Here is a 118,022-nt window from a genome sequence, read left to right on the forward strand (position 1 = left end):
ACCCAAAGGATACCTGATTCAGCCATTTGTAGATCACATACGGGAAAAGTGTGGTCTATTTTATAATACTAGTAAATATGTAGCTGTGGACGAAAGTACTATTTCTTTCAAGGGAAAAGTATCTTTCAGAGTCTACAATCCACAGAAACCCACTAAATTTGGAATAAAAATATTTGTAATTTCAGACAGTACAAATGGGTATATATACAATTTTATACCTTATTATGGGAAGCAAACCCTAATTCCTAATTCTACCCTTCTCAAGACTACACAAATCGTAAAAGTGCTTTGTGAGTCAATTTTGCAGAAAGATCCTAAAAACCCTTATGTAGGATTACAAGTTTATACAGACCGTTACTACACAAGCCCTGAACTTGCTAAAGAACTCCTTGATTTAGGGTGTGTTTTAACTGGTACTGTTATGCCGAACCGAGTTGGTATGCCTCCTAATTTGAAAGCTGATGGTAAAAAGCTCAAGAAAGGAGACGTTCTCTCCAAAAGAAAAGGAGATTTATTGGTCTTGTCCTGGAAGGATAAAAGGGTCGTGCACATGTTGAGTACGAAGGGAAAAGGGAGCAGACGTAATATGAGCCTTGTACAAAGTAAGTGGCCAAATAATCCTCCAACCCCTAAACCAGATGTAGTAACAGACTATACCAAAAGAATGGGAGCAGTTGATAGAAGCGACCATTTTATCGCGTCTTATCAGTTCATGAGGCGTACGAAGAAATGGTACCGTAAGGTTTTTTTTTGGCTTTTAGAAGTGGTCATTGTCAACTCTTACTTATTATACAAAAATGTTCAAGAAGCAGCTGGAAAAAAACCACTTACCCATAAAGATTTTAGGAAAAGTTTGGTTAACGACTTGGTAGCAGATAGAGTACATCTACGTACGCAACGAAGAAAGCGTGGAAGACCAACTCTAAATGTTCCTCAAGAAAAAAGCAAGCAACATTTTATGAGGAAAAGAGCTCAAGGATCTAGGAGGTGTGTTGTTTGTACAAGAAATGGATTACGAAAGGAGACAATGTACTTCTGCAAGTCATGTCCCGAGACCCCATGGCTTCATCCTGATTTGTGTTTCGAAGTTTACCATACAACTGACTAAAACTATCATCAGAACTTGTAAACTCATTAAGATCAGCATATTTCACTTTATTTGTTTTCATATTCATGTACATAGCCCAGTTTTTATCACATGTATTTGATTACTCTGTAACCATTTGATTGAATTTGATTTTTATCGAAATATTCCATTATTATTAAAAAATGTCGTTATTTTAATGAAAGTATTACATTATTGTAAAATTTACTTTTTTGTGTGTTATTAGTCATTAGGAATGATTAAAAAAATTAGCTTTAAGGAATTTTCATTTTCATTTTTTTACCTTATGAGCGTAATCTAAAAAATTACTAAATTTAAATCGGCGTTCAAAGGGTTAAGATTCTAAATAATATATCATGCATGATATATATAAAATCAATTTTCAGGTATAAAAATTTTGTTTAACCTTAAATGTCAGTCTGAAATACAGAGGCATTTTAGAGATTACCTGTGCCACTTCTAGGGTTAAATATCAAGCAACTACACAAATTACAAAGTTCAGTTAAAATATTTGCATATGACCTAATAAAACTTAATCAGTCCAAACTATCTGTATAAAATATTTTTCTGATACAATATCAGCTGTTTTTGTCAGTCTATGTATTGATTGGAGCTTCTTCAGGGATGTGGGTGTTGTTGCGGGCAGCACTCAGGTTGGCTATGGCAGACTGTCTCCATTTTCCCTCATCTCCATGGATATTCTGGTCCTCACAGACACACAGGAACAGAGTATCTATCACCACCTGCCAACAAATCAGGCCCTTGTACAGATGCCAACTAGTCCTTGACAAGGCTCTCAACATATTTAATAGAAATGGCACATTTAATAATCTTGTTAATGCCTTAGGACATTTAACCTGAGTTAAGATGCAGCATAGTTTAGATCTGTTAAATACAAATTGAAAACGTAGTTTTCTGACGACTTTTAATAGTAATAAAGACAATGAATTAGGAATTAATTAAAGATATATAGCACTAATTATAATAAAAACCAAAACAAATTAATAATTATTACTAAGTTTTGAAACAAGGCATGCTAGAAAATCTATTCTAAATCCCAGAGAATATCTTAAATAGATGTTCTAAAAGGAGAAAGTTACAAAAACGTTGAAATAATTGATCATTTTCTGCATACTTTTATGTCAACCCTCACTGGAACCAAAAACTGACCTCATACAGACTGATGATGCAGTGAGCAACGAAGTAGGCGAAGAGACAGACGACCAGAGTTGGAGCAGCATAGAGGTGTAGCTCAGGGTCGCGTTTGAATAAAAACAGTCCCACACAGCCAGTAACAGTCATGACAATCAGTTTTCCGAGGAATAGAATGAAGTCACCAACACTGTTGAGGGTGGCCAGCCTTAGAGCATTGTTCACCAATACATGCCAGGCCTGAGGGATAATAGACATTATAAGTACTGTTTTGCTATCTTACAGCTATGCATAAACTGCTATATTTATATACTGGGGTTTAGTGTACTTCTGTTGTAAGTCTGTTATGAACAAAATGTTGACAAAAAAGTTTAAAAACAAATACCCTGTACAATATGCTGGGATACAGTTTTCTCACTATATCTAATAAACAGATTAGAAAAGGAACCTGGACTAGTTGTAAGTTATAATGTGTAACTAATGTGCTCCATCTACGGGAGTCTTGCTGGTTTCCTATCAATGGTCAAAGTGTTATGTACATAACCTAGTAGATATCACATCAACAATCACTGTTTCTCTATTCTGATTATTTTTAACCTATAAGTTGCAGCCAAAATATTAAATGATTAAAAACCATTAGTACACTGGTAACCGAGAAATATTGTTGATTGCAGTGTATTGATCTATTCGAGATTTGATGTTAAATAATTTCAAAGCAAGATAAACAGTATAACATTGAAAAGATGATTTTGTAAGCTTTAATTTGTATGCATGAAACATTGCTGACTGATATTGTTTTGGCTATGAAAGACAATAATCAACATTTTCTAATTACCCATTTTGCTGCCACTTCCATAGCAACAACAACATAATTTTTTATGTTATATTTATGGTGTTATAAAAAACTTTGATGAGAAATTAGCTCAAAAATCAATTATAACGTGGATTTTTTAACTTTAATTTGCACTTTCCAAAAGCTGAAGAGTTTTACTTGGTTTTGAACTATGTAGTGATTCTCTACAGTCGGATATTCAGTGGTAAAAGTCTAGCCCATTTTTGACCTTGACTATTAACACTGCAGCAACATACCACTTTATGTGAGCGTCATTATTTGTTGTCATTAAAGAATCTGTTTAATTTTAATGGATTGTTTCAACTAAGTATTTTACAGTGTTTCACAGATTTTTACAATTCATTTGTAATGTAATTAGTTATGAATAAATAATATTATTCATAATATCAACTCACAAACTTATGTTATGCAATTCCGGAAATTAATTTGTTTTAGTAAATCCAATTTAGTTTTTTGTTATGTTTTTAACCCTTTGCAACTTCCGAAATATCTGACCGTTGTTTTGGCCAAAACCTCGGACGTCTGACATTTCGGATGTTTGGTAAATCCTTTATACTGGCTTTATAAATTATCCAAATGCAGTAAATTTGCGATATACGCAGGCTGGATAGTTGTTGTATGTAAAAATGTAGTAAACCTTTATACTCTATGGTGGTGATTTTGTAGTTTTACATTGTGTTGTAGAGGTTTGTCAACTTCACCTTTTTTCGTCAGCTGATTTGATCCCAACTTCAACAGCTGATCTCTTCATTGCTTTGTTTAGTCTGAGAAGTTATTTCAGTCAATAGTTTTCAAGCTAAATATTGAAATTATTGGTTTGTAGCTAGTACTACGTGTCAAAAATGAGTGACCAATCATCTGATGAAGAACGGCCTACTCGCCAAGCTTCGCCTGTTAGCGAAAATACACTGTTTAGAAATATTATTAAAAGTGGTGTGGGTTATGTTGACGATCTGAGTGATAGTTTTGTCAGTAACATATCAGATTCGGAATCATCTGAGGATGCCAAAAGTGAAAGTGAGGGAGGTATTACGGGCTTTGACGACGATACAGACAATGATCCTGACTGGGAGCAATCAGGGGAACCGAGCTCAGACGATGAATGCCCTGTCTCAAAGAAAATTTGTTCAAAGCCTAGGTCTAGGCCTACAAATGCACACATTGACAAAACCATTGATGATGTCATCTCAAGCCTAATTTATCTACCTAATTTACCTTCTACTAGTAGTTTTGTAGTTGAAGCCTTCAATAACCAGCCAGAAGTAAATGTGAATACAACTAATGACCAGCAAGAAATACGGCTTGCTAATGCTGATGTAGATATGCCTCTTTTGAACACTATTGAAGAAACCATAGAACATGTCATAAGAAACTCTGATGACTTTGAAATACCCGATCCAGATCCCGACATCCCACTAAACCTGGATCCAAATATTCTTGATGATACGCGGTGGACTGCTGTCAATGAGGAGAATGATCCTGGTTTTGACCATAATTTTGGGTTTTTTGAAGAACCTGGACCAAAGCACTGTCCACCTCATGATGCTAAGCCAATAGAATATTTTTTCTTATTTTTTTCAATAAACCTTTTGACAAAATTTGTAATTGAGACAAATAGGTACGCCCATCAGTTTATTGCCTCACATGCACACTTGTTTTCTCCTCGTTCTAGAGCTTGAGAGTGGAGACCTGTCACTGTACCTGAAATTAGAGCTTTTATAGCAGTCATATTGAATATGGGGCTCACAAGAAAGCCTAATATTCAGAGCTACTGGGCAACTTCTGATTCACAACACTCTCCTTGGTACGGGAAAATGTTTGGTAGGTCACGTTTTGAAAGTATAGTACAATTTTTCCACATGGTGGACAACAGCAAATTGGCTAAGGCAGGAGAACCAGCATATGATCCGTGTGCCAAATTTTCACCCTTGTTGAAACAGTGACCAGATTGTTTAGATTACATTACAACCCACACCGTGAGTTGTCAGTGGATGAGAGTTTGGTGGGAACAAAATCACGATCACAGTTATTGCAATATTTACCAAACAAACACCACCATAAGTGGGGTGTGAAGTTATGGATGCTCTGTGATTCAGTAAGTAGATATTGCCTGGCCTTTTTCTGTTACAAAGGGTCAAAAGTTACTGGCAAGAAAACCACAGGTTTGGCGTTCAAGGTTGTAAAAAAACTGCTGAAAATTGGTCAATACTTGAACAAAGGTTATCATTTGTTCATAGATAACTTCTTCAGAAGTATACCACTGGCAACCTACAAGTATGACAAATCAACTTTGTTACTGGGACTGTGAGGAAAAACAGAAAAGGCATTCCTCCTCAATTGAAAGATAAGTTCAATGTAGGGGAAAAAAGTACATTAGAAATAATAGCCTTCTATTCTTAGGCTACAGAGAAAAGAAGAGTAAAAAAAACCCGTACTTTTGCTATCGACTAAACACACAGCCAAGTCAATCCAAAAGGTAGGAAAAAGGAGAAATGAGGATGATCGTGTGAAGGAAGTCCCAGGAATGATAGACTTGTATAACCACTTTATGGGTGGTGACAACGGTTCTGACCAGATGATGTAATGCTATCTAGATGAGAGGCGAACATTGAGGTATTGGAAAAAAGTTACATTCAATATTTTTGCTAGAATGATATTGAATGCATACATCATATATTCCGAGAATACTTCAGGAAAAGTCCTCTCTAGATATAACTTTACAGTAGCAATTGTTGAATACTTGGCTAAGCAATGGCTCGCAGAAAAAAATGCTGGTCATCTTCATGTGGATGGTGGTGATGGACCAAATGCTAATCTTCCTATTGGCATACGAAGTTTACCAGGGAAACAAGAGAGGAACTGTTGTGTATGCAGCCCAATCAGCACTAAAGCAGGAGGGAAGAGAAAGAAAAGCAGAACAATATGTACAAGGTGTGGCAAGGGACTTCATGGCCTGTGCATAAATAAACGTTTGCTAAAATAAACAGACCATTTTTGTAAATAGTAACACTTTATTGTTATTCTTTTTTATGCTTTGTTATGTTTTATGACATTTTTTATTGTTTTTGGCCACATAATCTAGTACAGCAGAATTTAGTAGGTAACACTTTGTGATGTAACTTTCCTATTGGTTGAACTAAAACCGTTTGTGAAAAGAACAAATATTTGTGAACTTTTCTGTGAGTATTTTGTGAACATTTCTTGTTCAGTTTATTTGTTCAATGCAGTAACATAAATACTATTCATGATGGAGAGGAAGAATTTGAAGAATTGTATGATTTGTGCTCTAAAAAAGTAAATATTCAATCATTTGACAAATAACTCACTATTTGGGGAAATTGTCGGAAATTACAAAACTGCCTACAACATTTTTGTTTATAGAGGTAAGTTTATGAAATTTTATGTGCATGTTTACAATTACATAAGGAACCTAGAAATAATAATAGTCTATATAATGTCAATGCAATTTTTTCAGTTATAACAGCTAAAAGTTAACTTTTGTAAAAATTTTGGTAAAAGTTTTTTTTATAAGTGAAAAAAGGTATAAAAAAATAAGGTAATTACAAATATATTTTTTTACAATATAGAATTTTATGAGAAATAAACAAAAACCAAAATTATAACTCTATCTGCTAAAATAAAAAAGTTACAATTTTTTAACAAAACCTTTACAAAATTGATAAAAAGGGCTCCGAGGTTTTCGCCAGTACTTGTTCAATAGAGGCCCGAGTTTTTGGTAGTGACCAGAAATTTTACTCTTGAGTGCAAAGGGTTAATAAAAAATAACATTTTAGATCTTACACAAATACATTCGGTACTTTCTCAATTCACTACAAATTAGTCAACAGTATTTACTACCATTGGTATTGGAAGATTGTGTACTTCTTTAACATTTTAATTGGAACATATATATACTTTTTAGTCACTGTTACAACTTTACCCATTTCCTCAAAATGGAATTTTGGTGGGAGTGGCTTAACATTTTTAAATGTAAAGACTCATAAAGGAACCTCATCTGAAAGGTCAGTACTTTGGGATTATACCGACCACACCAGTATGAAGAACACATAAATATAAATTTATAGAAATAAACATGATAGAACGAAAAAACAACTCTTTAATTACAAAATTACAAACTTACAAGCATTTCCAGGTATTGTGATCGGTATTGTTGTCGCTGTTATCTTATCTTTCTCGAGAATCCCGATTACGGCAGGCCGCGCGGCATCACATGATTTGCACTGTACATAATTGCCTTTCCATTACAATTCAATTTATATTTCTGATCAGCCCCTCTAGAATTTGATATTTTACTGATAGGTACTATCTCGAGGGATGTTTTTCTTTCGTTTTTTGGGTGGCGGAATGTGATCAAGAATAAAAACAAGTTTTGAGTGTTTTTTTCAATAAAGAGTTTAGTTTTAGTTTGGTAATGTTTGTTGTTATTGAATTTTTGTGTTTGGAGAAATGTAGAGGTAAAACACGGAAGTACAACAAAGCAACGCACCAGCTGAACGGGCGGCGAGACTCTGCAATCACGTTATCTACTAGACCGCTCCACTTTGACCTCTGTCTGAGGATGGGGAGGGGTTTGCGATAAGACAATTCCTGTTTTATATTGACGAAATATTGTTCTACGCTAATCTAGTAATCAGTAAAAGCAAAATGTCGAATAACGATTCATGTCTGGGTGTGGTCGGTATAATCCCAAAGTACCGAAAGGTCTTGATAAAAGAAGAACAGTGGTAACTAGAGCTTTCTATCTAAACCAAGTACAAAACGGCAGCTCATTGAAATTAAAGTAAAATTAAACACATTTGGGGGAAATGGGCAATGTTGTAACAGTGACTAAAAATTTCACTTCTATTTCCTAAAAAGATGTCCTAAGTTCCATCCCTCCACCTTTATCTATAAAAAATTAAACAGTGTATTCACACTTTTTAAATCACACTGTATATTGTACATATGTAAATAAGGTAGGATTCAAATTTAGTATTTCATTTTATGTTTGTTTTAACTATCATACTAATGTAAGTATTAGATGCAGTTATAAGATTATGTTTATCCACAAAAGATATTATTTCTTTATAGATCAATCTATTTTCAAACCATTACAGTACCTGCACACGTTTTTTAAACAAAGCCATGTAACAAATAAGTTTTGAGGTAAAAGTTATTGCTAACTAGTTGCAAAAACAAAATATTTACAAAAATAATTTCAAAAAAATATTTTATCAAGATTTTGTCAAAAAATTATTTACATGGAAAGTAATAATGTGTTATTGTTATAATATTTTTCAAATATTTGTGAATACATTTGGACTGACAGTTATGTAATGGGATACATTACAAAGACATCTATTCTATCTGTTGAAATAGAACTGCCATTACAGAGTGATACCATTGCCATTTCTAAGATTGAATTACTTCTAAAAACAAACTTAACATCACCCCAACAACTAAGGGAACTAGTTACCCTGGAGGCAGCTGGGCAGAAGTTAATGCCTTGCATTGCCACAACTGTGTAGGCATTGTGATTGATATATCGAATACAATTCTCGAAGCAGTAGAGACAGCAGATACAGCACTTGGCAATACATTGGGCAATATCTGACTGTTCGTACTTTTTCAATCTGTAACAACAACAAAAATAATACCTTGAAGGAGATGATAGAAAAACATAATGCAAATTCAACATGCAATCACTTGTTTTACAAAACACTTCAAACATATTTTTAGAGAAACAGTAATATTATAGCCAAAGTTCGGATACAAAATTATATTTAAGGATTCGTATATATTATTACTTACTAATTAATACAACAAAAAATTCACTTAGAGTTTATTAATCAAAATGAATCTCAAATTTAACTCTCTAGATAATATATTTTATTATATATAATTATAATTTTATTATTATTTTTTATTATATATATATATATATATATATATATATATATATTATAAATAATCAAAATAAAGAAATAAATAAATAAAAATAACATTCTCTCTCACACAGTTCTTAATAGTTCTAATAAATTTCTGCTCTCCTCAACTTATTAGAACATTACTTCAATGTACGTTTTGGCTTGAGTGTATATTAATTATTCTTTTACTAAGTTTTATTAATTGTATTTATAAAGTGACTTATTTTCTTGAATGTACCTATGAACAAAAAAACAAATTGTCAAAAAACTACAACAATCTTACACAATTTAGATCAGATTTTTATTAAAGGACACATTACAACATTTTGAACTATTTTACATCAAATAATGGGGCATCCAAAAAAATTCAAAAGTGACACTAGTCCAGTCGTATTACCTGATTGAAAAAATAAATGTTTTCTTACAGCAAACTAATGGCACAATTTAGTCAAATACATCATAAATAAATAAAAAAAACCATTCCGAACCAAAATCGTCTATTAGGGGGTATAGGAGGGGTGGTTTTTAGGGGTGAAAATGGTTTTTTGCAATTTGTGAGTAAACAATGCATCCTATTGAAAAAAGTCAAATGTAAAAGTGGTTGGAAATAAAAAGATCTACAACTTATGTTGTAATCATTTTTGCCCTAACCTCAAAAATTTCCCAAAAAAATTCAAAAAACCGTTTTTTTGGTTTTTAATTTTTTTCTTTTACAAAAATGGTTCGATTGAGCTGAAAGTTTGATCAAATATACTTTGTGCTATTCTAAAAATACTGTATTTTTTTCATTAAGAAATATTCAGCCGTTATAATAAAATTTCACTTTAAAAAAATATTTTGATAATTTTCAATCACCATTTTGAAACATTTTTTTTAATCAAAAAAGGTTCTATGACGGCTCATTATTTTCGTTTTTAGTCTATTTTGAAGAAATGAAATAAAAAATATGTAGTTTAATTGAAAAAATCGCAGAAAAATGGAAAATAAACAAAATATTGACATTTTTCATTATACATTGTATTATTTACGTGGAAAAATTGTTATTATTTATTTAAATTATAATTCTTTTTAATGTTGAAGAATTTTTGAATATTTTGAAAAGTTTAGAAACATTGTTGAATGTGAAAGTTGGATTACACGTATATATAGTGCAGGTATATAATAGTGTACTTGAAGCAAAAGGGCGGGGTCAATCCTATTCTTCTATTATACGGGTCTCAGTATGTTTCTAAGCATACAATAAGCAGCTGCATTGTCGTCAGTGAAGTTATATTGGAGTAGTGTCGTGAAATAAGCCTCGTGATTAGCAATTTACAAGATTTTTGTCTATATAAAATACAAATCGTAAGTAAAACTTTAAAATTTTTCGAAACAAAATTTTATAAAAATTATTCAATAAAAATTATTAAAAATAATACAGATCATAAAACTTTGTCTCTGTACATACAATTTTACGCATGCTAATTATCTAGTAATTTTTACATATTTTCAGTATACTAATTTTATCGTGCTTTCTGCATTTTATAGATTCGTATAAATGGTGGAAAAGGTACCTTCTTGTATCATTTGTAAAAGCCGCGATGGAGATTTGGCGAAAATAAAAAGTCGAGGGATAGATACTTTTATTTCGTCAAGTAAACAAAGCAATGATCAGCGGTACAAAACATTTCAGAAATTGACTGAAGCACACATTCATGATGGTTGTCGATCGGCATACAATAGACCTCAATCAATTGTTACAGCTTCCGAAGAACAAACAAGAAAAAAAATCTATTGGGAAGAAGATTATGAAAGAAGCATGTGATTTTGATTTTAAGCATCATTGTGTTGTGTTTTTTGTGAAGAACCTTGTAACCAAAATAGAGCATTTCGCGGCATGCAGAAGGTTGGGACTAAAGAAAAATCAACTTTAAAGGGAAGAGATGTTTCAGAATAATTTAATAAAAGTCTGTTAGTTAGAGTGAATTTTCTCAAAGAATCAGGTGAAGTTCAAGCTTATTATCATACTAGGTGCATGTCATCTTTTTATGATGGGACAGCTCAACATCTTGTAGACATACATCGAGTGTAGATTCTAAAGATTTCATAAGTTACTGCGTGTATTACTTAAAAAAAATTCATCCGAGTGCCAATTTTCCCTTAACGAAATTAAAGAAGATTTTGATGGTGATATCCCAACATTAAATATATTTTTTTAAAAATTGAGTGATAGTTTTGATAACGATCTTGCGTTTCCTTCAATGAAAGGAGATACAATCATTACATTTAAAAAAAGCAGGGAAAAATTGAGTAGAATATAGTATGAATCACGATCAGATGACGTAGAATATGAAAAAAAAGATATTTATATTTTTAAGTTCACTGAAAAAACATAAATTAAAAAAAAAAACTTTTGGAAGGAAATAATGGTTTCTTGATTCAATTTCAATAAGAATTGTAAAAAATATTGCAAAGAAATAAAAAATATATGATGAAAAATAAAAATTAAAAAAAAATTTACTAAGACTCGAATTCTGTTTTTTGATTTATTTAAAAATTTCCACGTAATTGTTAAATATCCATGATTCATTATTATTTTGCTTAATGCTTACAAATAGCACTGGTATAAAAAAAATTATAATTTAAATAAATAATAACAATTTTTCCACGTAAATAATACAATGTATAATGAAAAATGTCAATATTTTGTTTATTTTCAATTTTTATGCAATTTTTTCAATTAAACTACATATTTTTATTTCATTTATTCAAAATAGACTAAAAAACGAAAATAATGAGCCGTCATAGAACCTTTTTTTATTAAAAAAAATGTTTCAAAATGGTGATTGAAAATTATCAAAATATTTTTTTAAGTGAAATTTTATTATAACGGCTGAATATTTCTTAATGAAAAAAATACAGTATTTTTAGAATAGCACAAAGTATATTTGATCAAACTTTCAGCTCAATCGAACCATTTTTGTAAAAGAAAAAAATTAAAAACAAAAAAAACTGTTTTTTGAATTTTTTTGGGAAATTTTTGAGGTTAGGGCAAAAATGATTACAACATAAGTTGTAGATCTTTTTATTTCCAACCACTTTTACATTTGACTTTTTTCAATAGGATGCATCGTTTACTCACAAATTGCAAAAAAACCATTTTCACCCCTAAAAACCACCCCTCCTATACCCCCTAATAGACGATTTTGGTTCGGAATGGTTTTTTTTATTTATTTATGATGTATTTGACTAAACTGTGCCATTAGTTTGCTGTAAGAAAACATTTATTTATTTGACCATTTTTAACTGCTATTTCTCCTGGACTACACACAATATACAAATTAATAATATTATCCAGCAATTACTTCCTTGGTTAATTTCGGCACAATCAAGACGGACATTAATCAAACGATTAAAGGTGCAGGCTCCGATAGACACAAGCTCTAAACTCAGACTGCCGTCCAGACATGCCTTACACACCAAGCAAGTTTTAACAGGGAAACAAACTACAAGAACCTCGACCAAACCAGTAAACAGCTGACCGCTCCCAACCCCCACCCTTCCCGTGACGCGGTCTCGAGAGAACCAAAATCATGGCAGCAAACAACAACCTATCATTTAATTTGCATATTTCCTCTTCAATGCTAAATTTCTAAGGGTGACTGCAGTAAAACAAAACTATGCCCCACAATTACATTAACTTTAAAACCGGTACATTATTAGTAAAACTTTAGCCCCAAGATCAAAAACAACAAACAACATCAAGATTAATACAAAAATACGTGACTTTTTAAATTTATACTCCAAAGGGTTGAAGAAAAATAAATAGTATTACACAACTGTCACAAAATCCATTTTCTCTAAATGTCAATACACTGTGTACCAAAAGTGGTCTAGATCGGGAAAAACAGCTCAAGATTTCCCTGTACTGCTATTAGTTATGCATTCTATCACCAGTTTTGCTAGTAGCATGTTGTTTATATCAGTAGTAGCAATGTACTTGAAATCAGCATATTCAGTTGGAGTTATTAATTTTAATTAGCAGAAATTTGTTTTTAATACTGTTATAATACACAATACTGTAAGTAACACTCACTTAGCTGCTAGATAGGACAGGATGAGCCGAGGCACCTTCAGTAGAGTGATGAGCAAGGAGCCCAGAGCCATGGAGCCAAGATGGTAACTAATAAGGTGACGGTATGCGGTCCACACTGGAGGTTTGCTGTCCACCTTGTCCCTGGAAAATCAATATCAGATACAAAATATCAAGTAATATTTAGGAGCCAAGGCACCTTCAGTAGAGTTCTGAGCAAGGAGCACAGAGCCATGGAGCCAAGATGGTAACTAATAAGGTGACGGTATGCGGTCCACACTGGAGGTTTGCTGTCCACCTTGTCCCTAGACATGCCTATATATAATTTTGCAATAAGATTGGATTCAGAGCATTACAGTTTTCTAACTTGTACGAATGTAGATATTGTTATTGAAAATTAAAATCAACATCAATATTACTAAAACATTTTAATACTTATATATGACAGTTGTTATCCATATTTACAGATTATACATGATACAGTAAAGTATATGTTTTTGCTTCCCAATCCATGTTCGCTATATCATACTATTTCCTTGGTCCAGTCTAGGAATTATATCACTATATATATACCAACTCAACATCAGTTAGAAATGGATGCGATGTTCCCCTCAATGATTTTTTTATCATAAAAATTGCATTTAGTGTCTCTTTCCACATCCTATAATCACAGACTCACTGCGACCATTTGTTTGATTAAATCGTGGTCATGAAGCAAATGGTTTGTTGAATCATGCTAATCCCTGTCCCTTTATACTTTTTCCTTAAGGTGTTGTAAATATGCCATCCCACAATGTCTCAGGAAACAAAATTCAATACCTTACATGTACACATACATATTTACTTCATTGAGGTAAAATACACAATAAGCCTTGTTGCCACGATGTTGAAGTAAGAAATATTGTTACTTTTGTTATGCTTTCACTCTATAAATGTAAACAAATTTAAAATAATAGTTATACTAACTAAACACTTAACACTTTGTACCCTGAGCCCGAGTATAGGTCGGGCTGCGTCGGCAGCGCCTGCTACCGGCGCCCGAGTATAGCTCGGGTCATGTTATTTAATTGTATTATTTAACTCAGTCATCTCATTTTTGGATCCAAACATTATGATTATGTTCATTGGTTGTCTAAGTTCGTATTTGTTGGTTTTGATATCCCTGGGTCACGTTTTAGTAATGAAATACGTATATTTTTCGTCGTACTACAAGCGAGTCTAGACAGCTGATCGTAGGCTCCGCGGCTGATCGTCGGTACTGTCATTTTGCTTTTTAGTGTTTCACGTTGTGTGTTGTTGTGAGTCTTAGTGATGTCTTACTAAGTTTTCTACAAATCTTGCCGACAAATACTGAAGCAAATGTTATTATAATGTATTCTAAATGTGAATTTAACTGTTTGTAAATAATCAGAACATTAGCTTCTTACTTAATGAGTAAAGGCAAATGCAAGCAATGTGAGGTTATCTGTGTGTTTTGTTTTGTATTTACACTCGCTTTGTTCTTTCTTCTCGACTATCCGTTGATTTTCTTTTATATTCTTTACTTATTATTTTCGAGTTTAAATAATATGGGTGATGGAATCAAAAGTGATGCAATTCGCGATCTTTTGTTTGACTCCGAGTCGGAAAGTGACGATGATTTTGATACACACCTGGGACCAAATATTTATTTTATGAACGATCTAAACGAAAATGTGCGAGATCCTGTATTTGATTCAGACTATTGTGCTTTAAAAATTACCACACTAAGGCGAACTACCTGAACTAACAAGCTATGTAGCAAAAACTTTTTTTGTATTTTTTACATAACATTCAATATTATGTAATAATTTTATTTTGAAATAAACTTTATATTTGTATACATTTAAAAAAAGTATGTATTTCTATCTTTAAAAAGAATTGAATCACAAAAAGTACTTGCTCCTCCCGGCGGAGCAAGTACTTTTTGTGATTCAATGTTTATTGAAATTATCTTTAAAAAGATATATAGTATGAGTTTATAACATAATTACTGTAATAACACAGAATTTTTTAACAGCATCATAAAACCCCCAGGGAGCCACACCGAAACATGTATTAAGGGCCCAGGGTACAAAGTGTTAAACGTGCTATCATAATACAATGTTTACACACAACAGTTGTTTACATTTAACACATTTAACAACTTTAGAGCCAAGACACCTTCTGTAAGAGTGTGCAAGGAGCCCATAACCATGGAGCAAACAAAGATGGTGGCTGATCAGGTGATGGCAGGCGGCCTACACTGGTGGTTTGCTGTCCACCTTGTCTCTGGACCATAAATATCAGATATAAAATATCAAGCAATATTCATGTATCATATAAATATTAAGCAACTACTAAAAATACTTTATTGATTAAAGTTTTAGGATTAGTTTAACAAATTGCACCCTTTCATTCAATTTTGTACGAGAAGCAATTAGATGTAAAAGCACTGTTAGGAATCTTATTTTTTAAATATGTACTTGCCCTCCCGACTATGAACCCATAGGACCATTATTTCTTCTTCCATCTTATGACCACTAACCATCACAATATTGTTGTTATATTAAGTTATTATATGTGTTGGTACAGAAAAGAAGATAACACTTAAATCAACTCAGCTTTAAAAACAATTACAATCATCGAGTTTTCTTCGTTTGAAGGTTATTTTTGACAATGGAAGGATTGTGAAGGAAACACGATTTTTCCGGACATTTGCCATCGTTCAATGAAACAATAAATCAGAAACACTACGTTTCGATATGAAAAATCATTGAGTTTTTTTTTTCATTAAAGAGTTATTTTGTACTGATCTGCAAAATCTGATTTAAACCAACAAAATTTCTTATTTTGTTCATAAGCTCATTAAGTAAAACGTATTATGCCAAAAATAGTGGCCTTATAGATTACATAGTTCGAGTGGGTCAATTACATCAGATATTTTACAAACATTGTTTTGTTCCAGCCATTTTTAGAACCCTTTGATTAACCTACATGTAACAGAGTAATCCTCTGATAGTTTAGTACTAAGAACAGTGTAATCTACTGATAGTTTCAAACCGAGTAATCCTTTGATAGCTTAGTACTAAGAACGATGTAAACCACTGATAGTTGGAAACAGAGTAATACTCTGAACTCTACACGTTCTGTACTTGATTATCAGTCCCAAATTAGCCGCAGGCGGTCACGGGAAGTAAGTGTGCCCTGGAAACGGCACTGAGTTTTAGGTCAGTAGGCCACTAAGGGTGGTATTTACGATTTCCGGTTGTTAACCTCAATAAATATGTTACACAGATATCACACACAAATAGGGCTAAATTAAAAAAATAGGGAACACAAAAATCCTCACGCATTTAGGCAAGTAGGTGAGTGGCTATGATGAACCGAAGGTCTGCAAATACTTTCTGTTTGACCTAGAGAATCTGAGTCCTCACCTACAAATAGTTTTAAATTGAAATCGAACAACAGATTTGAGCGGTAAGTGATCAGAGCTATTTTATTTTGAACTCTGGAAAGAATCCCGGCTTAAAGCTACCATGCAACCAGGTTTGACCGGCTGTAGATTTAATTACAGCCCGAAAACCCCCTTACAATGCTTACGTATAATTACCTTCCCACATTCTAATTTACATCTTAAAACATATGATTACCAACAATATTGGAGTGTTTATTTTAAATTATTGTCTATTTTACTATTTTATTCAAAGTAACTGATTTATAAATATTTCAGTTATTAATATACGAAAGAGTGTTATTGGGTGAGACTTTTTATAGTGTCCAATTACCAACTTTAACACAAACATTTTCTTAGTTTTTAGCTTGTAGCACTTATAAAAAACACTGTGAAGATGCCACAATTATGCAAAATAGGAAACAATGATTGATGTTTTGACATAGTATACCAGAACTTGAATATATCTGTCACAATATTATCACTTTAAGTAATTTAAATTTTAAATTCTGTGTTTTAAGTTTGATAACACAAGCCTTGTTCAAATTAGAAAATTTTATTGGTGTAATAGTTGTTTCAGAGGATGGAGAGATATTAGTAGAGAAATTTTACTAGAGGTTTGACACTTGATTGTCTCAAATGCATAGTGGAGATTTATTTTACAAGGACATAGGCTTAGACTTGCTGATTTTGTGTGTTATAAAGTGATTTCTGTCAACACGAATAGTTGTTATTACAATATAAAGGTAGCTGGCATATTAATAACTAAATATTAATGATATGAGTCAGACATGTGTAATTACTTAATAATATATTACCTGCATTCTATTGGACCACCATTTAATAAAACACACAGGTTTGTTTGTTCACTTTGCTTCTTCAATATCTTTCATATCAAGACCAAATAAAAACAAGCAAGATAGTTTATGTAATATCCATTGGTAGCACACTATATAACTTTGTGTTGCAAATATTTAATTCCATCATTGCCTTCATATAAAACCTCCTCATGAGATACTGCAGAGTGAGTTGCCACGTCGCCATGTAAGTTCCTGCAGTATTCATTTACATTTTCTTTAAACTTAATTTTAAAAGTCAGACTTCTTTCAACCTTTACACAGGAAAACATCAACCAATTATGTGATTTCATTTCATTGTCTTTTCCAATTAGTAATGCATTTTTCTAATGATACAGTACTTATAAATTCCATTCTATCCATGTGTACCACTTTCAACTTGTTGTTTCTTCTTTGCAGACTGTATTACTTAAAACCAACCATTTGCATCATAAGTGAATTGGAGTTTTCAATCTCTCTTTTCCAGTCACACCGAATTCAGTATAGTCCAGTAAAAACCAATTTCCAGATACCATTGACATTTCTACGAGGGTAATTTGGAAAGTAAGGTCCGATTCGCGTTAACCAGACAAACAGTAAGCGAGCAGCGAAATGCGCATACGCCCTGACTCCCGGCATGCATTGCGCGCAGAACGACGCCATTTGCAATGAAATCGTTGTAGTCTGCTGTTGTCTGTGCCTTTTTAAAATGTTTAAAACTATTGAACGTCCCGCCGACTGTGAAATACGGTCTGTGATACGGTTTTTGACAGCAAGGAACGTTTCAGCAGCGGATATTCATCGACAGATAAGTGAAGTGTACGGTCCAAATGCAATGAGTGACAGCAAAGTGCGGAAGTGGGTGAGAGGTTTTAAAGATGGACGGGAAAATGTCCATGACGAACCACAATCTGGTCGGCCGTCAGTGATCACCAAAGATTTGGTGAAAGTCGTCGATGAAAATATTCGTGAAGATCGGCGATTCATTGTTTCTTCATTAGCAATAGAATTTCCAAACGTGAGTAGAACCACATTGTTTAAAATTGTTTCTAAATTTTGGATTTTCGCAAATTGTGCTCACGTTGGGTTCCCAGGCTACTTACTGAGGAACACAAAAAAAGAAGAATGGGTATTGCTCTTGAATTTTTGATCCAATATCATCAGGAAGGTGATAACTTTTAGACCACATTGTGACGGGTGACGAGACATGGGTTTCCCACATAACCCCAAAAACGAAATGCCAGTCGATGGAGTGGCGTCACCGGTTAAAGTGGTTAACAAGACTGTTTATCGTCACAGGCAACTTGTGGATTGTTATGACAAGTGTTTAAACCAAAGTGGAAATTATGTAGAAAAATAGTGATTGATGTCAGGAATCAAATAAAACAAGTTTTTTGAAAAAATCTGTTGTGGTTTTTTTTAAATAAAAAACCGGACCTTACTTTCCGAATTACCCTCGTATTTTGCCCTATACATGAATCAGCGTAGAGTAGAAAACTACATGCTTATATTGGTTGACAATCTCCATTATATTATTGCAGATACAAGAGGCAAGGTTGTCAGAACCCCTTCCCCCTCATTTTTACTCCACAAATACATGTAATCAGGGGTCCAATCTTCATCATCAGACATTATAAGAATATATAAATATGATGGTATAAACTATTGAAACTGATTTACGCTGGAAATAACTTAAAGTCAAATGTTAACAGGTTACTAAGCAAATGTAAACAAATAGCCTGTGGACCTAGTTCACTTCAACAATTAAGAAAAACAGATGTTTTGTATGCACATGTAAATTTCTGCTTTCTGGTGGGAAAATAATGAAATCAGGACTTGGTTTTTTTATTTTCACTGCAGTAGTGAACCATCTATTAACACTGCTAGTACCAAAAGGACAAAAACTGGATTTGGTCATTTTAACAGTCATGCACACAATCAAGGAAAAGATTATAATACTCTCCACATTCCTCCTTTCTAAATTAAAATGATCTCATGGACCGTGTATTTTCTGTTTCTTTCTTTCTCTTGCCTTGCCTGTCAGATATAAGCAAAAACTATCAGTTCTTTGTCAATTTAGACGAAATAGTAATACAAACACATAACAACACAAATGCATACAATACTTAATCGCGATGACAAATAAAACCGAAATTAGTGGGATCGATGACAGGTCAGGGCAGGATCTGTGAGCCAGCTCTTTAACATAATAGGCATTATTAAACCCTAAAAGAAATATTATTTAATGAATTGTGTCAATAATTGAATGATAGATGTAAAAAATTAAATACTGACTTGTTGAAGTACCAGCGAGCCACTGCTCCAGCAATCACCATCTGCTGACATGCCAGGATAAACTCAGAGGTCCAAACCAGACCGATGAGGTAGACCCACCACATATAGCGAACCCAAGTTGCGTCTGCAAACTCCACTAGAGTGAATGCTGAAAATGTAAATGTACAATTCTGGTTAACTTTTTTATTTCACTACTACCCTAAATAAAAGATGAGGATAAATCCATTAAGCCACTAAACACACACAAAGTTACAAATTAGTAATCTATAAAATGTTAATTTTCAAAAATCAGACAATTACTACCTATTGCCACTTTACAATATTCAGATACTCTAAAAACTGTGTTATCACGTGGTGAAATTAAATGGTTTTAAAGTAATTTAACCCTTTTAATGCTAAGGGGTCTGGCGCATTGCCATACCCAAGAGTGCTAAGCATTTTAGTGCATAAATGCAGAGTTTTAATAAATTCCTTACTACTTCCTTTATTTGAGGTCATATCTTGTCACTTTTTTTTGTATTGCAGATAAATAACCAATAAACAGAAATAAATATAAAAAAATACATTTGTACATATTTGGATTGTTATAAAAAAAATTTTAATTGTAAATTTTTTTTATTTTTTTGTTTCACTTTGGCATACAATTTTAGTATGTAAACAATTTTATATTAATTTTCTAATGCTACCATCGGAAAGAGCAACTAAAACTAAACAAATTCCATATATTTTTACACAACAAATAAGAAGTGTGAATGAAAAATAAAATATGTTGTTCGCGCAAAATTTTGCCCTACATGTAATGTTTGAAACGCTCAAGAGAAAAAGTAATACACTTACTATTATTAGCATAAATACTTTAATAACTTTATTATTATTTATAAAAAAAGAAATTCAAGTACAGTTAACACTTTTTTTACCAAAATAATTGTTTTATTCAGTAATAAAACTATAAAAAAAGGTGAAGTAATTTGGTGTTCTTATTAGACATAGTTTGTAACTTAGTAAAATATAATACACACGGAAAACACAAATGAAAAATGAAGTAATGCAATGATTTGGAATACTAATGAAGTAATATTTCACAATTATAACACAATTTAATGGATAAAATAAGATAAAACAGAGTAAACAAAGCACAACGTCAGTTCGCTCGCAACGTAAACATGCGAACTGACCTTCTTTTTATTTCAAGTCAAAGACATATAATCAGCTGGTCGTCGGCAATCAAATATACAAATATCATTACTCTATGGCTTTTGGATGAACTGTTATCGTTTGCAGCCAGTAAATTGCATACACTGAACCAATATATATAAAAATACGCTGCGTCTACGACATAGATGCTAACATTTTTAGACATAAATGCAGCGTCTATGACGTAGACGCTGTAGCACTAAAAGGGTTAATAGGTGTGGTAGTCAAAGAATTAAATTTCACTTCTGTAGCTTTTCATGCAAAACTTTACATTGTTTTTATTTTCAAGACTTGAAACAAAAAATGTACTAACTAATAAACAATTATTTAATGGTTTTTAACCTCAAAACATAATTGTCATAGATCTATTAAAAAAATCTGAAAAAAAAACAATCTAAACCATACAATTAACATGACTTCATGTAGGGGATGGCGAGAGAAAATACTACGCTAAGGTGGGGGTGTTACAGTCAACCCAATTATTTTCCCAATCAATCTTTTTTTTATTTGATTGGAAGTAATTTGCCATGATAGATTTCACTACTGGTGGCAACACTAACCAAATGTTAAGTGTTGAATTCTTGTGTGCTGTTTGGAGACCACATACATTTTTGTTATTTTGCAGTCATGTTTAAAATAATGAAGACAGGTGTTTTATTACACTATAACTGACGTTGTCAAGATATCTATCTGCATGTCATTTAACAATATTTCAACAAAATGTGTAATACGAGTAGATATAAAACTTGAATAATAAGAATCTAATTTCCTAAGTACTAATTAAGTATGTTAGGCAACCAAAATAAAAATTAAGCATCACTTTTGGGCTATGTACCCACTAACTATCAAGCTAAAATAAAAATCAGATCTTTTTGTTATTTTGTATATTTGCTTATATTTATGTAATAAAATACAATATTGATTATTAAAGTGAAATAATTTTATTATTGTATAAACATTTTTGGGGTGTCTAGAGAATAATTTTTGATATAAAACAACAGTATAAAGTAAAAACAACCTTTGTGAAGTTAAATATACAACTCTTCTTATTTTACTTCACATAATTGTTTTTACCATACTCAGTCTATTTATAACGAAGTTTGATATAAGTGTGATGACTTAGTTTTACAGTATCTATATGTATATATAAAAGAAAGTCGTGTTAGTTACACTATTTATAACTCAAGAACGGCTGAACCGATTTGGCTGAAAATTGGTAGGGAGGTAGCTAAGGACTGGGAAAAGGACATAGGATACTTTTTATCCCGTTCCTGATTCAGGATTCCACCCCTCTGGTCTCTAAAAGTTACGGAAATACCCGTAAGAAATGCATTGCAGCAAACATATGTTATTAAGTGAAAGAGCTTTTTCAAATTTAATCAGCTGTTCTTTGTAAACATATATAATGCGACAAAAGAAATTTATATGTTTATAATATAATTTAATTACTATTTTAAATTTCTTTACACTTATAGTTTGAAAGTATAGAGTAAGCTTAAGAGAAACAGCAAATTTTGTTTCAACTGTTTCTGCAATCACTGTTAAACATAGACTTTACTATCCAGATAATACAATTCAAATTTGACGTAAAAATTCACCTTTAACTGCAATATTTATCTAATATAAACCATGCTCATGCTTGATCAGAAGAGCAATGCAGATATCAAAATTACTATCTTACGTTGGCTACAAATATAAAGAATGTTATAAAACCAATATTAGTTGTTTTTTTTGACAGAAGTATGGTTCTCAAAACTCCGTGTGTACATATTCTCTCGATCGAGACAACAAAGCAAGCTCAATCATGGCATCGGAGATATAACTAATTTAATCCAGAAGTGATACACGTGCAAAGCTTAAAATAAAAACCATACGCAATTTCGCTTAACATCTGAAGCTCATAATCATTACAGTGTAATAATATGTACCTAAAATATGCCTATTTTCGTTTCAAAATTACATTGAGCACCTTCATTTATTACATTGAATTCCGCGCTAATGAATTCCGACTTTTTGATTCCTGTCCACGATGGTCTAATATAGTTCAATTGTATACAAAAATCATAGAATATTGGAGAAAAATTCCAGTTATTTCACAGGTGCATATTGAAACTGTTTTAAAATTTAAATCTTAAATAGATCATGAGCTTGGAGTATATGTCAGTGACTATCATTTATCTCAGAAGGGTAATAACGACGTTTAAAAGAAATGTGCTCTCCTACGTCCCAATTTTTCTGTAGAAAATCGCGTGCGAAGCCGTGGGTAACAGCTAGTTATTAATTAATATAAAAAAATTTAAACAAACTTATTCAAAAATTGTATTGAACATAAAGTGGCATCTTACAGGCACACATGTGCACAAGCACACAGACACACAAGTCCCACTTTTTTGTTCAATACATTTTTTTAATCAGTTTTTCAATGTGTATTTATAATATATGTATATAGGTTAAAATTGATTAAAAATGCAATGACAATAATTTGTTATTGCATTGATTTTTAAGCCCAAGGAACAATAATTGATGCATGCAAGAGTTACATGCTCTAAGTGTGTCTTTATCATCTGTAATTATAAAAACATACTAAATGTTAGAAATTAATAAATAACTTTTAAACAACTAAAATATATGTTTCTTTAAATCACTAATTTTTTAATTCGTTTGAATTTACCTCAACTCTTAGAAAATGTGATTACTGTAATACACAGTACTATAAATTCCTGTGGTCTTATCACTGTTGTACTGTAAAGCTTCTTTCCAGTGGATAGAGTTAATTCCCCCTACAACTCGAGACACCTTGTTATTAATTCTAAATATGTGTAGCTAAATTTGACCAATTTGCAAATAAATTAAATATAACAATATTTAATACTGTAAACCAAAATTCTATATATTACATTGTAAAAATAAGGTTTCAAAATTAATATAACTCCATAAGATTTTCTAAGAAAAATTATAAAAATAAGTTCATTTTTATTCAAACTTTTTTAATATAATAATTAAATCTTAAAATTAAAAAAACCTTATAAATAAAAAATTAACAAAGTTTATTGGAGATAAATATATTGTGATATTTAGCTATGATAAATGATACATTTTATAACAATACAAAACATGTTAATTTTAACATTGTTTTGAAGTATATACTGTATACATTTTAGCACTATTATTGCAAAAGTATTATTTTTGATCTATCACTAAAAGGGTTATAATAAACAATTTTACTATCAGAAAGACTATTTCCATTCAATTTGGTATTGAATACCTCTATTTTGGCATTCATAAATACATAAGAAATCTCTTATACTTTCACTCATCCTACTGATTAAATGTCTCATTAGGGATTTATTATATACATGCTACCTGTGAAAGAAGCAACTGAAATGTTGTTGAACTCTGTCAAAGTCTTGTCACTCTCTGAGGACTTGTTGGCCATGGCTTGGGCAGCATCTAGAACTGCATCACTTGTGAATGGGCGTACAGGTTTGGTCCCTGGGTAATCTAAACAATCCAATTCGATCCTTAAGCCTTTGCCAACAGAACATAATTTTAAGAATTGTCCTTTTAGTTCGAGTGGCCAGCCACCCTGACCACTCAGTAGTTACATTACCAAAACATCCTCTCAGGTCGGGTCGCCAGCACTTATGGCCATTGCAGTTTCTTTCTTCCAGCAACCACATAGTTTATAATTAAAAAGCGCTTCTGGCCCGTATGGAACAAATTAGTAAGTTTTGTGACAACTGAAATATTATTGTTTAACCTCATGACATTTTACATGTACTCAATATGTTAAAAATCAACTAACACTTTTTATTTTTTCTCTAGCTTTATAAATAATGGAGCTGAGAATATTTCAAAAGTTTAAACAACTGCCATAATGGAACAGAGTGGCATACCAAGCTTACCAATGAACTTATTGGACATTTTTATAAAATAAACTTTTGTACTTACGTTTTACTTGTTTGGGTTTTTTGAGGCACTTATCGTTTCCACAAGCCATGTAATAAAAATTAAGATTAAATATATTACATACCTAGGTAATCCATATTAGACTAGGAAATGTAAAAATATTTTAAAAATGAAACAAACCTCAACCAACAAAATTCGTACACACACCATGACATTGAGATCTAGGGCCGAAGGTTGCTGCCTTTACCCTTTCCCATTCCAACTAATGCCTTTCTGTCTCAATATTAAAGGTGATGCTGTGATAGCACAGGAAATTCAGACATTGATTTTCTTGTTAGTGTTCCACTTTAGCATGTGCGGGTATGACATAGGTTTGTGCTCTTGACTTCTGTGCATTGACAACGTCCAGGCTCATTTTCTCTTTTCTGGACTTCAAGTTGTGTAGAGTATACCATTTTTCTATTCTTTTCTAATGACAGTGCATTGCCGCATGTTGTAGGTTTTGAAGTATATGTTTATGTATTACGTTTTTTACACCTGACGAAGAGGATACATTTCAATCCCCAAAATTTCCGTGGGGGACTGGCATCCTCATCGGCATCAGCCACTTTCTCAGATGGCATCAAGGGTGATGTATCCTCCTCGTCTCGTGCTGTAACTTCTAAGGGAGAGGCAGGGCAAGACAAGGAAAGCCACCTTCCCTTATCACTATTCCAGTGACTAGGGTAGAAAAATCTTTTCCCCCTCTTGGATTGGTCCTGAAATCGAGAGTAATCCCCTATCTCTCCCTTTCCTGATGTCCCCCCCACTCTACACAGAACCCCAGACTAAGGTGTTATGCGACCCGTGATGAGTCTCATGGCACTGGGGGGTATATTCAGTGTCTTCAATGGAGCCTTCTGGGAACCAGGGAACACCCAATCGTAATTACCCTTATCGTCCTATTCGGGTCACTGGAAAGATGGACTGCAAACATCCAGTTCTCATGAGAACAGAATGGAGAATTAACTAACAAAAACAAAAAGCTTGTCTAAGGAGAACTGGAACTGTGCAAAGACTGTCATCAACTACTCAAGGATAAAATGGGGCCTAGTGCCTTTTAAGCCATTTAAATCAACAGGTGCTGATGGTATTATTCCTGCTCTACTGCAGGAAAGTGCGGACTTGGCAATATCTCTGCTCCTACGACTGTTTAGAACTAGCCTAGTGACAGGAGTCATATCTAGAGGACCTCTAGGGTTATTTTATCCTGAAGCCAGGTAAACCCTCCTATGAGGTTGCAAAGACTTATAGACCAATAAGCCTAACATCCTTCCTCCTCAAGACCATGGAGAAGGTTCTGGATAGGCATTTAAGGGACACAGTCCTCATCAACTGTCCCTTACATCCAAATCAACATACTTATCGCAAAGGTAAATCTTGTGAAACAGCCCTACATTGTTTGGTTGGCAAGATTGAGCAAGCTATTGTACAAAATTAAATAGCTTTAGCAGTATTCCTGGATATAGAAGGAGCTTTTAATAACACGAGTACTCACGCTAAAGTGTCTAAGCTTACATCCAGGGGTACTGAGAAAACTGCGTCACATGGATAAAGAACATGTTTAGTAGCAGAAGAGCACAGCATCTCTGTGCGGAGTCACAAGAGAGGTCAAAACGCAGTGAGAATATCCCCAAAAGCCTGTGGAACATAGTTGTGGATGACACTCTGGACTCTGAATGAACAGGGTATGTATGGTCAAGGCTATGCAGCAGATGATGTTTGCATACTCATTAGGGGCAAGCATATAGTCACGTGCTTGGAAATGATGCAGAGAGCACTGTCCATTGTGGAGCGATAGTGTGATGGAGAAGGACTTGCAGTGAATCATTCAAAGTCCGTCATGATACCATTTACAAGTAGGAGGAAAACTGGAAATTACACAGCCAGTCCTATGTGCGGGCCAGATATAGGTAAGCAGGGAGTTCAAGTATCTAGGAGTCAAACTGGATGATAAACTCACCTAGAACAGTCATCTGGAATACATAATCAGCCGATCTCAATCTACATTGAAGATGGTGAGACATGTGGTATAATGTACATGGGGGCTGACATATCACATTGGCTATACACCAGAGTCATTAGACCGATGATGGTGTATGGCTCATTAGTATGGTGACCAAAGGTCCAACAGGTGACTGCCACAAAAACCTGTTAAAGGTACAGCGGCTGGGGTGCTTCGGGATAATGGGCACCACTGAGAGGCATACCAACTGCTGCCATGGAAGTAGTGCTAAACCTCCCACCCCTTGACATATTTGTCATAGGAGAGGCTAGGATGGCTGCCTACAGACTGCAATGCAATGGGAACTGGCATCATCACCATGCTAGCAAGCACTCCAAGATCTCTGACATTCTCAAAATGGACATTATAGAGATGATGTCTGACAGAATGTCAAAGGTTACGGACTGGGAAAAACCATTTTAAGTTAACATTATTGAAAGAGAGGAATGGTCAAACAGTGAGCCCGTTTACATGAAGAAGGCTTTAACCTGGTACACGGATGGGTCGAAAACTCTGAAGGGTACTAGGGCAGGGGTCTGGGGAGCCAGACCTAGAACTAGCTTAAGCTTTAGCCTAGGCAAACTGGTAACTATCTCTCAGGCTGAAGTTACAGCCCTTGCAGAATGTGCGAGAATTAATGTGGAAAGAGGCTACAAAGGCAAAACCATCTACATTAACTCGGATAGCAGGGCTGCTCTGCAGGCCTCGACCAACCATGACTGTATTTCAAAAACAGTATGGGAATGCCATAAGGTCATGAAATTGCTGGCGAAAACCAATAAAGTTATTCTAACATGGGTGCTTGGACATAGAGGAATCACAGGTAATGAAGGGGCAGACAGTTGTACTAACTTAGGAGCCAACGTGAACCAACATGTGGGGTTTCATATAACTTAGCACGTAGATCAGTTGCCAAGTGGGTGGAGATTTTTCTGCAACATCCGACGACATTGGAGAAAAATTAAGGGAAACATACAAGCAAAGCGGATACTCAGGGGACCATCAAGTAACATTGCAGCAGATGCCCTTAGAATGAGTAGAACAGAGATCCGTATCAGAATCAGAAATTTATTGTCACGTAACGTTACATAATTTTAGTAGATAAGATCTACGATGAACAGGTGACTCGTCAATATAGTTTAAAATATACTTATCCTAAAAAGAAATTAGTAAGATGACTGGTTTTATTACAGGTCATTGGGTATCCTACCTGAACAGAATAGCAATTCCGGTTTAGGAAACACTGTGCAGGAAATGTGGAGAGGCTGACAAAACAGCCGAGCACGTCATATTTGAATGTCTGGCATTACAGAGCAAACGCTCAAGGTCCATGGTTTTCTTAGGCATATGGAAGAGGGGTTAGAACAGGTAAGCATTGTTCAGAAGATCTCGTGGTTTTGAAAAGGCCTGGGATTGACACAGCTTAAACCTGGAAGAGGTTGCACAATAAGCCAGATAGCTGAGAGGCAACTACCAGGCCCAGGACCCTAGCCCTCTGTTAAAAAAATCCTCGAAATGTAGTGTTATACAATCTACAGCATATTACACTCTACATAACATCAATCTGTCATTATACTATTTTGAACACCAAGATGAGCTCATAGCAATAATTTAATATGGCCATTTTAATCTATTTAATTGTATTCAAGTTTAACAGTTTAATCTTTTTTAAACCAGTGGCCATTTCTATTTGAGATCACAATTTATAATTTATTTATAGAAAGATCCTCTTAATTTTATTTGGTTAGCATGATTAATGCGACCCTAAAAGGTAAATTTACAAACAACTAAAAAGCCATGAACATATGTTATAACTGAAATTATTCTGTTTTAATAATTCCATAAAACTAATATCCCCTTAACAACTTGTAATCCTCGGTTGTATTTTTAATCTTTACTCAAAATATAATTATAAATAAATCAATTTTATTGTTTTAACTGAATAAAAGATACTTGTTCATTTTATAATAACACACACAATTTACTTGTTCAACCTTTCACAGCTTTTGATATCGGCAGTATTATATTTTTCTACTTTAAACCCATAGAATTAGCAAAGCTCGCTATACATTTAATGGGTGAAAACATTTATGATAAAAAAGATTATAAATTACAATCAATAATTTGCATCTAACTCCTAAAACAAAAAATTGAAAGTCAAGAAAAATTCTTTGTCTTAATTTATTCTAAATTTTCGATTACTCTTATCATATCTTCACCTCCTAACAACAGTGTTTCAATGAGTTACTTGAACTGATTACTCGAACTTGTAATCTTCATTTACAAACTTATCTATTTATTATCTTTGAGAATTTAACCCTTATAACCCGGGCGGACAATATATTGACCGCCGAATACTACACGAAGCGTAAGGGCGGATAATATATTGTCCGCAGAGTTACTCGCCAAACGTACGGGTGGACAATTTAGTGTCCGCCGATTTCATGTTTTGAAATAAAGTATATTGCCTCAAGAAATATATATTTAACCCTTTGAGTGCCGCACCGTTTTGCTATATGGTATGCATAAAATGCCGAGCGAAAATGCCTGATTCTGCAAGGGTCTGGTTAAAAATTCATAATAAATTTACTTATTGGTATAATGTCTTGGGTTTTTGTTTTTTTTTAGATAAATATATTTTCTTTATACATATAATAAATTTATCACTTATTTAACGTTTTTATACAAATAAAAAAAATCATTAACAAAAACTTTGTGTGCAAAAACATTTAGTTTTTTATTTTGACACAACTTAGTGTTATTGAAATATTTTATTTTTTCACTTTTAGTTATTCTATCTTATACTCCATTTAATTCTTTACAAAAAGACATATAAACATTTTTTTTATACTTATAAATAAAGTTTGGAAAATAAATATGAGCCACTACAAAACTAGAAATTTTCTAACCTAACCTAACAGTCTGTGTATTTTCTACACTGATAATGCTTAAATATAATGCCTACAAAATACTAGGTCTTCATTGTCAGCAATGTTTTTACGACTCATTGTTTATAAATATCACTGAACAAACACAAAAACTTAAAAACTATACAAACATATTTAGTAAAGTACTAGATGCTTACGATCGCCGTAACTCGCGGCCGTCATTGTTCTACTTACACACAGACTACAACAACATACACAAACGAAATAATTTGAAGATAATAACACTACAAACCCATTTACACTTAAAAACTTTCAATATCATTTGTGAAATAAACAGCAGCGCAAACAAAACATGTGCCGGCTCGTCCGCGTAGCGGTCGATTCTAAATGCGACTGACGCACTCACTTTACAACCGCCGTAAAAATCAGATTCTGACCAAAATGTAACAAAACCTACATCAAAAGTTACGTTGAAGCCTTTGGAATGCGTATGTATAGTCATTGAGCCAATTTAGATAAATACTATATAAAATATAAGCGTTACTGCAGAAGTCGCTAACAGCGATTCTGGCATTTCTTGCATAAAATGCGCGATCGCTGACAGCGATGCTCCGGCACTCAAAGGTTTAATTGTGTTTATAGTTTTTTGTAGTTTATTGGTGATTTAGTAATCAATATAAATCATCTATTTAAAAGTCTTTGACTTTTTTTTATTCTAAATACTGAGTCGTCCACAGCTGATCAGTGCGTCTTGGCAGTCGGCAGGCGATGCTGTTTTACTCTGATTCAACAAATGTGTTTGGTTATGTTTATGTTTTTACTGAGTTGAAACAAAACTAGTTTATTGCTTTAGTGTGGTTGTTGTTGTATAATATGACTTGTTATTTGATTGTAATTTGATAGATAAGTGTGTAGTTGTTCTGAATTATTGCTTTTTATAAAAATGGAAAGGGAATATCTTACACAAAGTGAGTTGGATACCAGATTTAAAAAAAATGTAAATATTTTAAATAGTGTTTGTAAAAATGTGTAAATAGATTTTGTGACTTAGTGATAGTGAAAAAAAACTTCATTGGTTCAATGATTGGAACTCCTTTTGATGCTATTGGTGAATGATTTGTATTTGTTTTTATTTTTCAAAAAATTGGCACATAACAATTTTATTTTATTTTATTATAAAATTATTATTTGTTCCCCTAAGGGTATGAAATTTTGATGTTATAGCTAGGTAATTAAATGCAGAAATGAAATATTTGGCTCTCCATGGTAAAGTTTTTGTTATTTCTTGTAGTTTTAAGGCTTAAAAGTTATTTTTTAACATTTTTAAAAGTTTATAAACATAAAAAACATATAATAGGTAATTATTAAATTGCTTTGATAAACTTTAAAATTCTTTATTTAGTTAGAAAATTTAATTCTGCAAATTTTGGTACCAGAAACATTAAAATAGCCTGAATAGAAATCAAAAAATAATTTGTTATAAAAAAGTACAAAAACAAAGCAGTGAGCATGCAGCAGTTTTATGAGACTTTCATAAAATTGGCACGGCAGTTTTAAGAGAACATCGTTTTTTCTCCCGGGTTAAAAGGGTTAATGCAAACAAGACTCACTTGCGGTAGCCAAGCAGACAACCACAAGAATCCAGAAGGAGTAAAAGATTATCAGCTGCAGAAAGGAGAAGACAGGCTGGAGGTAGAGAGAGGGCAGCGCTGCTAGACAATCAGCAGCCTCCTTGAACAATGTGGCGACAAAGTCCACTCTCTTGCGCATAACCAGCACCAGTAGCAGAATTATCACCTTCAACATAACAGTGTAGGTGAGATTTAGTTATTACATTGATAATTCTTATTCTAATAAATAAAATAATTGTTGGAAAAAGCAAATATTATTCTAAAGGAACAGCCATTATTGTATTTGAACTTATTTATTTAAAAACAGTTGATTAGTTTAAACAAAATATCTTGATTATAACATTTCTTGAAAATACTGAAGTATAAGAAATTAATATTGTTCATTTTTAACAGCCATGTTTTTATTGCATGCAAAGGCATTCAAAATTGTTAAGATCGATATGTATTTTGTTTAATAAAAATAAATAAATCTTAATTGAATATAGGATAAATACAGAAGTGCTGGTTCTGCCACAGAAAAAGTTACATTGAAGATTAGTTCATATATCATTGATACAGACAGAACTATTTTCAAAATTCTTATGGGTGACTGAAATTTAAGTTTGAAAGAAGATACAAGATAAATAATTGCATAAGCTTTACAACTATAAGAGATAATACTAATATTAAAATCTTCAGCACTAACAAATGAAGGTAACAAGCACATTTCTCACCTCACAATGAAGAAGTTTTAAAAAACTTGAATAAACTCATTAAAATTACTCTCAAGGCTTCTATTGAAAAAAAAACATGATCTTGTCATGGTTTTGTTTATCAAGTAATTATTAATGAATAGAAAAGTGACCAAGAAAAGTTTAGAGCAGCTAGTCTGCAGTAATCTCACATTTAGTCTACCAAGACGACTATCCATTGTCTCCCATCTTAGTGAGAAATAAAATACTATTCACAAAAGTCTTCAAAACTGAAATACAACAGAACCAAAATTTGTTCACAACTAACTGGGGACACATTTGGAAGTCTTCTAACAAAACGAAATCCAAAGCCATTGCTTACAGTTTTGCAAGTAGATGGTCTTAAGAAAAACAAAGAGCATGCTTTTAATGAAAATACTTTTCAAAACAAAGAACATGCTAACAGATCAAATGCTGAGAAAAATTCAAAATTGAGGTTTGTCAGAACCAAATCTAATAATATTTTTTTTAACTATGTCAAAAGCTATGATTCATGCTTTTGATAAAACAAAGACTCATCACAAGAGCTGAAATCTATACATCCCACAGTCTTCAAAATACCAAGTGTCTAGGTATGTGAAGGGAGCCACATTGTTATTAAACACAGTACAGCTATAGAGGTAGTCAGACAGTGGCACACTCAGAAAATAATTATGGGGGAGGGGCTGACCAGGGGTCCCTGGGCCAACCAACGGAAAACTTTTTAAAAATTCCTTAGAAAAACCGGTATTTTAAAGCATTACTTTATCTTCATTTTAACCCTTTGAATGCAAGTTTTGAGTAGGGAATGAATGATAAAAACCCAGCAGATTAAATAATATTTTAGGTTTTATTTTTACAAAATCTTTTTATATCAGCTGTCTTACAAAACAAAATTGAGTCTTCTTTGGGTTAAACACTGTCAGAGACAACTCGAATTTCTCTGTGTATACTGAGATTGGCTAAGCCATTCCCTACTCTCAGACATTGTGTTTCTTAGGTATGTCTTGATTCTCCGAAGAGTGGAAAAGGAGCGCTCTGCTGTGCTGGTCGATACAGGTATAGTGATGAAAATTTTAAGTAGGATATGGATGTTTAGAAAGATTGTTTTATCACAAATATTTAGAAAATCAATTTCATTGACGTGGTGTGCCTTGTTTTGTTGGAGAAAAGCTTGCCAAACTTCCATTTCTGCCATCAACACATTTAAGTTGTTGTTTTCCAAATCTTCATAAACTTCAATCAATTTCAAAAACGCCTCTTTCATTTCTTTACTATTCTCTGGATAAGTATGAAGCAAGCAGTGAAACCCTTTCAAAATGTTCTTGTGCTTTAAGCCACGTTTTTCGATGTAGGAAATAAAACTTTCAATCCAGGGGATGAATATTATGTTAATTCTATAAAATTGTTCTGTGCTTTCGGCTGAGTCATTGTTCTTTGTGTCTGCCTCCCAACAATCAACTTTTTCTCTTAGTGACTTCAGACTCTGAAGTACATAGTCAGCATAGTTTAAAGCCACCCAGAGGTTTGCATCACTTGACTGTAGCTTTTGACACAATATCAAAGTGTATCTGAGTAGCTTTTCAGCTGATACTAGAGCTATAATATACTCTGACTGACATATAGCTGTCAAAAGGACATCGGCCCCTAAAGATGTGTCCTTATCATCCCAACACTTGATTTCTTCTAAGGATGAAATGATAGGGTTGTACAGCTCCTTCATGACGAGAGCAGCATCATGCCTTTGACTTTCAACAAAACTATTAACCCTTTGAGAGCTGAATAAAAATTGCTATGTACACATAATTATAGTGGTTATGATCAAAAAATTTTGTTATAATATTATGGTGTAATACACTTTAGAATTACCTGGAATATGCAATATGAACGTTAGTTAGGACTAAATAATTTTTTTACTTAATAGGGTGGCATATACCAGGTGTCCCAAAAGTCCCACCCCCCCTTCTAACTTTTGAACGGAATTAAACAAACCAATATCCTTTGGGGGGTTAATACCCAAAATGGGTTGAGGGGCTAAGTTCTCATGTAGCGCAAAAATTATCATTTGTCATTATATAACTACCCCCCAAAGGATATTGGTTTGTTTAATTCTGTTCAAAAGTTAGAGGGGGTGGTGGGACTTTTGGGACACCCAGTATATACCATGCGTATATACACGTCATTAGCTCTAAGTCACATTATTTTATACGTTTATACCCGTCAAACACTTGTTGATCTAGTCTATAATTTAGGTAGTTAGTACAGAAAGTGCTAATTGAATTCAAAACTTACTTTTATTTTAAAGTATTATAAAACATGAATTTATGACTCCACTCAGACATATTTTTCCTTAGTATGGTATGCCTCAAAACAGTCTTCCGGGTGCAAATGAGGCCTTTCCTGACATGTTTTACAAAAGCACACTGTTTCTTTTCTAATTTTTTTCTTGTAACATACGACACATCTGTTTCCTCTTGGGACTTTTCCCATCAAGTGTAGCCTTCCATCCAACCTCTTCATTTTTTGTTCACTAGCAGGACGTCCTGGACATCTTGGTGCTCTGGTGGTTTGGCTCATGTGGTCAGTAACTTTTATATAGCAAATATGAATTTAAAGTGGCTACTTCAACCAATCAGAAAAACATTTTTCGATACCATCTTTTTGTCCGTCTCATGAATTGGTAGTTACTTATATAGTGGTCGGATCTGTCCACACCGCCCATGTGTTTTGTATAGTCAATTACCATATTCGGTTTCATTGTTGGCTCTTTAGAAGGGTTTTTATTTGCCACTGCAGTCATGTCTAACTTGCTAGAGACAGTGAGTGTATTACAAAAGCGCGCAAACAGCCAATCAACCAAAACTTAACCAAATATCACGTTAGGCAATTACACGCTACATGACGGGACAACTCATCAAACGCTCACTGATCAAATTACAGTGTGTGTATATTATACGCTCACCGCTCGTAAGGAGAAAGTTGTATTGCGTAAATATACACTCTCGAAGGGTAAATTTTTATTTTTGTACTGTTAACTGTCATGTCATTGCTCAATTGCTGTACAGTTCAAATAGTTACACAATTCCTCCAAGTTAACCCCTGTGTATTTTAATAGATTATTTACTACACTGATGAATCCACTGACTGTAATAAACCGAGGCCACCGTATGAACTATTTTATTTATATGTGTTATGTTGTTTTTCCATATTGTCGAGATTAACCCAAAATAATTTAAATAAATTAATATTAATAAACATATCTACCAACATATTACTTTATGTTTGTCACAGTGTAAACTATTTTACATTTTTATTTGAATGCTATGTTTTATTGTGATTTTAGTTTTCAGGTACCATAATTAATTTCCTTGACAGATAAATAAATAAAATTGTTGTCAATTTGATTTACATTTTTAATTTACCTATAGTAAAATGATTTAATTTACTAATTTTTCAATCTTATTTGGCTCAACCCCATCTTATTTGGGCACGGCAAGACGTGCCGGCTAAATGCTAGTAAATACTTGGTATCAATATAAACATTAAACTAGTTTATCCTACACAGCACAGAAATAAAAACAGCTGAGTTTCAAAACAAAGGTAAAATAATATAGTCTCAGTCTGCCAATATAGGCTCATAGCAAGTAGTGGTAAGTGTCTGTGCTTCCGCTAAACACAAGACAAGCTAAGAAGTTCGTGTCAAGTGAATATAAATATAATAAAATATACATTTACCTTTGTGCCGCTGGTAACACTCTCATTTTTGCCAAAATAGTCCGTCAAAAGCTGTTTCATAGTTAAACATAAGAGTAGACACTAAACACTTGCACTTGTAACCTCTGTCACTTATAAAAACTCATAACAAATTACCTTACGCTAATGCGAACAAAGAACATAAGCCAAACACTGCGCGCCTGTAGCCAGAAGATAAGATACAGCTGCTTATACAAATTATTAAATAGGCCTAATTATAACTTTTTATTTTCAGTTTTTAGTAGCTTCAAAATCCACATACTTGTATAATATTGGCAATACATTTAGAAATCTAATAACCACATGAATTAAGCTACATTATAGTCTTACATACTCGTATTTGCACACTGCAATGTTTACGACACTTACAGTAACAATGGTGGCAATAATGGAGTATATAAAGAAAGCTTTCTCATTCTGAACAGTCTCGTCCAACAGCTGCTCTGGAGGGGTTTGATCCAACTGTGACTTCAACTGGTAAAACGTAATCCACAGATATCCGGTTCCAACTACAATGTAACAATTCTCATTAGCTTTTATAACACTTTCATAACATATTTAAAAAGTTAGTAAAAAATGTTAAAGTAAAATTAGTTTTTTTACAAACACAACGTAGTTATAGTATAATGAATAGTTGAGGCTAAACCCTATTCAGTACTTCATTAGACAAAAATATGTAATCTACATTGCTAAAACTCAGTGAAATTAATCTACATATTGGAAATATAAATTAACAATTCAATAAAATACGTGAAGTTGATCATTCATAGTAAACCATTATAATGGTGAGAATGTCAGAAATTGTATGGATATCAATAAATCATCAACTATACTTATATAATTATCAACTATGATGATTTAGTTTTTGTTTGATATATAATGTAAATATAAGGTTTACTGATTCAATGAATTCCTTCCTATCTCCTCCCTTGTTTGAAGTTCGTTTTTGATGATGGAATAATTATTAAGAAAACTGCCACACTTTTTCAGACATTTGCCATTGTTTGGTGGTACAATAAATCAGTAACACAAAGTTTCGAGATCTGCAATCTGATCTCTTCCTCAAGTGAATAAATAACCTAACACATTACTACAACCTAGGTTAAAATAAACAAATCATATCAGAATGTTGTAACACGCATATGTTAGGAATCACAACCATATTGTTTAGCAACTCTATACAAACTAACTCTAAAACTTGCACTTAACGAAAAGAAAAACAAAAGTTATTAAAACACAAATAATTATGAAGGAAGCCTCCTCCAAAATAATATTGAATGTAAAAAAATGAACTAAAAAACCTGATTACTACGGAATATAAAACATTGTCGAAAGCATCCAAAATAGATGTAAAAAAGTTTCTAAAACAGACAGATTAAAAGGAACTTTCTAAAATTAAAAAAAATTAGGCCTAAAGAACGTGATTTGCCTAAAGACAGCAAAGTGAACACATATGCAAATTATACAAATGTAATCAATCTCTCTTCAAAAATTCTTACCTTACTATCTGATGAAAGGAAAGAAAATTTTATAAATTATTCATAATACAATATTTAATTCTTTGATGAGTGAGCCAATAGATAACCAAATAATTAAGCATGGTATTTTCCACACCAGATTTTTTCAAAAAACTTGTTTTATTTGATTCCTGACATCAATCACTATTTTTCTACATAATTACTACTTTTGGGTAAACACTTGTCATAACGATCTACAAGTTTTTAAATGCCGGTGTCATAGAAGTCGGCCGCCTGCGACGATAACCAGTCTTGTTAACCACTTTAACCGGTGACGTCGAGTGACGCCACTCCATTGACTGGCGTTTCGTTTCTGGGGTTATGTGGGAAACCCATGTCTCGTCACCCGTCACAATGTGGTCTAAAAGGTTATCCCCTTTCTGATGATATTGGATCAAAAATTCAAGAACAATACCCATTCTTCTTTTCTTGTGTTCCTCAGTAAGCAGCCTGGGAACCCAACGTGAGCACAATTTGCGAAAATCCAAAATTTCAGAAATAATTTTAAACAATGTGCTTACGTTTGGAAATTCTATTGCTAATAAAGAAACAGTGAATCGCCGATCTTCACGAATTTTTTCATCGACGGCTTTCACCAAATCTTTCGGTGATCACTGACGGCCGACCAAATCGTGGTTCGTCATGGACATTTTCCCGTCCATCTTTAAAACCTCTCACCCACTTCCGCACTTTGCTGTCACTCATTGCATTTGGACCGAACACTTCACTTATCTGTCGATGAATATCCGCTGCTGAAACGTTCCTTGCTGTCAGAAACCGTATCACAGACCGTATTTCACAGTCGGCGGGACGTTCAATAGTTTTAAACATTTTAAAAAGGCACAGACAACAGCAGACTACAACGATTTCACTGCAAATGGCGTCGTTCTGCGCGCAATGCATACCGGGAGTCAGGGCGCATGCGCATTTCGCTGCTCGCTTACTGTTTGTCTGGTTAACGCGAATCGGACCTTACTTTCCGAATTACCCTCGTACATAAAAGTACACCTGTCATAAAGCATGGTATATGCTGTAAATAGGTTAAGTACAACTCATATTAGGTCAAACATTTAAACTATTCTAGTATGTTCCAAGGATCAATTCTTGAACCAGCACAGACTTTAATATGGATATGAAAGTCTGCTACTCCTGATAATAAGTCAATAAAAATAGTTCAATAACAATAAATTGACGTCTAGATCCAGTAGTTTATACTACTAAACTACTACTTAGTTTATATTTTTTTGATTATTGTAATCTAATATGAAACAAGCCTACGTCTAATGGATATTATGGTGTTTAAAAATGATTGGTTAATAAACCAATTAGGTTTTGAATAATTTATTATATTTTGATAAAAAGCACAGAAAAACTGCTAAATAATTGTAAATTATTTGTTTGCATCACAAAACAATTTAGATGCAGGTCTTAGGCAGTTACCTAATTAGTTGATTTTGACAAGAGGCTCTGTTTTTAGTTACAATATAATCGAAGATCTGAATTAAAACAGTCATTGAATTCAATGATCATAAGGTTTAGGAACAAACAAAAACGTACATATACAAACCATGCTGACAGCTACCAAAATAAGGCAAGCGATGACACTGGCTACCAGGTAAAACAAAGATACCATCACAAGAGACAGCACTGTAACATAAACAAATAACAACTTAATAGTCAATTTTTAAAACTAAAATCTTCATTAATCTATACATGTTTTATTTATTAGAACAAGTTCTTTGCTCTCCAAAAACATTCTTTAATAGATAACAATACAATTGATAAAGATTTTTTACAGCGAAATTCTAAATTAGGCAAAAAAAGATACATATACTTGTTTTCCTACCATACAATACTTGAGAAAGTATTGAGTTGGTTTAAAAATTAAATTTTAATTATCAGTGGACACACCAATTTTCAGATGAGACGCTACATTCTTAGGAATCTAAGGCTCGTTATGCATATTCTGTAGATGCGTATTTTGGCTACATATTTTCATTAAGATGGCTTGCTTTCAGATTGTGCGGATTTTCACAGATTTAGAACTAAACAACTTTTTTTAAATTACTGCAAAAATATTTTACACCAAGCATCAACGGATAATTCTCAAAATATGAATGCTCGCTTATAAATAATTTCTTGGGAGTTAGACCTCGGCAACTACATACAGCTGTGCAGAAAATTGGCAAGCCGTGAGGTTTATTTATGCTCTGCAAAGATGTGAATGCTCCAATTTAACTTAATATATTGCCATCATGTAGAAAATATGTAGCCGGAATCCTCATTATGGGAAAATATGACCTATCGATGAGCTAGAATGCAAGAATATATGCCCTCATAACAATAAAGTTGGTTATCAAAGATAAGGTACATGTAAACAAGGACATATCTTGACCCAGACCTTCCTTACTTTCTGTTTAATTGTTAGTTTTAATCTACTATTCTTAACACTTGTACTGAAGTTTATAAAATATTGTGTAGTGCTTTTAGTTTGCAGGCTACAAATAAATTTATTTAACTTAGGCATGTGTTAACAAAATAATGATAATTTAATAGGCTATTGATTATTTTGAACATGAACCACAACCTACACCAACCTATCCCATGAAATGAAACCAACTTGTCAAACTTATTTTAGATAACAATTCCATTGGCCATTGTTTTAGAGTAATATTATTTTAATAACATTTGTTGTGAGAAATATTTAAAATGCTGAAAAATGTTTATGTCTGTATCATTTTTTTAATACAGGGTGTTGAAAAGGAACAACCTAGTTTATGTTCCCCAGAGTATATACAAAATGACATACATTAATCTAATTTGTGGCGTTTGATTTATCAATTGTCCATACTGAAATCACCAGGTAGACTGAGAACGTCTAAGGGCTACTTTTGAACAGTTCCTTGTTACACGTGTACGGGGCCCAAATACCCCGGTAATAACTGGGGCCAATAGGCCAGACATTCACACGGTTTATGGTCTCTTGTACAGTCGGCAAAATCGGGTTAACTGCAGACTTGTGACAAGCGCAAAGTGATATCAACAGAATGGACACTGACTGACTCACGTGTGTAGAGAGCGGTTCAGAGTACACAAGAAACGTGTCACATTATCTAAAGTTGCCTGTTTCTTGTTAATCTTTCATTTGTATTTTTAAGACTATATTTTTATATTTAGTGTCATGATTTTTGTATCATATAAATATCTTTCTTTCAAATTTCCCATAATATCCTTGATATGTCCAAAAAGTTTTCATGAGCAATACTAGCTAGCATGATTGGACGTATTCTGCACCCATAGAAAAACCTATGGTATATTGGGAAAATTTTTTTATTTCAAGTTTTGGCACTTAAGAGTTACCAGAAAACAAAAATGTTTTAACCCTTAGCACGCCGTAGACGGAATAATCCGCGATGTTGTTAGGTCTTATAACGCCAAAGATGAAATAATCCGCTGATCGATAAAAATATATTTTATTACTGTTTTTGAAGTTTATAAGCTCAATATATAAGCCACAATACTAATTAATGTACTGGCTTGACCAAATAATCCAGTTGCAGCTGTCAGCTGGCCGCAGTAGGCAAACAATAAATTGTTTTGTTGCTGGCAGCTGTTCTCCCACTCCTGTCTGTACGCCGATGACGGTACTATCCGCCATTACCAACTGTCAGTGGAGCACGCATTGTGCCTTTGGGAAGTGTTCTTGCGTTGTCATTCCTTATACAAACAGTTGTAAAAAGTTATTGTTACCATGTTTTAGGTGTTATAATCAAGTTTTTATTGTTTCTTTTCTGTTGTGTAATTATGGCTCATCACCCAGACAATTCTGATTATGACGATTTTGTTGCTAAAGTTTTGAATGGTATGTTTTCTAGTGCTTATAATGATGTGGATGAAGATGATATTAGTGATACTCTTAAACAATTATACTGGCAGTGACGAGTACATAGTTTTCATATTTTTTATCACATGTATTTGTAACCTGAATTTGATTTTTATTGAAATATTCCATTATTATGAAAAAATGTGATTATTTTAATGCAAGTATTACATTATTGTAAAATTTATTTTTTTGTGTGTGTTATTAATCATTAGGAATGAATAAAAAAAATAGCTTTAAGGAATTTTCATTTTCATTTTTTCACCTTAACCCTTTTAGCCCCGGCGTCCGATATATCGGACAGAGGTGGTCTAGCTAAAATGCCCAACGTCCGATATACCGGACGTCTCAAGAATTTAATGTAGCTGGCTAATAATATGTCCAAATGCCATCAGTTTCGGTATAGTAGTCGGTGAAGAAACGGGCTACATGCAAAAACAATAAACCTTCCAATTGGCATCGTATTTCGTCGTCGTTAAGCGTAGTTTATTTGTCGATGTCAGCTGTCAGACGACTTCAGTTGCATTGTTGTTGTATGCTGACTTATAACCTCAATTAGTTTGCGTGAATGAAAGCGGTTGTTTTTCGTGTGATTTATAGTATTATTAGTAAAAAACATGAGTAAACGTCGTAGAGAAAAGTTACCAGTGAGTGAAAACACTTTGATAAACACTATTATTGGTACTTTGGGATTATACCGACCACACCCAGACATGAATCGTTATTTGACATTTTGCTTCTACTGATTACTAGATTAGCGTAGAACAATATTTCGTCAATATAAAACAGGAATTGTCTTATCGCGAACCCCTCCCCATCCTCAGACAGAGGTCAAAGTCGAGCGGTCTAGTAGATAACGTGATTGCAGAGTCTCGCCGCCCGTTCAGCTGGTGCGTCGCTTTGTTGAACTTCCGTGTTTTACCTCTACATTTCTCCAAACACAAAAATTCAATAAAAACAAACATGATCAAACTAAAACTAAACTCTTTATTGAAAAAACACTCAAAACTTGTTTTTATTCTTGATCACACTCCGCCACCCAAAATGCGAGTGCCATGCCTTCGCGCTGATGTCAACGAAAGAAAAACATCCCTCGAGATAGTACCTATCAGTAAAATATCAAATTCTAGAGGATCTGATCAGAAATATAAATTGAATTGTAATGGAAAGGCAATTATGTACCGTGCAAATCATGTGATGCCGCGTGGCCTGTCGTAATCGGGATTCTCGAGAAAGATAAGATAACAGCGACAACAATACCGATCACAATGCCTGGAAATGCTTGTAAGTTTGTAATTTTGTAATAAAAGTGTTGTTTTTTCGTTCTATCATGTTTGTTTCTATAAATTTATATTTTTGTGTTCTTCATACTGGTGTAGTCGGTATAATCCTAAAGTACCCTATTATTAGTGGTGAATGTGCTATTTTTGAAGACAATGAATGAATTGAGTTGTTTATATAAAATGTATATATTGTAAATATTATTTCTTTTACTTTTTTGAAAAATTAAACAAGTTTTAGTCTTACAAACCATTACAATTAGTTTGTGTTATTTTAGAATTGTTATTATTTCAAAAGTGCAAAAACAAGTATACATATCTGTATACTTCTACTGACGTGTATGTGGAAATATATGAAGAAGTGCTTATGCAGCAATACAATTAATTGGATATATCTCCTGCATTTATCAAGGAAAGTTCTTCAAATTTTGTGTGTGTAGTAAGAAATATGTGTACAACAAAATTACTTCATTTTTCAGGGGCTACAATTTTTTTTTTCTACCCTTTATGTATGTCCAAACTATAAAAATAAAAAAATTTTTTATGTATAAATATGTTAAAAAAACAAATCATTCTGTAAAAGTACTTTTTTAACTATTACATCTAAGAGTACACTTATTTGTGAACAATTTAAAACAAAAACCTAAAAAATTGTCTTCAAAAATAAGAAAACTAGATGTATTTTCCCTCAATTCTGCACTACGGTCCCTTATCGCCATGGGCTTTTTGGCAAGTCCATGGAAAAATGGCTGGGGTTAAAAGGGTTAAATGAGCGTAATCTAAAAAAATACTAAATTTATATCGGCGTTCAAAGGGTGAAATCATTCTTACCATATTTATTTCGCTTTCACTTTTTTCTAGATCGTAAAGTGCTTAATTAAATGACAGAATCTGGACAAGTTTGTTTAATATCAATTAATTTTATCAGTGAGAAAGAAGAAGAAAGAATGAAGTAGTGTATAATTGTACTGACCCAGAGATAGGAGGGTGAGGCCGGCAATGTAGGGCCAAGCAGCATAGATGTCACTCAGTACCTGTTCTCCCAGGTCCCAACTGTTCAGTAAACCATACATCTCCTGTATGATCCCTCTCACTACGGTGGTGACAGGCTCTGGCACACAGCGGTTCAGTATTGGCAAACTGCCAGTCACATACAGAATTAGCTCAACATCTGTATTTCAGTTGTAAGATTTCCTAATGCTTTGTGTATAAAATAAGTTTTTACAATTATGGGCGCCAAAAGTGAGAAAAGTAATTGGTTATTAAAAACAAGCTATTTAAGTAATTTAGAAACAACCACTTTGACGAAATATGTGAATTAGTCAACATTTAATTGATTATATCTTTAGTTACGAGACATATTACACAGTCCAAGAGATTTAAAAAAAGAGGCACCTTTTATAGATGGGCAGTGTAGGACAAGGACCTAGCGGTGAAGTTATGGTGACGTTCTCTGACAGATTGTGTGGAACCCCTTCATAATGAGCAAGGTCAAAGTCATACCTGTAACATAACAAAGATTAAAACCTAACACTCTACTAAAATTAAACAGAGAAAATTAAGTTAGAGGTGAGTTTTTAAGTTAACAATACTAATTATCATAGTGTTATTTGTAGTAGTTGAAAACAATGATAGATTGTTTCTATAAAAGTTTTCAAAATTGCCGTGACGATTTAAAGTTGTATGAATAAAAGAGGGGAAGTGAAAGAGTTTTAGTGTACAGTATCACTATTCATATCTAAAGTGTAACTTAATTAGAACAAAACAACATAAATGTATAAAAGTAAATACAAATCATACATGTTATTTTTTGCATTAGACTGCAGATTCAGGTTTTCAGACACTTATTGGAGTGAGTAAAAATATTCATTATAACCGATTATATTTTGAACTAAGTTGAGAAGTGTATTCACAATTTAAGATATAAACTATAGTGCAAGTATATTGAGGTAAACAAAATTTATTTTAACTGTTCTGGGTGCAAACAAACCTGTTGATAACGTCATGTAAGACATTAATACAGATTTTATCCTATACCCTACAATCACCAAAACTATGTCAAATACCTGTTAAATTGGTTTAAATCAATAAAAAAGCTCAACAAAATTAATTTAACCTTACGCCCTTACATTGTTTCAAATCAATAAAACTAAACTAATTATTTGATTCAACAGCAGTGGAACTTGATTTGTTGTTGAAGAACTAACGTTCACCTTGATCTGATGTGGTACTAGGCCTTAACATCTTACTCATTTCTTGTCTCAACTGTACATTTTTGGTATCAACCTCTTGTCTCAAACGTGCATTCTCTTCTTATACTGAAAGTATACAATGAGTATATACAATGTATATACAGTATATACAATGTGGTTCATTGTCAATAACCACATATTCATGTGGTTATTGACAATCTGGTTGATCAGAGCTTTCAAATCAGCACTTTCTTCTGATATTGTTACGAAAAACACTCACTAAGCTTATAATCAAACCTTTTTAACACCTGACACCATAATTTAACTTTAAAAACACAATAAAAAAGTAAGAAACACAGGAAAATAACTCCAAATTTTTATTTAACAGTATCCAACAGAATCATTAAACGGTCAAAAGTAAACAACAACAATAATGAATTATTATTATGCTGGCCAAACTCTGATCAACTGATCCATGTACTGGGTATACATCACATTGTAACATGAATAAGTCAGAAATCACAAAAAACATGTTGAGTGTCAACTCCATGAAAATTATCTATAAGACATGTACTTCTTAATAGAAACAAAGTAGAGATTTACTCGCACCCACATTATTAAGTAGGCCTTTTTTTTATTAGTTAATTCTCGATGAACTTATTAAAACAAATCAGTGATTTCCCACTAATTTATATGTTTATTCTCCTTGATTCTTTGGTTTATTTTTTAATATCTTTGACAACCAAAATGGCCTGTTTTTCAACTGATGGTTGGGCTGAGTAGTTACTCCATAAATTAATGTATGATCTTAACTAATTCCCTTTTAAAGAATTAGATTTCCAGTACATCCATCATCACAAATCAAGCAATGAACTTCGGACCAACAATATTGAGCAAATTTTGACTTTTTAGTTAATACCTTTCTCGATTTTTCTCTGTATTTGCTATTATGTTTAATGGTCTACTTATTCCTATATTTTATTCTGTAAATACAGTTTTTAAAATTCTGAATGGTATTTTATAGTTTTGTTTTACGAGTCTTTGTCTAAAAATGAAATGGGTTTTAAACGCAGTTCTTTTGTTGCACTTTCTACCTACTCTTCTAATTTCCTCCTACAAACATGGCCCGTAAGGCCTTGACATAAACGTAGATTTTAGTTTAGTTACCTGCAAAGATTAGAGCCAGTCTGATCATAGAATAGCTTGAGCTCCTGGATAGTGTCAATATTACGGTCTGGACACTTCTCCACACAGATCTGCAATGAGTTGCGGATGTTGCGGACATCCATGAAGAACAGGTACCTGCCCAACAGACATTAATTGATTCACTCCCTTACATAAGATAATAATCAATGGTATGAGAAGGCCAAAACATTGACAATTTTGAAACTAATTAGCTGGAAAGATATCAGTAACAAACACAGCCTTAAACTTTCATACTCTAAATGAGGCTAGTTTCTCTGAGAGAGTCAGGAAATTCATAACAAAATGTAAGTAGGAAACCCAGATAAGAACTAGAGAATGTTACACTTGGTTAACATGTCTTAGATCAGTTGGTAAAGCCAAGCCCTTTTAATTTGCATACCTATTCATCCACTTAGCTTTCTGTTAGTACCTCATCACAGCTCCCAAATAATAAGTCCCATTGAGCTAAATTTTGTGAAATACTAAAGAAATATAGCTTCCCAATTGTTGTTTGGATAATCTACAAGTTATAATTTGGTAAAAATACAAATTATCTTGAAAACTTCAAGTATTACATACCAATCAAAATTAGCTTGACAATGGACGATTTGAATGAATAATAGAATTATGAACATTTACCATTGTTGTGCATTACAAAGAAATTGAAACATCACATAACTTGATGAAATGGAAGACACAAAGATTTTGGTATTGAGATGGATGTGTTGTATGGTAAGTATATAAACCACTTTTCATATGATATGTAATAATTAATGAATTTATTGCATAAAAGGATAATTTGAAACTATAACTTTAGTGGTTTATGAGCGCACCACTTACTTTTTAACACTCAACCTCCATATTGTTATCACTTACACATTTTTTAAGGGCATCATGTCACCTAATAACTTGTTTGAACAATTTTTTTGTGACTGTTAAATTATTAATATAAAGCTATCCACCAACCTTTTGTTAACAGTATTGATACCAGACAAGTTGCCGTTGGTGAGAAGCTGATCATTGTACGAGGAGCCACAAGTGTTGCCAAAACTGTCATAACCATGTATAAGTCTCAGAGGGTTCCCGTACACCAGTGCAAAACCTGCTATCAGGATCTGAAACAAATATATTCCTTTTTAGTCTTTAAGCACATCTTAATTATATGGGGGGTATCCAGAAAGTAACAGACATTTGGCACTAGCTCGGCAGTGGGTGGAATAGAGTAGACATCTTAGGATCAAAAGATTCCTATACTCAACACGCATCGAGCTATGGTAGCGGGCAGTCAATAGGCTATCTATCTATTTTTCTCAATGTGACTATTTAAAATGTGTAAAGCAGTTGACAACCCTACCACTTGAGAAGTGCTTTCAGTGAATAGGTTTATATTGGCAAAAAGCTACAAAACCAATTAAAATCTATCATCAACTTTGTGACGTTTGTGGTAATGAAATAGTGAGTGAAAGCAAAGTGAGACAGTGGTGTGTTGATTAAAAAAACTAATGACCACATCAATATTCACAATGCGGATTGCAATGGTGAGTTTAGCCTGATTACTAAAAAGTTATTGGAAAAAGGAAGTCTATATAATGGGGGCACACACATGTTCCAAAAACCAAGAATATGTCTTCAGACTCTGTCAGCCAGAAAGATTATGAAACATTAGGGTATGATTCTGGTTTATTTCTTTGAACGAGGCTCAACAATAAATGCAGATATATATTGTGAAACACTGCAGAAAATAGGGTGGGCGATGACAATGCAAGACCACTGTATTCATATAGTAAATAGTAGCCCAACAGCCCTTGGATGATTTTCAATGGATGATGGTTAATAATTCTCCTATTCAGCCCATGTAGCACCAAGTGATTACCACTTCTTTCTAATGATGAAGGCCTTCGATAGTGACGCAGCATTTACCAGTGGTTAGGATCTCAAGTCACGAAAGAAAAACTTGTGTAACGCTATTATCAATGCTTGAAATTGAATGGACATTACATTGTAAAATATCTTAAGAAAGCAGCGAGCTAACCACCCGTGTTCTCCTATGAAGATAATTGCTAATAATATAAACAGAACATAGACACCCTACTTATATTGGTATTTTACCTGTTTTTTTTATAGTTAACCTGTAACAAATATTTATTTAAATATAAACTAACAGCTACATGAATCTAACTAAATGTTTCACATCAGTTTATTATGCCAGTCAAAGACTTTAATATTGTCTTATTCTACATTTCATACCCGAGGGATTATTCTGAAAGCTGAAAATATTAAAACACTAAATAGACTTGAGTGAACATCACACTGAACAAATAAGTTACACACTTCTACTCCGGAACTGAAATCATTAGTCACAGTTCTCCTTAAAACTAAATAAATACTTAGGGTGTAGTTCACTGATACATTGTAGTTTGACAGTTCCAGTGTACTTATCATCTCCAGACAGTACAGTTCAGTACTGGTCAACGTCAAAAACAGGTCTTGAGCAAGATTCGTCACCCAGAATAAAATATTTGTAGGTAGCCCTCTCATAAGCTATTCTCTGTACTACTTGCACATGAATTTCTCTATGATTGTATTGGTCAAGAATGAAAGATATAGATCAGAAAAACAATTTCCTATTCCTAATATTGGTAATTCACGTTGTATATTCGTTATTGTTCAGAAACGCCAATTATAAACAGAAACTAGATTATAAAACTACATACTAAAATTGTTGTTAGAAAACAAATTTCTCACAGCTGGAAAATTATCATAACTGACTGTTATTTTTCTGTAAGAATTGTATTGAATTGACTCATTATTTTAAGAGTTGTAGATTGTAGATCTCTGGAGTAATGGGAAATCTGAGGAAATTCAACAAAGCATTCTCTCCTTTAATTTGACAAATAAATCTTGAAGATCGATCGGTTCAGTAGTCACTGAGCACTCAGTATTTCAACCGTGTTTTAATATATAGTATGTAATTAGGGTTTTTTTTCTTTCACTTTACTAATTTATTACTTTAAAAAATCTGTTACTTTCTGGATAACCCTCGTATTTTACTTTGGGTTTCACAAGGCCACTTCGGTGACATGGCTGATACATAAGAGACACTAAATCAACAACCGTCAATGAAAGCCTAAAATGCAACTCTAATTAATTGAATTGAAATAAAGTAAATTAAAGATGTCTTATTTTACCACGAGGTTAGGACTAAAAAGCCCTCCCTAACAAAACCTGGAGACCAACGGCTTAAGGAACTTCTGAACCATCACCGGGCAGGCGGGGTGCTTGCAAGGACAGGATAGCCCAGCGGTCACCCCAGCGACCAAAGAAGAACATAGACTGGAAATCCCTATACCCAATACATTACGGCAGTTGAAGCCAACCTACACCCACTCTGGTGACAAACCGGCCGGGCACCAGCTCGCGGCGAGTATGCATTTTAATTCGCCGCGTTTCATTAACACCGTTGGATTATACAGTTAGAGTTGGGATAAAAACTTGAAATTTCACAATTTTGTAGTCAATACTATGGCAATGATGATGTAGTAGATAAACATTTTAAAAGTTTATTACAAGTGTTATAAAATAAATATTATTAATTAAAAACCAATTTGAGCTTTGGCGATGGACATGAAATAATGAGTCGGCTGCTACTTTTTTTATTTATTGGTCAGGCGAGTTTCGTCTGCGAGAAAGTTTGAGATAATAAACCAAATTTTACCGTAGTATTTTTTATAAATTTTTGGAGTGAACAGTTTGTCGAGAAACGAGGTATAAAGCAGAAACAAATTTCATGCGGCGCAAACACGTACTCGCCGCCTCGCCTCCATACGCTGCAAATAGGTTTAATGTTTAAATGCTCAACCTTTATTATACTCAAATCTATAAACATTAGCAACTTATTATGGGAATATATCTAAATTTGATTAAATCAACTAATCGTTGTAGCGGGTTTCAAAACCAACAAGTACATAATAAAATGAAACATTATATGTAATTAAAGCCTATAAATTAAACCTTTTACAATACGGAATAACTTAAATGTCTAACTTAAATAGTTAATTTACTTTTTATGTGATGTTACAGTTTACAATGTTACTGTTTATTTGGTGTTACAGTATATATCAATGAATGATTTCTAACATTCTATACAGGTTACAGTATAGTTTTTACAGTTTCTTTATGGTATTTAGTTTATATCCCTTACTTACAATTAAATAAAATGTACACAAATTCCAGCGAAGTATATATTTTAGTTGATCATTCTTAAAAAACCATCCAATTTCCAATAATACAAATTCTATAATCGGTGGCAAGCAAAAGCAAACAACGAGAGCGAGCACATCCTGCCGCCACACGGACGCTCGGTAGTGGGTGACTCATCCACTGCCATCCCCACCACTCTGGTGATGACCGGCTTCAGCCTCGCGCCCCGATTGCCAGTCTATGTTCTTCTTTGGTCGCTGGGTCACCCATCCCAGTAGCAACCACGTTCGCTGTTCTTGATCTGGTTATCTTTTGTTGTACCTGCTACGTTGTGCCATTGTGCCATTGGCAAAATTAAATATGTGAAAAACTTAATCCAAAAATCAACTAAAACAAAAATAGCATTATTTGTTTAAGTATCATCAATAGGCTATTAGATTATATTGTAAATACTTTACTCAAACATCACATTATTTGTTGATTTTTCAAATTGAAAATTCTCATAAAGTAAAAAGAGCAACAGAAAACAATTGAATAAAAATTAATTCTAAAAAAGACTACTAATCGAATGGACTGACATTAATACCTCCAGCCATCAGAGCAAACCATACAACCTGCACTGATAGAAGGCAACAAAAGACGTCCCTCAAAATGGTATATATCAGATCTAGTTGATCTAGAGCAGCGGTTCCCAATCTTTTTGGTGACGTACCCCTTAGTTTGTACTATGTATTATGGCGTACCCCTTGGCCCATAACACATATATTTTAAATTGTACATGCATCATTAGTTTGCCTTTTTTTATTTTCGTTTTATAAGCAATTATAATCACTCGTATGTTATAAAATCTGAATTTCAAAGATAAAATGCAATAAGAATAACAGATCCGTAATGTATTAAAATACAAATTTTATATATTTAGTTTTTAGTTATCTGTGTTAAAACTTGTTAGGTTGGAATAATAAAATGCAAGAAACTGTATTAATACATATATTTAATTATAATCAAATTACAAAATACAAAATTCAGAATTGTGGATGTTGCACAATGAAAATCGTTTAGTTATCATCAGTTATTCAATGTGAGGGATGAGCTTGAATGGAATGGCTTAAACTGCTGATGTCTGGCATAATGAGTCTGAGAACACATTCCACTGTTTGCATTCGGTTCCTGTATTTATTTTTGATGTACAGCAGATGTTTCACCATACTCTGAGCATCGTTTGATCCAAAAATATCGAGTGCTTTTGTTAAATACTTCTTTCAGATCCGAATCGCAGTTTAACTCAAAAAGTTCCTCTTTGAGTTTCAGAGAAAAGCTGTTTGGTTTTCTCAATTTCAGCAAAGGGGTTTTTAATCCACGAGTATGAACTCAGATCTTCTTGAAATTATTTTGTGAAGTAGCTTGGAGGGAGCTACAATGATCTGATATGTCATTCAAAATTGTTTGACTCAGAAGAAGTTCGTTCTCTTTAATAAAAGAATCAAGATATGGGAACAATGACACTTGGCTTTTCTTTGCTTCCCCTTCTGCAAATCTTAGTTTTAGTTTCACACTATTGATTTTGTCCATAACTTCGAATGGGGTGTTATAGCTTCCTTGTAGTTTCCTGTTAACATCATTTAACATACTGAATATGTCTGCCAAATAAGCCAATCGGCTCAACCATAATTCATCTGAAAAACGGTCATGATACTGAAAGTCTGTGTCGGATAGAAAAATCAATATTTCATGTCGAAGTTAAAAAACTCGAGATATCACTCTTCCTCTCGACAACCACCTTACTTCCGTGTGCAGAAGTAATTGTTTGTGAATACTATCCATTTCATCACATAAATTATGGAAAAGGCGTGAGTTCAGTGCTCTGGCTTAAATGAAATGTACTGTCTTTACTGCTTCATTCAGTACATTTTTCAGTTCTGCAGGACATCTCTTTGTAACCAAAGGCTTCTCGGTGAAGACTACAATGAATAAACTTAGCCCTTGGGCTTACTTGCTGCACTTGAGTAACAACTCCCTTATGAACTCCAACCACTGCATTTGCCCCATCTGTGCAAATTCCTACACATTTTTCCCAGTTCAACTCGTTTTCTCAAATAAACGTGTCTAATTTTCCAAATATTTCATCTGCATTTGTGTGTGAAGGCAAGTTTTGGCAAAATAACATGTCTTCTCCGACAGTATTTCCATCTTCGTACCTAACATAACATATTAGCTGAGCCATGTTAGTTACGTCAGTTGTTTCATCAATTTGAATAGCAAAATATTTGCTTTTTTTATTTTCATGAGTAATGTTTCCTTTACATTAGCAGCCGTGTCACTTATTCTTCTTGAAACTGTATTGTTAGAAAGCAAAAGTGAATCAATCTGTTTAGCCTTATTTTGTCCTAACATGGTTGACACAATGTCTTTAGTTTCTGGCAGTATTAATGTTTCCCCAATGGTATGTGGTTTGCCCTCTTGAGCAATTTTAAGACTGTCAAAGTCAAAATTTTTTTATTCAAAATTTGTACATATACAGTTACCAACACATACAAACATCGAATGGTGTCAGCTATAACATACATTTACATAATAAATGGACATAATTAAATTACCTTATTTTAACAGTGTATTTCACAACCACCTATCAGTTTATAAAAAACTCATCAAAAGAATACAAAGATTTACTTATAAGATATTGTTTTACTGTTTTTTTTAAAAAGTAAAAAACTATCAATTTTTAAAATATGTTCTGGTAAGCTATTATAAAATTTAATACCTGCTACTTCTGGTTTTTTTTTTTTTGAGGTAATTTTTAGATTTATATGTGGTGCTGCAAACTGATTACGATTCCTAGTTAAATAATTGTGCGAAGCCCCCAATTTTGGTAATGTGTCATTTACTTTTTTTACTACAAGTACCGTTTCCAATATATAAAGTCCGTAAATTGTTAGAATGCCTAGATTCGAAAATAAATGTCTTACCGATTCTTGATGGTGTAGTTTAACTCTTTGCTGCACGATATTCTGAGGTCTCTGTGACCCCTAGCTGCACGGTAAAGGTTACTGTTACAAATTAGCATAAAAACTTATTTATTAGTCTTTAATATGATTTTAATATACATTTTGAAATTTTTGAATATTAATTTTTTATAATTGGGTGGTGCATTTTTGAATCACTATGCAAAATAAGAATGTTTTTAGACCCTACATAATGTAATACTGAAGTAAAGTAGGATTTGTATTTCTTCCAAAATCAAATAAGCATAACAGTTCTTAAACAGCAGATTGAGACCCTTAAATACGCTGAAGGAGGATCCTTAGTACTTCCTTTCTTATTGGAAGTATTCGTAACCATTCTTCCTGGAAGATTTAATTACTCCCTCCCATTGAACACTCCTAGTTACACCTATGATGGTAGATCCATATAATACGAGGGGTATCCAAAAAGTAAGTTTCCCTGTTCTGTAAAAAGACGCATACGTAACACAGCGTGCAGCTGTGGGCGGGGATATGTAGCGCAGTTCAGTTGGCAACAGGTGCGCCGGTCACTGGCCCATTGTCACGCTTCTCAGTCAGTTGCTGCCCAAACATCATGGAGACTCCACTGCGTTCTGCCGCCAGTTGCGAAGTCCGTAGTGTTATTCGTTTCTTGACCGCCAAAAACGAAACTGCCGTTGAAATTCATCGTCAGTTGTGTCACGTGTATGGTGAACATGTTATGTCCGTTCAGATGGTCCGTCGTTGGCGTGCAATGTTTTTGGAAGGAAGAGAAAATGTTCATGACGATGAGCGTAGTGGCCGACCGGCCAATTCTCGGCAACCTGACGTCATTAATGCTGTACGAGCAGTTATTGACAATGATAAGCGAGTGACTCTCGATGAAATTATGGATAAACTGCCGTCAAGTGTTGAAGTTAGCCGGTCATCTGTGCACAATATCATGACAGAAGATCTTCAGCTTGCAAAAGTGTGTGCAAGATGGGTGCCTCGCTTATTGAGCAATGCCCATAAACAACAACGAATGGCTGCTGCCCAGTCTTTCTTGCGATTGTTTGACGATGAAGATGAAAACCTTTTCAGTAGAATAGTCACTGGTGATGAAACATGGATTCACCACTCAACTCCAGAGACCAAAAGCCAGAGTATGGTGTGGCAAAAAAAAAGGAGAGGCAGCTCCTCAAAAAGCCAAAGTTTTTGAGTCGGCAGGAAAGGTAATGGCTACAGTTTTTTGGGACTGCCGTGGAGTGTTATTGATTGACTATCTTCCTCGTGGCGAAACCATAAATGCAGAAAGGTATTGTGAAGTTCTCACCAGACTTCGGCAGGCAATACAGATTAAACGGCGCGGACTTTTGTCGCGCACGGTTCTGCTTATTCAAGATAACGCCCGACCACACGCTGCTCGTGCAACAATGGAACTTTTGAGGAAATTTAAGTGGGATGTTTTTGGTCATCCTCCATACTCACCAGATCTTGCGCCTAGCGATTTTCATCTGTTTCCGGAGCTGAAAAGACACCTTGGCGGTCGGCGATTTGCCAACAGCGATGACCTTCAAAATGAGGTGGATACTTGGCTTAAAAATTTGGCGGGTGAATTTTGTGATGCTGGAATAAAAAAACTACTTCCTAGATACCAAGAGTGCTTAGAAAGGGATGGTAACTATGTAGAAAAATAAGGTATGATGTAAAAAGTTGAATAAATGTGTTTCAGTTATTTTTTGAGTGTTTTTAACTTTTTCATAATTAATGGAAACTTACTTTTTGGATACCCCTCGTAATAGTATTTTCACCTGCCAATAAAAGACTCTGATTTTGCAATGAGCGTTATTTATATTTTATGCAGTAACAAATAATTTTCATTTTTTAATGATAAACTATGAAATATAGGGATTATAACAATCATACTTTAATTTAGACAAATCAGTTTAATAAACACTCATAATAAAGTTGTAATCAATAAAAAAATCTGTGATAAGAAACGCAGGTAAGAAGAATTCCAGAATCAGTTTAAATTGGTAGTTCTTATTAAATAATATAACTGAATCTAAAATGGAGTTTTAACACATTTGCCTCTCATTAAAGTTACATAGGACACAATTCTACTCGGAATACATTCCTATGTTACCAGATCATCTGGCTGATGTCAGGCAGTGAAGACTAACTTTCACAACAAAAGGTGAAGGTTGTTAGACTTAAGGTCATGTGAGATCACAGATTGTATGATGTCATCAGACAACTATATGATGTTCCTTGTGATTACACAACTACAGCTGTGTCGATCAAACTTGAGACTATAAGGAAAACAATTCAATGAAAATTATTTTGATTAGTTGAAATGTAATTAAGAAAGGTTATGTAGCAATTTTATTGATAGTTCTTTCTGGAGTTATGATACAATTCATATTAATCATGTTTTAAATACAGCTAAATGATTTTGAAGCTGATTTAACCCAATGGTAAACCATCACAGAAGGCTCTGTATGGCAATGTTTTTTGATGGCAAATATCCAAAATTCTACTAACCATTCACCATCAATTACAAATTTCAAACAAAGAAAACCAAAGAGTGATAATAGTCAAATAAGTGGAACAGATAAACTGGTTTCAGTTTTGGCAATCATTACATGATGCAATAATAGTTTTTGCCTTAAATACAATGTTGTATAAAATTTCTGTTATTTACCACATTTTTTAAGTGAAAATATTGAAAAGAGAAATTTCTAATTAGTGCAGGAATACCTCGGATCTATATAATATTTACCCTAAAAATCCAGTAATTTCCATGGAAATGTGGTGATATGGCAACCCTGCTTACACATATTAATACATTAAATCATTAATATCGCAGATATTAGTACTACCTAGTACTTGTCACTACCAAATCTTTTCAACCGTATGCAGATTTGTTTAAGGAATTTTTAAACTTTTTAAGATTAACTTTGCATGCATTTTAAAATAACTTATTTTAATATTTAAGTACATGTGGCTAATTTTTTTCTAATAAAATACTAGCAGTTAACAACAGCTTCGCACACAATTTCATAGGCTTTACACATGTATGAGCATTTCTGGTTCAAGTGAGTTATATTTGTGGCACCAATATTTAGTTTGTCTTGTTGCCATGATCAAGAAAATATGTCAAAAAGATATTTATTGCGATTTTAGTTTACTCTGGCCTTAGTATTTTTTTGCCATAACTCATGTAAATAAAAGTCGTTTGACAGGTATTTGGTCTTACGATATGTTAGTTTGGTTATTTAAAACGCATATGTGACAAAAATGGCCAAATATAAAATAATCTAATTGTAAAAAGTAAAGCCTCTGTGATGTAGAGGTAGCACACTCACCCAGCAAGTGAGAGTCCCGGAGGAGCAAGTACTTTTTATGATTTAATGTTTATTACACACATACACACACAAGTGCGCGCACGCACGCACACACACACACAGTGGTCTGAGAAGCACACTTCTACTTTCAGCATTATAATTTACTTCCAGTAAATTATGCATCCCCTCCAGTGCATGTAAAACTTGTTTATTATTCCTTTTTGCAAGAAATAGAAAACAAATTTAACTTTAGCAAAAACAGAATTGATTTAAATTTCTAAATGCACGCTAATTGAATTTTTAACCAAACCCAAAGTTTCTTCAAAGCTTAAGAGTTAATATTTACTAAAACGTCTAGTTGATATAATTTATTTCTAATCAGACTTTTCACAATTTTAGAGACCTTAGTGGAGCATACATAGTCCGGAGGAATTTTCAAAATAGGAATAGATCTATATCTTAACCCAGGACCCTAAGAATGTACATGTAAAATTTCAATACAATTGGTCCAGTATTTTTTTATGCGATTGAGTAACAAATACAAACACACAGACAGACACTTCAGTTTTTAGATAATAGTATAGATATAGATTGATATATATTTCAAAATATGTTTTAATAATGTATAAAGCCAAGGGAGCAAGTAAATTTATTCTTTACCATCAGAACCCAAAAGAGGATGTAGATAAGCAGCCAGAACAGATCTGTGCAGCCTCGCACCTTTACTCTCTCATTGTTCCCGTCCTCCGAAACTGTGTCGTCACAGCAAGCCATCCTTTATGTACCTGCAAGATCACCAGTAATTTAAACTTAACCATATAAAAAACAGCTGAAAGAAGTAAATTAATGTAAGCTTGAACACACCTGGTTCAGGTAAGTAGAGAAATTTATGAAAACATTTCACCAATATCAAAAGTAATCATCGGACAAGAGAGTAATAAACAGATGTTCATTTATATACTGTCTAAGTTGTCGTGTTCGCTGTTCCTTAATAAGTCTAAATTTACGTCACCTAAGAAAACACATAATCTAAAAAGCTTCAAGTCTTCGTAGTGTTGTTCCAATTCGTCCAAAAACAAATTAGTCACTATCAAAAGTTCGGTACATTGCAAGGATATTGTAATGTTTATTTTGTATAGTAAAGTCCAGTCTGAGACCATAAACATCGCCTAATGATATCTGAGTGGAAGTCGCTGATAAACGATCATTAACTAGTAAGATAACACCGTCATTCTGGTTCCTCTGTGTATTAATAACCACAAGTTCGAATCCGTGAATTTTTGTACATCTTTCACCCCCCTTAAGAATCTATATTGCTTGGAACAATTATACAATTGTATTGCAATCATCAAAATTATTACAATAATAAAAATGTAGAGCTAGACAGTAGCATAACTTTGAAACACTTACTGCACACAAACAAAACTTTATTTTGATATCAATAAATTAAAACTATATAACTGTAAAAATATATCTAGAATTAGTGAACAGTTATAAAATTGTGTGTTATAAAAACAATAAATAATACAAACAACAACAATAATAATAATAATAATAGTGAACAATAATACAAATTTGAATAAAATTATTATTACGATTAACATATGAGAAATTTCAATATAAAAAATATTGTATTTTGTAGTCAAGCCGCCATCACGATAAGCACCAGTGCTGAAAACTGGTTTTCAATAGCCCTCCGTAAACTCATCAAAGTTACACACCAACCAATAAGTGTTTCAGACCAGCTTTAAACTAGCTGATTTTTGTGAAATGTTTTATATCTTCTGGAGTTGGTTGATAAATCTTACACCAGCCTGCGGAGGCAAAATTTCAAAGACTAACGTTCTGTGCTGTTGTGTTCTGTAATTGCCCCTGGTCTCATAGTGATGGAAATCTCTCGCTTGTGCCATAGCACACTTCGACCAGCAATAAATTGACACCTCAAACATGTAAAGGCACAGCAAAGTCAGATCAATTGTATAATAGTTTATCAAATATAAATGAAAAAAGACTTTATACAAAATTATATTTACAACTACACGAGAAATAAAACAAAAAAATAAACTAAAAACAACTAAGGGTAGACTTTAGAAAGGGGTCCAAGCTTGTTCAGTTGTTCTTATGAAATGTTTTGATTGTTTTTATCCAAACAAATAATCTGACATCACAGTTTGTTTTCCTTAAGGTATGATTTCAAATTATTAGTTACAGCAATTTTTAATGTAACCCATAACCCACGCCATAGACGGATATATTAGAATGGCAGATTTTGACCAAATGCCAAATACAGTTATATCCAATATTATAGATTATGTCTCTTGGAGAGTTCACAAAAGGCCTTCAAAATGCATGGTGCACGCTCCAAGGTTATTGCGGTTGCCAAGGAAGTATTTGTAAACAACGTTCACTCAGCGGTAGGGAGATGTGAGCACCCTTTGTCTAACTTCGATCACATACTCGTCAGTTCTGCGTATCCTACAGAGCCATAACCAAACATATCCGTCACGTGTATTACTGCTTTCTCGGTTGTCACGAGTGCACGTCTACTATGTATCTTATTATTATTCATTGTGTGGTAATGTTGTGATTAGTTTGAAATATTTATTTTGTTCTATAGTAAATTGAAATTTATTTGAAATAAACAGTTTTGTAAATAGTTCTTTTTTATTTTTATCAATAAATACGCTAATTTTAAGAAAAATGCCCTGTTTTATACGTTTTTGATTTTATCTTTTATAATTGAGTTATAATGAAAATTAGCTTTGAACTTAAAGATAAAACCTTTTTACTTGTCTTGGCATTGTAGGAAAGTTAATGGATTTATTAGTGGCGTGTGAAGGGTTGAAAGTGGCTTCAAAATATGGGCTTCGCTCATGGTAACCCATGAGGAGAATAAGTTCCTTTATTTCACAAAAGCAATTGCTCACTGCTATCTGGGCAAGCTATAAATATTGTAGATTTTGGGTAGACTTTAATAAGCGACCTATACACATTATTCACTTGTTTTTATCAAATTTTCAATTGTTAAAAAAAAAAATTAATTACTCAATATTACAATTTATACAACATATTACTTAAAAAATGATTTTAACTTATAAGTAATAATAAATGTTTCATGTGAGAAATAAACAACAAAGAGTAACTAATTTTTGGAGAAGTTGAAAATGGTAATGAATATTAGATTGAAAGTTCTTGCCGAGAGGTCATAGACAATAGACAATATCTTTATTTTTGCATAATCTTGGAGATCAGCATGGCGTCACAACTGATACAGAGAAATGAGAAAGTAGTATAGTATCGTCCGTAGGGCTGTAGAACGAAGTCAGGTATAGTCTGGGAAGTCCTTCCATCTTAAATATTCTTCTATGGAGTAGAAAGGTCTTTTCAGCAGCCAGTCCTTTAGATGCCGCTTCAGCTGTTGCGGGTTGTGGTTCTTCATGTCATCTGGCAATAGGTTGAAGAACTTGGCTCCGGCGTAAGTGGGTTTCTTGCTGTAGAGTGTCAAGTGGTGGGGTGGCAGGACAAAGTCTGTAGAGCTCCTTGTTCCGTACTTGTGGACATCTTGATTTCTGAGCTGCGAAGTTGAGATTGTGTGGAGGATGACTTCTTATATGTAGATAACCACATAGAGGTTAAAGAGTGAAATCCGGAGTCAAATAGCAAACCATCATTGTGATTCTTACTGTAGGGTTGTTTACTGCTAACCTGTAAGTATTTATTTAATACTTACTGCAAGCTGTAATATTATAAAGTGTCTCTTACATGTAGGTTTAGGTATTTTTAACGCTATTAAGTTACTTTTGTCGTTGTAATGTGTTATTCTTGTTGCGTACGATCATTATATAATATTGAAGTTGTGTAATATATTCGATAAGACCCTTTATTAGTCTCCCCTACAGATTTTTTAAAGATATGTAGGTCTTGGATGTAGTTAGTTTTGTTACTTTGTAATGTTATTGTTGAATTTATGTTATTAAAAATTGTAATGTATTTTAGCCTATTCTTGTTGTCAATGCATTATAATTGTTGCATACAATTATTACGTAATACTGAAGTTGGACATTATATTGGATCGTTCGATAAATCGAATAACGAATCTAGGTGGCTTATTAGTCTCCACACAATGTATTTAACTAATCACTATGTACAAGTTTCAAGTTTTTATTTCCTGGATATATATTTATAACAAGGGAGACTTTAAGCAGCCTACACTCCTTTTTGGTTGTTTTTATCAAACAATTCTATATATTATCCAACTTTAATATATAAAAATCGTAAACAATAAGAGTTATAATAAACTACTGTAACAAGAAGAATCTCGTACATTACAATTTTAAAAACATAAATTTAACATGGTCTAGAATTGAACAAGGCTAGTGACAACGACAAGAAGAATGACAATGAATGCACAGATATTGGCTCCAAATGTTTTTTTATCGATACTATTGAATACAACATTTGACCTAGATATTCATAAATAATCATTACCAGCTTTCTTTATTTAGACTAATGATGTCATTACCAACTGTTGTTATTTCGTCTATGTAGGAAAAGGCTAGTGACAACGACAAGAACAATGACGATGAATATGCAGATATTGGCTCAAAATGTTTTTATACACACTGAGCGATGTTCTAAATGGTACAAGATAACGAAATTGCTCCTTTAAATCCGAATTGTCCAGTTTTTTATTAACGAGATGAAAACTAGTATTAAACGTGGAAATAAAATAGTGTTTCGCTGCAAGAGAATAAACATGACGTATCTATAAACGACCTTGAGAAGACTTGTTTTGAAAATTCTAAATTTGGTATTATGAATATATAATGAAAAGTTGTGTACTATTTTAGTTGAAATCAAACAAACTAATACTTTTTTATTAATGAAGGTACTTTTGATGTCATCAGTACCTGCAGAAATACAATTCTAGATTGGCTAAAGTAATCGTAAGTATTACGGTGCTAAAAAGTACTTTAATAAAGTTTAGTTATGTTATATGTAATGTGAAATAAATACATTTATTTTACATATAAAGTATAATTTCACTATAATACAATTTTATAAGCCTGAAACTTAATTCAGTTCGACATTATCACTCAAAATTAGTTCAAAGTAAAATAGTGTTTTGAAATAAATTCAAAATTAAAATCATGTGTTTTGTTATTGACTAATGGCAGCAAGAACAGTAACGTACGTGTCTTCTTTGTTTCACAAGTATCATGTCACATTTATCATTTAAAATACATAAGTAAGTGTAATGTTTTGTTGTAATTATATATACTAAATTGGTAGCTAGATAAAAGGCCGGAGCGGCAAATCACGAATTTGACGTTATCAACGTATTCTGCTCACCCTCCTGAACAAAAAATATATATAGTACTAGCGGGTGCAAATGACAAATAAATAACATGATTTTAGGGGGTATATTTATAAGTGGTTAAGTTTCTAATGTTTTAATGTTCAGTTTGTGTGCTGTGTCTGGATAATCTGTTTACTTGAATATTATCTGCGGCCGGGACTGATATCAGCCTGATAACGTATCTGTTATCTGAGTTCTCCGGGGCAGAGTCAGTGCTTCACAAGATATCGTGTTCAGTAGATTGGATTGAGTGAGTGCGTTACAATCATGAATCAACCATCCACTAGTTCGACCAACCCTTAGTGAATTGTGTGTGTCGGAGTGTTTAGTAGGGCACGTAAAGAGTTTACGTTTTAACCGAAATGAAATTATTTCCTTTTTAATTGAACATGGAATTTTTAATAATGAGTGTATTTGTTCGTCGTGCGGTCGCGTGTTGTTTTTAAACCGGGAGACTTTGTTGTTTCGTTGCGATAGGAAAATTAGAAAAATTAGTAAGAAAAGAAGTTTTAAATGTTGCAATTTCTAAAAATCCACTTTTTTGTTGCTGCTGCTCAGTTATATCCGCCAACACACTAATGGTAAGTGTTCTCTGTTAATATCCATCTATATATTTGTATTTGAGTTTTTCATGATTTATTAAGTTTTTTAACTTTACATATGTAATTGCCTTTGCATTACATTTCAATTTATATTTCTGATCAGCCCCTCTAGAATTTTATATTTTACTGATAGGTACTATCTCGAGGGATGTTTTTCTTTAATTGACATCAGCGCGGCTTCGGCAGCACCGATGGCCGGAGGCACTCGTCTCATTTCGATAACAAGTAATTAGTTTGTTGCTCGAAATTAAGAAAAACATTGTTCATTTTGATTAAAATTCTGCTCATTTCAGTATTATTTTTCATTTACGTTTGCAGAGATGGCGACCCTCCGATGACGTCATCACGAGGTTGAATCATGGTCACAAAAGGTCACGTGACACTCAACGTCGATGTACACCATGGAAATATTACTCCGCGTGTGTGAACAGTTGTTCCATTTTTTATGTTTTAGAACTTCGTTATTTCTCATTTCCACCCCATCAAACCTTATATTTTTTTTGTTCTATAGGACGATTCCAATAAGTTAATAACGCAAAACTCGTATTTTGCCGCTCCGGCCGTTTATATGATAATTACCACTAAATATATTTTATCAATTATATTATTTATATATTAATTTCTAGTATTGAAAACTAGCAAAACCATATTGTTCTTTGAAGTATCTATTAGGTTATTTGTTCCAGGATGTTGCTTACAGTCTTTAGGATAGTCATGAATGTTGATGATTCAAATTGTTGGTGGCTGTTTATTATACTGCACCAAAAAAACAAACAAATAAAGAGTGTAGGCCAGGCTGCTTATTAAAGTCTACCCTCATAACAGCCTTTTAAGAATCAAAAATGGATATTCTCCACTAATGAAATAGTAATTATAGCACTATTATTTATTTTGTAAACTATTATATTTTTAAAATGCCTATTTTCATAACTATATCGAAATCACAGGCTGAAACTATATCCATTACAAGTACTGAAAGGTATTAATGCTCTTAACTATAGTAAGTAGTTACTATGCCAAGTCATATTTCGTTTTTACTTGACTGTTAACTTTAGTTTGTAGGTCTAGCCTATATTAGTTACATCGAAAGTTTCAGACTATATATTATAAGTAGTAGGATATGTATACCTTTCAATAAAAGAGTGGATAACTAACAAACTAATTTCGTAAATGATCTGAGAACTGGTTCATCCTCCTCAGAAAGTAAACAAACAAATCAAACTTGTGACTAACTGAACTAAACAAACACTAACACAAACAAACAATAGTTAAATAAAATACAGTGTTTTTTAAGTACCTAGTGACAGTGACAGAAAGACAACGTGCCAACTCTAAAGAAATAAATCCCACATTTTAAAACAAAACCAACAGTCCTATTAACACATTTATAGTTATACATATTTAAACATTTTTTATGTATGGTAACATTCAAATTTTTTAACTCGGTTAATGGCTTGATATAATTATTCGTAATATATTGTTCTTTCTGAATATCCAATCGTCAAAGTTAGGTAAATATTAACGCTCTGCCATTTGCTTTAGTTAAAGGTATCCATTTAATATTATTAACAGAATATTTTGCTAAATAATAATTTTTAAGGAGTCAAAATCAGAGATAATTAAAATATAAATGTGTGTGTGTGTGTGTGTGTGTGTCTTGTGATTCATTATAGAAATTCAAGCTGCCATAACAACCCTGAATGTACTAAACAGAGTTCTAGTTCTAGTTCAGAGTAGTAGTTGTTCTAGTGAGAGAGTGAATAAAACATCTTCACTAAACAATAGATGGATAAATGTAAAAAAGGATTTAAATAGTTTAGTTAGACGTATGTTGTGTTTATTTCATTATTCTTCAAAGAATAAAATATTAAATAGATTACTAGCGGTTGCCCATGGTTAAACACAATTTTTAAGGGCAGTCTGACATGAAAAAAAAAAAATTTTTTTTTTGGAGTGGCGAGGATGGGGGGAGAGAGGGAAGGGGGAGGAGGGGGGGAGAATTTTGGTTTTGTATTATTAATATTCTTTCGAATTTTCTCTTTAAAACATGGTACTATAATTATACCTTATTACTATAATATTAACCTTATATAAAAAAATATATATATAAAGGCTTGACAAACTGTTGTTGGCGTTGGCACCACTCCTTATAGTAAACAACAATCTATAAAATAGATATTAATCGGTTTTGTTCTATGTTGGTTACTGTTTTGCTTTTAGTTGGTTTTAGCTGATATCACACCACTGTCAGCAATATGACAGATGTCATCTGTTGTTATTATTTTATGTTGGAGGTTTATGTGAAGTTTTTGAAATACTCGTGTTTGTGATTTGCAAGTTTCCCTGTTGTTTTTATTTGTAAAGGAGTTTATTGTTAATTGAATGTAGATTTAAAATGGGTAATAAGAAGAGGTAGGAACTAAGAAGACTATGTTACAAGAAGAAGGACTGTTGTTCCGTAGCCATGAAAACAGTATTAACTTCAGGTTAATGAGTGGATAGGCCTAGAACACCCAAAGTAGTTTCCACATCCAATGAGAAATTGAGCCCTAAACCTAGCATGCTCTGATAATTCAACTGATACCTTCGTATGGAACAATAGTAAACGATTGTACAGCTAGAATCGAGTTTGAAAGATGTTGCAGAGTGTTAGGGTTTGTCATGGCAATCTATCATTTAGTCGAAACACCATTAGCAGGGCTCGCAGTACAAAATCCGTCTCCTAGTAGCTGTGCATGACAAAAGCTTTTGACTAACTGTCCCAAAAGCAAACAGATATTAGGCCTATGCCTATTGAGGCAACCAAGCAAAAGTTCTCATGCTTACTTATGACTTGAACCTAAGGTTAGTTACGGCTTGCTGGTGTAATAGGAAAGGGCTATACTGCTGCACCCAAACTATTTGCGGCATGATGTATTTACCCGCTACCGCCCAGCAAGTTCAATCAACATGAACAGTTTTTTGTCCAGCCATGTAGAAAGTGTTGTGTGAAAAACTCTTGAAGAGTGCAGTGACAGAAGCAGTTATGAAATGGAAATTCTAATGACTTATGTGTTGCGGGTTGACGGAAGCTGGCAAAATGCCGGAGGCCACCACCCTCGTAAATGGCGTTGTCACAAGTAACTTCAGCAGAATACGGTAAATATTAGATATTTATTCAATGTCAAAATACTGATAACTGCCTCAGAGAACATAAGCAACGAACACTAGAAATATGCCAAGGCAAATTATGTAGGTAGCAGTGGAGTATGGATGAATCTTGAGGTGCGACTGCCAATGGTTCAAAAGAATCCGAGACTAAATACGGTGTTCGCTTATGTGGAGTAACCTGGAGGATGGTGACTCAATGGGCTATGCAGCAGTTGTGGGCAGACAGCCCATATGGCCCAGGATGTGTCCATTCAGAAGTTGGAATGTGTTAGGGACCAGTCCAAGAGGAGATGGGGACATAGAAATTAAGGGACTTTATCATGAAAAATAAAGGCTTGAAGCTTTCTGACGGAAAATCTCTTTTGGGAAAGGTAGGCTAACAGGGAGGCGATCAAACAAAATCCAAATATACTATGGATTGCCATCCGTAGGATTACACACAGCGTTGGAAGCCATGAGGCGAGCAGTTTGCGGCGTGTTGTACTGTCATGGTTCAGTCTCATAAAATATCGCCTTTACTATATTTTATGCCCAGACTACGAAGACACATGTGTTGTAAGTATAACAAAGCCGCCAAAGAAAAAACTAACTATGGACCAAGCAGCATTTTTCACCTCCTCACCTTGTTCTAATGAAAGCAATCAAACCTATTTTTAAAGTACTTTGTGAAGTCCTAGAACTACTCAGAAAATGTCTCCAAGGGAAAATCTCAAAATCCTAATGGAGTCTATGAATAAGGTCATTTGGGGGGACTCGGCTCCCTAAACGCACCTTTGTTACCTAGGTGTCTGAGGCTACGGTGTCTATGAGGCAGTTCCTATCATTTCAATGATGGGGTACAGCTCCAAGTGAAAGTTTTAGGAGCACATCTGGGCTAAGAAACAGGAATCTGAATATGCGGTTAGGCTTTAAAACGTTCGACCACCAAGCGGATTCGCAAAGCAGATAAAGCGGCTACCGACATTGAAAAAAAATCAGGCAACACACAAGGACTTTTGCAAAGGAAGATGGAGGATCTGTATCAAGGAGAGAGGATCAGACATCCCTTCCTACAGTGCAGGCCCATCATTTAAACCAAGGTATGAGTCCAAAAATATGGCTACTTCTTGCTTTTTATTGGATTTGACCGAAACTTGTTATTTTTTAACTTTGGGGCCCTATAACTCAAAAATACTAGGCCGCTACCCCAAGTCAAATTTTTATACAGTATTCTCTTACTTTTGCCTAGTTCCCTCATGGGAATTTATAAATATCTTTGTCAATGAGGCACAGTAAACATTTTTACTTATAAAAAAAAGTTAGTTAAAAACAATAAATTATAAAAAATTATAAAACTTTTAATTTTTTTTTTTCAAATTAAAAACCTCATGATAGACCTAGATTATAAGCTATTTAATAAGTAAAAATAAAAATCCAGGACTCTATCTTAAACCATTACAGTGATATAGGTTTCCCAAGTTAACATTATGTTCTTATGGATGGTCGGACTGCCCTTAATGGGCCTTGATATAATTATTTGCGTAATATATTGTTCTTTTGAATATCCGAATCGTCAAAGTTAGGGTAAATATTATCGCTACTGCATTTGCTTTAGTTAAAGGTATCCATTTAATTTATTAAACATGTGAATATTTTGCTAAATAATAATTTTTTAAGAGTCAAAATAGAGTTAATTAAAATATAAATGTGTGTGTGTGAGTTGTGTGTGTGTCTTGTGAATTCATAATAGAAATTTCAAGCTGCCATAACAACCTGAATGTTAAGAACTAAACAGGAGTTCTAGTTCTAGTTCAGAGTAGTAGTTGTTTCTAGTGATTGAGATGTGAATAAAACATCTTCACTAAACAATAGAGGATAATGTAAAAAATGATTTGAATAGTTTAGTTAGACGTATGTTTGTGGTTTATTTCATTATTCTTCAAAGAAATAAAATATTAAATAGATTACTAGCGGTTTGCCCCATGGTTAAACCACCAATTTTCCTGCTTAATAACAGAAATTCTGAGGCAACATACTTTTTAAATGTAATGTCAAACGCTTCAGAGGTACGTGATGATTACTGGAAGTTATTACAATCTCCTGGCCCATTTAAAAATAATTGGACTTCACGTTTGAAAATAAATGTTTCCGTTTCCTAAATCCGAAAAATGGAACAGTCATTTACTAGCACCACCGGTTGCTCCACCGTCCTTATAGATCGTGTCTAAGACATCGTAGTGCACTCAATTGTGCATCTGACGAGACAATGGGAATAACTCTTTACGTGGATTTCACTATATTTTAAAGTTTTTTAGTCTAGGTTTCTCGGATGCCAAAAGGGTGTAAGGGGTTCGTTTTGAGCTTCTTCGTCGCAGAATTTGTTGGATCTCTTCAGAGGAACATGACTCCAGATTCCATGAAATAAGTCTGTGACAGCATCAGATTCAAGATGATGCACTAAGAGTATGGTGAATTTTAGCTAAACTGAACATTCACATTGAATCGCCTCTTCCCACCATAGTTACGCTACGAGCTCTTGAACTTTTTTGAAGTGAAAACTTCTTTAGGCGAGTTGAGCGTTTTGGTAGAGGGAAAAATCCTCGGTTCGCGTCACCGACATGCTAATGATACTAACCTGCATGAAAAAGTCAGTCTCGCTGTGTTTTTTAACCGTAGACTTGGCCGCGGACTACTAACCTGCATGAAAAAGTCAGTCTCGCTGTGTTAAAACTGTGCCGGCGGAGTATGAAAACAGACTGCGAAAATCAGTGACCTTTACGGCTTCCTCTCGCGATTTAAAAGTGAAGCTAATGTCGTACAATTCTGTAAGATGCGTCAAATTAAAGTTCTTAATATTGGCAATCTATTGGTTACATTTTTAAATATTAAAAAAATTTCGAAATAATTTTGATTATTGTTTACATTTTACATAGCGTTTACAATTACAAGAAAAAAGTAGTAAGCGAGGATTTTTTTTATTTTTTGGTCAGACAAAATTTGTCAGCGAGAAAGTTGTGTGAAAATAGATGAATATTTTTTTTGTAATTTATCATTTTTTTATTGGAAGTTTAGTTTAGCCTGTAGTAGCGTATGAAGTGATGAGTGAACGTTTCTGCCGGAACTGTAGTTGGCGCATTGGCTCACTGATACCGTATTAACTCAATAAATTAGTTTATTGTGCAATAAAAATACCTTTACGAAAGAACCAAGTTAATTTAACTAATTTATTAGTTTTAAAAATATTGTGGGTTTAATTGTTATTGCAATTATATACTTTATCCGTAGCAATAACTGTATTATTTACAACGGTGTTCAACTCACTGTTGTTCACTCGGTGTTTACTCACTTGTATTCTATGTTTAACTAACTATTAATATTGAGCAATTACAACAAGTATAATGATTGCATTGAACTTTTTATTAAGATATTGTTAAGATAATTGTATATTAATTATTTTTTCAACCACTTTGTATTTATATTTTGTTCATGATTTGTTTAACCCATCATATGTAACTAATAAATAAAACATAAAAAATTTCATATAATTTTTGCATATAGTTTTAATTTCTCTCAACTTAATAGTTCCGTTTTCACTTCTATCGGCAGTCCCACGACTGCTACTGTTTTTTTTTTTTTTTTTTTTTTTTTTTTTTTTTTTTTTTTTTATTTCGAATTTATGTCCAACATTTTATGTTTTTCAATTGATTAGCTTCATTTATTTATTTATTTACGGACAACCCATTTTAACAAAATATAGTACAAAGTTACAATGGCTAATATAGATAAGCTGCAACACAAAACAGTAATATTAACAAAGTACTGTAGTATGATAATAGATACAAAACAACCTAAGATGAATTAATACATGTAAGATGCAAAAGACCAAATGAATTAGCAAACAATAAGAGGTAACAATAATAAACTATGAAAAATAACATGATGACTAACAGACAACAAGGCAATAAAATATGAAAGAGCTAACAATGATCAACTATGAAGAAATAAAACAAAACCTAGAATATCAAGAAACGAAAGAGAAAAAAAACACAACTTTTAAACATTATAATAAATAACAATGATAAATAATTTATGAACAATGAAACATGAATAAATAACAAATGAACAATTTGGTACTAATGAGCAGTGCAAGCAAACAGAAATAGATATGAATCAATAAATTTTAAACCGCGATTAAGGACAAATTAGTTAATATACTGTATTAAAAAAGATAGAAATAAAATAAGTATTAACAGTAAGAAGCGTTAAATAAAGTGATTACAAACAAAAAAGAAATCTAAAAATAATAATAATAAATTAATAGTAATGACAAATAACTACTATACGAACATAAAAAACAATGCATATTTTACATGGAGCCTTCCTTTCTTAATCTTCCATGGAGAGCAGTTGGTTAATCTGTCTCTTAAACGATACAGCACCAGTGTTAAAAATGTCTAGTTCCAGTGGTAGAGTATTCCCAAGCGTCTGGATCCGAACCATCGTGCTGTTCCTTTCGTAGTTTGTAGAGTAATGCAGTCTTGCAAACAGGTCACTCGATCTTGTACTGGCAGGAACGTGGAACCTTACCCGCTCCAGTAACTGAGGGCAGTTGAGATCTCCATTAACCAACTTATATAAAAACACCAGATAAAAAATTCTTCTCCTCAAAGCAAGTGGTTGAAGGCCAAGTTCAGCTGCCAAAGAGTTCACAGGGACATCAGCATAACGATGACCCAGGCGATAACCAACTAAGCGGATGAAACGAGACTGAATCGATTGGAGGCTGTCTTGGAGATATTGTTGATTAGGAGACCACACAACCGTGCAATATTCCAAGTGAGACCTAACAAGGCAACAATATAGAGTCTTTAACACCAAAGGAGCCGTGAAAGAAACGTGAGTACCTGATTATCATGCCGAGGTTCCTATTTGCTTTGCTACAAATGTGATTCACGTGATCTTCAGAACTCAGAGAGGCAGCACACATCACACCTAGGTCTCTAATCTCGCTTGTTCTTTTGAGACTACATCCACCCAATTGATAATCATGGAAACGAGGAGATGTTATCCTGTGAAAGGTGATAACGGAGCATTTCGTTGAGTTTAAGGACATGCCATTGTCAGAGCACCATTTCTCAACAGCCTTTATACTTCCACAAGGATTTCAAAGTCGCATTCAGATGTGATTTCAGAGTAAAGTTTAATATCGTCAGCAAAGAATAGGTGATTGGCAGGAACTACGTCAGATATATTATTGATGAATAGATTAAATAATACGGGACCCAAGTGCGAACCCTGTGGGACTCCTGAAATCGCCACGAACTCTCTGGAGAAAGAAGAAGAGAATTTCACCATTAACTTGCGATTTTTAAGGTATGATGAAAACCACTCTAAAAGAGGGCCATGGACGCAGTATGCAGAGAGCCTTACAAGCAGATGCAAGTGACTGACTCTGTCAAAAGCCTTGGAGAAGTCCAGAAAAATTGCATCAACCTGTTTCCGTCTTGAGAAGGATGAGATAATGTCGGACTGGCAGACTACTAAGTTCGTTGCTGCCGATTTTCCAGGCGAAAACCCATGTTGATGGGAAGATATACACCTTTGCAGTAGGGGAGACACTCTAGAAAGCACCAATCTCTCAAAGACTTTGGAGATCACTGACTGGACAGCAATAGGTCTATAATTGGTAACTTCAGATGTTGTCCCGGATTTGTGTATGGGTACAACATAGCTTTTTTGAAGAACGTCAGGAAAAACACCACTGGATACTGATTTGTTGAAGAGCTCCTGGAGCGGACCAGATAAAAGGAGGTGGCAATACTTCAGGACACCAGGAGGTATCATGTCAGGCCCGGAGCCTTTATTTACGTTGAGATTGAGAAGCTCCTTTCTGACTTCATCTTCACTAAAAATACAATGAGAGATAACATTGCAAGAGTCGACACTGTCTAAACTAGTAGGAGGTTGTTGTTGAGACGTGAACACCGAGGAGAAGAAATCAGCAAACATTTCGCATTGTTCATTCACACAGGTCGATGAAGTGCCATTATAAACCAGAGCTGACGGAGTTCCATGGTTCTTCTTTAACCCATCAACGAAGCTCCAGAACCTGTTGGGATTAGAAGGAAGGATATTTTGGACATGGTTTATGTAATTGTCGAAGCATTCTTGAGAAAGCCGTTTACAATTTGACCTGGTGCGAGAGTAAGAATAGTATGTGCAGTCATTCAAAGTTCTCTTATATTGTAAGTGAAGTCGTTTCTTTTCAGTTACCAGTCTCTTCAACTCCGGACTGAACCACGGTGGGAATGATGATCCGACTTTAATCAAAGGTGTATGTTTTAAGACAGAGGTTTTTAACGTTTCAGCAAGGTTAGAGAATTGCATGTTTACGTCATACATACGGTGAAAAAGACTTTTTGTAACAAACACGCGGGATATCATGCTGCAGTTCTTGATAGACATTTATAAGGTTACATTTCTTGAAGTTATGGACGTAGGAAGTCTTGTTGCCAGCTGTGGGAACGGAAGGAAGAGCAATCCTAAGAGCAGGGTGATGTACATCCTCAGGTACCAGTGGCTCATCCCTGGAGACAACAGTGTGTATATCCGAGGAAAGGATGACGTCTAGAATTACACCACGAGTGTTTTCAATGAGATTTACTTGAGTTAAATCAAGAGTAGAAGTAAGATCGCTCAAGGCTCTCGCTGGACCGGAACGAAGATTAGTCCGAGGGAAAGTGCTCCAATCAATTTCAGGTTGGTTCAGATCACCCATAAGTAGTACTCGAGAGAAGGAATCCAACGTGACAGCTTCATCTATTGACGTGACGTATGTTTCGTAAGAATTGACAGATGTGTCAGGAGGGATGTATACAACGCCTGCTAGAACTTTTACACCAGCTGAAGTCGTTACTGAGATTAGGGTTTGCTCGACAGATGCTGTTGAGATGGGCATACGCAGAGAAGGATAACAACACTTGACTGCCAACAGGACACCTCCGCCGCTGGCCTTGACACTAGTTTCGTAGGATCTGTCACTGAGAAATACGTTATAAGAAGAAAACCCCAGCTCGGCATCACTAATGTCTTGGGATAGATTGGTCTCAGTGAGAGACAGTGCAAATCTTCTTTCGGTCATCTTTTTTTTCCAAAGGTAGTGACTTGGTGCTTTCTGGAATAGCGTACATAAGGATGTTTTTGGTCCTACCAGCTCTATCATGAACTTCAGCGACAACAGCGTCCAAGGACGTGGCAGGACTATTTTCAATTTTATTTAACCTAGTAGTGTTTGACAATACTTGTGACTTTACGTCAGCTATTTGATTCTCAGCTGCAAGCAGATTTTTCTCAATCACCTCCACTCTGGGCTCCAATACAGATAAGCTAGCTCTTATTGTAGTAATCTCGGTTTTTATGTCAACAATATCTTTAGATATATCGTCTATCTTTTTAACCTTGCCTAAGAGATCGTCCAATTTGGTCAATACAGTTGACATTTGGGAAGACAGCAACCTGAAAGGCTGATTAGATGACCCCAAGCAATCAGTTCTAGCTCAGTACCATTTATTTTTCGTATCGGCACATTTACTTTGATATTCAGCTTTTGACATTTTGATACATTCCCTATGGAACCACCGCTGGCAGTCACCATCACAACCAATCCCCTCTTCGGTGTCCAACACCATCTTAACACAGACAGGGCAAGAATCAGACATAATGGATATTATATAGAGCTGAGTTAACAATGCTTATCAGTAGCTACTCGATCCACCACTGATGTTAAGCTGTTGTTATAGTGCAGAATGTTGATAATAAGAAGATTACTTAAATTAAATAATAAATTAAGAAGTAAATATGCAGGTTGCAAGAATAAAATTAATACAGTTCACATACACAATAATACTTTAAGGCTGCATGCATAAAATGACGAACCAGCTATAATAGGTAAATTGATACTTCAGCTGTCCATGATTGATGGAAAGTTGGTGAGTTGTTAAATCGTCTGCAGTTTGTATGTAATCCAAAGATAGGCTTTGCAGTTGAACCTTTACACAAATTTTATCATGAAATGTTAGTTAGAAACTATATACAGGGTGTCAATTAAGTCTGGAACCTCTTTTTTAATTTTTGAACCACAATAGAAAGAAATACCAAAGTTCACACGTGCTTACTGGTGATAGTAACGCATACATTTGCCCAATTACCGACCGGATAATCTTTTTGGGGGACGGTCCACAAGGATTCAGACAAAATTCTTAAATAGCAGCATAGGTCAAGTTTGGTATCACATTAAAGGTCTTACTTAGCAGAGTACAATGCCGCAACCCGGACTTCAAAAGGTGGATTCATTCAGTAGTTATAGCTATTTGAATTTTAAAACAATTGAACAATGTAAATTATTAAGTATTACAAGTAAACACCAATTTTTATGTACCTGTGATCAAAGTAAGTGTTCAAAATGTTCCCCTCCCATCATCTGACAATGTAGTAATCGAAGCCAGGAAGAATCAATAATTATTACCAATAACAGAACTACTGTTAGAATGTGAAAGTGGCAGATAGAGTCATACACAGCATATATATATATATATATATATATATATATATATATATATATATATATATATATATATATATATATATATGCACACTTCGTGAGCCATGTAGCCAGCTGACTTTATTTGCACCCTGAATAATCATATCAAAAATGTTTCAATCCTGAACTTAATACAATACAGTGTAATGAGTCTAATTTCCAATCTCTCTTCACTTATAACATGTTTTTTTCCTTTGTCCAGCATAGGGATTAGGATATATAAATTTTAATATACATTTGATCCATGACATCACATATTTTGCAAACCGAATTTGACTTATCTAAATTGATAATCACATATTACATTAACTATGCTCTTTGTTATGACTATATTTAATAGCAGTGGTCTGTGTGTTACATAGATAGGCACGATGATCTATAAACGTGATACAATTCAGTGCATGTCTTTGCTTCCAATCTCTCTTTGTCATGCCATCACATTTCCTTTGTTCAACATAGGAATTATATAAATATTAACATATATCTAATCCATGGATTATCAACACTTTTGCAAACTATATCGTCGGACATCTGACTTGCCCACATCATACTAACACTAACTCTGCGTGTTTGGTATTTAGCCCCACTGGTCTTGAGGCACACGAAAAGGCACGATGATACTCGGAAAGAGACTAAACTTTCATTTTAAAGGCTTGTCTTAAATGTCACTTAATGTAGATTTTTTGTATATATATAAATATATATATATATATATATATAATTTCAATAAACATTAAATCACAAAAAAGTATGTAATGGTGTAATGGTAGCACATTCACCTGGCAAGTGAGAGATCCGGGTTCGAGTCCTGGCGGAGCAAGTACTTTTTGTGATTCATTGTTTATTGAAATTAAATTCGGCTATTGCTATTTATACAAATTTATTTCATATAAATAAAAGTCGTTTGACAGGAAAATGAGCATAAATAAAAAAAAAAACGCCCGCCATTAATAATTGTTTTGTTTTCACGCGTAAACTCTCCGACCAATTGTACTTAAATTTTACATGGACACCTTTGCGGTTGCTGGGTTGAAGATGGGCATATGGTCAATTCCAAAATCAATCCGGTCTAGGCCCCATTGGTCTTTAAAAGTCACGAACAGTTCTATATTTTTCTTTAAAGTTGTGAAACTTAATTTTCACTGCAGACATTCCAACTAATCAAAATTCTTTGACAGCAACATTCGCCGATGACACTGCCGTACTGGCATCCCACTCCAACCATGTTGTAGCGTCACAAATTCTACAAACTAACTTAAATTCTATCACAGTTTGGCTTAAAAACTTGGAGAATTAAAGTGAATGAAACTAAATCTGTTCACGTCACATTTACGTTGAAACATGACACCTGTCCACCAGTGTTTTTAAACAACATTCAAATTCCTCAAAGAAATGAAGCTAAGTATCTGGGAAGCTGACTTGGAAAACCACACATATGGAACAAAAGGCTCCAATTAAATTCATAAATTCTCAAAACTAAATTGGCTTTTTGGGAACAAATCCCATTTATCAATAGAAAGCAAACTGTTGTTGTACAAGACTGTTCTAAAGCCCATCTGGACGTACGGAATTCACTGTGGGGAGTTGCTTCTACATCAAATATTGATATTATACAGCGTTTCCAATCTAAAAGTTTCTCCGAAAGATATTACAGGCCCCATGGTATGTTCGTAATGAAGTCATTCACAGAGACACGAATATCCCTTTTGTTACTGAAGAAATTCCAAAAGTTCTGCATCAAGTATCAAAACAAATTAAACTCTCATCCTAACTACTTGGCTATTAATCTGCTGGACAACAGTGACCATCAATTTCGGCTAAAAAGACATGATTTCTTAAACTTAGCTGATCGATTTTAAAGATGAACAATCTCTTAAATGTTTATGTTAATTAAGGTTTAATGAACTTTGATTAACCATGTCCTTAAGATTTATCATCAAATTTACTTATTGTTTGTTGTATATAAACAGATTGTAAATAAATTAAAGTCAAAAAAAAAAAAAAAAAGTTGTGAAACATCAATTGGATGTGCCTGTCAAATGTTGTCGACTGTTCCGTGTACACATGGTTTATTATTGTCAGTTTGTTTACATTTATAGTGAGTAAAGTTTTTAATAAGTGACTTTAATTTTTAAGTTTATAGATTCAACTATTAGGTAAGTACTAATCTACCTTACAAATGTCCTAAAACGTAAGACGGTAGAATTTGACTCCGAAGACTTCCTTTCAAACAGTCGATATTAACTATGTATGATAAATGAAATTTCGCTGAACAGTTCTTTTGGATTAATGTACCAATTTGAGCTCTAAATGTTGTGAAATATAAAAAAAAACTTTTACTACCATTATAGACTAATATAACCCCATCTTAGTTCTTTTTGACAGAATCAAGTAGCTTTGGTGATCTGAGTTATATATTTTCTTGATCTAGGTACATAATAAAATCAACTATGGAACAAAACATACTAAGAACAAAATAAATCACATTGGCCATAATTATAAACTTATTGGCATATTACCTTGATCGTAACCACAAGGTAAATTCAAAATTGGTGTCACAAATATAATTCACTTGAAACAGCAGTGGTCACAAACGTACAACACCTACTAAATTGCGTGAAGAGAAGCAGGTAACAGCTAGCAGTGAAGATATAAGAGACAATGTAGTCTAACATTTACTATACATCTAAAGGTTGTTAATAAATCTACTGAAGTTGTTTTTTTTTACATAAGCTAACTTCTTAGAGCGGTGTATCTATATATATTTTCATGATCGGGAGAGAGGCGAAATCAACTTTGGGACAAATACTAAGATTGGAGTAAATTGAAATGACCAAAATAAACACATTTTAACATATTTTCGTTGAAACAAGGCATTCGAAAGAGAAGTGCTCATACAGGTACAAAACCTGCAAAATTGCGCGTGAATACGCGAGCTACTGATAGTGAAAATAAGTTATAGATGAAAATAAACATAAAAACCCATCTCTTGAAATCATTCATAGATTATAATTACTTAAAATATTTTGAGATCAGAACGATAAACAGTAAATTTAATATTTTCTTATACATTTCGCAGTTATTTATTTTAATGTAGTCCACGTTTATATCTTTTCATTTTATGTTAATATATACATATAAATTATAGTTTCTCTCTGCAACCGTAGCTAAAATGTATCAAAAGAGATTCTTCTTCTCCCCTTTTCCAACTTATTAAGTTTATTCCGTTCGTCCAAGAAGCACTAACTTCCTTTTCCGTTCTTCTATTTTATTCTCTGGAGCAGTATGGTGAGTTGTAAATTTGGATTATCCAATTAGAATATTTTAATCATATTTATAAATTGTTGAAAAATTCAATTATATATTTTATCTGTAAATTATTTATTCTGTAAACACAATTTTGTAAGGGTAAAATTCGAGAATTGTAGTTTAATAATTATTTTGTTTAAATTTAAGGTTATGTTTCAGTCTAGTTACTTTAGGGATAATTTATTTTGCCTTAGTGGATTACCTTCAAGCTTATGAACTTAATTTAATTTACAAAATTAAAAAGGAATGTGGAATTTTATCCTGAATTATTATTTTGATCATATGTAATGTGTGTCTTAGTTTACTTGAGCTAGGCTCAGTGACTTATTTTAGGTATAACTTTCTAGCAAGTCACTGAACTAACCAACTAGGGCTGTTAGCAGAGGCATTATGGTAAATAAAGGAGTAATGAATGAATCTTTGACTTTCAATCATAAGCTTAAATTAACCAAGTCCTTACTTCTAGCAAATTTTAAATAGTTACTTTCAGTGCTCTTGCTCAGGGGTCTAACCTGAGGGTTGCTAAAAGCTACTTTTGGAGTCATGGAAGAAAAAAAGCTACGATTTTGTTCAAAACATCTTACTGGAGTCTATGATGTTCAATTTTCAAGGTGACAATATTTTCGATGGTTTCATTGATTCAGCAAACAGTAACTTCACACATGACACACTGCTTACTTCTAAGGAATGTGAAACCAAACTTCAAATAAGACTTCCCATATTTTTGTTTGATATACCTTTCCTGTTTAGTTTATTCCAAATACTTGTTTGAAAAAAAAACCGCCGCCATTAATATTGTGTTTTCACGCGTAAACTGCTCCGACCAACTTGTACTTAAAATTTTTACATATGGACAAACCTTTGCGGTTGCTGGGTTTGAAGCTGGGCATATGGTCAATTCAAAATCAATCCGGTCTAGGCCCCATTGGTCTTTAAAGTCACGAACAGTTCTATATTTTTATTCTTAAATGTTGAGTAAACTTAATTTTCACCTGCAGACATACCAACTAATCAAAATTCTTGTTGACAGCAACATTCGAATGACACTGCCCGTACTGGCAAACTTCAACCAATTGTTGTGAGCGACACAAATATCTACAAACTAACTTTAAATTCTATCACAGTTAGGCTTAAAAACTTGGAGAATTACAGGCCCATGGTAATGAAACTAAAATCTGACAACGTCACATTAACTGAACACTGACACCTGTCCACCAGTGTTTTTTTAAACAACATTCAAATTCCTCAAAGTAAATGAAGCTAAGTATCTGGGTGTACATCTCGATAGGAAGCATGACTTGGAAACTACACATATGGAACAAAAGGCTCCAATTAAATTCAAAAATTCTCAAACTAAATTGGCTTTTTGGGAACAAATCCCATTTATCAATAGAAAGCAAACTGTTGTTGTACAAGACTGTATCTAAAGCCCATCTGGACGTACGGAATTCAACTGTGGGGAGTGCTTTCTACATCAAATATGATATTAAACAGCGTTTCCAATCTAAAGTCTCCGAAAGATATTACAGGCCCCATGGTATGTTCGTAATGAAGTCAATTCACAGAGACACGAATATCCCTTTTGTTACTGAAAGGAAATTCCAAAGTTTCTGGGGGGCATCAAGTATCAAAACAAATTAAAACTCTCAATCCTAACTACTTGTGCTAAAATTCTGCTGGAACAACAGTGACCATCAATTTCCGGCTAAAAAGACATGATCTTCTTAAACTTAGCTGATCGATTTTAAAGATGAACAATCTCTTAAATGTTTATGTTAATTAAGGTTAATGAACTTTGATTAACATGTCCTTAAGATTTATCATCAAATTTACTTATTGTTTGTTGTATATAAACCAGATTGTAACATAAATTAAAAGTCAAAAAAAAAAAAGTTGTGAAACATCAATTGATGTTGCCTGTCAAATGTTTTCGACTGTTTCCGTGTACACATTTGTTATTATTGACAGTGTTGTTTTACATTTTAAAGTGATTAAAGTTTTTAATAAGTGACTGTAAGTTTTTTAAGTTTAATAGATTCAACTATTAGGTTAAGTACTAATCTACCTTACAAATGTCCTAAAACGTAAGACGGTAGAATTTGACTCCGAAGACTTCCTTTCAAAACAGACGAATATTAACTATGTATGATAAATTGAAATTTCGCTGAAACAGTTCTTTTGGATTAATGTACCAATTTGAGCTCTAAATGGTTGTGAAATAATAAAAAAAAAAACTTTTACTACCATAATAGACTAATAAAACCCCATCTTAGTTCTTTTTTGACAGAATCAAGTAGCTTTGGTGATCTGAGTTATATATTTTCTTGATCTAGGTACATAATTAAAATCAACTATGGAACAAAACATACTGAGAACAAAATAAATCACATTGGCCATAATTATAAACTTATTGGCATATTACCTTGATCGTAACCACAATGTTAAATTCACAATATGGTGTCACAAATATAATTCACTTGAAACAGCAGTGGTCACAAACGTACAACACCTACTAAATTGCGTGAAGAGAAGCAGGTCAAAGAAAAAAAACAGCGTTTATTTTTAGCAGTGAAGATATAAGAGACAATGTAGTCTAACATTTACTATACATCTAAAGGTTGTTAATAAATCTACTGAAGTTGTTTTTTTTTACATAAGCTACTTTCTTAGAGCGGTGTATCTATATATATTTTCATGATCGGGAGAGAGGCGAAATCAACTTTGGGACAAATACTAAGATTGGAGTAAATTGAAATGACCAAAATAAACACATTTTAACATATTTCGTTGAAACAAGGCATTCGAAAGAGAAGTGCTCATACAGGTACAAAACCTGCAAAATTGCGCGTGAATACGCGAGCTACTGATAGTATGAAAAAATAAGTTATAGATGAAAATAAACATAAAAACCCATCTCTTGAAATCATCATAGATTATAATTACTTAAAATATTTTGAGATCAGAACGATAAACAGTAAATTTAAATATTTTCTTATACATTTTCGCAGTTATTTATTTTAACCCATTGCCTACCACTGTCATAATTTTTAGGACATATTTAAAAATATTTAATTTTTATATATAAAACTAGGATAATAGTTAAAAACCCCTCTTGAGTTTACTAATTATAATACTGAATTAATAATTTTAACACTTTTTAATGTCAAATTTTTAGGTTTAAGCCCCTATATTTTACTGCCTTAAATAAGTAAAAAAACTACTTGCGAACCTTTCATGATACATTTATAGTACAATAAATGTTACTTATTTTTATTTGAGCTAAACAACACAAATCTCTTATTTATATAGTCATATATATCAATAAAAGTATAACTTTTCATGAAAAAAGCTTAAACTTAGCTCTCAGCCATGTTTTTTTTTGTAAGCTGTCCTATAAATATGACAGTGGTAAATAGCAGTGGCTTACGCAGTATGTGCTCCAGAGACTAGTTACAACCTGATCTCTCCCCACCAGAGTCTCAATGGAGTGCCTGCAGTTTACTTTTGCTGAACGTTGTCTTTACTGTGATGAATCATTTTAGTTGTTCTGTGTTTTTTTTATTGATAAATGTGTATTTTTACTCATAAACAATGGCAAGTACATCACACATGACGATTGAAGAAATACTTCTTTTATCTTAGGAGATTTAGAAGAAAGTGAAGCTAGTGCTAATGTTGTAGTTTTAACCGCCACAAAATGTCGATTGTCGTACTGATGAAGAACAGTTTAATGATGATAATACTGATGATGTGGATATTTCTGAGGTATGTGGTACTTTAGAATTAGAGTTGACGCAAAATAATGATCTAGACTGTAAAACGTCAAAATGAAAGCAAACCTACTAAAGGAAAAACCCGAGAACACTAACTCTAGAAAAGTATTGAAAAGAAAGTTTAACAAACCACATAAATCCACTGATAGTTAAGAAAAAGAAAGTCAGTAGAACTACCCCTCGGACTTGGAAAAAGTGTCTACCTGAAAGTATGGTTTTTTCCAGCTAAAGGAGATGGTTCTTTACAGTGTCTCAAAAATTTAAAAGAAAAGGTTTCATAGCAAATCACCAGTTGAAATATTTGAAAAAGCTTACTAACAACAGACATAATGCAAGACATCGTTACTCAAACTATGAAAATACGCTTTAGAAATAAAAAATAACCAGTTGTTTGCCTTTTCAGTTGATGAATTGAAGTTGTTTATTGGCATTCTTCTGTTATCCGGGTACAATTGTTTACCTCAAGTTTCACTTTATTGGGTTTACTGCAGAGGATTTAGGTGTCCCCCATTGTGGCAAATGCAATGTCAAAAAATCGTTTCTTTTTGGCTTATAAAATCTTATATTCATTTTGCAGATAATGCTATGCTCAATGATGAAAACAAAGTGTGATAGAGGTTTTAAAAGTGAGGGCCCCTCCATGAAAAAATACAGCAATCTTTGCAAAAGTTTGGTGTTTTTTTGAAGATAAAACTTGCTGTTGATGAGATGATAATAAAGTATTTTGGTCGAAATAATTTAAAGCAGTTCATCAGAGGAAAACCAGTACGCTTTGGATATAAGTTTTGGGCATTATGTGGTACAAGTGGTTATTGTTTACAATTTTGATCTGTACTGTGGTAAAGATCAAGGATGTGAAGAAAATATTGGATTAGGCAGGAGAGTTTGTTTCAATCTCTTTTGTTTGTTGTTGATGATCCTTTGAGCTACGAATTATATTTTGACAACTTCTTTACGAGTATAGAATTTGCTTGAAGAACTCTTTGACTTAGGATTCAGGGCTAGTGGGACTATAAGAGAAAAAATCGAACACAAAAATGTCCCCTACCGGACAAAAAGGAAATTGAATAAACTAGGTAGAGGAGGCTATGATTACACTAGTGATCTGATATAGTGGAATTATGTTTGACAAGGTGGAATGACAATAATATAGTAACAGTTGCAACCAACTTCGACAGTGTGGAACCCCTGGCCAATGTTACTAGGTACAGTAAGGAAGCAAAAGAAAAAAGTCCCTTTCCCAGTCCCCAAAAGTATTAAAAATGATAGTAGCTTTTATGGGGGGAGTGAAATCTTCATGACTGGTTGGCATCTACAATATTGTATCAAAATAAAAGGGGAAAAAGTGGTATTGGGCCATTATTTACCAGAATTATTGAACATGACATTAGTAAATGCCTGGATTATCCACATGCTTACATCAGACAATCCTGTTCCTCTCTTAGACTTCAGGCGTGCTATAGCTATTCCTTATTTGAAGGCAAGTAATAAACGTCTGCCCATTGGGAAGACCTTCAGTAATACCCCCGTAGTCAAACAAGCAGAGCGCCTTTTGATGACGCAAGATTTGACGGAAGAGATCATCTTTTAACACGTTAGAGACAAGCAAAGAAGATGCCAAATGCGACTGTGTACTTCAAAGCCTCTTACGTTTTGCAAAAAGTGCAATGTGACCCTTTGTAAGAAAATGTTTTGGCCCTTACCACTCTAAGTGAGCGTATATAAGCTATAAAGTTTTTAGATTTTAGGTCTTTTTTTAATCTTTTTTACAATCATTTATGTAATTTTAAAAGTAATATTATTTTCATATCTTAAGAGTTACTGACATAACCAAATTATATTTTGTTAAAAAATTTAGCTTGACGTAATGACACTTTACAATACCACTGTCATAATTTTAGGACACCAGGTTATTATACAAAGACACTATGGACTACCACTGTCATATTTATAGGACAGACACCATTTTTGTGTGTTAAAAAATTCATTTTTTTATTAAAAAAACGGTATAACTATAAATGAAATGTTTATTTGGACCCAAAATCCTTAGTTTATTATCGATTTTGTAAAAAAACTAAAAAGTTGGTAAATTAATGGGTTTAATGTAGTCCACGTTTATATCTTTTCATTTTATGTTATATATATACATATAAATTATAGTTTCTCTCTGCAACCGTAGCTAAAATGTATCAAAAGAGATTCTTCTTCTCCCCTTTTCCAACTTATTAAGTTTATTCCGTTCGTCCAAGAAGCACTAACTTCCTTTTCCGTTCTTCTATTTTATTCTCTGGAGCAGTATGGTGAGTTGTAAATTTGGATTATTCACAATTAGAATATTTTTTTAATCATATTTATAAATTGTTGAAAAATTCAATTATATATTTTATCTGTAAATTATATCTTATTCTGTAAACACAATTTTGTAAGGGTAAAATTCGAGAATTGTAGTTTAATAATTATTTTGTTTAAATTTAAGGTTATGTTTCAGTCTAGTATTACTTTAGGGATAATGTATTTGCCTTAGTGGATTACCTTCCAAGCTTATGAACTTAAATTTAATTTACAAAATTAAAAAGGAATGTGGAATTTTTATCCTGAATTATTATTTTGATCATATGTCATTGTGTGTCTTAGTTTACTTGAGCTAGGCTCAGTGACTTATTTTATGGTATAACTTTCTAGCAAGTCTAATTAAATCAACTGAACTAACCAACTAGGGCTGTTTAGCAGAGGCATTATGGTAAATAAAGGAGTAATGAATGAATCTATTGACTTTCAATCATAAGCTTAAATTAACCAAGTCCTTACTTCTAGCAAATTTTAAATAGTTACTTTCAGTGCTCTTGCTCATGGGGCCTAACCTGAGTGGTTGCTAAAAAGCTACTTTTGGAGTCATGGAAGAAAAAAAAAGCTACGATTTTGTTCAAAACAATCTTACTGGAGTCCTATGATGTTCAATTTTCAAGGTGACAATATTTTCGATGGTTTTCATTGATTCAGCAAACAGTAACTTCACACATGACACACTGCTTACTTCTAAGGAATGTGAAACCAAACTTCAAATAAGACTTCCCATAATTTTTTGTTTTGATATACCTTTCCTGTTTAGTTTATTCCAAATACTTGTTATTATCAAATACTTAACCCTAGAACTGGCGGTCCATTTCATCCTGTAGTGTCGGGCTGTTTTGGAGCTTAGCGCAAGGTTTTTAAAAAAAAATTATTAAAAATATAAAGATAAAAGCAATATAAAATAAGAGTATATATTTTGTGTTCAGAATTAAACGTAGAATTGCACTATATTTGTAAAAATGAACCATCAAAAATTTTCTAATAAACACTTTTTTTAATCTATATATATAAAAAAATGAATGTTTGTATGTTTGTCCTTTTATGGAATCGTGAACTAATTGGGACCGATCATGATGAAAATTTGTACGTATATGTATTTTTCCACGGAGAAGGTTTTATAAGCTATGCCCATCCCATTCCTTTCCCGATTCAGGATTCCGCCCACACTGGTTACAGAAATACCCATAAGAAATGCATTGCAGCAAACATATGTTTAACGTCTTTTCAAATTTTTAATCAGCTGTTCTTTGTAAACAATATATTACACTTATAGTTTTAAAGCATAGAGTAAGCTTAAGAGAAACGACAAATTTTGTTTAACAACTGTTTTTTGCAATCACTGTTTAAACATAGACTTTACTATCCAGATAATACAATTCAAATTTGACGTAAAAATTCACCTTAACTGCAATATTTATTTAATATAAACCATGCTCATGCTTGATCAGAAGAGTAATGCAGATATCATAATTACTATCTTACGTTGGCTACAAAATATAAAGAATGTTATAAAATCAATCAACCTTAGTTGTTTTTTTTGACAGAAGTATGGTTCTCAAAAACCCGTGATGTACATATTCTCTCGATCGAGACAACAAAGCAAGCTCAATCGTGGGCATCGGAGATATAACTAATTTAATCTAAAATTTATTATAGTAAAAAAAAAAAAATTACTAAGTAAATATATAGGGACTTCGGTTCTTAAGATTTGCGTGCGAAGCCGTGACCTCAGGTAACAGCTAGATAGAGGCAGGAATATGGTAACATACCTTCATAATACGCCCAAGAGGCTCACGATGCTGAACGACTATCAATTATCTCAGCAATGTTTAGAATGTGATTAGAAAAAGAATAAGTGAATATAGTGTACTGTTTTTCAACGGGAAATTGCGTGCGAAGCCGCGGGCAACTTTTGCAAAAAAATTATTGAAAATGCGCAGCAAAGCGCGCCGGGCCCGCTATAATATATAAAAATGAATGTTTGAGTGTTTGTCCTTTATAGACCTCAGAAACTATTGGACCGATCACTATGAAAATTTGTATTTATTTGTATTTTTCTATGTAGAAGGTTTATATGCAATGCCCATTGATGTAAACTCACCACCAGGCTGTACTGCAAGATATAAAAAAGTTATCAAAGCGCCTGCTACATTATAAACTGCAATTACGACACAGTTACGTATATTAAATAGCCAAACACTATTTGAAGGCAAATAAATATACGGGCAAAGTTTTTTCTTAACAGGGCGCGTGCGAAGCCGCGGGAAACAGCTAGTCAAATATAAAATTTACGAAAAATATTTCTTAAATTTTGGGGGGGACCATACCTAGCAAATGAAGTTTATAGTGGGGTCAAATCCATTTCAAATCACCCAGGTCATGTTGCTCAACATTTTTAATTTGCCTAATTTTTTTTATTATGAGTTCCCTAATGGGTAGACAATCACAAAACACTATTTGAAAACATTTTACAAGCCATAGTTTTTTTCCTGGCGGCCATTTTTTAAATGGCGGTTTTGCAGATTTTAGTAAAATACGCGTTTTGCGAAAAGTTTAATTGCCAAGCTATTTTTAAAGATATCAGAATAATCCAAAAACCAGTGTGTACACAGCATAAAATGAACTTCAATTTGACATTATAATAAATTGTTTTCTTTTGTGCAATGAAAAGTCAGTCAAACTTGTTCTGCAAAATCTCGGAAGAAAATCCATCAATTGTTAACTTTTTTAAGACCATAAAAGTTTTAAGAAGGAAAAGAGACTCACTACTAATATTTTATTTCTTTGTTGAAAACTAATATACCTAACCTACTGAAGAAAGTTTTAGCCCTGAGAATGCTCTCCTTTTTTTTCTAGAGCTTTTTCAAAAAATGGCTGAAAGCCTAATAAAGTCAATTTTACTAGGGTTAATAACTAAAAAAGGGACTGAATGAAAATAAATGAAAATTTTACAGAATGTTCTTTATACAAATAGGGAATATCTCATAAAAAAAATTATGACAGAGACTTAACTACATTTAGAGAATATACAGCATTGAATTTCAGTTAAAAGCGCTACCCTTTTTCTCACTTGTGCGTACCAAGTTAGCAAACAAGGGCTTGTTTAAAATCATTTGTGTTAACAATAAACTTATATTTAATGCTCAAAACATTATATTCCTTATTTAAACCTACTTAGGATTACAATAAAAATTATTTAAAACCAGAAAAAATGGTATAAATAAACAATACACATAACCACAAAATAGCACTTGCGCACTTTAGGAAAAATAATTTGCTTAGAGTCTATTATACTGTCAAAATGTATATGCATTTTAATTTATGTTTTAAAATATAATATTATCAAATACATTTTATAAAATACATGATGTAAAAATATGTGTTTATACCTGAGGAATATTTTAAAATAGTAACTCATAATGTTAATTCATAAGAATCTAATTAGAATCATAATTAATATCAAATCAAAATCAAAATAAGAAATCATAATTTAATTCTTCAACTTAACTTACCGATACAATTTTTGTACTACACTAGCGTACAGTATCTACATAATATTGTTCTGTGCATTTAGATTTAAAACATTGGTTTCAATTACTTGTTGGCTGTCAATTTCATCAGCAAATTAAATAAAGATGATATTCCATTACATATCATGATGGTATCCAACTATGGTTTCTCATTTTATGTTATGTGTCCTACCAGACACGGTTGTTTTAGTTCCAATGGAGTCACCTGTCGCAACTATTTTCTTAGCAGGCCAGGCAGTGTCACATTTTTTGGAAAGCTGGAAGGCAGTTTTTGGTCCAGAAGGGAGAAAGAAATGTCATCATAGATACAAGCTAACATAGTCATTACTCGTAAAAGATGATACATTTGTGAAAATTATTGATGTTTGATGATCATCAAAGTTTGAGCTGCAGAAGTAACAAAACATCTATTTGGTTGCCACTTATGGGGATGTATCTGTGATAGCTTCTTGTTCCTTATCACTGGTAAACAGCATTCAAATCTCTCGGTAAGTTTTGTTTCCATTTGCTTGATTTCGCTGAAGGAACAAAAAATATACTGAACTCCAGTAATAAATTTTTCTCAACAATATTTGAACATATCTTGTGGAGTCAGGATATTTCAGTGTAAGGTCTTATTAAGTGAAGCTAGTGTAACTTCTCATTTCGTGGTTCCCCCAATACCATCGCAAGAATTCTTCCCGTATGATGAGGACAAAGAAATTCCATTCTGCTTTTAAACCGAAATCATTTTTGTGTAGGCAGACATTAATGAAGTTTTTCTTAATTTTTGTACTGGCTGCTTGCTCCATCGCTAAAGTAAATTATCAATTTCAAAATTAGGGTTTATCTTCTTTATTTCACTAAATTAGGTGATGTTGAAATGTGTACACAGTCGTGGTATTGTGATCAAGATGGTCCACTAATTTTTCTGGTTTTAAATAATTATTTTATGTAAATCCTAAGTAGGTTTAAAATAAGGAATATAATGTTTTTTGAGCATTTAAATATAAGTTTATTGTTCAACACAATGATTTTAAACAAGCCCCTTGTTTGCTAACTTGGGTACCGCACAAGCGAGAAAAAAGGGGTAGCGCTTTTAACTGAAATTCAATGCTGTATATCTCTAAATGTAAGTTAAGTCTCAGTCATAATTTTTTTATTATGAGATATTCCTATTTGTATAAAGAACATTCCATGTAAAATTTTCATTTATTTTTCATTCAGTCCCCTTTTAGTTATTAACCCTAGAAAATTGACATTATTAGGCTCTCAGCCATTTTTGAAAAGCTCTAGAAAAAAAAGGAGAGCATTCTCAGCTCAGGGCTAAAACTTTTTCAGTAGGTAGGTATATTAGTTTTCAACAAAGAAATAAAATATTAGTATCGAGTCTCTTTTCTTTCTTAAACTTTTATGGTCTTAAAAAGTAACAATTGATGATTTTCTTCCGAGATTTTGCAGAACAAGTTTGACTGACTTTCTTGCACAAAAGAAACATTATTATAATGTCAAATTGAAGTTCATTTTAATGCTGAACACACTGGTTTTTGGATTATTCTGATGTCTTTAAAAATTAGCTTGGCAATTAAACTTTTCGCAAACTGCGTATTTTTAACTAAAATCTACAAAACCGCCATTTAAAAAATTGGCCGCCAGGAAAACACTATGGCTTGTAACATTTTTTCAAATAGTGTTTTATGATTGTCTACCCCATAGGGAACTCATAATAAAAAAATTAGGCAAATTACAAAATGTTTGAGCAACAAATTTATTTTTTATTGGGTGATTTGAAATGGATTGACCCAGTGAGAAATAATTATAAGTGAGATAGCCATTCTGTGTCCAAAATTTTATCTAGTTTTCAGAAAAACATAAACATTATACACATTTATGAAAGCATCATAAAGCTATAGAACAAAAAGCAGCGATGCGTATAAATTCTGAAAAATCGGGTGTACACGTAAGACTTTGGGTAAATCAAGTTTTGGCTAATACATTTATGTAAGAATACATGTTATTTTGCATATTTTATTACTTAGAATACAAATAGAATATACAGTAGTAAATGAAATAATTACCATAAATTATTTTTTGAAAAGTAAAAAAGTTAAATTTTGCCATTATTCAAAAATTTTGTGAAAAATGTTCATTCAGCAAAATATAAAATAGTTTTTCTAAAGCTTGTACTATATCTAAAATTATAAATTTATGGTTTATAAGTAATAAGGAAATAAATTATGTAGTTAGAAAACGTTAGAAAACTATAAATATAACTAAAGATATTGAAAAAAATATAGAATAACCCAAACAGTTATTATAATATAACCAAAGTAAATTACAGGCAATATATATATTATTGTGAAAACTATCTATTTGACCAAAAATAAATAGTTACTTCAGAAGCTAAAAGAGAAGTGAAAACAATAACAAACTATGTGAAATGAATTTTTTAGCCAAGTCCATTTTGCCATAGCCTACACAAAGCCGTTAATTTCTCAAACAAATTTCAGTAAATAGAAATTGATTTATTCTAAAATATACAGGGTGTACATAATATACTTTATGTACACACCTGTATATGTGTTTACACTACTACGACATCAAACAACACACTACACATTAAATACGACACTAAAACACGCGTAAAACTATTAAAAACTTACAAATATCCACAGCTCGGCACGAAAAGTGATACAGAACGGCAGCGGCAATATGGCGGTCACAACAAACGCGTCGCGTTTTCTTTTACGTTCAAAATAACAAGCTAGCTTGCTACGTCATATACCATAATACAAAGAGGAATAAAACTCCTCTGTTCCCTTAGCATTTTACTTCCCGAATCCAATGGTGCATGAATTATATCGATACGTTACCGGAGTATATTATAAAAAGTAATAAATTTACGAGGGAATGTTTGATCGACAAAATTTTGACGGTTAAAACACCACAAAAGCGGCATTACACCGACATAATTATGTCGATTAACAGTTCTAGGGTTAACCCATTGCAGATCACTGACGAGCTGGGCTCGTCACTCAGCGGCCGGGCCTAACGGCACGGTGACGAGCTCAGGTCGCAAAAGCGGTCTGCTTTTAAATTTCCCTCCAAATAGTTCTGTAATGTCTGATAGATCGGGCGATCGTCTTCACTTGTCTACTAAGAGTGTTTAACAACGGTCTACGTTTAGAGTTTTCAAAAGTTTTATAAATATCCTACAGATCGCAGTTGTATGTCGAAGTTGAAAAATCATTCATATGAGTTTACTCTCTGCTTTTTAGCGCTTCTGATTGGGTGTTCTCCTCAGTTGTTATTATAATACTTTTGAGGTTAGTGACACAACTAAACGACGCAGACGTACATGTTGGTGGGTTCAGTGTAGACAATGGCCCGGATGTTGCAATCGATTCGCCCGAGCCACTTTATTTAGACTATGATTCAGACATCATCCCTGCCACGCCGTAACCTTGCTCGCGTGTTATCGTTCCTACATCACGGATACCCCAGCAAGCCCATGTTCCATCTGAACGAATACCTTCGCAGCTGAATTTTCTAGTATACAAAAGCGAGCGATACGATGTGGCGCACCATTGCTGTTCGTGCGGCCGCTGACCGTGAATTAATTCGTGCCCGCTGGTGCCCGTGCGCCAAAACAATACGATTCGCAATGGGTTAATAAGGGAATGCAATAACATCAAACCACAGGGTTTTACAAGATACAAGCCCAATTTATATAGTGGTGTTGAACGCCTCGCCTCCTCTCTAAGTGCAATTTACGGTCGAGGGTCATTGAAATATCTGAAACAAAAAGGAGGTTGTAGGTTCAGAACCCCTTGCAATTCGAATTTAAAATATCGAATATTTAGGGGTGGAGCTGTTATAATTTATAACTACTTAATAGAAAAAAACAGGTTAAAATTAGTGCATAAAGTAATTATGAACAGCAAAAGTAGTGTAAGAACAAAAAGATAATTAAAAAAACATGAAACAACTCATATAAATCAGGTAAAACCAACAATAAACTTAAAAAAAGATAGTGTTTGAGAATATCTCTTTCTGTGATAACAATAACATTTAGGTTAGTAAGGCTGTAGGTGGCGTCTGAGACACTCTGTAGGCTCTCTTCGATTGGCTGTAGACATTAGTACTCCTCTCCAGCTCGTTGGCGTATACATAAAGTAGTTGACCATAAGTAGGGGGCTAGAATCATTTAGCATAGAGACTCCTAGATTGAGTTCCTCTTGACACTTTAAAGTCAATGGAGTCTAGAATGCCCGGGCAATTGACAAGTCTGTTTAGCAAATTGTAGAGACACAACTGGTCAAGAATTAATATTCGCTGACCGAGAGTCTCAAGTCCAGAGAAGAGTTCATTAACAGGTACTTCAGAGTAACAGAAGCCCATAAAATTTCCATAAAAAATCGCTATGAATTTGTTTAAATAGCATATGAGACGATTTAATGTGTCTGAAAAATCAAAATAAACCTAAAATTGTACTTAAATGAAGTTTAAAATTAATTCTATCCTTATCTATTAGGCCTAGGCCAATGGGTTATAATGCGATATATATGTAGATAAGTATTTATTAATTGTAGAAAAAACTTGAACCTCAAATCAAATTTAAATTTAAACTAAGTGTTTGCACTGTATGAGTTCGTATTTAAATACTATCTCAAGGGATTTTCTTTTTTCACCAGAATTAAGGGCCAACAAAACCCATACTAATGGCAGGGGCATTTGTGATCAGCATTTTTTGAAGCCAGATTGTCTAACCTGTCTGAGATCGATGTGTAAGGAAAATTGGATCAGATTTTAATTTACCCCAACCAGAAATGAATTTTTTACAAATACATACGCAGTGTCTTTTAATTAATGCGCTGAATGTTTAGTAGGTACAAACTGTAAAATTTTAAAGTTATTTTGAAATGTTCTTCTCTGGATATGTTTGCTTGATCCGATCATAAGCTTCTTCAATTCCCATTACCAGTTTAAAATTGGGGATATATAAAAACATATCTTTTGGTAGATGCTTTTTGAGTAATCTAGTCATTGATATTAAATTAATTCACAGATTTTTATAGTACAATATTTTATTTACTACAATATTTTCCAGAACTATAGACTCTGAATTTTGAGTAAATTCACCTTTTTTCTCAAAATGATAAGTGAATAAAATACCTTTAAAATTAGGTTTGGCTCTACCAAACTTTTATCTTTCAACATTTTTCAAAAACGACCCCCCCCCCCCCCAAATTGCCATTTTAATCATTAAAATTATTTGGGATTGAAATGTGAGAGTTTCTGTTAAAATGAAGAAGGCAGGCTTCTTGGTTCAGCCGCTATATATTGTGGAAGCTGATCTGCCTCTCACTGTATTATATTGCTTTAGACTCTGAAAAGGCGGAGGTTAATATATCAATGTCTAGCACCTGGATTAGGTTAGGTCTAAATGAATTATTTTGGGTCCACAGATGTCTAAGCCGTTGTAGGAAAATTATTAGGCAATCATATTTGGGGAACATTACATAATACAAGTGTGACAAAAAAACCATTATTAGGATATACTTGTAAGCCTACCACAAATGAGCGACTGTATAATAAAATTCATTTCCTGAACAACATTAAACATCGCATTTATACGCAAAAATGTTTTTTTCCGTTTTGTGGTGGACACAGTGCTAATGCGGGTGTGGAGAAGAGGCTAGGCGTCATTCTGCTGACTTCGGGTTATATCAATTAGACTTGAATCGCATGACTAACCATCGCCATCAGCTGTCAGCCTGTATAACAGGTTGCCATTGTGTTGTTTTGTTATAATTTATTAATTAGTTGTCATTCTCTCAGTTTGCTATTTAGTTTAGTGTACAATAATAACTTTTTAATACATTTTAATAGTACATTTGTAGTGCTTTATAAAGCTTGTGAGTAATTGGATTTTGATTAATTGGTGACATGGGTCCTAAAGTTAAGTCTTCAAAAAAAAAAAAAAAAAACTGCAGCTATGATGAACTGGGATGAACGAGCCCTTACCTTGATCATGTTCCGCCCAATTGTGATTCATAGACTACACACTTAATAGACCTTTTAAAAATATAGTTCTCATACATCCATAAATGACTACCTAAAGATTTTATAGATCTTGAAAAATTAAATTATTAGAAATTACAGGCTTTATTTGACTGATTCCAACACTGTGTGCAGTCTAATATCAGTCAAGTTTACAAACATCTGAATAGTAGAATTAAAAATCCCTTCACACTATCATACAAAAACGGGGTTTTATGAATTATTTGATTAAAACCATAAGGAAAGTATATTGTATTTTTGAAGTCATTTAACCCTCTCCCGCTCATAACAACTCCAGGTGCCCGTGGTGCTACTGAACCCTATTAATTCGCCATTCCAACACGGAACGCTCGACTCGCGGTGCCCGTGGCTCACACGTTTTGCTATTATTTTATTAGTCAACATTACAATGTAAATATTTAAACTATTAAACTTACTTATTATTGAGAAATGTCCACTTCTCTTTGTTGGTGATACATCATAGCCTGTTGAACTAAAGGACATTTTTATTAGGTCACCAACAAAATACTCAGTGACTTCAGGAAGATTGTTAATTCCCATATAAATTTCAATTCCTACGAATGCTTTCATCTCATCTACAGTTAGTGGTGTCCAATTTGAATCCTGTTTGTTGCTTTCATTTTGTTTATAGACAGCGTAGGAATTAGTACATGACACGAGATTCTTAAAAAATCTATCTCCTCCCAACAATATATTTAAAAAATCGATTTCAGATGAACCCACCGGCAAAGAATGACATGGCCCACAACTGCTATCAAATATATTATGCTCAACATAGTTTTTTGCTTGAGACCAGGGAGGGGTCAGACGAAGGGGTGCAGGCAGAGTATGACGGCGCCGAGCCTAAGCTATTGGTTGGGCAGGACAGTTTCAAGGTCATCTACACCAAACTCACAACCACTAGCATCACTTCTGTCATCACTGTGATCACTCAGAACACCGTTTTCAACACAGATATCACTACTCTCACTTGAATCTTCACTATCACTACAAATTGAAAAATCGATTTCGCTGTCACGAAGAGTACGTCTAGGCCCGGCCATGTTTTCCGCTAAACTAATCAAAATTAAAACAATAAGAGCGTTATTGCACAAGAGAATAAGAATGAATAACGGTCTCCTTATAGCAAAACAGTCGTAATGGTTTTGAATATTGCCGCTAGAGCACAGAAGAAGATGGTAAAGCAGTGCAAGTCGATCTGAGTCTTGTGCTCTATGGTGGCTAAAAGTTGTCGGGAGAGGTTAAAAAAATTTACTTTCTATTGAATAAGAGAAAAAAGGTCATTGTATTTTTAAAAAATGTACTTGATCCTCCAGTCTCAAAAATGTTTGACTTATAATATTAAGAAACTGGAAGAAATTTAATTCAGAAAAGTTTCAATATTGGTACTAATAAGAAAGCTGTGACATTTTAAAAATTTTGACCAAACAGTTTTTTGAGCGCAGTGATTGAACAATGCAACCAATAATTAACCTGACCACTATAATTTGTTGGTCTTGTTATAACACACAAATTTGTCCAATTCTTTGTTTAAAATTTGTTATTGGCGATTGAAAATTTGAAAGAATAACAGGATTTCGGACATTTGCCATTGTCATATTATCGATACAAAACGTATAACAATGTTTTGAAAATTAAGAGTCTATACTTTTCGTCAGGTGGGAGAGGTATTTTTGTATGTATTAATACCTCCCCCACCTGACAAGGAGAATAGACCCAATACTCGAAATGTTGTGATATACCTTTTGTAACATATTGATGAGAAATGTCTGAAATCCTGTTATCCTTCTAAATTTGGTTAGTGAATCTTTGCTATATCTCTTATACTGTCCAAGATCTCTTCAGTGTGCATAAAATTTGGAACAGACTGTATATAACATTTTCCAATAAATAGTTGATTTATAATATTTTCACATAAATTGTTGTCTTTGAAGTGATTATAAAATCTGTTAATACGAATTATAATTATATAATATGTATGTTTCTAAGTTAATTATTCTTGAATAATAAGGTCCTCAAATCATAATTTAATGTACATTCTAGACGAAGGGAACATCCAGTTTTGGTAAGCGGCGCAACAAGACCCACACACTGTGTAGGCGTTGTGGCAGATCTTCCTATCACATCCAGAAGTCGAAGTGTGCACAGTGTGGCTATCCCAGCTGCAAATTGAGGCACTGTAAGTATAATGGTTGACTATTTATTATATGAGTGAATATTTGAGAATGCTGTTGATTATTTATTTTATTGCATTGCAGTATTTTATTTGCTGTGCTTAGTTTAACTTCTTGTTATGTTTATGCCTTTAACTTGTTAAAAAAAATGTAATCTCTAAAATTGATACAACTTTTACATGAGTTATCACTAAATTGATAGGTTCCAATTAGCGTTTTGTAATATTTTATCAAAGAATTTTTTGTTTTATTAAATAATAACAGGGAGACTTAAAAATTAAGATCTTAAAAGTTCTGTCACAAAAAAATGGCCTAATAAATTATTAATAAGTTTTTAGTTTTATTAAGAAGCTTTATTTAATACTTCTGCCTTCAAAATAAAGACACTTGCTTACATGATTTACAGACTTTTTTTAGTTTTTAAATTTCTAGTGGTAAACGTGCTTAGCAAGGCATAAGAGTTTAAAATCCGAGACCTCCGCTTGTTTCCTTCAAGATTATTGTGCCCTGAACAGGTTCGGCACAGTTTTTCCTTCTCGTCAGGTTTACCAACTGATGGACCATCACCACCACCCTGAATATTTTGCAGAATTTGCTTACTTGCTAGCCATTCCAAGGAGAGATCTATCACTTCCTTCATGAACTCTTTAGCTGGCCTTGTGTGGTATTTAACTTATACAAGACATGCATTTAGCATCATATGCCCAAAAAATTAAATATGAATTTTTTGGCATGCTTCATGGTCCATTTAGCCTAAACATAATGTTCGGTCAGTTGAGTCTATACACCCCATATCTATGTTGTATTGACTAGCAATTTTTGTTTTAGCCCTAATCAATACAAGCCTTTCTGATGAGTGAGACAGTCTGATAGTCAGTAGACAAAATATAGAAATTGGAAGTATTGAATATTTTTCTCTGAGCTTTTATTAAGATAGTCTTTTTCCTAACGTACGTTTTCTGACCTACGACCATATTTTTCCAATAGTTCATGCACATGCTTTTCCTATCCTCTTTCTTAAAGTGTCAGTAATGAAAATATTATTGTTATACAAAAGTCCTGTCAATTAACTCGCTTGATGATGAGATGCATTTCCGATCGGTACACATATCATACAACTCCTTTAACGTCAAATCATGTTGGACGATCTGGGACGTGTTGTGAGGTCGGGAAAGTACCGATCAAAAATCACTTTATCATCAGTGTGTACTTTAACACCACCCCACAATTCTGGTAAATAAAGAAAAACATCCCTCAAGATAATACCCAAATTCAAGCTTAGATCATGTGAGCGTTCGTATAGATTATCTTTAACTTCGGTACTACTAGTAATTTGTAATAACCAAATCTAAACCTACTTAGATCACGTAGTAACAAGTATTAGATAGGGACAGAGTATCCTCCAGATAATAACAAAGTACCTTATTTGGAATTAGTTAAAAAGTGGTAGATTTGTGGAGTAGGTGTCCAGTAGCGAGTTATTCTTAAGTTGGTTAGCATTCTCATTTTTAAAATGATTGACAAACATGTTTTCATTTCCATCAAGGTTACACATCTACCCACTACCTAACTGCTAAAAAGAGACAAAGTCTGTTGATTTTTTACAATATAGGATCTTGCATATCGAGTTGTTTAATTTACATAAACATTCAGTGTAGTTGTTATAAAGAACAAATTAAAGTACTCCATTGGTTTAGCATTTCGTGGAGGTTAATGCTTTAGATAAGCGCACATGAACTGATGATTGTAAGGTAGATCACTGTCTTCCTCCACCTCTTCCCAACTACAGTTGTTCATTTTGTCCATCAGCAGGATCATTATTTAGTCTATTTCTAGGCCTACCAACTATTTACTCAATCAACTACATTAGGCCTATGCCTAGATGGATGCTCATTTTGCTCTGACTTTGATGTCAATATGAGGTATATTAGGCCTAGGTAACATCAATAGTTGGTGAGGATCAAAAGTAAGGTCTTCATGTGTGTGTGTCATCTTCTAAACTTTATCTGTATCCAGATTCATTACTGTCTTTTCTAGATGTATTTTCAGAACCACTGTCTCTAAATTGAAGTGCTTAATTTAGTACGCTTAAGTGTAACCTCAATTGGAACTATAGTGATACAATAATTATTATGTCATTAGAATTATCGAACCAGGTGACATAGTCTTCAAAAATCATATTCGAAGTTCAATGGCAAAATGTTGTATAATTGTATGGTAAATACACTCACAATGATATATTGTTGTATATCAGTCACAGGATTAATCGTTTAACACGGAATCAATATCTTTATACTGTACCTAGGAACATTTTGTCCGTAGCATGTGAGAAACCTCAGAAGTGTTTTTAGATTTTATTTTAAAATTCAAAGCCTTTACTGCTAATGTAAATTTTATTACTAGAATGTTCAAAATGACGGGGATGAGTCGGGGATTTTCCTGAGAACGGGAAAATTTCAAAAACAATTTTTCCGTCTCCAAGAACTTATAAAATGAAGACATAATTTGACAGATTCTTGAATCAAGAACTGATTAATCTCAAAACATCGTCTTTTACACGACGTAGTTCGTGAAATTGTGAATGAAGATCAACATATGTTCGTGAGTTCCATATGACGCCAGTTGATCTAAGGTTACTTCCACTAGTGTAGTGGAATTTATCTTAGTTCTACTCCTGTGCCACAGCAAGCCTCCGTCCCTTCCCCTCAAAAAAATATGTATCAATGCATTGGACAGTTAAAATCGGCCAACCGATCGTTTCGGACTTCGGCACTAAACGAGAGGTACTCTTTTAGCGGTAAAGGGGCAGAGCAGTAGTAACTGCGAAACAAACCGGTTTTTTTGATCTTAAGTATTATTCAGTTGTTAAAGTAGGGTCTCCAGACGAAGTTGTCCAACTCTTATTCTTGGGTGAAAATAGTGTTTTGAAAATACGTGTGTTAGATAGATAGCGCACTGGCCTAAAATGTCTAGTGTTATAAACAGGCTTAAGAGTTCGGTTTGTTGAATAATACGTTTGACAGTTTGATAAGAGGTGTAGCCCGGTTTTTTTGAGTATACCAGAATATCAGTTGGATTTACCAAGCTGGATAAGATATGTGTTGGAGAGGAAAGTAGTGGGTTAGTTACAACAAATAACGTCGAGAAGGGGACGTTTTCGTCCTGTTGCACTGCAATGACAGGATGATCTGAGAGATGAGCTGCAGGAGAAACATTTAATGTCTAGAATGGGCGGCGGATAAGCGCCATCGTGTGGTACTGCCCTGTTGCTCACGTCTGCCATGGCTAGTGTCGAGTGTTCCCCAAATGTACAACACAAACATACTGTCCCCACCCAATCTAGCGCTTACCGCTAATCGCTTGTATCGCGGCCGAGACCTTGGTTGGTCTATGCTCCTCACACTCGTTTACGATTATCATCAAATTACATAGGTTAAAACAAAGAAAGTGATGTTATGTTTTGATATCACGGTCACATCCAAATCTCGAATGAACTGTGTTAGCACTGGCAAAGAATGTACAAGTTTTCTGTCCGACTATAAAAATCGCTAGTGTAAACCGGCACAAGAGCTCTCGCGAGCACTGCCTCAACCAGTGTTGTACAGTTGGATACAAGAACTGGAGAACAGTGTCGGCTATTAAAATTTCAGTTATAAACATTGCCGAGACATCGCTGCCGTGTGTGAACAGACTGTCTTGACTCCGGAACAACCAGCGATACAACTGTAGCAAGTACTTGCTTATCTTGTTCACATTATACTAAAGTAGTGCAAATTCTCTCTCAACTGTACTTGCCAGTGTAAACGCAACTTAATATTGTTGCCAGTCTACAGACGGCCAGCCGATCCAATCAATCAAGCTCATCAGTTTTCGTCAGAGCGTCATTGGTTGGATGACAGCTGGAAATCGCGTCAGTTTTCCAGTCAACTATTATTAACCTGAACGACTTCTACGCACACATGACGATCGTTCGGACGATTCAAACTGTTCAAATAAAATAAATAGTCCAACGTTCATGAGGATCCTTATGTCAAGTTGTTTCTTAGTCCTTGACTATAATCTAACAATACTGATGTGTTCTTCATGTATTGGCCGTTATTGGTGGGATATATTCGGGGCCACGATACTTTCGTGTGATTCTAACCAGGGCTACCACCAACGTTAAGAATCTGGAAAAGCGTGCATTATGCATGAATTTCGGACTCCTGGTAACATATGTGGATATGGGTGAATTTTTATAATGTCCCTAGAAATTTTACTAGGGATGGATAGTTTCTGATACTCGATACTGTGACTCTTCACTCGATTCCTATGCCAGCAGAAGTGCTTAACTATGCTTGAAAGATCACAATTTCACAACATTACTAATATGGAGAAGCTAAATCTCGAATCCAAAAATAAGTCTTGCTAAAATATATTTTTACTTTCCGTATGAAAAAAGTAGATAGATAACCAAAGTAACAATACTGGTTCTATGCATGGATTTTAGCTCCTCAATAGCAAACAGACGATCGCTAATTTGTATTTTATCTGTACGTTGTACGTTGCGTACTCATAAATAAATATATTTTTTATAAATATACAACCATACATTTTTTACGTAAATGTATTATATTCTTGAAGCTCATTTTATAACCTACCATTTCTATTGCTTAAAAGGAGAAATGACTTGGAATTTTAAATACATTCATTTCCCTGAATCTCTGCAAATTCCTTTTAAGTAACGTGGTATTATTAGGCTTCTCCCTCCCCCCACAAAAGACAAATTAGATAAGTAGAGTTCAGATGAGAGTATTTGGTTTATTTGTTGATGGTACCAGTGAAATCATTGTCTCGTACCGAAAGTTTGTCCACCGCTAGATCTCTAACTCGCAATACTGGACTGCAGTCTGCCCCACAGTAGCGCTGTGTTGGTATTTGTTGTCTTTGTATTTCCGAATTGGATACATGTATTTTCTAAACATCACAGAAAGGAAAGTTATAAGGTATACATGATGTTATGTCGACAAATCAAAAGACAAAGATAAAAACGAAGGAGCTTAAAATAGGTGATAGCAATAAATAATCACCGAATTTCTAGCATATCGTTAGTGATGAAATGCTAGAGCACCGCAGCTTTATGGTATTTCTTGCAAATATTTCTAGTGATGAAAAATGTCATCGTTGTATTTGGCGTAAGTGTTAAATACAGTACGTGTTAAATACAGTACTACAGTTGTCTATTTGATTTGAAAATAGACTAGATAATCGGAAGGAGCTTAAAATAGGTGATAGCAATAAATAATCACCGAATTTCTAGCATATCGTTAGTGATGAAATGCTAGAGCACCGCAGCTTTATGGTATTTCTTGCAAATATTTCTAGAGATGAAAAATGTCATCGTTGTATTTGGCGTAAGTGCTAAATACAGTACTACAGTTGTCTATTTGATTTGAAAATAGACTAGATAATCGGAAATTTTTTGACCTGAAAAACCGGGGGGAAACCAGGAATTTGGAATGGGGATTTGAGTGGCCACCCTGATAAACATTAAATAATTTATGCTGTTTGTTTTATAAGTAGTATTGTTGTTAGAGCATACAAAATTTACATATCTAAATAACATAATTACTATGTAGAAAAAAATAACAAATAAATAAATGAAGGAGGAGGAGCTCTTCTTATTGGAAATATAAATTTTCTGTTATTTTATTAAAGAAAATTAAATAAATAAATGTTTACTTTTTAATAAAAACTCATTTATTAAACTTTTAGAAACGCTGATCTGGGAAGTTTGATCATGCTTATGTTTCAAGGCCATAATTGTTACTGTGAAGTATCAGAATATAAAAAAATCATAAGCCAGTTTAGGTGCACTGTGGCATCACAATAAGTCATGAAATTTGTAGTTTCTTCATATCATGTTTTCTGTATCATGTGTAATGATGAACAAACTGACATAATTTCTAAACTAATGTTAGTTGGTCCGGAGCTAATTATTTACAAATATTAACCTCTTTTAGGCTTACTACAGTATTGTTAATTTGATAACAAGATTGTTCTTTAAATAATAACAAATAACTAACAAAAAGAATAGTGAGCTTAAAAATTGTAATACTTCAACATATGTAGAAATAAACAAAATGTAGCTTGAAAACAATAGTGGAATTGCAGTTACTACAAAAACTATGAGATGTGAGTGCAAAGGCAACTCAATTTGGTTGTAGTTATATTCAGTTTCACGCAAACAGTTTGTTAATATAATAAATATTTGTTCTGAGAGTGCTGAAACAGTGGTGATTGAGAATTATAATTCATCTGGGACTTTTCTTTAGTAAAAGGTGGGGACAAATCTTGAATTTTAATTTGTAGATGGTTTAATGTGGTGTCAATGTTTACTTATGTTAATTTAATAAAATATAAGATTATCTCATCATTTATTTTGTACTTAATGTTATAGCCTTCCATACCTTATTTTAATAATTGATAGTTGTTTCACTTTTAATAAGCAAGGTAGTTGAACAGCATGTCACATGTCATGTAATAGGCTTTGCTGAGGTTGCATGCAAAATTTTTAACCCTTAGCGAGCCACAAATAAATAATCAAAACTACTCCTAAGAGCCATACACCTTAAAAATAAAAAAAATCCCACAAATCAAAACCAATTTGTTTTTATAATTCTTATAACATAAGAGGTAAAAAAACGACAAAATATTTTTTTTTTAACTCTTTATTGTTAATTTACAGCCAAAAAATGGTTAAAATCATAATTTCACTGAAAACATTTTATTTTGACATTCTGACATCACGTAATAATACATCAATTACACTGTACATTGATTAAAAATATTGATTAACATCAAAATTGAAAAGATAAATACGCGGTTCGAAAATGGAAGGGCGAATAAACACCTTACCCCATGGAAGGCTACAGGCAGACTGAGCGCGCGTCAGTAGACGTCGTTGGCTTTGCGGGAGACTATGAACATCCGGCCGCCCGCCATTTTGCCGCTCGAACAAGAGCCGTGATCTTCAAAATAGACACAAACGGTTGTCCCTTGTTTAACAGTTTTTACTAAGTTTGTTACCCAGAAATGCTTTTAAATAATATTAAAAAAAAAAAAAAAAAAATCTATTTTGCGTCAGTGGACTCGTTGGCTTTTAGCGCTAGTTTAGGCATGACGTCTAGTAACGTCATTGGTTCGGAAAGGGTCAATATATAGCTCTTAATTTTTTAGATGTCCTGCGGACTGGTAGACATACTGGCAATCATACAGTAAAGAACCTTGTGTTGCCTATCTAGAAATGGAGCTTCATGCTAACTTTCAAGTCTATATGTTAGTTCATTTTTGACATATGGTGATAGACAAGACAGGGAGAAAAAAAGAAATTTCTGAGTCCGTTGCTAATGCTCAGTCAATAAAATTTACAGTGAGACTTGTCTGATGAAACCTGAGATTTCCAAAGAAGAATGAAGGGCACTTATTTAAATATATGTTTGAACAACAAACGTATATTATGTAAACACAAATTAATGCTCTCAGACAAATAAGTTGTGTTAACAAAATGAAACTTATTTTAATATGTATCTAATATATTTTAGTGTTTTGAATAATTTGGAGTAACAACTCCAAGAATAATACATATAGTTGCTGTTATATAGTTGTTGTTGCAGTATAATACATTTAAGGGTATTTAAAATAATGAATCATTGTTAATACGTAGTCAAAATAAATATATAAACATAACTAACAATGGGCTTTTGCAGATAACTGGAGTGTGAAGGCTCAGCGCAGGAAGACCACTGGCACCGGCCGTATGCGTCACCTGAAGATTGTACGCAGGAGGTTTAGGTGAGCTATAGTGGAGTCTTAATTTTAGTGATAGAAGTGTTTACACCTTTTAATGAAAAATCTAACCTAAACTATTTGTTTATAATTTATGATCAATAATTATAAATCAGCAAAACATAATACATAGTCTCAACAGATTTACAGGGTAATAATTATTTTGTAAGAGGCTAATGTTTTATGGAAAAATTGTTCTGCCTTTTAACTCTCCATCTGGTCATATAGTAACTTCTGTACTGACAAGTCCATGTTGGATGATTCGCAAGGGTTTTTCTAAAAAGTTATAAGATGTTCATGTTTTATGCAAAGGTACACTTATCTATACTATTATATAAAAATCTAAGTGTGTGTGTCTGTGTGTGTTTAAGTTCAAAAATTCTTTATTCAGAAAACGCAATACAATCATTTTACAGGTATAATCCTCCCAATGCACCTAACAGAGCGTGCGGGAGGGCAGTCAGTAATTACACCAATGATGTTAAATACTTTTCTTTTTGTCCTTCACTACAGACTGCTCGCTTTAAACAATTTAATGCGTGTGTGTGTGTTACTCAAATCATGTAAAAACTACTAAATTGATTGTACTTAAATTCTACATGGACATTCTTGGGTTCCTGTATAATATATAGCCCTATACTTATTTTTTTTTAATTGTCCAAGCTACTCCCCACTGGTCTTTAAAGTTGTAAAAATCCCATCTGATTCTGTAAAGTTGTATTACAGCATAGAAATTTTATCAGTTGAGAGAACCTATTAAATGTAATCAATGGTATACTACCCCTTATATATACTACCAGAAAAGAGTCTGCCATGCCATAACACCATTGTTTTGTCCAAGGGAGGTCTTCGGTCTGTATTGTAAAACATGGTTTTATTTTTCAATTGAAGTGGTTAATCATTTCAGTGATAAGTTTTTAATATCTTAATCATTATCAAGCGCATTCATTGAGAAAGCCTTTGAATTATTTATAAAGTGAGTCATTAAGTGAACTTTCTGGAAATAATCTTTGTGAAAGTTAGAACATTTTGCCAGGGACATTATCAAAATTAACATCTCTTAAAATTAGCAATCAAATGATTACTCCTTATATTTTGAAAAATAATTTACAAGGGTATTTTCCAGTGTTCATGAAGTATCTTAAGTGTTACAACCTTTGTGCAACAATAGATCAACAAATGATTTCACCTCTATGATGAGCACTTCCAGTTTTTTGGGGGTGGTCTGGTTACAAAATATTTTTAAGTCATAACTTGATTCATATCTGACATTTTACCTCTAACAATGCATTAGGGGTCATCATGCAATAACCTCCATTAATTAGAAGATGGTATACGATTTTTATCTCATAAGAATTAAATTGTTGGATGATAGAAATTATTATGCAATCATAACTTGTAATTTTTAAGTTAGTGTGACGTGTACTTTGTAAAACTTGTTTGTATAAACTCACTGATACCTGGTTGCAGTATCTATTTTTAATAATAGATTTCTTGGTTGCAAGAGTTTTAAGCATGATTACTCTGATGTAATGTTTACTTCTGATTTTAGTACTTAAGAGGTAATAATATTTAATTACAAATATAACTTGTGATCTGATTTCAAATACGTAAATAGGTAAATAACTTATTCTGTTATAGGAATGGATTCCGTGAAGGAGGAAAGCCTGCTCCCCGCAAGACTGGTTCGCCATAAATGAAGAAATCAAGAGTAATTAAATGGATATTTTGTTTTGTTCGTACTTTGTTTTTACAGAATAAACTGTCTTTTTAATTACTCTGTAGTTTGGCATTATTCATTGTGAATCAACATTCTTAATTTACATTTTATCCAAAGAATGTTAATAATTCTTAATATGTTTTATCAATGAAAATAAAATTGCATGCTCCAGGGGACATTGCTTAGACTATGTTAAGAACAGTGTTATTTCTGTATAAGTATTTCTGATATAACCCATTATAAAAGTAAGAGGAAACTTTCAAATTTTCAAGTAGCAACCATCATAAAATAGATCAAACAGAGTAAATCAAACTTAGTGCTATTTAAAAATCTAGTTAGTTTAAAATTTGAGTTTTTTTAAGTAAATATATTCTTCACTGTTATTTACACTAATAAACTGTCATTTAAATTGATAAATTAATGATGCTATGAAACATTTGTTGTCTCTTCATTATTAAAGTTTGTCTTGTAAGTATTTTATGATTATACCATTTTTCTCAGTCTGGGGTGGAGAGCATCTTGAAATTACCATCAAATACATTGTGAGACAGACTATTGTCCGCAATGTATAGCGGTTGAACCAAAAAACCTACCTTCTTTGTTTTAAAGAAAACTCCCATATTTCTACCTGAAAGAATTAAGGAAAATATTTTTAACATCCAAAAATAGTGCCTTCCTTGAAAGTCACTCTACAAAAATGAAAAATCTAAAATTAATTTTGTTTACCTTTTATGTGGGTAATAAAAAATGGTAAATGTACACATTTTGTTAATTCTGGCTCACTTTATACATCTATATAGGTTTAAAAACTAAATTAAGTTATGTAACAAAACGTTATTCATCCCATTAACACTTTCGCTGCGGGCGGTAACTCTGGTTACTGCTGCTACGTTGCGCTTAGAGCGGGCGGTAACTGTGGTTACTACAGAGCCTTTGTTCTGAAATGAGGTCAGTGTGCGGCCAGCACTCGAGCTATCACAACGATGTATTTCTCGCTCCTCGGGAGGTACTTTTCCCGCATTTTTATGCACTTTGTTTTCACATTAGATTTTTTCATAATAATTTTTTATGATTTTTAAAGTTTTTATAGTAGTAAGTGATTGTGCAACACAATGCATCTTCCCCCGGGACCAAGTGGTGTACAATAACCAAGTTCAAAGCGTACAACAGAGCCAGTATTGAGTTCAAACGACGAGGATGACAACATGGACGATGTGGAGTACCAGACGGACTCGGAAGTTGAGGATCCTGATTACAAGACCTACCCACGCCAATGGAGCGCTCACAACTATCGGAATACATTTTTATAAACTTATGTACTACAATATTTTTGTATCATTTCAAGTAAACATTTAAATATATTTTGTTATAATAACTCACCACATATTTGTAAATAATAACTGAATTTGAGTGAGTTAGTGGAGATTTATATAAACTTGTTCACATTTTTATAAACTTTAACTTTCATTTTGGTTTTCACATTACGTATAAATATTGTTTATGTTTGTCTAAAACGAATAAAATACAGTTTACTTAGCAACAATATATTCATCTGGATTATTCCCACTGCCATAAAAGGGCGTTCCCTAGTGCGAGCAGTAACTAGAGTTACCAGCACTGGCAAGGAAGACTGTCCTCAGGAGCTAACGGTAACCACAGTTACCGCATTTCCAAAATGGTAGTGAGTGATAAGTTTTGTGACTTATGAGTAATTTTCATATATTTCTATCATATTTCATCCAAAAGTAAGTAAAAATATATTTAAAAAATTTCAACATATAGGGAACTCTATATAGGGATATTTAGCAGCGAACATGTTAAAGATTATGAGAAGTTGATTACAAGTTGTATAGGTCCTTACTTGCCCATGCACCTGTTTATTACTTAAGTAATTATTCAAACATTAATGTACAATAAATATTTGAATTTGAGAGTAGCACCTATTTTTTTAAAGTTAATCATAAAATTCTGTGGTATAATAATTTGCAGAAGTGTAATAATTTAAAGAGTTATGATTTTCCAACGTTCAAACAGCTGCCATTTTGTTAGAAGCAAAGAGTTTTTGGTGAACAAGAATATTTTGTGTTGTCCCTTCAAAAGTGAAGAAACACTTTTTTATCTGAAGTCTTCAGACAAAACTAAGTTACACAAAGCTCATAACAATAAACCCAAATGGAAGTAAGACAGATGACATACTGACTTAACACTGGTTACTGGTTGATTCTGAACATAGTCATCAATGAGTCCTGTTGTCGAAACCATATTTTATGTTCTGACATTCTAACGGACCAGCTGGAAAGCGCCATGCAAACAACCAAACCAATGGTCATTGTCGGGGATATAAATGTTGACAATCTGGGGAACCGAGCAAACGACAGTAACAACATGAAGCTTAACGAATTTTTAACATCATTTGACCTCAAAAGAGTTAGCCTGCCCCCCACCAGACTCACTAAAGACACAGAGACCTCTATTGACTGGATATGCATGAATATCGACCCCCAAGCCATTCAAGCTTCAGTCGTTCTCTCTGGCCTTTCGGACCATACATCCCAACTGGCCACACTACATCTGACAGCAGGAAAATATAGCAGAACTGTAACTGAGAGAAAACGCATTTTTAACAAGAAAACCATGACTCATAAAGGATACGCTCAAAACACACGAGTGGAATAGCATATACAATACGGAAGATGCAAATCAAGCATATACAAATTTCCACCTCATCATACAAACCGTCCTAAACAGCAGCTGCCCAGTCAAAAGTGTAGCAATCACTCGCCAAAAGAAAACAACTTGCTGGGACAATGAATGCACCACCTTAAAAAATTCGTATATAGAAGCCTTAAACAAGGAACTTTGTACTGGAAAACATGAAGACAAAGCTGAATCAGCACGGAGAAAAAAGGAATATGACATGAAGCTCAAGACGCTAAAAAAACAACAAACATCAGACCACATCTCTCAGGCCGACAATAAATCAAAAGCACTGTGGCAAATAATAAACAACGAAAGGAAAAACAACAGGCCAAATCTCAGTAAATAGCAAATTGTCACGGACGGGGAAGTACTGCAAGATCCCAAAAAAGTAGCAAACACCTTCAACTCCTTCTTTGCCACAGTCGCAGAAAGGACGCTAAAACCAGAGGCTAAACGATGGGCTACTTAATATCTACAATTCACCCAACATGACAAATATCAACCTAAATCTACGACCAGCAACAGAGACTGACGTTATAAAAGCCATAAACTCCCTAAAACCCAAAGCATCCTCAGGTATAGACGAGATCTCGGCTAAACTCATCAAAACCTGCAAACATGAAACTCACTAAACCCTTGACTGCTCTAATAAATAAATCGCTTCAACAAGGAATATTCCCCACTATGCTAAAAATAGCCAAGGTCTACCCAAAACATAAAAGTGGATCAACGAATTACTTAAAGGGAGTCCAACATAAAAAAAAAAAAATCTTTTTACAAAAATTTTATTTTTGATTTTTCTTGTAATTTGGACTTTTGTGAACATTTTGATACCAAAAATATTATATTTTTAAGCTTCTAAATAGTTTTTATAATTGTTATAAAATATGTCTGCATTGCCTTTTACGCTGGCAAATGCTGTCGCAATTGTGTTTCTTTCAATATTTGTTATAGTGATGGTCTGGAAATTTACAATCTGTGATTTATTTTTGTTGGGTTATCAACAGTATTACTGCAGATGACAAGCATTGACTCAGATGACATTTCTAACACTGTGTTTTGTTTGGTTATAAAAGAAATAATATGTTCAAGTTCAGCTCAACTTTATTGGTTTGTGATTTATTTTAGTTCTTATTTATCTAGTTACATTTTGTTTGAAGCTATGCCTAGACAAAAAGGTTGGTGTACAAAGAGGACGTTTTGTGGTAACAAATATACTAAAAGATCTTGTAGTTTGCTCAGTGATGTAGAGCCTAGGCTTAGTACTAGCTCAGGACTACCTATTGAAAAAGTGGACAAGCCTAGCTCAAAACCTAGTGCTTCTAAGATAAAATTGTTGGCTACCTTAGAACAGTTTGAACAATACAGTTCTTCCGCTAGTAATATTTTGCTATCTTTTGATATTTTATTCTCAGTCGTGTCTCAGTTTACAGCCTGTAAAGAGTGTTATTCCGAATTGCAACTTGATGAGGACATCAGTTGTCGGAACGGGTTAGCTTGTAAACTAGTACTAAAATGCAGTAGCAGTTCATGTAAGTTTACTACTGACTTTTGGAGTTCACCTAAATGTAAAGATAACAGCTTTTTTGAAGTAAATATGAGGTTATTTTACGGTTTGCGTTGCATCGATAAAGGTCCTGAGGCTGAGAAAATGTTGTGCGGGATGTTGAACCTTCCCAAGCCTAATACAAATGTTACGAAATACACAAATGCTCTTAGGGATTCCCTTTGTACTGTAGCAGAGGATGTGATGAAGAAGGCTACATTAGAAGCAATTGAAGAGAATAGTGAAGCTACAACGCCTACTGATATTGCTATAGCTTTTGATGGAACCTGGCAGAAGCGGGGCTTCGTCTCAAAAAATGCTGCCTGTACTGTTACTAGCGTAGATACCGGTAAGGTTATATAGAAATCCTTAGTAAATACTGCAGTGGTTGTGACCGAACAAAAGGTTCAGCAGAGAAAAAAAACTGCCCATCTTCCTAACTGCCAGAAGAATTATGAAGGAACCAGTGGTGGCATGGAGACAGTTGCTGCTGTGGCTGTTTGTCTGCGATCTGAAGTTAAGCGCAATGTCCGCTAAGTTATATTTCTGGGTGACGGAGATAGTAAATCTTTCAGTGCAGTAGTAGAAAGCAGGCCTTATGGTGATTTGCAAGTGGAAAAACTTGAGTGTATAGGGCATTTTAGTAAACGTATGGGTACCCGTCTTCGCAAGCTGAAGCAAAAGTTAGGCGGAACATGGCTTTCCGATGGTAAATCAATAAAAGGCGCTGGAAGGCTGACAGACACTCTCATTGATGAGTTACAGATGTACTATGGCAATGCTATCAGAAGTAATGTCAATGACTTGAATAAAATGAGGGAAGTTGTGTGGGCAATTTACTGCCATAGCTTGTCCACCGATGCTGCCCCGAACCATATACTTTGCCCAACCGCTCCCATCACATGGTGCAGATATAACAAAGCCTTAGCTGAAAAAAACATCTTACACACATAAACCAGTACCAAAAGCAGTAATGGAAGCCATTATACCTATGTTCAAGGACTTAGTTAACCCCTCTCTCCTAAGGCGTTGCCTTCATGGCAAAACCCAAAATGTTAACGAAAGCTTCAACAATGTGGTGTGGAGTAGGGTGCCAAAGAATGTTTTTGTTGGACTGAAAACTCTTGAATTAGGTGTTTTTGATGCCAAAGTTACTTTCAATGAAGGAAACATATGTAGATTAAAGGTTTTTCAGAACAGTTAGGCCTAACACGCATGGGGAAATACACTCTGGATGCGCTGATGACGGCTGATGTGTCGCGAATCAGAAAACCGGAGATTGCGGCTCAGTTAGCAACAAAAGAGTCCAGGATCAAGAGAAGAAGGCTAAGGCTTGGGGAAGAAGAGGTTGATGATCCACACTATTGCCCCGGTGGATTTTAAAATGTAAGTGGGGTCTAATTAAAGTTTTGTCTTATGTTTATGTTCATTTTATTCAATTGTTTTCGTATTTCTTCGATTACCGAAAAGTTAATTTTGTTGCACTTAGGTACACTTAAAACAGGAACCGTTTGAAATATCTTAATGTAATGTTTTTTGCTTGTAGGGTATATCAGAATGCAGCTCTGGAAGTAAAATAATAGTAACATTTTGAAAAATGCCTTCAGAAAAAATTATTTTCACAATAAAAAGATTAAAAAAATATATGGGAGAAAAAATCATAAGTATCAAAGTACTAAAGATATTTTAACTCTTTTAGTTACAGATATTTATATAACATATATAAATAAACATGCAAAATTTCATAGCTTTATGTCTAATAGTTAAGGAGAAAAGTGTACCTAAAAAGCGTAAATTTAACATGGAAGGGATAGGGACGATGGACTCCCCTTAATGAACTACAGACCGATCTCCCTGATATCAACCTTTTCAAAAATCTACGAGAAAATTGTCTTAGATAAGCTATTATCCTACCTAGAACAAAACAATCTAATGACCAACCAGCAACATGGATTCCTAAAGGGACGGTCAACAACTACTGCTCTAATACAGTTAACGGAGTACTCGACAACGGACATGCAGTCACTAGCCTGTTTCTTGACTTCAGTAAGGCATTCGACTGCCTTAACCATGACCAACTCCTTAACAAAATGAAGTCCCTAGGGATAAATGGGAAGACGGGAGAATGGTCCCATAGTTACCTAAATGACAGAAAGCAAATAGTTGAAATTGAGCATAAAGAACAAAACAAGCGAAAAAAATTCTATTCGGACATGACAAGCATTACTAGAGGAGTACCACAAGGGTCAGTACTAGGGCCGGTACTGTTTCTCCTCCTAACAAACGATCTTCCAGACTACCTAAAGGAATACTGTGAATCAACAATGTATGCAGATGACACAGTCCTCACCATAGCAAATAAATCCATTCAAACCCTGAAAAGAACTACTGACACTGCTTTTAGTTACACAAAACAATATTATCTAAGAAATGACCTTGCCCTTAATGAGAAAAAAACAATACAGCTAATTTTCACCACAAAAAATAAAGAATTACCTCTACCAATCCCTGGAATTGCAGCTCAGGATACAGTCAAATACCTGGGCATTACAATGGATTCAAAGCTCACATGGAAAGCACACATAGAATTACTTTGTAAAAAACTCTCTTCAAGCACTTATGTAATAAGAAGGGTAAAACACACAAGCAATCTGGAAACTGCAAAGATAGCCTATTACGCACTATTTGAATCTCATCTCAGGTACGGAATTGTGACCTGGGGCGGAACATCTGCTACCAACCTGCAAAGAATCCTAAAACTTCAAAAAAGGGCAATAAGATGTCTAGCAGGCCTAAACTACCTCGAAAGCTGTCGTGATGCCTTCAAGGAACTCAAGATCCTGACGGTCCCAGCGCTCTACATGCAAGAGGCAATCATGCATGCTGTTCTCACCAATCAAACCCGACAAAGAGACATACACAACCAAAATACACGCCATGCTTCAGATTTTGCTCTGCCGCCTCACCATCTAACACTCTTTACAAGCAAGCCTTCCTATAAGGGAGCCTTGCTCTACAACAATCAACTACCAGTCCACCTCAGAGAAAAACCAGAACGCCACCTCAAGAAACATCTCACAGTCTGGCTCCAGGAGCGACCTTTCTACTCTATTCAAGAATGTTTAAATCCTGTAACTCTCAACATTCTTTAACTATCTCATGTATTGACGCATTGTACTGTTCTCTATGAATATGTGAAATAAAGAAAATTGTCTATTGTCTATACCAATATATCCAAGTAGATTGTCACAGACCAGGTAATTGAAAATGCCACACTTCATTAAAAATTGGGACCATCCACACCCATGTGATCGTTAGATCTATAAATCGGTATGTGACTGCTGTTGAGCAAAGAGTAAAAAAAATAATAGTTATAGTAAAAATATCCTTTTAACTTTACATTTTAGCAAATATGCAGTACTTAGTCAGCACTCTAGTGCAGATGTCAAAGACAGAGTTACTAACTTTAGTATAAATTTAAAGACATAAAACACAGCTTAGTTGTTGTTTGACAGAATGTAGGCTTCTCAGATCTACTTATTAATTCAGAGCGAGGCAAACCACCCATCCGCAATGTATAGCGGCTGAACCAAGAAACTTACTTTCTTTGTTTTAATGATAACCCTATATTTCAATCCCAAGGAATTCGAGAAAATAATTTTGAACTCCAAAAGATACCCTAAAATGGCACTTGAGGGGGGAGTAGAGTTAATTTTAAAAGATTTTCAAACCCGCAATTGGATTGCATTCTAATGTTTTAACACATAAATGGTTTCATTTTGAGTCAAAGTTTAATATCTTCTTAGTAGAACCTTTTTTGCCATTGTCGGGTCATAAAACTAATTCTTTGATATTGTTTTAATCATTATGGGATTTAATAATAATAGTAAAATGTTTGTAATTGTATTGGTTTTATGAAATGATGCAAGGGCGGGAAAGGCAGTGTACCGTTATGTAGAAAATACCATTTTAACCCTTTGTGCTCGAAAGGCCAGCAGTGCTAGCCACACTAAGATTGCAGACAGCTCGCGTTGGTTTTGCCGTAGTTTGTCCTCTCAATTCGTATGGCCTGTACAGATAGCCGTGCTACTTTCATTGGCAGCTCTGCGGCCATATTTGCCTTCTCAGATCGGAATTAACTTTCAATATCCTCTGCATTATTTGCATAGTAATTTAAAATGTTTAAAGAAGAAATAAAAAATACTTTAAAATTTATTTTTAATTAATCTTTTTTATACAAAGATACATACATTTGGGAAATTTAACTCTTACACGTATATTGTGAAAAAAGATATGTAAATAAAATGTTATAAAGTTAGGCATTTACAAAGAAGATCAAACATTAAAGGAAAGAACTAAACTTTCCGTGCCAGTAATTATGAAACTGTTAGAATTATGTACTCAACACAAGTATTTTGAGTTAGAGGGTCAAATTTACCATCAAGATGAGGAGATGGCAATGGGTTCTCCACTGTCTCCTATTTTCACCAATATCTTTATGGAGGAATTAGAGCAAAAAGCCTTGGCTTCAGGTCAGTTTAAACCAAAGATTTGGTGGAGTTATGTGGATGATACCTTTGTTCTTTTTCCTCATGGAGACACTGAATTGAATGAGATTTTGAATGACATTAATAGTATTTCTCCTTCCATCCTCCTCACAATGGAAGTGGAAGTCCAAAACAAGCTTCTGTTTTTGGATGTGTGTGTATTAAGAGATAGGAATGTCCTTAAGACTAGTGTTTTTCAAAAGAAAACACACAGGAAATAATATAAAAAATATTTAAATTATCAATCAAACCATCAAAAAATCTGTCAGAGTGGCCTACTCGTTATTTCATAGAGCAAAGAGCTTGTGCTCTGATGGATGGATTAAAAGAGGAATTTAAGAAAGTTGAATCGGATCTTACACGCAATGGATACCCTCAATTAGTAATAAATTAATCCAAACGAACTAGAAGAATCATTCCTGAGTCAGGAAAACAGAATATTGATAAATTTGTGTTAATGTCAATCCTTAATGTGCCAGGATTATCGGAGAAAATTAGAATAGTAGGTAGAAAGTGCAACATAAGAACCTCTTTTAAAACATACAATACACTTAGACAATGTCTCATAAAAAAATCCAAAAAATGGAACACAGGATTCCAAAAACTGTGTTTACAGTATAAAATGTAATTGCAATAGGGAATACGTAGGCGAGACAATAAGACCATTAAACGTAAGTATCAAAGAAAACAAAACAAAGGGTGTAACAGAAAAGTCAAACATTGCACACCACGAAGTTATATGGTTGGTGAGGTACTGTAAAGTTAGCCTATCCATGTAATTAACTCTGAAATAATTTTTAAACCTATAAAACAAACTAAAAATTTTTAAATGACGAAAATACCCTAAACTACCAAACAGTTTTAAGTGGATGGACCAAATTTGCAGACATGATGTAGGTTTCTCAAAACTGCATGTATGTATAGTCAGGGAAACAAGACGAAATCAACTATGACACAAAAAATATTAAAGTTGGAGTAAATTACAATGGTTACAAATATACACTTTTTGACATATTTTCTTGATTGTGGCAACAAGGCAAACTCAACATTGGTGTTGGAAATATAATTCACTTGAACCAGAGGTGCTCACACACGTCTTAAAAAATTGCAAAAGTGAACTGTGGGTAACTGCTAGTATACTGTAAAATATTTAATCATAAAAAAAATTATGGTTGCCTGTAAAGTCGGTTTTACGGGCGAAGATTTTACGTGACAACGTCTTTTTCTCGGTAGAATACTTATTGATATGAATATTATTAAATTGCACAATAGGAACAAGGAATGAAAATAAGAATTGCACAAATTTTAACTATAGAAATATATTTTGTTTACTAAAACATTGTACATAATTTGAAATTAATTAAAATTTGTTATTGTAAATGGTAAAGTTGAATAAAACATTTACTAAAATTGGAATTTGAAATTCTTGCTAAACACAGTTAAATTCTAACTCCGCGCGTGGTGATTGGTCGGTCTAGTTCGTTTGTTTGGTCGCACTGTTATGACAGGTTAGAGGTTTATAATTTGTTATTTTAAATGTTTGACTAGCAATACGCGCTGTTTCTTCTCAATCGACTGAATTACGATTGATTGCAGAGTGATTTAAACTAATAATTTACTTAACACTATCAACATTTGTCAATAGTATGACATAACCTATAAACTCAGTTTCTCAACTTTTGTGTCAATCTAACAATTAATCAATCAATCATAGTTTACGATAATGAAATATCAGTGTACAATTATTTACCTTTATTGTTGTAGTTGTTGTAAATGACGAATCTAAGCACTCCACATTTTCACGAATAAACATAGTTATCTGCTTTATCCCGTGCGGCGGACCCACAGTTATCTGCTTTATCCCGTGCGGCGGACCCACTGGACGGGCATCGTAACGTTACTGGGCGTTACACTTTTTCATGAGTGACTCCGAGCCGCAACCTAATTTAAGACGTTGTCACGTCAAAAAAATACTAACAGCTTGGTTCACCTTTTTGCATTTGTTATCATTGTCAAATTTTTTAAAACATAAACATAACACATCCTGTAATTTGTAAAATCACATCAGAGAACTGCAAACAAATAATTTAAGTGTTTATACATCAGTGTTAAAACATGAATGATTCAAAGACTAAAGATGACGGTGGATCCCTTAGAACAAAAATCAACAAGTTCAAATACCGTTGCTCTACGTAATACTTTCTGGAGTCTAATCAGCTGTGAAGACAAAATACATTTTTCATATCAGAACATAATAATTAACTGCAAAAAAATGATAATACAGCCAATGTTGAAATGGATGACCCTTTTTGGCACTCATTCTAAGCTGGAAAAAACTTCCTTATATTTTTATTAGAACAATTATCAAGAAATAGTTATATATATATATATATATATATATATATATATATATATATATATATATATATATATATTAAAACAATAATAAAGCACGATTTTTCCGTGGAAATAAAAGGTAGGTGAAATCTTCAATGTATAGATGACTTTAGAGGTATCATTAATTTTATGATGACTCGAAATTAATATCACACTTTCCAAATGAGACAACATAGACAACTTACTATAATATTGAAGAAACGTCCCTTGCTTCCTCTCTGACGAAAAATTTGATTCAGAGTTAGTATCTCTTAATTCTGAGTAAAAAAGGTAGTTCTTTATCTTCATAAGATGAAATGACCGCCACACTACACTGTTTCCTTATAAAACAACAAAAAAGCTAGTGAAATACACACACTGGCCAGGTTGTGCTTCACCATTATAAGTGTACCATAAAGGAAATCTCGAGATATGCCTTAGTGTACCCGATGTCAGAGCTTTGGGCACACAAAAAACCTTTACAAACTAGGCCTGAGGTGTGTAAAATACGCAGGGCAACATTAAATACTTAGCCTAAGTGACAAGACTGACGCCCCTGTATGTACTAGTTACGAGGAGTACCATACTGCCAACTACAGAGGCTGCAAATTTCATAAAGATATCGAGGAAAAACCCCTCCTCGATATGAATTCTGTTAAAGGTCTTAGTCGTGCGACGGGGACATTACTCAATGTTCCAGAACACTTGAACTGTCCTCGTATCGTTTCCGGTACTCTGTGGTCGTACGCTAATCGGTAACATATAACAGATCTTTGCCCAGACCCGCCAACGAACTTGCAACATTGAAATAGGTAAAAATTATGACTTACTATCTTCAAACATTGAAGAACTAGTTCTTAATTAATCTAGTATAAACACTTATGCCAACAATAAAGAAAGTGTTAAGTAACACTATTAAATCATTGCTCCAAAATAGATCAATCTAATCTTTCAATTATTCAAAATTTAACTGTGTTTAATTGGAATTCAGTCGGTTTAAAATTAAAGAAAGATATTTTTTCATCTTCCATTAACAAGTAGAATGAATAGGCCTACATATATCTCTCGTATCACCGAAACTCATTTCGTACAAACCGATGTTTTAAAATTCCCGGCTACTCTGTATACAGAGAAGACGGAAATGATGATAATAACACAATTAGTCCTCACAGTAATCAACACTATAACTTAAATGAAACAGAAATTGTACTACAAACTGGTGTTACAGCTTTGACAAATTTGTTTAAGAGTTGGAGGCGTACTCAGACAGTTTTTTGGACAATTTTACCGGGTCGGACCTATCCACACCTCCATTTGAAGGGACTGTGTCAACCGATTTGCCGGGTCCGCCAAAGCTGAATAGGAACCTAATAATGTATGCTTGTCTACTATGGGAACTTCATTTCTTCTGGTAAGATGAACAATATTTAATTGTTTCAAAATAAATATTGAGGATTGAAGCTAATTTGTCCATAGTTCAATCATACAAAATGACCACCTCCATGAAGAAATAGGACTTGATTCAATTGGGGGAGAGGGGTTATTAAGAGAATGTCAAGGAAATATCTGGCTAATTTAAACAGTGTTCCCGGAGCAGTTACATACATTCCATATCCGAGAGCCAACGTTAAGACATATTGAAGTACATTCGTAAAAAAAGATAATTTATACTTAAATTTATAAAGTATGATATTAAAATATTTTCATTTAATTAAGTTACATGGTGTCTTCGAACAAATCAACCTAATAATGTTCTTTCCTACGTGTTAATTTACTTCATACATTATAGTTTGTTCTGTGTATAATTTAATTACATTGATACAGAACAAATTATTGTTAAAAAAATACTACCAAAGAAGTCAATTTTATACACAGAGAAAATATTTATTGATGATTTTATACCAAGAAGCTAGTCTTGTTCATAATAATATTGCTAAATCCATTCTAATAATTTCTACAATGCTAAAAAATATGGACAACTTTATTTATGGAGCTATTATTTATATAATTGATTCCATTACTGAAGAAATAT

The 118,022-nt window shown here is 33.5% G+C and overlaps 3 protein-coding genes across 4 annotated transcripts; 1 reads left to right on the forward strand and 2 right to left on the reverse strand.

The window, feature by feature from the left end:
* Nucleotides 1-1,401: 1,401 nt before the first annotated feature.
* On the reverse strand, nucleotides 1,402-63,634 carry LOC124367977 (choline transporter-like 1). Of its 2 annotated transcripts, none has more exons than XM_046825241.1 (15): nucleotides 63,474-63,634; nucleotides 57,045-57,169; nucleotides 46,841-46,989; nucleotides 45,857-45,991; nucleotides 43,893-44,000; nucleotides 43,471-43,637; nucleotides 38,895-38,984; nucleotides 36,190-36,329; nucleotides 31,337-31,523; nucleotides 24,249-24,386; nucleotides 19,692-19,839; nucleotides 13,113-13,253; nucleotides 8,587-8,743; nucleotides 2,276-2,497; nucleotides 1,402-1,848 (listed from the first exon to the last, which is right to left on the reverse strand). In XM_046825241.1, the coding sequence occupies exons 2-15, from the start codon at nucleotides 57,156-57,158 to the stop codon at nucleotides 1,702-1,704; spliced, it is 2,043 nt and encodes a 680-aa protein (XP_046681197.1). In that variant the 5' UTR covers nucleotides 57,159-57,169; nucleotides 63,474-63,634; the 3' UTR covers nucleotides 1,402-1,701. The 2 variants fall into 2 exon arrangements, with proteins under 2 accessions (XP_046681197.1, XP_046681187.1); XM_046825231.1 differs by having other exon boundaries at nucleotides 24,246-24,386.
* LOC124373592 lies at nucleotides 59,707-72,615 on the reverse strand. Its single transcript, XM_046831977.1, has 3 exons — nucleotides 71,952-72,615; nucleotides 70,926-71,794; nucleotides 59,707-59,958 (listed from the first exon to the last, which is right to left on the reverse strand). Exons 1-3 carry the CDS (start codon nucleotides 72,613-72,615, stop codon nucleotides 59,707-59,709), a joined length of 1,785 nt encoding a protein of 594 aa, XP_046687933.1.
* A 10,719-nt stretch (nucleotides 72,616-83,334) lies between these two features.
* LOC124367987 (60S ribosomal protein L37) lies at nucleotides 83,335-104,878 on the forward strand. The gene is made up of 4 exons (XM_046825253.1): nucleotides 83,335-83,455; nucleotides 95,144-95,279; nucleotides 103,023-103,107; nucleotides 104,743-104,878. The coding sequence occupies exons 1-4, from the start codon at nucleotides 83,453-83,455 to the stop codon at nucleotides 104,795-104,797; spliced, it is 279 nt and encodes a 92-aa protein (XP_046681209.1). The 5' UTR covers nucleotides 83,335-83,452; the 3' UTR covers nucleotides 104,798-104,878.
* The last annotated feature ends 13,144 nt before the right edge of the window (nucleotides 104,879-118,022 follow it).

This window comes from Homalodisca vitripennis, chromosome 1 (assembly GCF_021130785.1).
Source record: "Homalodisca vitripennis isolate AUS2020 chromosome 1, UT_GWSS_2.1, whole genome shotgun sequence".
Classification (NCBI taxonomy): Eukaryota; Metazoa; Arthropoda; class Insecta; order Hemiptera; family Cicadellidae; genus Homalodisca; species Homalodisca vitripennis.

Excerpts from the sequence above, each read along its gene's own strand:
- LOC124373592 (XM_046831977.1), bottom strand. The coding sequence starts at position 72,615 with ATGACCGAAAGAAGATTTGCACTGTCTCTCACTGAGACCAATCTATCC. Across the intron at positions 71,795-71,951 it reads CGTCCATAACTTCAAGAAAT|TCGGATCATCATTCCCACCG; the intron begins GTAACCTTATAA and ends CTTTGATTAAAG. Across the intron at positions 59,959-70,925 it reads TCTCCAAGGCTTTTGACAGA|CTCAGAAATCAAGATGTCCA; the intron begins GTCAGTCACTTG and ends TCAACTTCGCAG.
- LOC124367987 (XM_046825253.1), top strand. Across the intron at positions 95,280-103,022 it reads CAGCTGCAAATTGAGGCACT|ATAACTGGAGTGTGAAGGCT; the intron begins GTAAGTATAATG and ends GGGCTTTTGCAG. Across the intron at positions 103,108-104,742 it reads ATTGTACGCAGGAGGTTTAG|GAATGGATTCCGTGAAGGAG; the intron begins GTGAGCTATAGT and ends ATTCTGTTATAG.
- LOC124367977 (XM_046825231.1), bottom strand. The coding sequence starts at position 57,158 with ATGGCTTGCTGTGACGACACAGTTTCGGAGGACGGGAACAATGAGAGA. Across the intron at positions 36,330-38,894 it reads TGTCAGCATGGTTTGTATAT|TTGGAACCGGATATCTGTGG; the intron begins GTACGTTTTTGT and ends GTTACATTGTAG. Across the intron at positions 13,254-19,691 it reads GCTCGCTGGTACTTCAACAA|GGACAAGGTGGACAGCAAAC; the intron begins GTCAGTATTTAA and ends TTGATTTTCCAG.